The sequence below is a fragment of the Myotis nattereri genome (genome assembly GCF_964212035.1).
Source record: "Myotis nattereri genome assembly, chromosome: 7".
NCBI lineage: Eukaryota > Metazoa > Chordata > Mammalia > Chiroptera > Vespertilionidae > Myotis > Myotis nattereri.
The window spans coordinates 73,306,997-73,451,175 of NC_138082.1; the positions used below are offsets into that span (position 1 = coordinate 73,306,997).

Sequence of the window (144,179 nt, forward strand, 5' to 3'; positions counted from 1 at the left end):
TCATCACAGGATTCACTGGGAACCCCAGGCTGCCTCTTTCCCTCCCTCTAGCACAGTGGTTCTCAACCTTGGCTGCACATTAGAATCACCTGGGAATCTTTTTTTGAAATCCTGATTCCTGGGCCTCGTCCTCCAGAAATTCTGTTTCTTTGTTATGGGGTGGGGCCACAACATTAGTAACAAAGGAACAATTTCTGGAGGATGAGGCCCAGAAATCAGAATTTTAAAAAGATTCCCTGCCAAAACCGGTTTGGCTCAGTGGATAGAGCATCGGCCTACGGACTGGGGGTCCCAGGTTCGATTCCGGTCAAGGGCATGTACCTGGGTTGCGGGCACATCCCCTGTGGGAGGTGTGCAGGAGGCGGCTGATCGATGTTTCTCTCTCATCGATGTTTCTAACTCTCTATCTCTCTCCCTTCCTCTCTGTAAAAAAATCAATAAAATATATTAAAGAAAAAAAATTTAAAAAAATTAAAAAATAAAAAGATTCCCAAGTGATTCTAATGTGCAGCCAAGGTTGAGAACCACTGCTCACTGATGACATTGGCATCAACCACCAGCACACTCCTGGTTGCACCTTCTGGCATCCATGTGAAGAGATGGTGAAGAGAGAGTGCTGTGGCCACCCAAGGCTGAGAGGAAACAAGTTCACTACAAAGGAATCCTTTGATTTGTCTTGGAACTTGGAACAATGGATGAGTTTATGTGATAAAATTTATACCTATAAAGAAAATAGCCAGTTCTCTCCTGAAAAGCCCTATAGAGTTAAGAATGCAATCTTTCTGCTACTTGTTTATATGAAAGGCCATTTTCACTCGCCTCACATTTTCACTGCAGAAACCACCTTTGCAAAATTAAAAGGCAGAGATCTGATTTTCAGTTGTTAGTTGGCTCTAAGTGAGAAAGTGATGATGTTGTTTTTTATTATTTTCTAATGATATTCTGTTGGAGGTTCAGTGCATTGCAGATGTGGGAACTACAGTTCTGTAGGAGAAAAAAAGGAGAGAGGAAGGACGGGAAAGGGGGAAGGAAGGAGGGAGAGAGGGAGGGATGGAAAGGAGGAGGGAGGGAGGGACGGAGGAAGAGGAGAGGGAGGGGGGAGAGAGGGAGAGAAAAAGGAGGAAAGGAAGGAAGGAAAAATGTAAGTTCCTGGGAGAGCAGTATTTCCCAATCACTGCTGTATAGTGGAATCCTCTGGGTGAAAATACCCATGCTCAAGCCCCCCTTTAGAGATGTTAAACTCCCCAGTGATTCTATATGCAACCAGGGTTGAGACTGATGTTATCCAGCATCATGTTTTATTAGATAGTGACCCAAGAATATTCAATTAGTCAACAAGTAGGGGAACTCAGGAGAATTTCAGTAGTTAAGAATTGCTAGCCAAAAGCCCACCAGCTTGTCATTATAGAGGTCTAAGAAGACCAAAATCCCCGCGAGAATTCCCCCTCTCCTTGGGGTAAGCATTGCCATGGCCTCGAGTCCCAAATCCCACTTCTCTGACGCTGCACAGTAGCCAAGTGCCATGTAATTCTCCTTATCTCTCACGCTTCAAAAATTATGACCGGATCAATGCTTCAGGCTCAGTACTATCAGACCTCTTTTCCTGATAATAAGATAGACTCTGGGGCGTTCAGCATCCATAGATCATTCCCACAACCCTTATTAGTGAAGGGTTCATTCATTCACTACATCAAAACTTGTATAACTGCTGGCCAGTTGAAAAATGTCAGAGATAGAGTGAGCAACTGGAAAGAGCACTGCACTGAGAAGCCAAAGGCCTTGAATCAAGGTTCAGATTAGCCCCCATCTCTCTCCCTTTGACCTGAAGCAAGTCACAGAGCCTTTAGAGCTCCTGTGCCCTTAAGTACAAAGCGAGAAATTGGTTAATGTCTAATATGCACTGCAGCTCTGAAATGTTATGTTCTTATCCACATTCTGGTAATGACGTGATGAACAGTTAAGGGTGAGGAAAATAATACAGAGAAGCACACGAAAAAAGCTAATGGTCCAGTTGAGACATTGATAGAGGTTGACAAATTTGCTCTCAAAACATTGACAATATTCCTATACGCTGCCTTCCTTAAGTACTGCAATGAAATCATCAGGTAGTAAAATTTAGTAGGTTCCCTTTCTGCTACTTTTCTATATAAAAGACCATTTTCACTCGCCTCCTACTGCAAAAACCACCTTTGCAAAATTAAAAGGCAAAGATCTGATTTTCTGATTGTTAGTTGCCTCTAAGAGAGAAAGTGATGATGCTGTTTTCTTAAATTAATTTTTATTTTTTGAAACTTTTATTTTTTATTGTTGATATTATTACAAGATGTCCCCCATTTTCCCCTTTTGCCCCCTCCACCCTTCCCACGCCTTGACCACACTATTGTCTGGGTCCATGGGCGATGCATATATGCATATCAGTTCTAATGTTTAAAAAAATCTTCTAACATTTCAGGAATGATTTAAAATATTACAACACCAAGCTCAATTCACTGTTCCTTTATAATAGTTCTTGCACCCACATCTCTCTCTCCATTCCTTTCTTTCCATCTACCATGACTGTCTCCTCATACAACCTCCTCCTCAATACCATCCTGCCATTACCACCGCATATTTCTTTATGCCACTTGATGTATGACTTTTCTACTCCAAAAATGTTTTGACTCCTTATTTCCTGCAGATGAAGCTAACATGTTTAGCTTGGCATTCCCAGATTTCTACACTCTAGCCCATAACCTACCTTTTCCTCTCACTTTTTTCTTATCACATTCCCTCCAGCCAGTCTGGTCCGCTTATTGTCCATTCCTCAGTTATGTCATACAAAGTCCCTCCACTGTGGCTTTGCTTCTGTTGTTCCTCTCACCTGGGGTAGCTTTCTCCATTCCCCCCACGTTTGCTGCATGTTTCCTGCTTCGATCTATGCTTCTTTCCCCCTTCCTTTCTCTTTCCCTTCCTCCCTTCCTTCCACATTCCCATAATATCTACACCAAAATTTAGGGAATACAATAAATTATCAGTAGTCACCTTATACACAAACAGTATTCCAAGACTTTAGTTGATGGCATCCTTGGTGCTTCTCTCTTTGATCAATGTACAGGCAAGTTCTCTTGTGTCCTTTAGCTTTTAGCTTGAAATTCAACATCCTTCAGTACATTCCTTTGGGAGCACACTTAGTATTACTAGTGTACACATCCAAGTTTAGGTTCCACTTTAAAATTTTATGTGTAAGTTTCCCCAAAGTTCAGAAAATGGTCTAAGAAATGTGAATTAAAAACAACAGCAAACAGTGAAGTGTTCCAGTCATTATATAGCTTATTTATTTCAATAGTGTAAGCTATCCAGTTCTCATTCAGAGTGAGGGATAACAGATTTGGAACCTATTCCATCAAGAAGGACCACACCCTTTGGTTTCATAGATGAGTCAGCTGGGGCTCAGGCATTGAGGACACAGAACCCAAAGGAAGTATTGCACTTTGCAAAGCCATTTGCCCTCCTTCCTCTCCAAAACGGGGATCCTCTCCGTCTTCCAAGCCCTTCCACATCAAGTCCTCTGTTTCCCAAAGACTGTCTGTAAATAAAATGCAGCCCTCTCCCGGGACCTAAAGTTGGACAAGAAGATCAACCTATAGTCAGCTCTTCCAATTTCTGAAATGATTTTATGTATGCTTCTAGGTCTAGGATATAACCACTTTCTGGAAGTGGGATCTAGACATTGGTAAAGAGAGAATTTTTGTGGAGGCGAGGGTAGGATAGGCGGTGTGATAGACTTAGAGATGCAAATGGTGATCTTGTTTGTGTTTAAGAGTCTATGGCAAGGAATAGAAGTCTGCGGATAAGCAGAGGAGGAACAGCTGGTGCATCCTTTGCAATAGGGTCCTAGAGCCCCTCACTCAGGCTTGGCAAGGGCTTAGGAAGGACACTTGGCCCTGGATTGCTGCTCTACTTACAGAGAATGACATTGTATTAGAGAGATACTCCACTTGCAGACTCAGGAACAAAACATCTGGAAGCCACACTGGGGCCCCAGAACACTCTGGAATAAACTCCTTCCCCAAAGCCACAGCCTGGGCACACCCAGGGAGAGGAGGGTGGGCCTGGCCGGATGGAAGTCAGTCCTGCTCTTAGGACCCAGGGCCCCAGGCAGCTCTACTTCAAACCTGGCCCTTGACTACCTACAAAGCCCTCTCTCATTTCTGTGTTGGGGTAATAGTAAGAGGAGGAGAAGGAAGCTTCTTTTTTCCCCCTGAAATTCCAAAAAAAGGCTTCACTTTTTGTTGTGTTTTATTTTTTAAAGGCTGGAAACCAATCGCAATTCCACTCCCTTTCCTCAACACATCCTTCCCCTGTGAAAGCTCTGTGATTCTGGGTGTAGGAACTAGCTTTGTTTTGCTGATTCTATTGAAGCAGCTGCCTAGGGACTCACCCCTGGGGAAGTGACTACCTCTCCGGACCTTGGCTGTCCCATCTGTTCAATAAAGGGGTCGATGGACGATGTCTACATCCTCACCCACCGCAAACGTGGGAGTCCGCGAGCCCCACTGCCTTTTCACTTTTCTACTCGAGTGTCCAGCACAGAGATAGTTAACGGTTAAGGATCTCTTCGAAGGAGAGTTTATTAACACGGGGCTGAGGATCGCCAGCAGCAGGTTTGCCACCGCACCACGCCCCTCTCCAAGAGGGAGGTTGCAGCGGGGTCTCCTCTCTCCTCTTCTCCCTCGCCGGGCGCCGGGTCCTAGCAGCGCAGCTCCGCGGGTCTCCGGGACACCCAGCTGCCTCTACAATTCTCTCACCCGAGGGAGCCAGGACGCCACTCCCGGCTCACGGTCCTGCCGCTACCCCACCTCCAGGTCCCTCCTGACTCCCACTGTTTCCACTTCCCAGATCCTTGCAGCCGCGCCAGAGCCACTTTGCACCCCTTGCTCAGGGCTCTCCCAGGCAGGGCTGTCTAGGAGCGGGCGCTCTCCGGGGGTCCCAGCTCCAGCCTTTCAAGTTCTCAGCCCGCACGCCCGCCCTGCCGCGCCGAGGACCCAGTCTTCGCCCCCCCCTCCCCCGCAACTCCCCAGGTGCTCTCCGGGACCCTCCTTCCCGCATCCTCGCAAGGAGACCTCCCCGCTCTCACCGCCCAGAAAAGCGAGCGGGTGAGCAGGAGGGCGCCAGCCACCCAGCCCGGCCCTCTGCTGGGCAGGGGCGGAGGAGGCACCGAGCCTCGCCGGGTGCCCGGGCGCGCTCAGCTCGGACCCGCACCCGCACCCGCACGGCGAGACCGGACCCCTGAGCAGCCTCGCGCGGGGACCCGGCACCCAGGCGCCCGCCACGCCGCCTCCAGCCCGCGGACGCCGCGGGCGCTCACCCAGACCCAGGCCCCCTCCACGGAGGGGCGCGCGCGGGGCCCGACCGGAGCGCCGCCCTCCCCTCCCGCCCGCCCACCGGCCGGCGCGGCGCTGCGCTCGGATCCGGGAGGGAAGCGCGCGCGGTGGCCCCGGCGCCTCAGTCCGTCGCCCGAAGTGGAGATGCGCCAGAGGCCGGCGCGGGCGCGCAGCTCCTAGGACGCCGCGCCAGCCGGCACCATGCGCCTGCGGCCGCTGCCCCTTGTCGTGGTCCCCGGCTTTTTGCTGCAGCTGGTGAGTGCCCGCCGCGCCCGCCGGGCCGCGTTTCGGCGGGAAAACCGCACGGGCGGCCGATCGGCAGCGGAGCCGTGGCTGCTCCGACCCGGGGCTGGGAGAGCGCGCAGGGGAGAGAGTTGGGGTTGCCTCTCGGAGTTGGAGGTGAGAGTCGGGGTTGCAGTCGGGGGGCCGCCGGGCAGGTGAGGGCGTAGCGAGGGTTGGGACTTGAAGGCTGGGGGCAAAGTCGGCGGAAAGTGGCCGGGAGGCAGGCGCGAGGGGAGCCGGAGGTTTGTTGAGAGGCGGCCGCGAGGGGTGGAGAGGAGAGGGATGTGGCGAGGATGGGCTGACAGACCTGCCCCCAGCCCAGAGCGAGGGGCTTGGTGGTTCTTATCCTTCACGTGGTGTTTGTCCGGATGCCCGCAGACACCGCTCCCAAACCACCGCCTCGGGCATCCCCCTTACGCGGCCAGTTAGTGGCACCTTTCTGGGGGGAAACTCGGCTAAAAGGCCGACTGGGGTGGGGGGTAGACTGCATTTCTCTTCCCTTTGCATCTGGTGCTGGTGCTGGCGGCGACGCGGGATGTAACTTTCACACCCAACTCCGCGCAGAGCCCCTCTGGCATCTCCACGCCGTATGTATGCCCCCCAAGACCTTTCCTGCCGGGTCTGGGCGGCTCGGGGGCGCCCAGGGAGGGTATTGGGAGGTGGGTCAGGGTCTCCCGCGAGGCTAAGGCGACTGTGGGCATTGTATCTCATTGCTCTTTGCCCCCCGCCTCCCCGTGGCGCCCAGTTTCCTCCTCCTGAAATATACCTGTGTACTGTGTGTATTGCTAGTTAATTACATCGGAGGGAGATCCCCAAATCAGACCTCCAGGAAGGCAACTTTTAAAGTAAAATCGCAGAAGGGGACTACTTGGGCTCGGTCTGCGTCTGTGATGGATTCCTCCTGCTTTGCTGGCACCGGTCTTGACAGGGTGCTGTTGGGTTTTCTCCAGATGCACGGTTTCTTGGGCGCTCATACAGGAGACAGTTCGCTCAGGGCTGTGAAAGCAAGACGAAGGAACCCAAGCACTTAGAGAATGATGATCCCTCCCTCCTTCCCCCCCCTCCCTTCCGTCCATCTTTCCTTCCTTCCTTCCTTTCTTCTCTTTCCTTCCTTCCCTTTTCCTTCCTTTTACTTCCTTCCTTCCTTCCTTCCTTCCTTCCTTCCTTCCTTCCTTCCTTCCTTCCTTCCTTCTCTTTCTTCCCTTTTTTCCTTCCTTCCTTCTCCTCCATCTCCTATTATTTTCAGGGAAAGATCAACTAACTTATGAAAGTTTCTTTATGAAATGTATGATATTGGAGAGGCAGAGATACTTCGCAAGTTTTGAGGGTGGAAGAGACTCCAAAAGGTCTTAGAAAGGGAGACGTTGCTGCAAGGAAGGGCCGGTCCACTCTTGTTACATGGGAGTTAGAGTCACCTGCTCAGCATTAACCAAGAAAGTCTTCACTGGCGTCAAGAAGAAACGCTCCAAAGTGCCCTTGAGTGAACCAGCACATACTGTCTATATGCAACACTGCATGTTAAAGTAAATGTTACATTTAAGCCAGGCATTATGCAAGCAACATATATGTCACATTAGTCTTTAGCATCACTTGCTTTTAAAAATGTTTACTCTTGAGTCCAATAAAAGGCGATATAATAGAGCAGTATTTGAATGGTATATGTAAATAAAATTCTAAAAGCTTGGGGAAATCAGGGACTTAGGGAGGGTCTTCAGAATATCTTCATGAATATCTTAGTTCATTCATTTAATTTTGCATTTAGTGGCCATGGACTGTGTTTCTGTTCCACTGTATTAGGCTCTTAAAGATGAGGAGATATATTTCAGCATGTGTTAGGAAAAAGTTCTCCTATCAGATACCATATTGCAAATACTAGATTTTTTTTTCTACACCTCCATAGTCAATAAGGAATAGTAACTACATCGTGAAGGTATTGCATGCACCCCTGAAGAGCTGGATTCTAATATTGCAGCACGGATTGATTGATTAGTTTTTAAGGAAGCTTATGTCAAATTCTAATCCATTTTGGATTGTGCTTGGGTTGTAATGCTTTTGCTCCGGGAGCACTTTATCACGGTAAGTGAGGTGGGGAGCTGCAACTGTGTGATAAGCGCACATCACTTACACTGCCATCCTGGACAATAAAGGCTGTTTACACTGCCCACATTCTTAGAGCTGTTTCCAGCCTTACCACACCAGGGGTTAGGATCTGAAGGGAAAGGGGAGATGCTGGGCAGGGTAGGTCTATATTAAAACATCCCCAGTCCCACCATGTGCCCCACCCACCCCAGCAAGTATCAAAAAGGACAAGTCATACTTTGGCCCTTCAGATGGCTTATAGTTTTACTGTACCCTTTTCAGCTCATATTGAACTTCTTTGCGAAGTCCCAACAGCAAATGGATAAAATGTTTTCATGATTTTAAAATTAGTTGGGTTTTTTTTTTTAATTTTCTAAGATGCACTTAGTAGATCTGTCCTTGTAGGCAAAGTGCAGGGGTGAAATTGAGTTATTGTTGGAATTGGATTTTACTCTGCTATCTGCACTGCCAGCCTGAAGAATATACTTTTTAAAAATGTTAAATATTTTTAATGAGTAGTGGATTCATTTGGGGATATTGAAATTTAATTTTAAGAAAATTACCTGTTTCATCTGAAAGCAGCCTTATTTGGGAGTTGGGCCCCCATAAGCTACTAACCCCATAACACTAGGACAAAAACTATAATGTTTTTACTTATTTTTGTGATGTTTCAAATTTTTGAGAAAACAATAAACTGAATTGATAAATATTGCAGGTAGCCTATGACATATGTGTGTATGTTACCTGTTTGCCAGGTTTTCCTGGACTGTGTCTAGTGTTTTACTAGAAAGGTTGCAATACTTAATTAATAGGATTACTAGGCACCTGCAAAATTTAAATATCAATCCTGAATGTATTATTTTCTTAGAAATTTTTATTTAGCAACCTATCTGTATAAAAAGATTTACAGTGCATTCTTTCTTTTCTGCCATATAATGAAGAGAAAATTACCATTTGAAATTAATATGATAATAAATTGAGTGTTATTTCATGACATAGTCCAGAATAAAGACTTCTCCAATGACAACTTCTTACAGATTTGCATAATTTATAACTCATAATATGTGTGGTTTTTGCCTTTAAGTAAAATGCAAATTATGAAAAGATTAAATTTAAATGAACGATTAGGTTGACATTAGGATAAAATCTAGCTACGATTTTAAAAATAAGTTCATTATACATTTCTACTTATTTTTCTGTGATATAATGATTAGTTTATAAAGTAAAATAGCAATTAAAAGTAATGCAAGTTAGAAAATTTTGAGGAGACTACAAAATCAGAATACTTATGAAGCAGGTGTTAGAATTCTAAGTTGACTCTCATTACATAATACCATGCCACATAAACTTAAGGATATTTTTGTTTATCTTAACAAATTAATAATTTTTATTTTTGTTTAGTGTGGTATTATAACATTTATTTATTGCCAGTTCTGTACACGACGTGATAGATAACTCATGACTGTTTTTCATTCAAAAATCTCAATTTCCCTCATACAATTTTGATCAATAAACATCAAATCGGTATTTCCCAGTGTAGGATCAATAGTCATCTGTTGACTAGATGTCTGTTTGAAGGAGAGGAAACATCATTTCATGGTTACAATTTAAAGTTGGCTGGGCTTTCAAATGAACTCCTCCTTTAAAGTATCATGATCTAAGGCATTTTAAAAAATAAGAATTAGGGTTAGCCATTTAAGTCTTCTATTCCAGCCCCTCACCACCTGGCATAAATTGTGTTCCTTTGGCCTATTCTGAGATTATGTTACCTGGTTCAGTTTTAAATGCCTTCCACACGGGAACTGACTCCTCATGGGGACTTATTCTATAGCTTAGTTCTGGATATTTTTCTTAATTATTTTTTATTGTTTCTGACTAGTGGTCAAAACGCTAAAGAAGACAGAAGGCTCTTTTGAAAAAACCTTTTAGAGGTTTTTACATTGTCAGCTTAAAATGTGTAGCACTTGCAAATCGAATGAATTAAGAAATGTTGATATTATAATGTTACCCACCTTTTACCTATTGAAGAGCTAATCAATACATTTTTCATGATTTAGTCATTTAGTAGCAGCAATCAAAGATGAGTGTAAATGTGTCACAGGTTTGTGGTTTTGTAAAAGCTCTAGGACTGCCTTACTGTTTACATATTCTGCAGACTTCTTTACCTGAAGCTTTGCTGGGTGAGATTTGAAAAAATAATTACAGCCGCACAGTCAAGTGCTTACAGTTAGGGCTGTGTCAGCGTTTCTGTAAAGAATCTCATTTCTATCTTAGCCATAAGCATTATTGCCAGTTAGAAGCTGGCATTTAATATCTTGATTTGAGAGTCAATTACTTTAAAGCTGCTTTAAAAAATTGGTCCAAATGATTTTGAGCACTCATCCATGTGAGGCTACTCTCCAGGTATTATTGTAGTACACAGGATGATGATTTAATAAAGTAATTTCTATGCTATTCTTGCACAGTGGTTATAATGTAGATTGTAATATGTTTAAATTATTTTAAATTATTTTTTCCACTTAACCTTGTTATTGCACATCTGGAAGATTTTGTAACACTATTTCATCATGAATGTTTTTAATTGTGCCAAATTCAGATATCCTAGTCACTGTTTTTATGAGTCTTTATTATTAAGAACCTATTTGAACTTTTTATTTGTTGTGATATGAACAGTGGTGTTGATGACAACTCCATTCTTAGTTCATTATCCTGCTCAATAAAAAGGATCTGGAGCAATTTACAGTATAGATTTTATATTATAGAGAGTATTCTAAGATATTGTTGATTGAAAACTTCCATTTTATGGTATTTTTAATGTATGAAAATCTAGATAAAAACCTTCAAGTAACTGTTTTTTTATGCTGTAAGATTAGTATATAGTAAAGAATTCTATTTCTTTAACTACTATTAAAAATAAAAGTTTTGTTACTCAAATCCAAAAGCTGTAGGATATCTTTTCCTAGACAGGTTATTCAATAAATTAAAATAGTTGTCTTTAAAATTGCCATTGTTGTAAATTGTGCCTTTCTTAGATTTATGGATCTATGGAAAGAGAAGTGAGGAGTTTTATGAACGTAAACCACAATGATAATAATGCTGTCTTAGATTTCATACGCTTACATTTTTCAAGTTCTTTCACACAGTTTATCACATACTGTTCTCCAATAAAACTACAAGATAGAGAAGGCCGTTTTAAATGTTTCCAGGTGTGTGTTGGAAAGAACAATGCATGTAGTGTCAAAAGACCTGGGTTCTTCTCTAGTCCGTGTGGGTCAGTAGGTTGGAGCATCCCCATACACCGAAAGGTGGCGGGTTCGATTCCCAGTCAGGGCACATGCCTGGGTTGCATGTTCCATCCCCAGAGGCAACCAATCCATATTTCACTTTCACATTGAGGTATCTCTCCCTCCTTCCCTCCCTCTCTCCTTCCTTTTCTCCCTCCCTTTTTCTCCTTGCCTCTCTCTCTAAAACCAATAAAAGCATGTCCTTGGGTGACGATTCAAAAAAGACCTGGGTTCTACTTCTAAATAAATTGCAGATTCAACCAGTGGTTACTGACTGTTTTGACCCAGGCCTTACACTGAGTCTTTATGAGGACAGAGCAGTAAAGAGAATATAACAGGTTCGAGGGTGTGTGTGCGAGTGTGGACATATGGGTGTGTACGTATCTTGGCAGGTCATGTCACAGCCCTGGACCCCTCATCTGTAAAATGAAGTCATTAGTGATAAAGTAGATGAAAAATTATTTCTAACTTATTCCTTTTTAAACAGTGTTTCTGAATTTTTATTTTTTATCAATTGCATCTTAAGTTACAGTACAATTTAATGTCTTTTATATAAACATAATTGCTTTAAATATAAATTTTACATCAGAAATAACATTATATGTTTAGAGGTAGATTTAAAACTGCAAAACTGCTTAGTTTTATCCCTGATTATATAAAAGGAAAATTTAGTGACGCTAGGCAAAAGGAATTGACACTTATTTAACACATAATAAACAAAAATCAATAAAATTTTATTAAAATGGTGCATTCAGGACTTTGCTTCCTCTATACAATTTTTAAATTGTAAACTAGTAACAAGTCATTGTTTTAATTGGAATAAAAAGGAGATTGGCTTTTACTTAAGTTCTAATTATTAAAATAACGAACATTACTGTTTAATACTATACTTCAACCAGAAAACTAGTATTGACCTTTGTGTGCCTCAGTGGAATTTAGCCTATTTAAATCAGGAATACTTATAAACTAATGCCAAAGCTTTCAGGAGTTCGGAGGTAGATGGTACAACATTTTTAAAAGAAAACCAACAAATAACTGGCATGTGAGACCCATCAAAGGTAGAGAAAATTGTTAATGTTCTTAACATGAGGAAACAAGCCAACTGAAATAGCCTGACTCCTGGGTGCAGTCCAGCTATGCTTTAAACAACGTAAATGTCTTTAAAAATCAACCTTGACTATGTGATATTGCTGTTTTTGGCCTAATAAGTGATTCTAAGGTCATTAAAAACACTCGTGTAAATCTCTTCATGCAAGAATATATAAAATTGTGACTTTCAAGCATTGTCATAAATACTGACCATTTTAAAATCTCATCTGTTTTACCCTTAAGTTACATAGATATATATTTAGTCAATCAAAACAGTAGGTAGCTAAAGAAATAGTCTAGATTGTGCCGAGCTGGCACGGCCATGGGTGAACCTGAGAGGGGGCGGTGAAGGATTTAGAAAAGACAGACAAGAGAATAAAGCCGGGGTTAGGTAGGACACTGCCCTCTCTGATGGAGAGACAGCGCCACAGCCTGTGAGCCGAGTCTTCATTTTATAGCCAGATGCCACGAGGCAAAGTAAGGGCGTGGTTACATTGTGGCGGGTTTCGAATCTACTCAATTACATGCACCTAATGAAGCTTTTTTTACTTGCTGCACTTTCCACAGCCCATATCACTCAGCCATGTGGGACCACAGGTTTGGACCCTAAGGTCAAGTTTACAACTATAGCCTTTGGCTATAATTGTGCTGGGACTCGCACATGGCTTTGCCATGAGGGGATCGTGCCCAGGCTTGAACCCGTCCAAATGCTGTAGCTTCTCGCCACACTAGATTATTTGAGGGGAGAGACTGCATGTATAATTTACATGGTTTTTAAAAGCCCATATGATTTCCATTCCAGAATTCTATCTCCTACCTTTGTGTGTATGTGGCTTAGTCAGTGAAAGCAGTTGAGTATGAAAATCTGCACAGTATTTTGAAGGAATTATGCATACAAGCGAATAAGGACTCCCACCAACCTCATAACATTCTGTAGTAATGATCATTTTTCTGAATAGAGTTTTGCATTTGGGTAATCCAAAAAGAATACATTGGGGATCAGTGTAAGGAATATGCCACAGAAATGAAAAGGGAGGTGAAGTTTCCAAAGGTGTGCACTCCATAGTTGTGAATTTACCTGGTGCTCCCCTGTTGATGACTTCCAAATTGGTACCCCAGTTCCTACCCTATTGTGGCTCCAAGGCCACATTGCCATAGCTTACTGTTCATTGTTACCTGGATGTCTTACTACCAAAACCACACACATCCTCCTGAACAAGTGCTTCCAACATTCGTGGATTCAGATCTTGAAGTTACCACCTCCTTCTTTTTAGTCTGGTATCTTTGTTTCCGGACAAGTGACTTGGTATAAAGATTCTTCCACGTGTGCGATCACGTGGTTCATCTTCACATCGGCTCTGAAAGGTAAACAGAGCAGTTATTGCATCGATTTTGCAGGTGAAGAAACAAAGCACTGCAGGTTTCCGAGATGGACCGTAGACCACACAAATGGGGACAGTTGAGTTGCCCAACCAGCCCAGCCCTTGGGTCAAGACAGCACCCATTTGTGACAGAACGTTGTGAGACCCGTCACTGACACCCAGAATGGGGGGCTATGCTGAGGTGGACCTCAGCTCATTCGTTTTAGGAATGTGTTCAACAAGTTTGTCATCAAATCAAACAAGTTAAACAGAACAAATGGATTCTGGGAATGTGCTCCTTATTTAGGGGTTCTATTTAGAATTTAGTCTCACGGAGTTTGAAGCCCAGTTCTCCAGCTTCTTTGTAGTTTGAAGGGTAAGTTGATGGCAAGTAATGTAGTTCCACTTAGGACCAGCAGAGGATTTGAGAGTTCCCCTGATTTCTCAAGATCTCACCCTCTACCACTTCAGATTAAAATCATGGGCCTGGCCAGACATGGACAAAAAGAGAGAGAGAAAGGCCCTAATTTCTAATAAGGGCCATGCAATTCTTATTTTCTAATGGGCAGGTGGGGACTAGTTGGTGCGGGAGGCCATCTATTACTGCAGGAGCTCACACATGTGCAGACCTTGTGAGCATTCATGTACAGCTTTGTTTTACCAGTAACATACTTGTTCTTGCTCTCACACTCTCTCCCTTTCTTACGTTTTATAAAAATATGTGTCTTACTATAAAGGTAGTATATGATAGTGGATGTTACTGGCTCTCTACGCAAGTCCTTTTTGGGCCTCTTTTTGGCATTTCTATGCCCCCTTTTGCGTTTTTATTTTACTACTAGGCGCCTGTGACTTTCCTTCAGAGGATGTCCTCAGGTGTTGGATGCACCTCGCCAGAAAGCACCCGGAGTCAGACTGCTGCTTCCTTCCCTCCAGGGTGGTTCCTGACACATGACTGATGGGGGCCCGGATGAGAAAAGCCCTGCTCCTTCGCTACCAGATTCGACTAATACTCTGGAGGGTCCCCGTGGGAGGAGGCTGACGCTACCCTCAAGGGGACGTGGCCTGACATCACACATTTCCATGGCGTCCTCCCATTCTGTGCCCTACTGCCCCACCCTGTAGCAGACTTCTCTGGAGCAGTTCATTATAAATCATTTGCACTCAAACACCAGTCTGGGCGGGTGTCTGCTTCTGGCGAACCCAACCAGAGATTTTTGTTTATTATTTTTAAGTATTCAGAAATGTTTATAATAGCCATTCTCACCCCTGCCTGTTCACAGTAAGAGGTATTCGCTGTTAATAGTTTAACAATGTGTATTGTTCCAGAAATTATGGCTATGTATGCTTTTATCATCATTCTTATATCAGCACAACATAATGTTCTATAACATAGTTTAATGTAATAATATATTGTTGCCATTTTAATACAATGTAGAATAATTCATATCTTTGAGAAGCCTTAGTATTTCATGGCATTGATGAGCCATAATCATTTAATCAGTCCCTTATTAATTTCCTAATTGTGTTGAAGTATTTTAAAAAATTTTAATCTATAAAATGAATTCGGAGAATTGAAATACTAATCCAGTGCTGGGAATATACAATATTAATTTGGATAAATATAAATTTTCCCTGAAATGCAGTACCACTTACAGTGTATATGCGTACCTATATCTTTATCCAGATAGTGTATTTTAAAAATTTTGCCAATCTGTTAGAGAAAAACACCTCATTATTTTAAAAAATCCTATAAAGCTCAGCCAAAGTGGCTCAGTTGGTTGAGCGTAGTCCCGTGCACTGAAAGGTTGCGTGTTTGATCCCCAGTCAGGGAGCATACAGAAGGCTACTGATCTGTGTTTCTCTCTTACATCGATGCTTTCTTTCTCTCCCTCTTCTTCTCCCTTTTCTTCTCCCTTTCTGTCTCATTGCCCCTCCCTTCTTTCGGGTGAGATTTTAAAAAGAAATGTACTATATATAACTTATTAGGAAGGTGAAGTGTGTTTTCATAATAACAATTTGTATTTCTTTATGGTTTACCTTTTTAAATAATTCCCCATTTTTTAATTCATTTTTTTCTACAGCCTTTAAACTTCTAATTACATTTTATATTATTCTCGCACAACTGTTTATTTAATTATTCCTGAATACTTTATGTATTATGGCATTGTTGTGGATACCATTTCTGTGCCTGACATTTAAAAATTATTATTTGCTGGAATATGAGGAAAGCTATTTATTTTACTACATTTGTTTGTATCAGTTCTATTTCTGCACTGGATTATTAGTTTTAATAATTTTTAATTGGATTCTTTTGGGTTTATATATAGACAATCATATTATCTATAAGTAATTTTATGTTTGTTCTTTGTATTGAACTTTTATGACTCTTAAGTTCAAATTTATTCTGCCCATGTACTGGTTAGAACCTTCAAAATATTATTGACTAACACTGTGAAAGTGGATTTTTTTTTTTATGATTCCAACTTTAAAGTTTACTAACTATGATATTTGCTTTTCATTTCTAATAAATAATCTATCAAATCAAGAATGTATGCCGAAACTGGTTTGGCTCAGTGGATAGAGCGTCAGCCTGCGGACTGAAGGGTCCCAGGTTCGATTCTGATCAAGGGCATGTACCTGGGTTGCGGACACATCCCCAGTGGGAGATGTGCAGGAGGCAGCTGATCGATGTTTCTCTCTCATCGATGTTTCTAGCTCTCTATCTCTCTCCCTTCCTCTCTGTAAAAAATCAATAAAATATATTAAAAAAAAAGAATGTACTTTTTCCATATTAGAATAAACCTACGTTGATCATAGAAGTTTATTTCAGATACATTTTTATCATTCCTCAAAATGGTGCTATGTTTTTAAAATTTTAATTTGTTTATGTTTATTTAAAATAGTTTTCCTAAAATTAAGCTGCTTAAAACAAAGTTAAACTATCTATGTTTTAATACATTGATAAATGTGTTTTTATGTTTAGTATTTTATTTAGGAACACTGATTCTATATTCATAAGTAAAATATAGCAATGTGAAACATCAGGTTTTGCCTCGGGATTATTCTAGGACCACAATTAGAAAAAAATCTGTTTTTCCCCCTCAATTCTGGGAGAAGTTAAAATAATTAAGAATTGTTTTTCCCTTGGAAGTTTGTTGGGAATCATTTTAATTCATTTGAGTCATTTTCTTTTAGGCAAGGAGATCTTTTATAAACATTTCATTTCCTTTATGGTTACTTATCCATTCAGACATTTTTCTTCAACCTTTATGGAATTCCTTTTATTAATTTTAAAAGAAAATTATGCATTATTTGTGTATCTTCAAATTTATTTAGCATACATTTGTATATACTATTACCTTGATTTAAAAAAAGATTACTCCATTCCTGTGAATTAAATTCCCCATATTTCCTCCCTAGGCTTGTATTAATTGTTTTGGGACAATAGTAGCTAAGGGACTGCCTTTATTCTCTCTACCGGTCTAGCAGTGTAAATAGAAGCTTTCTGCGGCAGATTCCATAGTTAATTCCAATGTGAATGAAGCCTCAGCCCTCTTTCTACTCAATGGCGGACCTTGCAGCATCCTGGTAGCTGCCCTAGTTAGTGCCTGTGGGCAAGGCACTTCCAGATCCTCTGTGCCAAGCTTGGGGATGGGAGGAAGGTACTCTGTGGTGGGGTAAACCCTGGCTTACTGTGCTTACGTTCCTTTGGTTACAGACTGCTGAGCACACTTGGTTTTTCCATCATCTGATTCACTCTTCTTTATATCTTCTAGAGGTCCTCAAATTGTGTTGATTCTTGGCATTCATTCTGATTTTCACATTCCTAGTTCATTTCCTTGGAAATTTGGGAAAGAGGCAAGGTAAATATATTCACTCAGCTTTCTTTATTGCAACTGGAGATCTTTTAGTCATTTCTGGCTCATCTTTCTTTATCCTCTACAATATCCATTCAGTCACAAAATCCTATGAAAATTTTCTTCCAAATCCTTCTGTAAACTGTCTCTTCCCTCTAGCTGCTGCCATTTCATCACTACAGCAGCCTCCTCACTGGCCGACTTTATTCCAATATGAGCCTTCTAAATTAATTTCACATGTCACAGAATCATCTTTTTAAAATTCTCTTTTATAATGCCACTCTACTATTAAGAATTGAAGTGTGATTCCTTTTTTCTTAACACATTGAGTCTAAATTTTTCTTTCTGGTTTTTCAGCTTTGAATCTCTCATCTACTATTCATCACATACTCTTAACGGCAGCCAGGTCTTCATTCTTAATACTCCACAAATACTTCAGAGGACAGGGAAAGCATAGGTCTTGATGTCAGACTGACTTGGTAGTTTTATCTTGAGCATCTTGATGAACCCAATAAATCTCAATTTCAGTTTCTTCAGAAAATAATGATAATTGTAGCTCTCTCTTATGATCCCTATATGTAAAAATGTAAAAAGCCTAGTAGCTAGCATTAGCTTAATCAAGGTCAGTTTTTATTTTCACCTGCAACAGTGTAAGTTCTTTGTGTGCAAGCAACAGAAACTGACTCTGATGAACTTAAGGAAGAAATTTATGAAAATAGGACAGCTTACAGAAAAAGCTGAAGAATCAGGCATTTCTAGAGCAGAATCAAGAGTCTAGGTGTCAGGAAAATACCAATTAGCCAAGATGATGAAAATGATGAATAAATACCAAACTGTTTGATATGTTGTTATTGTTTTTTAAATTTAGGCCTTGTTCCACTTCATTTAAGATGTCATGTTCTGGTTGAGAGAGCCTGGTTGGCTTGGGTCATATATCTTGGCTGGCTTGAGAAGGGTGGGACACTTTGATGAACAGTTCCACATATCTTGAGAAATCGACTGTATGTTCCAATTAGAGAAATTTTTATCAAAGCTCTCACTAAAGGAAGACCTCTGTTATAAAAAGACCTACAGAGAATACCAGTTCTAGGTCTTTATATTATTAATCAGCACGGCCTTTCACTCATAGACAACCAAAGATCATCAGACACTTAAGAGAACTCATCATCAACAAAGATGGACAAAGAGTAACTAACAGAAACCTATCCTGGAGGGAATAAGTAATACAAGGGACATATTTTAATTTTAAAGATTCCTAACTAGTATTCTCAGAGACAAGAAGATACTGCATCCTGAAAAGACGAGCAGGCTGCATCTTGAAGAAAGCAACTGGGTGACGAGAAAGAATTCTTAGAAATCAAATATATGACTGACAAAATTTAAAAGTCAGGGAGAAGATGGGAAAGGATAGGGCTAAAGCCCTTGCTGATGAAGTGTCAGGTGAAGTCAGGACATAACAGAGCCAAAAGACCAAAATGGGAAATCTGAGAGGACAGTGAAGAGACACAGGATTAGTCTCCCGTGAGGAGCCCCAGAAACAGATGATAGGCTATGAGGGGAGGGAACGTAATCAAAGAAACAGAGTTGAATAGGCTGAAAAACAAACAAACAAAATTCTGGAGAAATTTATGAACGCAAAAGAGAAACAGAAAATACTAAGAGCTTTCAGAAAAACAAAATAAATTACTGACAAAACAAACACACATTTCCTTCACCACACTGGGTATTAGAAGCAATGGAGGGATGTCTTCAAGGTTCTGAGGGGAAAGGAGTAGTGAACTGACAGACAAATTATCAATCAAGTATGAAGGGGGAAGGAGGAGGAAGAAGAGGAAGAGAAAATCAGAAAATTGAAAATGGTATTTGGTGCATGCAAGGATCTCGGGGGAGTTACCACTCACTCCATATGGAAAAACAAGGGGTGGGTGGGAAGAGATCAATCAAAGAACCTGTATGCATAAGTGCATAACCCAATGGACACTGACAGTAGAGTGGTGAAGGCCTGGGGTGGGAGGCTGGGGGGATGATGGCTAGAAGGAGTCAGTGTGTGTGGGGGGGAACAGGATATGTAAAGTTTTCAACAATAAAGATTGAAAAATAATCCACAGGGAAGTACTTCCTCAAACCAAGAAAGAATTGGGGGCCAGGGGCTGGTGTGGGGTACAGTGGTATCTTAGTATGGCTCAGAAGAAGTGAAGGAAACTAGAGAGGGATCTCTTAGCCTCTGACCCTGGGAAGGTGTGAGATTTTATTTCCTTTTCTGTGGTGCAGTCGTACTGTGGCTCTAGTGGGAATTCCATTTAAATCATTTCAGTTTCATAAATGCTGTTTATTAGTTTGCTGTGTTTGAAATGCATTTCTATACCCAGCATGAATGATTTACATATAGTTTAAGAATGGAATGTAACTATAATAAATATTAATGACCTAAAATAAAATAAAACTTTGGAGGTAAAGGGAATACAAAAGGTGAGGATAGTCAAGCATGATAATTTTCTTAACTTTCATAGTAAGAAGCTAAGAAGCTGTCTGATGTTAATAAATTAAGAAATAGACTTAAAGGTTTAAAAGCTACCAAATAATAGATTAATTAAAAATAATTCAACAATAAAAATTTAGCATGTGAATTTAACTATTTACCATATTCTTTTATTTCTTCTGTTATTTAAATAGATTAGAAAAATAAATTTAAAATAAGCATCTGGAAAAGGCATTTTGATCTTAAAATGTGAGTTCATATTTGTGTATATCTTTTTCTGTAGTGTTTTTGACAAATATTATTTCTATATGAATTTCAAAATAAAGAAGCTCTTATTAGCAGGGAGAGCTGCCCGGCAGTGGTAGAAACATGCTCATGAGGCCATGGATCCCCCTCACGAGGAAATGATGAATGTGCTCCTGACATAGATTGTGGTGACAATTTTATGGCTGTATACTTGTCTTTAAGCTCATCGAGTTGTGTATATTAAAAATTTACAGAGTTTTATATGCCAATCATGCATTAATAATGTGGTTAAAAAGTGGGTAAGCAGAGGTCATCTGTTGGCTCATGCTGTAAGAGCAGCTTTTCTCAGCCTTGGCATTATTGAATTTGGGGCCAGGTAATTACCTGTGTGTGGGGTGGGGTGGGCAGGGGTAAGGGAAGCAGTGTTCTGTGCACTGTAGGGTGTTCAGCAGCATCCATGACCTCTACCCACTAGATGCCAGTACCACACTCTCTAGGTTGTGACAACCAGACATGTCTCCCAACATTGACAAACGCCCGCTGGGGAGCAAACACGCCCCAGTTGAGAACCACAGCTGTGGAGGATTCTTGGCTGTGAGAAGCTGAGCCAAGTGACCTCGGGTCTCTCCTAATTAAATGCTTTTGTCTTTGAACTGTTGGAAAGGGGTCAGCATTTTGCATAGACCTAGTTTCTTTCTTAATACTTTTTTTTCCCATCTCAGGCAAATTTCCTTTGGTTCAGTTCAATTCAACCAATATGTATGAGTGCCCACTCTGTGAGGCACTGTGCCCAGTGCACATATCTCTATTTGACAGTGTTTTCTTTCTAAGGTAAATGAATGATGAGTGATTCTCTTGCTGTCCCTCACCTAAGGATAGCCACACATTTTGTTTTGCCTTAGGCACCCTGCAGATCTCAACAGTTGTTAGGGATGGCTCAGAGAGTTTTAGTAATGCCTTCAAATTTCCATATTTTAAGATGCAGTAATGAGAAAATACTTTGTAGAACATAGCAAATAAAACAGAAAATAACCATTACAAGTAATAGTTGGTTAACAAAAATGTGAGCTAAGTCACACTTGATGTGCATATTTGTTGAAATTAATAATATAGTGGGTTACATTCTTCAAAGAGTTTATCACAAACCCAGATTATATTATGGCTATCAAAACTAGAGAGTCCCACTTTTGAGGGGAAAATTTGATCCAGTGTTTTCCCTCTAAAATTTTTAAAAGTAGCTTAAAACTCTTAAGTTCACTCGTGGGAACTAGAATGCAGGTCCTTTTTATTGAAAAAATGGGGTTATTCAAGTTTACTGAAACGTAAACTGTGTGTTACTCTAATTTTATAAATGGGATGAATCACTTTCTTCTACATTGGAATGCAGTTTATTGTTGTTGTTTTTTGTTAATCTTCACCCAAGGATAATTTTTCCATTGATTTTTAGAGAGAGTTGAAGGGAGGGAGAAAGAGGAAGAGAGAGAAATAGCGATGTGAGAGAGACACACAATTGGTTGCCTCCTGTACACGCCCTGACTGGGGCCAGGGATGGAACCCGCAAGCCAGGTTCATGCCCTTGACTGGGATTCCAACCCATGATCCCTCAGTGCTTGGGGCAATGCTCTAATTACTAAGCAACACCAGCCAGGGCTGGAACACATTTTTAATTTTCTCCTTTGTATCTGTGAAAGTATACTGTGAGAGTTGCATCCTCTCCTCCAGAGATAAACATGGTAAAAAAAATAAAGAAATGGAATATCTCCTGATGTCAAAACTTAAAATGTATTTTTATGACATTATAGCTTTGCATAAATAATGACCTTACTTCTGGGGATAAAGTGAGAGCTACAGTGAACTGTACCTGGGCTGTCACTCTGTCCCTTTATACCATGGAAGGTGAGCATTGCCATAGGCTCCTGTAGCATGTCCTTGCTCCTGCCTTTAGACATACACATACAGGCCCACAAATAACATTAACCACATCAAAAGTGGTATCTCTTCATTGGCAGGAGGGTGTCTTGTCTCTACCTTGAAAGTTGTAGGCCTTTGTTATGCCACTGTCTTTCTCTGTACAGATGCCTAAACAAGCCAGTATTTGATAGACTCTTAACTTTCATCAAAGACTAATGTGGGAAATGGCCACAGGAAAACACTTTTTGGTAACACTTATATTTATACTTTCACTCATCTCTTCATTCAACAGTTAAATGGCTGCTGTAGGCATGGCACTAATGCTAAGCTTTTCCTTGAATGTGCTCTTAGGGAACAAAAATATATTTTTTAGATAAAGCAAATACCTTATTTAAATAATGAGAGTTTCAACTCAATGTTTCTTTTTTTACTTTCCTACTAAGAAGAGCAGAGCTAATTTAGAGCTCAACTGTGACAAAATCCTGTGCCTAAGCCCAATTTGTCTCCCATTATATAGTTCTTGATCATGTGAGTATTCTTTTACACATGGTTCTTTCCTATACAGCTTATATCTTGTACCTTAGAGATACTTTTAGAAAGAATATCATCTTAAATGTCTTCGCTGGATTTTCACCTTGCTGCCCTGATGGGCCTGAAATCTGATGGATTCATTTTAATTTCAATTATGTGGGTATGAATTTTCTCTAAAATTTTCCTTCTGAAAATTGAGGTGGTTGGACTCTGTGATTTTCAAGTGCTGGTCCATGGGCTACAGCCATAGTGAGAGTATTTTCCATGTTACATCAGTGTGTCTTGGGTAGGGCCAATGCACCAGGCAATGCTGGGACCAATGCACAAGCGATGCTGGGACCGGCCAGATTTGGGAAACCCTAGATCAGACCGTCTCTCACATGTCCTTTGGATTTATGAATATATGATGCTGTCAGAGCACTGGCCTGTCTCTAGGGAAAGAGCTGCAGTGGCACTGATCACACTGCCAGGGTCAGAGGGAGGAGAATGCCTCAGGTCACAAGGGGTTTTCACAGCTTTTGCAGACTTCTCTCCAAAGGTGTGTTGAGTGCTCCTCTCTGGGCTCCTGTACCCCCAGGGCACACTTCATTGTAGCATTTACCTCATGGCATTGTGATTGTGGGTGCACATCTTATGTATATTCCTCTAACCAGTGGTTCTCAACCTTCCTAATGCCGCGACCCTTTAATACAGTTCCTCATGTTGTGGTGACCTCCAACCATAAAATTATTTTCGTTGCTACTTCATAACTGTAATTTTGCTACTGTTATGAATCGTAATGCAAATATCTGATATGCAGGATGTATTTTCATTGTTCACCGCCCAGAGGTTGAGAACCGCTGCAACTCAGTTGAAATCTACGGACATCAGTCTCTACCACACCACAGCCAACCACGAATGAACTATTGAAAGAAATAACGCAGTAACACCCTGTGCATAGGTTGTACTTGAAAGCCAGTAGAAAACTACCAATAACAGATTATTAGGAAGAAGTCTGGGTATATTTAACCTAAGCCCTTAGTCTGCTAATTCAGTGTCACTGACCTCCTTCACAGGGTGCCTGAAGCCCCTTGGTTTTGGATCCATGGATTTATATAGGAAAAAGTCTTAACTTTTCTTAGTATTGACAATATCATCATAAGTATCCTCTGGGACGAGATTTCTATGCCTAGGTTAAAGCACCGCTCTAAAATAAACAGGTTGACCTGATTCTCTCAAGACTAAGTCTATTTTCTTCTATTAGGACAAGGAAAAGATATTTACCATAGCCAAGGAGCTGGTTGTTTACCCTTTATTTTTTTTTAAAATACTTTATTGATTTTTTACAGAGAGGAAGGGAGAGGGATAGAGAGTTAGAAACATTGAATTAGCTGCCTCCTGCACACTCCCTACTGGGGATGTGCCCGCAACCAAGGTACATGCCCTTGATCGGAATTGAACCTGGGACCCTTCAGTCCACAGTCCAACGCTCTATCCACTGAGCCAAACGGTTAGGGCTGTTTACCCTTTAGAAGTAAATACAGATAGCCACAAATAAAACTGCATGTTTATTCACAGCCACTTCATAATGCTTTATAATCTCTCCCTATCATTATTATTGACTCAGGTATTTCTAGTGCAATATGCCATGCTGGTGTCCTTTTTAACATATTGATATTTATATAGGAAAATGTATTTCTTTTTTAAAATATATTTTTATTGATTTCAGAGAGGAAGGGACAGGGAAAGTGAGATAGAAACATCAAGGATGAGAGAGAATCAATCATTGATTGGCTGCCTCCTGCATGCCCCATACTGGCGATTGAGCCCGAAACCCTGGCATGTGTCCTGACCGGGAATTGAACCATGACCGCTTAGTTCAAAGGCCAACCACTGAGCCATGCCAGCCGGGCAGAAAATGTAATTCTAAAGTTTAAAGTAAATTGTTTGAAAGAAAAATACCTTGAAAATAATGATTTAGACATTTAACAATTTTAAATTTATGATCAAGATTCATAATCTGGTTTGTAATCCTGAGATGTTAGTGCCTTTCTACATTAATCTCTTTAGTTTATGTATTATTTTTTGTAAGGTAATGGGTTTAATTTGATGTTATTTATATACTAAGGGCACTTTCTTAGTATAGCTTAATTTACTGTCTTTACAAATTATAATCACCATGCATCAGATTTTTATTTAGTGGGAATCAGGTGATTATTTCATTATTGAGATTTTTTAAAACTTCAAAAGCCTGATGTAATTTTAATAATCATCACTTTACCTATCAATAAGCACTGTAACATTTTTTGTAACAGTGAGATATCCCCAAACTCTCCCACCGTCTGTATAAAGTAAATGTAATGTAAAGTAACGGTGCCCATAAGCAGGTGCGCCCTGACCCGAGGAATCATGCAGAGCTCTGTAGGGATGGTTCCTCTTCTCGTTAAACTAAACAAGCGAATTTTCAGCAACTCAGGGAGTGGACCTACTTTCAGTTGAAGAGTATTATCAGTAAACATTATGATATAAGTGGAACTCAGGCCACATGCCCCCTCCTGTGTGATAAAGATCTTCCCTCTTTATCTACTCCATCCTCATATGGGCTGGAAGGAACAGTACTTGACGTTTCATCCAGGAACAACTTTTCTTCTGGATTCTGAACAACGAAAATTTAGGGTATAACAAGCTGAACTTCTTATATGTTATACAACATTTAAATGAGTAGACCAAGTAATTGAGCAAATGTCTTCTATAATATTTGGGTTTGACTTGTTTGTCTTTGGATTTATATTGAAGACATGTAGAACCAAAGCAACTGTATCCAAGTTGTTATTAATGAAATGCCTGCAATGGAAGAATAGCATTTTATTGGGCCAGCAGGGGGCAAAGGCTGTCATCTTTGTCATCTCTGAGTGTTTTTAATGAGAGATTTGAAGATTTTTTATTAAGAGTTCTGAGTTGCTCCTGGGTAAAGTGTAAATCATGGAGAACGATGCCAGTACTCGGGTGAAATCTGGTTCCTTTGGTGGTGTAACAAAATGACTCGTGTTCTCCTATGACCTCAAGTTGACCTTGATGATATAAAAGAGTAGCTTGAGGCTCTCCTTTGCTGATAGGTCACGAATAGGCTAGAACGCTACAAAAGAAGCAGAAGTCCTGAATTTTGTCTTCACGTCTCTCTTCTCCCCCTCACATACACTTACACCTGAATCTGCTTCCAACAGAAACTCCATCTAAGCTCTTTCTCTGGGGACCCATGTTGTCCTGGCTACTTCCCAGTTCTCCATATGTCTGAGTTCTTATCCGGGAAGGAAAGTCTCTAGGTTTCAGTTGTGACTGACCCTTATGCTACTCTGGGTTTTAACAAGCCTCATCTAGACTTTCCACCTTCGTCACCCTGTGTTCTGAAGAGGGATGATGTTTTGTTTGCTCAGCTCTACTCTCATGCCACCCTCTTTGAACACCTACCAGTACTTTAAACGGTGAGCTTCAGACGCCTGGCTTTTCGTTTTCTCCATCTCAGAGCTGCTAGGTTTCTCTTTAGCTGAACCTGCCAACCTTCTTTTTTATCTTCACATAATACCTACATTTGAATGCATACCATGAAACACATTTTGCTTTAGATAATGTACTTCAATCAGACTCTTTGAAAGTTAAATATTCACATATCTCCAAGTGGCCAGAAAACCACTCTCCCAACTTTATTTTAGTGAACTTTGGGGGTGGAGGAAGATGTGTCTGGGTACTATAGCCCAAGCCTCCTTTCACAGCTTCAAATGGCACAGAAACTCCCTTAGATTTTCAACATACTCTCTCAGAATAGCAATCATTTCTGTGCCACAGAACATGCGTTAGCTTCTTGCTGAAAACCAACAGGAGGCACAGCAGATGTGTTAGTAAATCACAGAAATTTCAAAACCACAAAGAAATACATCCAAATGCCTTTGAAAGGCTGTGATGCATAAATGGAGTATGCCATGATCCCATGATCCCCTGACTATTGGGGACCTGGCCAAGAAACTGGCGGTCAAGGTTGCCCCATTGTTAGGACAATTGACAGGCAGAGGTGATTGGTGAGGTCAGGTCATACAGATCAGAGGAAAAATGTTTGGCGTAGGGGTTAGCCATGGACTGCTCTAGTGAATGGATTAGTTGAGGGTAGGCAGAGCACAGACAGGGAAGTCTGGAATGGCCTGGATAGGCTCAAATGGAGGGGAAGGTTGGGATGAATTGTGGCCGTAGGTCAGGCAGGAGGAGAAAAGCTTTGGACCTTTATGGATCTCTGAGCTTCAGATAGAGCCAGCTCCAGCCCTTAAAATCCCCTCAGGATGGATGTGAACCTGCAGCAGTATTACCCAGTTATAGGCTTGTATGTATAGAATCTGGTTGAGTCAAGTGGCTGCTCTTGTCCTAGATATTTGCTTGGCAAAAGGAGCTTTGGCCTTTGTCCTGAGCTCGGTTCCTGTAAAGAATTAAAATTCTTCTTCTCCTGCCAGCATTTGAGTTTTGAAATATGGCCCACATCTGCTCTGCCAGCCTTTCCTCTCAGTCCTGAGTCTGGCACATTCATCTAAGAAAGTAGCTATCGACCTTTAGTGTGCAACCACCTGGGAAGATTGCTAAAAATGCACCTATATGGGCTGCTGCCCAGGGCATGGATACCATGTGTTTTAGGTGGGGCCCGGGAGCCTGTATTTTAAACAGCATGTAAAGGGCTTCTAATGCAGGTTTTAGAAACACCTTGAGAAACAGCGGCACTCTCCCTCCTGCAAGCATGCCTGTGCTTTTCCCATCCCCTCTCCCCCTCCCTGCCCCAGGCACATTACCATTAGCATCCTCACTTCCAAGCTCCAAGGGCCTCTCCTTTACCTTCATAACTTGTTTCCTAAGCCCATTTCTTCTAAAAATAAATAAATAGATAACTAAAGAAAGAAAGAAAATGGGGAGGGGGAAGAAACACTAGCTTAAAGGAGCTGGTTCTACTTTGTTTTGTAAAATATTCCTCTAAGAACATTATGGGTTTTAACGATAGACTTAAGAATCTTTTTTAAATTGATTTTTAAAGAGAGAGGAAGGGAGAGGGAGAGAGAGAAACATCTATGTGAGGGAGCATAACATCTATCGGCTGCCTCCTGCAAGACCCTGACCAGGGATCAAGCCTGCAACCCAGGCAGCAAGCACCCTGACTGGGAAGACTTAAGGATCTTGATGGAGGAGTCCAAAGCCGGGATCTTTTTGCAGTGGTTGAGATGTGGTTCCCACATGCTACATATAACTTGTCAGGTCGAGCTGAGTGATCTTCAAACCAAAGCCGATATTGAGTATGTGGACAGACTCAGAATATGCTTCAGCAAAAAAAGGGAGAATGATTTGTGGATGAGTTTATTATTTCCATCTAGTAGTTGGGAAGTGGGTAGCCCGTTTATCTTACTGCTGTGTCACCTAGATGTAAGGGTATTTGTCCAAGGTAGGGTCAGGTTTCTTCGTTTTCCCAGTTATCTTTGAGAACAGACAAGTTATAGATGAGTTTTAACTTTCTGAATTGGGAAAATAGAGTCTTAGAAGCCCTTTCCAGAATGATGGTTGATTTAAACACTTTATATAGGAATAGTAGCCCATCCTAATGGGAAGTTCATGGGGAAGGGAGTCCTGGGAAACATAGACTAGTCAAGGTGACACATTACAAAGCCACACTGCCATGAATCAGCTTCCCAGGGTCTCACCACTCACCTGAGGATAACTGGGTGAAGCTGCATTGCAGGAAATGCAGAGCTGAAGACCAGGGACTTCATGGTGACCCAGCAATACAGAAATTCTGTCCAGCCCACCCAGGAAAAAGGCTGGTCTTGGCTCTTTTTGTAACTCATCCAAGCATTGAGAACCTGGCCCACCACAGGCACTGAACTCAATACTGAGATACAGGAATTAAAGTGATATAGTCCAAGCAATGGTGGCTTGTGAGACATAGGTATGGTCAATAGCATGCAAGTAGAAATTTGCTGAGTGTCACTTACAGGAAACCTTATGCTTTTTCCATTAAAATAGGATAAACGTGGCTGGACTGCCTTTTGTCCTTTGGCATTTTTCCCCTTTTCCACCTTTCCAGCCAGACTATAGATGTGTAGCAGAGGGGTGCAGCAGCCATCCTGTGAATGAGGCAGCATGCATGGGCAGAGCTCCACCTAGAAAATGGCAGAGAGGAATGATGGCAAAGCCTCCATGCCAGCCCTAGCCTGCCTCAGGGGCTTCTTTTCTTGAGTCTCCACCTCTGTAAGCCACTGTGGTAATCCAACTTTTGTTACTTAAAACCACATACTGTCTTAATTGATACCAGACACTGAAACATTTTGTGAAATGCACCACCTTCATAAAAACGACCATTATAAAAAACTACAGGCCCAGTGCACAAAAATTTGTGCCCTCGGGAGGGAGTCGGGGGTCCCTCAGCCCGGCCTGTGCCCTCTCGCAGTCTGGGACCCCTCAGGAGATAACGACCTGCTGGCTTAGGCCTGCTCCCGGGTGGCAGAGGGCAGGCCCAATCCCTAGTTGCAGCCCCTGGTCGGGCTCAGAGCAGGGCTGACTGGGGAGTTGGGGTGCCGCCCCCTGTCATGAACAGAGCAGGGCAGATTGGGAGGTTGCGATGCCACCCTCAGTCACGCTCAGGGTAGGGCCGATTGGGGGTTTGGGGCACCACCCCCTGTCACACTCAAGGCAGGGTCGATGGGGAGGTTCTGGCGCCACCCCCTGTCACGCACAAAGCAGGGCCAATCAGGGGGTTGGGGTGCTGCCCCCGTCACTCACAGAGCAGGGCCCATCAGGGGGTTGGGGAGCTCCCCCCTGTCACTCACAGAGTAGGGCCCATAGGGGAGTTGGGGCACCGCCCCCTGTCACACACAGAACAGGGCAGATCAGGGGGTTGGGGCGACGCACCCTGTCACACTCAGGGCAGGGCCGATGGGGAGGTTATGGCTCTACCCCGTCACACACAGAGCAGGGCCCGTGGGGGGTGGTTGGGGGCGCCGCCCCCTGTCACACACAGAGCAGGGCCGATCAGGGGGTTTGGGCATTGCCCCTTGTCATGCTGATCCCGGTGCTGGGAGGCCTCGCGGCTCTGCTGATCCCGGTGCTGGGAGGCATATTACCCTTTTACTATATAGGATAGAGGCCTGGTGCATTGGTGGGGGCTGGCTGGTTTGCCCTGAAGGGTGTCCTGGATCAGGGTGGGGGTCCCCACTGGGGTGCCTGGCCAGCCTGGGTGAGGGGATGATGGCAGTTTGCAGCTGGTCACACACCCTTCAGTGTGGGGGTCCCCACTGGGGTGCCTGGCCAGTCTGGGTGAGGGGCTGAGGGCTGTTTTCAGGCTGGCGGGTGACTGAAGCTCCCAACCGCTCCTTTTTTTCTTTTTTTTTTAATTTATTCTGGGCCAGCTTTAGCTCTGAGGCTTGGCTCTAGCTCTTAGGCCTCGGCTGCAGAAAGCAGGTATCTGGTTTGTTTGGGTTCTGTAATTGAAACACTGTTTCAGCTCTAGCTCTGAGATCCCGGCTGGCTGAAAGCAGGTTTCTGGGGTTTTGTTTAGCTTCTTTATTTGTAACAATGTTTCAAACTGCAAACTTAGAGGCCGGCAGTGGCAGGCGGGGAACGTTGGAGTTCTCCGTCACTGAAGCAAGCAAGCCTCATGTTCGTTTCAAGCTGCCCTGCTGCCGGCCGCCATCTTGGCTGGCAGTTAATTTGCATATCACCCTGATTAGCCAATGGGAAAGGATGTATGGCTAATTACCATGTTTCTCTTTTATTCGATAGGATAGTATGAGTCATTATACATGGAACCCCCAATGGTTTCAATAAATGAAGAAAGGGACAAAGAAATATGTCCTTTAAAACCATGCATCAGAGTCTTATGGGGTTCAGAAGGAGTTACAAGGAGCTTCAAATGACAACCAATTGCTCCCCCAGCACACATGGCCGTACCTTGCTTTGTAACTTGAGGTGGTGGGCACAGTGTCTGCACTGCCAGCGACACATCATTCCCTCCGAATGGGAGACGAGGGTGAAATGTTTGGGAACCACTTCTGAGTGAACTTTTCAAGGTGTTCTTGGTGAGGTCCAATTGATGTAAGCATAGTCTGATGACTTCAGAATTCTTTAGACACGGTAAAACATTCAGGAAATAGGTCTAGAAGGCCACGTGTCTAATTATGAGTCTTTGAAGTTTGAGACTCTGAAATTTGCAAACGTAAGCATTTGGCTTAACGAACTTAGGATGCTTGACAGTGAGGCAGGGCCTGTGTCAGCCAGAGGGTTCTGTGGGGAGCTCACAGGGTGCGATAGGCAGAGGCAGGAGGCAGGCACAGGAAAAGTCTTGTGCAGGGAGTTGTGGATTTGGGGCGGGAAATAGAACTTGAAAGCTGAATTCCTGTGACCTAGCTGTGTGGCTCTGAGCGAGTCACAGTGACACTAAACTTCAGTGTTCCCCCCTGGGATGCGCCTCCCTGTTCTTTCCGGTAAATAGTATATGGACTTTAAAGTTATGCTCAGACTTAAATTCTGTGAATATCTAGTAATTTCACAAGGATAGAGGAATATGGCCCTTTGGGTCAGAGCAGATTTTAAGCAGAGGCCTCCTAGGACCCTGGATAGCTCCTTAATAATGTTATTTAATATTATTATAGACTAGAGGCCCAGTGCATGAAAATCCATGCACTGGAGGAGGGTCCCTCAGCCCGGCCTGCCCCCTCTCACAGTCTGGGAGCCCTCAGGGGCGGGAGGTGACCCGGTGATCAGGGGAGGACAATGCCCCATCACACCTCTGCTGCTGCCACTGCCGACAGCGCAAGCCTCAGCCGGCCCTGGTTACCTGAGCCTTGGGAGGCCCTGGGCGGCTGGGGGGCTGAGGGGACTGGGCGCAGCCATCCTGTGGCTATGGGCACCACCATCTTAGAGGGCGTGGCAGAAATTAGCATATTCCCTCCTTATTGGCTGTGGGCGCTGCCATCTTTGAGGGTGTGGCATTCAATTAGCATATTCCCTCCTTATTGGCTATGGGCACCGCCATCTTTGAGGGCGTGGCAGCAATTAGCATATTCCCTCCTTATTGGCTGTGGGTGCTGCCACCTTTGCAGCCTGCCGCTCAGTCCTTTGGTCATCCCTCACTAACCCCCCTGCCGGCCTGGTTGCCCCACGTGGCCTGTTTGGTCATTGGTTCGATTGTTTCGGTTGCGACAGCCACTTAGGCTTTTATATATATAGATAGATAATATTTAAAATTAGTGACCAGCTTCTTCAAGAGAGCTGCAGTCTTATTCAGTTATCATTATTTGTTTTTCTGGAGTTCTCTGTTTAAGGGTTATGACCTCTTTTATAAATTTTAGTCTGTGGATTTAGGAGATGACAGAAACTTCCCTAAAAACTTGAGTGTGTTTGAGAGTCTAACAGAGGCGCTCTCTCTTCTCTCATCACACAGCTTGGTGAAAGCCACGCCTGTCACTCAAACAGGACTTTGGGAGAGAGGCCATTGGTACATGTGCCAGTCAGGATTCCACTAGACAAGCAGAACTCGTTCCACCGTTAGGGTCAATTTGCATATTTCCTAGATTAGATAGGTAGGTAGGTTGGTAGGTAGGTAGATAGATATAGAAAACCATAAACACATATGTGATACATACATACAGTAAGTCTTCACTTCATGCTGTCCATAGGTTCTTGGAACTGTGGCAAAACAATGTAAAACAAAACCAAAATTTACTAGGGGCTAATTGCAATAAACAAGAGTTAGGTTCCTATGGCTTCTCATCAAGATTTTGTAAAATACTCAGCACAACTCCTTTAAGCCGCTAGTTCCCTTTCCCAGATAGCGTTGTATTGTGGTGGATTTAAACTCACGTTCAGTTTTTTCCGTTAAAGTCATACTGCTTACAGATGGTCACACTTGCACAAAATGAAAAAGAAGACGGCGGTACGTCAGTTTGCTTAGTGGGAGAGTTTAGTTATTAAGTGAGTGGGTCCCATACCTGCTGAGTGTTACCTCATTTGGGCATTGATCCAAAATTAAAGCTATAAGTTAATAATACAGTAAATTATCTTTAACCCATTTAACTGGTTTGGCAGCCTAACTAGTGGCTTTGACGCTCTCTGTCAAACATACTGATGAATCCTGTGGAACACTGAGCGTTTGAGGCCATTAGATATCTCTCTGAGCACCAGAGTTGCTGTTGTCAAGTCAGGTTCCATTTGTAACCAAATTCTTTATGCTGCCTTTCATGTTACTGTGATTCTGTAATTGAATTAATATTAACACGAATTGAAAAAGTTTGATTCTGAAGAGAAAGACATTTTCTTTTTTTTTCTTCTTTTTTTTTAAAAATATATTTTATTGATTCTTTACAGAGAGGAAGGGAGAGAGATAGAGAGTTAGAAACATCGATGAGAGAGAAACATCGATCAGCTGCCTCCTGCACATCTCCCACTGGGGATGTGCCTGCAACCCAGGTACATGCCCTTGACCGGAATCGAACCTGGAACCTCTCAGTCCGCAGGCCAACACTCTATCCACTGAGCCAAACCGGTTTCGGCGAGAAAGACATTTTCATTTATAAAAATTCATATAAATGTCTCTAAGAGATTAAATAAAGGCTAATTATTTTTTTAAAAATTTCTGGAGAAGTAGGTATTGGCAAGGCAATTGGCGAAAAAAGTTTTCTAAATCTCTAGGCAGATTCTACACCCAGATTACTTTGCAAGTATGTTCATTTGGGGGAGTGGCTTAGAGGAATTGGCACTGGAAATCTTAGAGAAAGTGCGGGTTTTGTAAGAAATATGGCACATAACTTTTATCAGTGGACCCGTCCTCAGAGAAATGATCTTGGTCTTACAATAAAGGATTGGCGTATTTGTATGTTTTGGTAGAAAATAAAAAATGTTTATATTAGAAATTCTAGCTTGCACATTAAGGCAAGAAAAATAAATAAATGATGTTTATATTAGAAAGAAATGAATAAAACTCTCCTTATGCACAAATGGCACGATTGTATAACTAGAAAGTCCCAAAGAGTCAACAGCAATAGCAAAAGCTCATGGAACTAATCAGTGAGTATAGCAAGGTCATAGCTGAACAATGTGAGCAAAAAAAGTAAATTAGCATTATAATCAAAGGAGTATAATAAATATCTATGTGTCCTTACTGACCTAAATTACTGGATAGGGAATGAATAAACAAGTCTCCACGCAGGAGAATTCCAGCTGATTTATATAGATGCTGCCCCTCCCTCCCGGGAGGCAGGGAGCCTCTATTCCTCAAACTCGGGCTGTGCACAGTGACTTCCGTTCATGCAGAGCTGTATGGAAAGGGTAAACAATTACTCTGTAGTGGAAACACGTGGCAAGCAGTACCTCAGGCAAATGATCAGACAAACCCCAGTAGAGAGCCAGTCCACAAAATCCATGACCAGTACCCCTCAAAACGGCCGAGGTCATAAAAAACAAAGAAGCCTGAGGAATTGTCACAGCCAGGAGGAGCCTGGGGAGACAGGACTGAATGTGGTGTGAATGCTGGATGGGATCCTGGGGCAGATAAACAGCTTTAGGGGAAAACTAAAGGAATCTGAACAAAGTATGCGGGTTAGTTAACAATAACATCTCAATATCGGTTTATTAATTACAAATACACCATATTGATGTAAGATGTTAGTGATGGGGAAATCAGATATGGGGTAAATGGGCATTCTGTACTACCCTCACAATTTTCTGTAAATTTAAAGCTGTTCTAAAGTTTAAAAAAATTTAAAAACCGCTTAAGGTATGTATTGAAAGGACAGAACGGGACTGATAGCTGTGTCCCTAACTCCTTTTCCAAGAAAAAGCCGCAGAATGTATCAATTACTCAGCCAATAGGAATGCAAGGGAAAACAAACTCAAGGCCAAAAGTATGCTGAGCACCCACCTGTCTTTGTGTAATTAGACCCTAGCTGCACCCTGCCCTTGCGTCACTAGCCCCGGCCCTCACTCAGCCAACTGGAATTGGCCAAATCAGTGGTCCGAGTGTGCCCCCACCCCCCGACCCCAAGCCCTAGAAATTCTTTGTTCTCTTGGGACTCGGCTTACTCTCTCGCATTTTACCACTGCGCCGGTAAAGGAGGCAGAGGGACCAAGCCCAGGCTTGAATAAAGACTCTATGCTTTTGCATCGGACTCGGCTCCCTAGTGGTCTGTCTTTGGGGGTCTTGAAATCTGGACATAACATGTATGATGTACAATGTACACATCTCGGATGTAGAGGTCTCTTTTGAAGTGGCCAAGTGCCAGGCCTCATCTCCTCAGATAAGAAGCCTTCCCCGGCAACCTCTGCCATTAAATCAGGAGGAGGATCCCACTAGATGTCTTATTCTCTCATCCAGGCCCCACCAGGCCTCACAGGGACGCCGCTAGTCTTCAAGTCTGTGAATAGGAGTCTGATGCTGAGAAAAGGGGCTGGTCCGCATTTTATGCCTAGTAAGTGGGATTTGAGTGTGAAAGATTTGAGTGGACTTTTTCTCTTCACATTTTTTTTCACACAGTTAGATACAGGAGGCCCTTAAAACTATGCTGGTCTCCAGAATGACACCATTCTTTATTGCTCTGTTCTTAAAATTTATTTTTTAATCCCTCCAGGCCTCCATTTCATAATTTAATGTATGGTTGAAACCAAACTCAAAGTAATTTAGGCATCTCAAATATTTCTAAAGTTATCTCCCCAGAATCTCATTGATGCCTATTACTCAATTTGGTATTCCATACTTAGTGTTGAGTATTAAATTTAATATTTAGCGTTACAGTTTAAATGCAATATTTCTCACAGCCTTTCAAATAAGAAATGAAGATACCCTAGAAAGTAACATACAGGAAAATTAACTTGAAAAATCTAAACAGAACTATGAAAGGATAAACAAATACTTTACCCATAAAAGCTAATAAATACAGATGTTAAAATTCACTGTGAGAGCTGCCACTGTTTTATCTGGTAGCCAAGAAAAACAGGAAATGTGATGAAATTATATGTCTCCTTTGAAGAGGAAACAGCAATTTCTCAGAGAGGCAAAACTCTCCCTTGTTCCAGATTGTAAAAAAAAAAAAAAAAAAAAAAAAAAGAATTGTTCACAATAGTTTCGCCGCCAAATGAAAATGAAATTTATATGATTGTTCCTCAGAGCATCTAACTAAAATATTAAAGCCATAATAATAAAAGGCAATCCCATGCACATAGTTATCTGGGGTGATATTGTAATGTAGTCCATGTATATTGTACTGTACTCCAAATTCTAATTCACTTGGAGAATGTGTTAGAGAGGCATTGCTCCTGAAATTATGTTCTCTAAACATTATCCTTCTCTTCTGGGTTTCCAGGAATAGCTGTGTCCGGGAGTGCATGGTGGTACATCCTCTAATCTGTGATGTTTGCACTCATGGATTCCTTCCTCAAATATTTCTTTTCAAGTACCTTCTCTGTCCCAAGCTACCCTGGCTCATTTGACAAACAGGTACCTGCTCTTCTGAGCATCTGTTCTATGACAGAGACAGAAGATAAAAAGAAAATGCATCCTCAGGAGGCTTTCAGACAGGAAGTGCCATGCAGGAAGAAATCCAGGGTAATGAGAGAGAGAGGTTGGGATGAAGGGGTGTGGGTTGCACATGGAGGCAAAGCCTTTTAGAGGCTGGTAAGAAAAAGCCTACCTAATGTCACATTTGAGCCGAGACCAGAGTGAAATGACGAAGCCAGACGTGGGAGTAACTGAGGGAAGATCATCTGATCACTAGAGAGAATGAAAAGTGCAATGATGCCCATTTATTTCCTAACTGAGGTATTTGGAGGTTGAATAACAACAACGTTGAAATAATAAGATATACATTTTAAAGGAAGGATGGTAAGGCCCATCCTGGTATTACCCCATTTAACATTATCTGGTTCAGGAAAAAAGGCTTTTTGCCTCCCCTGATTATGGTGGTGTTATTACATTGCAGCTTTTGAAAGAGTAGTTTAATAAAACAGAAGACTGTATCCTCAAAAGATGTTAATAGACTTACATTTTTCTTGGATTATTTTTCCTAAGGTGAGAAAGGTTATAATGAGAACAAGCTTGCTTCTCCCAAAAAACATTGGATTGAGAGACATAAATTTTCTATTTATTAAAGATTTTAAAGCTAAGGATAATATTGAATGCAATATTGAAAGAATCTGGTAAATCAATGGGCCTACCATTGTAAGACATAAAATGTAGGCTAATTCTATCACACTTTTACCTACAGGTAGTCATCTTTGAGCTGAAGAGTAAAATGAGTAAAATCATCTGTAAGTGGCCAATGGCAGGGTTTCGATGTTATCAGAATGAAGTATTTAAAGAGGTCTTACCAAGCTAGAGGCTTAGTTGGGCCCTAGGCTTGGAAGCATGTTTTCTAGAACTAGAAAGCTTTTATTTCTTTTTTCTTTATTGATTAAGGTATTACATATGTGTCCTTATCCCCCCTTGGCCCCGCACCCCCCGCTCATGCCCTCACCCCCCTGGTGTCTGTGTCCATTGGTTATGCCCATATGCGTACATACAAGTCCTTTGGTTGCTCGCTCCCCCTACCTTCCCTCCGAGGCCCGACGGTCTGATTGATGCTTCTCTGTCTCTGGATCTGTTTTTTTGTTCATCAGTTTATCCTGTTCATTATATTCCACAAATGAGTGAGATCATGTGTTATTTATCTTTCTCTGACTGACTTATTTCGCTTAGCATAGAAAGCTTTTTGTTAGTACTCTAAGGTTACATCGCACACTTTTCACCAAGTAAGTCTATTCCCAAACTTACCACAATTCTAAGAGTTGAAACTAGTACCTCCAGTGTGGTTTTATTTTATACTTTTTAAAGTATAAAAGCAATTGTTAGAAAATATTTAATAAAATAAACTCATCATTTAACTTAATCAACTAACTTTTGGTTACTTTTCTTATGTATGCTTCTTCAACAACCTAGAACATGTTTTTTTTTTCTTCTTTTTTTCTAATTATTTTTATAATTAGACACCCATACCCTAGGTTCCTGGTGTCAGCCTAACTTTTAAGCAAGCATTTCTGAAATGAAAAACGAAACAAATTCTTTATATAAGCAGCACACTCCCCGCTGTTCTGCTGTTCGTTTGGTTTAGAAACCAAGGGATGCATTTGTCTGGCCACAAAATATTCTCAGTCAGACTTGCCCGTTCCTTCAGCCAAAAGATCTGTCCAGGGGCCATACTATGTGAGAAGCCACAGCATAGTCTATGGAATAGAAACCACTGCTGTCATTCGCCATTTGCAAGGAGGGCTCCCACACTTTTGCTCTACTCTAGCCTGTAATATTGAGATTTTAAAAATTGTCTGAAGTTGCTGGGGCAGTGCATACATCTCCCTTTTCTTTTAATTTAATTTTTGAAGCTATTGTCTAGTAGATTTGTCATCATCCAATTGTTTGTAATGTGTTAAAAAAAAAAAGTAAGGACTGTGTCTTATTCATACCTTTGCATCCCTAAAACTACATAGATTGTGACCTTGTAGCAGCACTCAGTAATGTTTGTTGAATGAATGAATGAACGAATGAATGAATGAATGACTAGACAGGTGAATGGGGCCCCACGCTGCTGCTACACATTTATAGCCCTACTTGCTGAGCAAGATTCATGGTGTTTGTGATATCTAGAATACCTAGATAAGTTTTTTTTCTCATTTCATGAGCTGCTTTTTTTATATCCAAAAATGATGAATGGTTTAATTCTTCATTTGCTTATGTCACTGACTGTATTTGGAGTATAGGTTAATGTTTAGAGTTAAATTATATGCATATGTTTCAAGATTTTTTTTTACTCCAGGAAAGACATCAAAAGCAGAACACTCAAGACCTTTCACATTCACAAAATGCTTCTTTTGAACATACTAAATGGTGAACTCTAAAAAGAAACATCTTTTCAGCCTTTACAGTGGAAAGGAATACAATGAGAACTGTGTTTTGGATGCAACAAAAGATTGCCTTCTTATTTTCCTCCTGTAGGAGCCTCATGTCACCCTGAATATCAATGTGTGTGTATCACTTTATGTTTTCTGTTTAAGACCAAGAGAAAAAATGTTTAAACTGAAATGCTTCCTAATCAGAGAAATTTTCCCCGAGAGTCAGAGGTAATGGACACCCATACTCTAGGTTCCTGGTGTCAGCCTAACTTCTAAGGAGCCTCTTTGAAATTCAAAACAAAACAAATCCTTTATATAAGCAACACACTCCCTGCTATTCTGTTGTTCGTTTGATTTAGATACCAGAAACCGCTTGCACTGCTCTTAAATTAAGTTGGTAGAAGAATGTTTGCTCATTTAAATTCATCTCTTACGAGGGACATAACTTAGACTGTGGTTTTTCATAAGAAATATTTCATGTCAGTGAATTTATTATTTTATCCTGACATTATAAACTGTACTTTTAACTATTTGTGATTTAAAATGATCACTTATTTTCTGTTTCTACTTCAAGCAATTGTCCTCAAACTCTTGAATGTTTTTGCTGTTTTATTTTTTAAACTAACAATTCTGCTTGGGACAAAGAGGCAGGTGAAAGATAAAGTGCAGCGAAACATCTAATTCTTGAACTTGTGTTAAATTGTATCTTTTTAAGATTTTATTTTTAATATTTTATATGTTCAGTATTCATTATAAAAATTTAAAAACACATTGGTAGTACAGGAAAAGTATCGGAAAGTAATTTTATAAACATAAAGGAGTAATAACTTTACTAATCAAACCTGAAAATTTAGTACTGGATAAACTAAGTCCAGTAAGAAATTACAAGTCCAATAAAAATAGCAAACTGTAGTCTTTAAGTAAAAGAAGTAGAAGTGGAAGTGAGAATGCAAAACTACTTTTCTTTTATTCCATTTTATTATATAATTACAGAATAGCCCTTAAGCTTGCCAATCACAATGAATATTTTTAATGTCATTCTTAGTCTAACTTCAAGTGCTCTGTTTTGTTTATTGATTCCTCTTAAGTCTTAAGTTTGTAGTCATGTGCCATCTTTGATTTCTAAAAGCAAATCCAGTAGCCTGTAAGTAAAAGTATAGTGATTTCTTTTTCCTCTCATAATACATACATTTCCCACAGTATATTTGCGTGTGTGTGTGTGTGTGTGTGTGTGTGTGTTTAAACCTCAAATGCTGACATTTTCCATTCTGGACCATTCTCTATTCACCACCATTGAGTCTTTACAGTTGGTAGGATACTTTCTGCACACATTTTTGTCATTTGTACTGTCATCCTTCTCCACAGCTTGGACCATGATGGGGAGACGGCCCCCAAAGTGGCCTCGTTGGGCAGTAGGCTGCCTCTTTGCAGTGCTGGTCTGTAGCGTGGCTAACGGACACTGAGCTAAGGTTCAGTGGCTGCTACTGCGTGCTCCATTTGCAGCATCCCCTTACACCGTTTTGGAATGGGCTTAAAGGGCCAACTTAGTCCAGTCATTTGATAAAAGCAGGAAGAGCAATAGTGTGCTGCCATCTTCCTCACCTCATCCTCATGACTATGAGCACTGCCCCCAGAATTTCAGTCTGTGTATGGTGATTTTGACCATCTCTTTGTAGACGAGACCACAGCCATGACGTCCCATGTGTGAGTGGAATGCCTGAACAGTCACCAAGTGGAGTTATGATCCTTCAATCATTGTGTAATTGTGAAGTATAGCAAATTTAATAAATGAAACATTCTAGATACAATGAAAGCACTTGCCTGTCCTCCCCAAACCCTGCAATTCAGTTCTCCTCTTTCCCACCCCAGAGGTAATAGCTATCCTGAAATCGTAGAGGAGCTTTCTTTGCCATTCTACATACTTAAGTACATGTAAATAAATTTATATACTCTTTAGGACTACTCTCACTTAAAAACGACACAGCATATCACACAATGGGCATCCATTTGCAGCTGTTTGCTTAACCCAACATTATACTGCCAAGATTTTTCCATTTCGAAACATGTATTTCATTTTGACTGCTATAGTGTGTACCACTTTATAAATATACCACCGTTTATTTATCCATTCTCTTTTTGATGTACTCAGATTTCTCTGATTTTTTCCCTGTTATTAGAAAGGATTATATAATTCACTTCCTTGTATAAGATTTCAAATCCATAAGAAAAAAAGTTACAAAGAATCCATGAAAAAGAAGTCAGAGGCTATATAGAGGCAGTCCACAAAAATGGAAACCTCAACGACCAATAACATTTGAAAGCATGGTCAACCTCACTAGTAATCATGAGCAAAAATGTTCTATTCCATATCCATCTATATGTTGGGAGAATTAGGTAGGTTGACACTCTATGCACTGCTGGTGAGGGTGTAAATTGGTACAACATTTTAGAATGCAATGTGTTAGTATGCAGTGCAAACCCCATAACCTCCTTGGTCCTGTTTTAGGGAATGACTTCACTCTACTTCTCTTGTCTAGCGTAAGACAGGAATTATTATTCATTCCATTTTCCCAGCAAACTGGGTGCCTGGCAAGCCCAGCTGCAGTTGCAACAGAACAGCGAACAGGGCATCTGAGAGTGTTCTCTGTTAGTCTTTGGGGCAGTGAGAGCAGAGGTGTGGATGAGATTCCGTCTCGTCATTGCAACAGCTGCAAGTTTTTCTGTGGCTTTGCCAGCCACGCATGGAAAGGTGACAGCTGGGTGCACATTTCTACATTTTTCCCTAAAGGCTGCGTGGCTGCGAGGCCTGGACTCTTTAGGAACTCATGACCATTTAATTATCCACTGCACATGGGCATGGAGATGGGAAGAGCCCTCTAGAAGCAACAATTTGCACCTAGATCCCCCACCCAACCAGGGCAGAAGTGAACTTTCCTTGTACCTTCTCACCTGGCAAGGCTGGAGCCAGAAGAGCTCTTCTCTACACACTGAGAAGGAGCCAGACCTTAAGGAACAGAGTTGTGCCCAAGGGAAGGTAACTGGGAAGCATATTCAAGTTGTTCTGTAAAACAAAGGAGGCCCACGAAGGGGAAGGAGGTGTGGACCCCTGAAGGAGGGAGACCCAGGGAAGATGACAGCCAGGAATAGCAGATGAAGGGCAGCAGTAACTGCAGAAGAATCAGATGGACACCTAGCCAATGCCAAAACACTGAGCTCTTCAAAGGAAAGATTAGTCTAAGAGGTGGTTTTGGATAGTGGTACAATGGCCAATTTATACAGGCCTGTAAACACTGAAGTGAAATAGTAAGACCAGTATCAAAGATGACAATAAATACTTTGCTTCCTCTCTCCTAACTTCTGAAAAAGCTTTTTTGTTAGGTTTTGTTCTTCTGTTGTTGTTTTTTTTAACTTTTCTTTCTTTTGACAGAAAAGAGATCCATTATTAAGCCAATCAACAGTTCACAGGTTATTTATCAGTACTAGGCAGTGGGTCTCAACCTTCCTTATGCTGCGACCCTTTAAAACAGTTCCTCATGTTGTGGTGACCCCCAACCATAAAATTATTTTTGTTGCTACTTCATAACTGTAATTTTGCTACTGTTATAAATCGTAATGTAAATATCTGATATACAGGATGTATTTTCATTGTTTGCGACCCACAGGTTGAGAACCGCTGAAATAAACTTGTGCCTATTTCTGAAGAGAAATTAAAAAAAAGAAAAAGAGCTACTGTCTAACAGTCACAATAAATCCATAACTTTATACATACAGAAAGTATATAGTTTTTCTTATGGCCATGTAACTCCTCTACTAGTAATGTTCATAAAAAGAGTAGATTATTTAAAGACATGATAAAAAATAAAATAACAGGATAGCTTCAGTCATTTTTTATAACAATTCCATTGAGATATAATTCACAGACCATAAAACTCATCCTTTCAGAGTGTACAACTCAGTGGGTTTTAGTACATTCACAGAGTTGTGCAACCATCACTATTTTATAATTTTGGAACATTTCATCACCCCAAAGGAGATGCCATAGTCATTCTCCATTTCCTCCTCCCCTAACAGTTCCAGACTTTACTTCTCATATGGATTTGCCTATTATGAACATCTTATACAAATGGAATCATATATGTGGTCATTTGTGACTGGCTTCTTTCACTTAGCATAATGTTTTCAAGGTTCATCCATATTGTTGCAGATATTAGTACTCCATCAATTTTTATAACTGAATAATATTCCATTATATTGATATACCACATTGTTTATTCAATCATCAATTGATGGACATTAATTTTAGTCTTTTTCAACTAGAAGTAGATTCTGCCCAGATGAACACAACTTCAAAGAGATAGCTGGTTGAATATGTAAATTCATTTCTCCTTGCTTTGGCAAATCTCATTTAATTGATGCAGACTAACTCCCTTCACCACAAATAATCAAAACAACTACCTTGACACTATATATTGTAATATATTTATGAATGCGTTCTTTTGGCCAGATTTTTGAAATATGAGTTACAAATATTTACCAAAGCAAAAGTTCTACAAATAAGAAATGGTCTCACTAAATGATACCAATATTCATGGATTTAGGAGTGAAAATGCATGATAAGAATATTGTTGCTGTTTGTGTTTGCATATCCAAGACCAAGCAATATTTGTTATTTTTAATTACTACCATTTCTCTGTTGTGATGTAATCCATTATGTTCAAGCTCAGTCTCTAGGCCTTCTGGATACCTTTGGAACCTGAGCTCAAAAACACTCTGCTTGCCAGGGTTCTTGTTCCAGCATTAAGAAGGGTTCTGGAATCTGGAGAAGGCTGTGCGTAGATTAAATAGGAGTCCAGAGACAAAATATAATTTTGAAAGGCATTTGAGGGTCAGAGGAGCCTAGTTTAAAGGTAACTAAAATCTCCTTAGTCTCAGGACCCCATGCTTTTTATTAACTCAAATTGTCCTGAGGCGAGGCAGAGATATACACTTCAAAGGGTCAGGGTTTCCTATACAGAGGCATTGTCAGAATGGAAGAATTAGTATACAGCTGTCCAGGTGTTTGGCCAGTAGGAGGCAATAACATGTAGATTAAGATGCCCTGAGCTGTCTGGCAGCAAACAATCAATTTAATGTATCCTATTCAGGTTTGGGGAAATGCCATCAGCCATTCCCAACAGGTGACAACATATGTGATTCATATGTTGAGTCCCCAAGTTCCATCAACCTTTTGGTGAAACTCTTGCAATCATGACATGCTAGAATTGGCTTCTAGCATCTGCTGACGTTGCAAAACTTGAGTCTGGATTTAAATTAGGTCACTATTTCCTTTTTTTTAATTGTTTTTATTGTAAGTATTACATATGTCTCTTTTTCCCCTCATTGACCTCTTCTAGCCCTGCCACCATCCCCCACCCCAGGCCTTCACCACCCTATTGTCTATGTCCATGGGTTATACATACGTTATTTGAATTCACTGAATAACTTTGACTTGCTCTGGGCCCAGTAGCAAAGGCAGATGCCTGCTTGCTAGAGCTGGATAGAGTGTCAGCAGTGGGAGGTTTGCTCTGTTCTCCCAGGGGTCCCACTGGCATCTTGTACGCACTCCTTCCGCAGATGTCACATTCAGACATCATGGGATCCACTGTTGTTAGCAGGTACTCATGGTGTGTCTGGGAACCATAGGAAGAAACCTTTAATTTCATCTCTGATTCTACAGTTACACCAGAGTTTTTTAATATGAATATTCAGCAAAAATATTGGTGAGAAAATTTCTGTCAAAAATACATGCTGATACTTTCTCATAAGACCCCAATTTATCTTTTAATTATCAAAAGCAACCACTGTTTTATTCAGTACGCTCTATTTGAAAGCCCTTACTTCATCCCAGGGTTCCTCGGTTTTTCAATGTATGCAGGTTGGGGGGCGGGGGGAATCTGCACCTCCTTCAGGGCTCTAGCCCCTAATTACAGCTAAGTGCCTGAGGATAGAGTCAGGTGTCACCTTCGAGGTATCTCATATCTGAAGTTGTTGAGAATAAATTAAAAAACCTGCATGCTGAGCCTAAGACTCATTATTCCTGGGATTAACACGTTGGTAAGGAACTGGTTCAAATGGAGCCAAATTTGTGCTGATCTCTTTCATTTGGAATGCTGGCATTTGGCTAGAATTATGGGCGAATGATGGCCGGGGGTTGACTTTGCAAGCCCACGAAGTACAGAGCAATATGCTAGATTCTATGCATGGTATCATGAATTAGCAATAGTGCATTTTATCATGGTAACATTCTCCCCACAGATGCCCACACTGAGTGCAATAGAGGGCTTTCTCTGCTTTGGGGTTCCTCCACTTCTGTCCTGAATCTCGTTAATTATGTAAGGGCAGGAAGGAAACAGGAATATATGTATTGGGCATCCAGTCATTTCTAGCAGCAATCCAGAATGGGATTAGATGTAACCAGCAGAGAAAGTACATAATACACTCAGTACTTTACTTTCAAGTCCATTTTTGCTACTTCTGTGCTTTAATCTAGATTTTTTTATTCTAGTTTAACTAGGACATTTTTGTCTAGGTTATCTCATTTTAGCACTCAAAGTAACTCATGAGTGGTACTACCTCTGGAGATAGGGAAATTCGTTAAATGACAAGAGATGCCATCCCCAATTGAGAAATTAGGTTGTTTATCTCTTCCAGAAATTACTGGGATTTGGATCATACAACTTCAGAACTTCATTATATTAGAAATATGAAAACAAAAGTGGGGGATGATTTCCTATTTTTCTCCCATTCTGAAAAATCACTTCAGAGAGAAGGTAAGCAACACGGTAGCTGTTAGGACTCTGGCCAAACATTTCCCATGACCATCTCTCACTCCCCAGTACTCATCGCTGTCTGAGTGGCTGGATGAATGAGTGTGTGAGAGGTTGTGCAGATCATCCAGCTCTTGGGCCAGAGCGTCCACGGATCTGCCAACACTATGTTGGCCAGAGATGATAACTGCTTCTGAGCATCATGCTCTGTGGACCGACTCCCACCGCCAACTTCATCCTTTCCCATCCACAGCAAAGCTGAGGCGTCAGCAGCATTCACGGGGAATCAGGCCAAATCGTCAAACAAAGGTGTTTTCACTCCCTTTCTCAGATCTGCCAAGTGGATTTCTGTTCTGTTATATTTTAAAATCAGTCATTTTCTCCAGAAATTGACACAGCACATATTACTTGCCAGGAAAATGTGGAGGAGGAGGTGGGAAGTAAGGAGGTTGTCCCAACATGGCTCTCTTGCAGGATCAGTTTCAAGGTGTATCCCCTCCCCGGCAACCCCCACTCACATCTCCACTTGCATTGGCCTGCTCCAGCATGGCTTCGGCAGGATGTTCAGCCTGGCCTCATGTACATCATCTCAGATCCATTACTCAGCCTTCCTTTCCTCCGCAAGCCCCACTGTGAACTAACTCTTCCTGTGATCTATAAAGCAAGCAAGAGACTTTAAACTTTATAATGTAATAAGAATTAAAATGTGGATGATAAAATTTATTACACATGAGTGAGTTTGTCTCTCCAAATCAAGGAAATAAATTAGGTTCCCTGCTTTGTGGCATATGGTATCCTCAGAATTGCCTTCACATAATTATAACTCTGTTTATTAAAAGGAATTATGTAACAATATGGTTGATTTATTCTGATGTGACTGGCTTAGGAACTTAATTGGACTCTGTAATATGCCCGAGATAAAATTAAATTAATTAGCAGATTCATTTCAGGATGAGTGGAACCCTCTATCACACCATGGTAATCTCCTGAAAAGGTGTGCAAGCAAACACGCCAAGTTCAAGAACAATTGGACATCTCTGGGGCATATTAGGAGAGGAAACCAAAAATAAGCACCTTCAGCCAGAACGCTGAAAAAATAACACTTCACCTCCTGCTCTTCATTCTTTTTCTTCTTCTTTTTTTTTTTTTTTCAAAAGACAGACTTTGTCAAAGACTTCAGTAATTCTAGGACTGACTCTTTCTATGGTAACCAGAGCCCAATTACTGAAATCTTTTCCAGTTCCTGACTTGCCTGACCCTTTTCAATGTTGCAACCAAGCTCTCTAGCTCTCAGTTCATTCATGTGGTGGGGCCCTAATGTGGAGATTTGCACGTGAGCTTGAGCCCAGCATGGGCCAGTTTGCACGGTTCTTTTTTAAAAATGTATATATACACATATACATACATATATAGTATATATATGTTATTATTATTATTGATTTCAGAGAAGAAGGGAGAGGGAGAGAGAGATAGAAACATCAATGATGAGAGAGGATCATTGATTAGCTGCCTCCTGCACGCCCTACACTGGGGATCGAGCCAGAAACCTGGGCATGTGCCCTGATGGGGAATCGAGCCGTGACCTCCTGGTTCATAGGTCGACACTCAACCACTGAGCCACTGCAGCCAGGTATGCATGGTTCTTTCCGTGGATGTAGGACAGCAGTACAAATGGCACCACTTTACACAAGAAGATCACAGTGACCAGCTGTAGATGGATTAGAGTAAAATGACCATGGCTATTACAAATTCTGTATGTGCAAATAATGCTGCGATCAAGAACTGCATCCTCCCATCTGCTTCCTACCCGTTCTCCCTGTTTCTGGTTTTGTTTCTGTTCTCATTCTAATCCATTCTCTGCAGGGCCAATACAATATGTATTTTGTTTTGTTTTGTTATTTTACACACATACAGACCCTGCCTCAACTAAAACAGGACCTGAGGCAGCTTCACTTCTGCTGGGTTCATCCTGCCCTGCGCCTCTGATCATGTCCCTGCTTGAGAGCAGGTGGCTTCCCATCAATGGAACTGCAGAGCAAAATCACACTTCCTCGGCCTGGCATCCAAGTCCCGCTGTAACCTGCCTCCTCCCTGTTCCCCTGGCCTTGCCCAGCACGATCCTACCGTGGGGACCTGTGTGGCATGGAACTGGGGACTTCTTGCCGTTTCCTCCCTCGCTGTTCCCTTCCTTCTCTCTGTGCGCTCCATATATTTGCTCCTCCCATATTCTATTTCCGAATAGTCCTTACGCATTGTGTTTGTTTCCCTTAGGAAACTTCTGACCATCACAGGCAGGAATCATCTCTTCCTCTTCAGAATGTGTGTGTCTGTGTGTAACATGTTGTTGTCGTATGTTGTAGGCGTCTATGCCTGCTAGTCTCACTTACAGAGGGGCTGTGGCCCCCCTTCCTGCAGTGCCTCCTAGTAGGGCAGTCTAACATGAAATCTAAGATGGAATGCGATGATTACCTGTTGCACGAATGAAAGCACATTATTATTATTGTGGCGGTGGTTGTGGTTATCGTTGCTGTTGTTTTATTTATATTATTGATACAGTGCTGTGAGTTTCTGGCCCTCAGGCAATAGAACATTGCCTGTGGAAACGGCAATTGCAGTTTTATTCACCATTGTGCATCCAGTAGTGGACTTTAATATTGTTTTAAGAAGTTCCTTCTTTTTTTAAAAAAAAAATAGACCCTGTTCTCCAGGTGTTCATTAATTATTAGTAGCAAGATGTCTTCCATTGTACTGTCTGGTGAATCTGAGTCGTACACACACAAGGTATCTGAGGATGGTGTTACAGGTATGTCCATCCCCAAAAGAAGCTGACCAGACACAAAATTCCCAATTTACCCGATTCTGCCCGGATTCTGCCTGCTTTGACGCCGTGGCACAGGTGGCATGAGCGATAACGTATTTCCTGAATGCAGGACTACCCAGCAGAGCTAGGGGAGCGAACTCAGACAGCCCCCTCGGCTGTGACCCTTTGTTTCTGTGTAGTTAGATCAGAGTTGCCCTGCAGGGCATTGAACTTGGGTGCTTTGATTTCCTTTGTTGTAAGAACAAAATTGTAAAAGGGAGAATAGAACAGAGGCGCTTCTGTAATGAACGCTGAAGTTATCGGGGAAATCCATATTGGACAAAAGACCCATTTATCAGTGCCATGACAATCCTTTGAATAACCACAGTGTTTTTTTCTCTGAGTCTTTTATCCTGTGGACCTAGATAATACATATATCTTTAAAGACTAGATAGGATTTTTGCACACATTGAGGAGACATGAAAATATGTTTTCCAAAATAAAATCAGCAATATAATACATTATTCCACGTGCTTTTCTTCATTATTGTGTTTAATTACCAGAACAGCCCCTTGTTATATATCACTCCCATTTTACGGATAGAGAAAATAAGTTAATAGACAAAGAAAAAGAAAAGAGAAGATAAAAAAAGTAATAAAGTCACATTTGGAACTCAAAACCTAATCCAAGCTCTGCTTCCTTCCCGCTGCACTCAACTGTGAGTGCATTTGAGAATGAAGATGTTCTGCTCAACAAGACAATAGAGCAACTCCGTTGGGTTGGTTATTGAGTTGTTAACCACAACGTAGGCTGGCAGCCTTCTTCGAAGGATGGCGCGCTTCAGAATTCAAAAAAGTGTTCCACTTATTAGTTGCCTGGAAATCGTGTAAGTATTCCACAGCTGCTGATTACAATTCTAACAATTCAAGGGATGGCGGGGGCACCCAGTTCTGACTCATCCAAATACACTGCTATCCACTGCTTTTGACTTCAGAGAGAATACCCCTTGAGAGGCTGAGACATCCCAGAGACAGAGAGACTCTGAAATACCTATTAAATGTGGGGGCTTGGAGACACGGGAAAGTGAGAAATGAGGACACCGGAATAGAACCCAAATCCTTCCACAAAAATCAGTCTCACCTGTAAGCTCTTTTCATACTCACAGAGTCGCAGGGAACTAATGAGATTTTAGGTCAGGAAAATGAACATCTCCCAGTTCAAGCATCCATTAGCATGGATTTTCCAAATAGCAACATGTTTATGTTTATGTTTATTAAATACAGTTTATTACCTGACACAACTCTCTTTCCTGCCAGACCCTAAATTACTGAATTCCCCAGGCTCTTATTCTTGGCCTTCTCCTCCCTTGCTGAAATCTTTTCACCACATCGAAGGCACAGGTGATGACCTGAACTTGGGACTGGCATCTGAAGTAAGGAGCAGGGCAGGCTTGTAGGACTGACCCCTTAACCTTTGGTGTGTATCTGGGTAGATCGTATCAGGATTGAGTTACTAATAAATGATATGACATCCAGCTGGGACCAGAGCATTGCCTGTTGGTGGAGGTAAAACAACCCACACATGTTGAAACTGAATGCTCAGAACTTTTACTCCCCTTCTAAAATATAAGGTGGGGAGCAGAGATAAACTCCATTTATCTTTGTATTGCTAATGTTCAGAACATGATAGGTGATTAAGCTTTTATTGAATTGAATATTCCCAGGCTGAGTCCTGCTTCTTAATAACTTCCATGCATTCCAGACTGAACCTGTACAACTACCCAAAATGCCTCATTCTTCTTTTACTTGACATTGCTTCTAATATTTACAAACAGCATTCCTATTTTCCCCCAAATCTTCTATCTTCTTGATGTATAACTACAAGTCCTTCCACTATTTCTGAGCTTATGTTCAGGAGCCTTCCAGATCCTGATGAGCATCTTCTGAAGACGGCTCATTGTGCAATGCCCCTTTTCGGGCCAAGTATGCATGTCAGGATGAAATCTGAGCTTCGTGGTTACAGTAACCTCCTTTGAGGGCCCAGTAACTCCTGCTCTTATAATGCAGCCAGAAGTGATGAGAACTCTCGTAGTTGTCATATTCCCTATTGGCTTAATTGTAATTACAGAACAATTAAACATAGTTTGTTTTTTTTTACATGAAATGACAGTTTCTGCTGAAATTGTTTTTCAAGACTTCACATTTCTCTCTATTAATTTCAATTATTTCCTTCTTGCCTTTCAAGATCTTTTATATTCTTGGTTCTGTAATCTGATATATTAATAACATCTTCCAGTCTTGAGTCATAAGTGATTTCCCTCTTGATTATACAGAAATAAATCTAGATGTTCATTTAACCTCTATTTAAAGTCAGAAGTTCTTGGATATTCTAAATAATGGTGCTATATATAGTGCCAGATGGGTTCCAGACTTGTCATAATCATTTGTAAGGTACATAAATGTTTAATTACTATGGTGTATACCTTAACCTAATATAATATTGTATGCCAACTATAATTGAAACATAAAAAAATGGTAATATCCATTAAAGTCAGATGTTCTTTCTAAAGTTCAGTAACTTTCTATTCTTTCTAAGTTACCTCCAGTTAATAAAATGGTCTTCTGTTTACCTTGATTTCCTTAAATTCACTTACCGCTGGATCATTCATACTAAAGAATCTCATAGAAAATATTCAGCCAATAGAAAAATCATCTTTGAGAAAATTCCTTCAAATTATTTCATTATAGGCCATGTAAATATATGAAATGAGAAATAATTCTTAGAACACGCAATGCAAGTTACTTCAATAAATTCACTTTTCTCAAGTTTTCAAAAAGAAAAAGAAAACCTTATAAGATAGTTGCATGTCATGTAGTACAGGATAAGAGATAATTTAAGAGCAACTAGTCATAGACGTTGCATGAGAAGAAGAAATGTAGTCAATTGCTTGGAAGTTTACTTTGAACAATATCACATTTTGTGATTTGCCTCAGAATTTTTTCATTTAACCTGGAGCCTTTGTCTCTAAGTCAAAATGCCATGACATGTATAATCAACAGCAGCGAGCAAACCTCCAAAAGGGGAATAAAAAGAATAAGCAATGGAACCAGGAAGAGCCATGTTACTCAGAATCCAGAAGCATCAGTTATTAGGATTTCAAGTCAAAGGTCAAGGCCACAGCCGAATGCCAGCAGAAGAAGCACTGAAAAGGCCCTAGGCTGAGAAAAAGATGTCAAAGAGATCACAGCACGGGCTTATAAAGTTCAGTGACAAGGCAGAAGGACAGACCTGACTAATGAAGCTCCGAGGGACAGGAATCAGAAGGCTGGGTCAGCATACCTGAGAGAGCCTGAGGATCTCTCCTTGTTTAGAAACAAGTCTGATGTAGACATAAGCTTACAGGAGACCTTCTCCTGAAAAGAGTCTTCACCTTCATGGTTTAACACGGCCAGTGTTTCTACTTTTTCTTCTTAACTAACTATACAAGTGCTTTTTAAAAGGTCTCTTCCAGTCCTGTTATACAGGACTCACCTGAGGATCTTCCCAACCTTTTCCTCCTCTCTATGACTTTCCATGGGTCAAATTTTTGTACAGGATTCTAAAAACATTTCTGATTGCCCAGGATGATTATATTCCTAGTCACAGAGCCCCACTGCTAACACAGCATGCATGAGATCAGCAAACTTGGAAAGCTGTGTAGTAGTCCACAGATTATGATTTTCAAGTTGACATACTCTGGGTTTAAACAAAGATGTCTGAGAGCAATCAGCCAGTTCCTTAGCCTACTTTGCTACATTAGTCACATTTTTCTTATTATTTCTGTTTCCTCTTAATCCCCGTATTTATCCACTCCTGCCCACTTGTAGCAGCCCACACAGACATAATTTTCAGATTTTGGCAGAGGTGCATACATGCAGATTATAGGTTGAGATGATGTATAACTCATGAGAACTGGGAGAAATAACTATAAAGCTTTGGGGCAAATAAAGAAATACTATTTCAAAAAGAAGTGGCTTAGCCCAGCTGCAGTGGCTCAGTGATTGAGCATCAATCTATGAACCAAGAGGTCACAGTTTGATTCCTGGTTGGGGCACATGCCCAGGTTGCAGACTCCATTCCCAGTAGCACGTGTGCAGAAGGCAGCCAATCAATGATCCTCTATCATCATTAATGTTTCTCTCTCTCCCTCTCCCTTCCTCTCTGAAATCAATAAAAATATTTTTTTTTAAAAAAAGAAAGAAGTGGCTTAGGAATTGGGAAGCTAGACTTGTCAAGGACATGCTACCACCTCCCCCTTTGGGTGATTTGATGGCTCTGATCACTGTCAGCCAGAACGTTGATTTGAGACTTGAGTCTCCAGGCTGGTTGTTGGGTCTTAAGCCTCTAGACCGCTCCATGGGTTGACCTTCCTGGTTTCTATCAGATCTATCTATGAGGGCACTTAAATCTTTAATGTGTAATGTCCACAGATTTCTGAAGGCTCATCCTGTTTGTGTGGAAACCAACCAAGTTCAGATGAGCGTTTTTAGCCCAGTAGTTTCATCACTTGACTCCAATCTTAAGTTCCCAGAGCCCTGGGGAGACTACGCAAAAAAGTAGATTATCTGTGAGTTGCCGCTGTTCTTTCCTCTAGAGGATTTATGTAACATTTGGGTTTCCTTGGTCATCATTGCACCATCAGCTCCTAGATAAGAGCTAGCATGGACAGGTACTCAATGAAAGTGTACTGCTTAAATTTAACAGAGCCTCTTTTTCAACCTTATCCATTTACTTTTTATTTTTATTTATTGACTTTAGAGAATGGAAGGGAGGGAGGGAGGGAAGGAGAGAGAGAGAGAGAGATTAATTTGTTGTTCCACCCATTCTTGCATTCATTTGTGCTTCTTGTATGTGCCCTGACTGGGGATCAAACACACAACCTTGGTATATCGGGACGACACTCTAACCAACTGAGCTACCCAGCCAGGGCTCTGATCAATTTACTTTTAGTGACTTTTCCCCCCACAAGAACAGAACAATACTGAACCTGTATTGATTTATCTACTCAGCAGATATTCCACAGCCTCATATTATGAGTACAGAGAACATATACTTTGCAGAGTGAACAAATGAAAAGTGGTTCTTATTCTTAAAAAGCAAGTAATATAATGATGGAGGTATAAACTGAGTAGTAAAAGTGAGTAATACTGTTAAATGTTTATGGAAGCTCTGAGGAGAAGGAGCAACTCTCAAACAAATAAAAGGGAACAGTTGATATTGAGAGGAGATCTCTCTCAGGAGGTAATGTTTAAGGTGAGGCTCAAAGGTTGATGATAAAGATTAGAGGGAAAAGCATTCCAGGAAGAGAAAAGGACATATGTGAAGCCCCTGAGATGATGTTAGAGTTATCTATTGCTGTGTAACAAAACACGCCAAACATAATGGAATAAAACAACCAATTTATTGTGCTCATGGGTCTTGTGGATGGGGACTTTGGATTGGGTTCAGCCGGGATGGCTTATGTCTGCTCCATAAAGTATGGGACATCATCTGGAAAGACTCAAAATGCCTGGGTGATTTGGATGGGTCGGGCTGAAATCAGCTGGAGTCATTAGGACTTCACCCCCATGTCTATTATTTGTGTCAACATAATTCAAAGGCTAGGCTCCTTGGGGCCATGAACCTGAGCATCTACACATGGTCTGCCCACTGGTCTTCTTCTAGCATGGTGCCTTGGAGTAGAAATATTTCTTACGTAGTGGCTCAGGGCCTCAAGAGTGAACAGATGATGCCCAGTCTTTTATGACCTGGCATTAGAAGTGTTATAGACTAAATTATGCCCCCCCAATCATACTTTGAAGTTCTATCCTCCAGAACCTCAGAATATGACTGTATTTGGTGATGGGCTTTTAAAGAGGTAATTAAGGTAAAATGAGGTCAAATGTGTGGGCCCTTCCAATGTGACTGGTGTCCTTAAAAGAAATGAGGACAGAGACAACACAGACAAAGGGATGGCCACGTGAGGACACAGTGAGAAGGCAGCTGTCTAAAAGCAAGGAGAGATACCTCAGAAAGAACCAACCGTACTGGCTCCTTGGTTTCAGACTTCTAGCCTCCAAAGCTGTGAGGAAATAAATGTCTTTTGGTTGAGTTACCTGAAGAGGGCCACGGGATGCAGTGATTGTGATGACAACTGAGCAATTCAGGTGAACAAAGCTATTGGCTTGAAGGGTAATGATCTTAAAGGTAGAGATGGTTGGGTACAAAATAGGGTTTGAAGGTAAAAGTGACAAGACTTGAACATCTGGGTATGAGCACAGACATAAGTGAAGGTATGAAAGATCACTACCAGATTGCTGCCATGGGAAACTTAAAGTATTACTGGGCTGACAGAAATGAGGAAGTACAGATAGGGACAGGAAGGGGTAATGCAAATCAAAAGCTTTTATTTTAGACATTTAAACCACCTTTTGAACTTTCCCCTAATGGAGTTCAGCAAATTGCCCCTCAAACAGCAGTCCAGAGTGAAAAAGGATCCCTAATTATCATTCACATTTCTCTCATCTACCACAAGGAGAATAGAAAGAAACTATCTGGAACTATCAGGGACAAATGCCAAGGTCACTTCAAACTTTCAGGGTGGGTTCCAAGTATGCAAGTATGTACTGAAAACTGTTCTTTCAATTAAAATAATAATAATATAAAACTAGACCTGATCACGTATCAATTTCATTTTATAAAAGAAGAAATATCACTTCTTTAAGGAACAAATCCAATTTGTCCCAGAAAATAATTGGAACAGTATTAGAACTCTGTATACATCTAGAAAAGAATAGAACTTTAAGCAGAATTTGATAACAATCCATTTTTAGAAGAGTAAATAACATTTTCTTCTTAAGAACAACAGTTATAACCTGTTCTCTGATGAAATACTTAGCAAAACATAAAGAGAGTTCTGAATGTTAGGAGAAGAATAGATCCATACCTGGTAATCTGTGACTTTCTTGAAAAGCAGGTAATCTTGTTGCATGATTGGGCCAACATGTATACAAATAAATAGAAGGAAAGTGCTGATCTATTTAACTCTAGAAAATTAATTAGATTTATAAGACACCTTAAAAACTACCAGGAAATGGCTTAAACTCTTTAGCAAAACTTTTTGGTCTGCAAGATTCCAAACATTTAGACTGCAGAATGAAAACAGAAGTCATTTAAATGTTTATAAAGCCATATCTCATATTTTTACTGTTTTTTTTCTAATTTTAATCAATAGTTTTGACTTTATTAGTCTAGACAATGCTAACATTTTTGTCAGAGAATAAATTCATTTACATTGTTGTTCTGGCAGTATTTTCATGTAGGAATTTTTTATTTAAACTTTGTTTAAAAGCATTTTATATGCCTTAAGGAATAATGTGTTTCAAGTTAAAGCCATCTGTCTGACTTCTGGTAGATTAAGCACCATCTTATTAAAAATAATAATAGCTGCCCTAGCTCAGTGGTCGGCAAACTGCGGCTCGAGAGCCACATGTGGCTCTTCCACAAAATACCAACTTCTGCGCATGGGCCACGAAGTTTCAATTGCACTATACATGCGCGCCCACACGTGGTATTTTGTGGAAGAGCCACACTCAAGGGGCCAAAGAGCCGCATGTGGCTCTCAAGCCACAGTTTGCCGACCACTGTCCTAACTGGCTTGGCTCAGTGGATAGAGCATCAGCCTGTGGACTGAAGGGTCCCGGGTTCCATTCCAGTCAGGGGCACATGCCTGGGTTGCAGGCTCAATCTCCAGTAGGGGGCGTGCAGGAGGCAGCCGATCAATGATTCCCTCTCATCATTGATGTTTCTATCTATCCCTCTCTTTCCCTTCCTCTCTGAAATCAATAAAAATTATTTAATAATAATAATAATAATAATAATAGCTAACACTTATTGAGATTTTTCTATATGTCAGGTAAGTAATTTAAATGACTTTTCACCTCATTTTTTTACACCAGAAAATTGAAATCTCAGTTTTAGAGAGTGTTTTGGCCTGCTAGGACTACTATACAGAATACCACAGGCTGGGTGGCTTAAACAAGGAATTTATTTATTTATTTTAATATGTTTTTATTGATTTCAGAGGAAGGAAGGGAGAGGGAGAGAGAGAGAGAGAGAAACATCAATGATGAGAATCATCAATCAGCTGCCTTCCACATGCCCCCTCAGGCATGTGCCCTGACCAGGAATCGAACCGTGACCTCCTGGTTCATAGATCAATACTCAACCACTGAACCACACCAGCCAGGTTATTTTTTCACAGTTCTGGAGGCTGGAAGTCCAAGGTCAAGGTGCCCCAGGATAGGTTTCTGATGAGACCTTCTTACTGGCTTTACAATGGTTACCTTCTCACCATGTCCTCACCTGGCCTTTAGTGCACACAGAGAGCACCTTTGTGTCTCCTCCTCTTAAAAGGCACTAATCCTATTGGATTAGGACCCCAATTTCATGACCTCATTAACTTCCATTACCTCTTTAAAGGTTCTCTCTTCAAAGCAGCCATCTTGAAGGTGAAGTTTCAACATATGAATTTTGGGGGAACCCAACACAGTCTGTAACAGAGATATTAAGAAACGTACCCCAGGTCAGGTACCCAGGAAGTATGGGAGCCGGGTTTGGAATTCAGGCAGCCTAACTCTAGAACTTTGAGCCTCCAACTACTATTTTCTGTTTTCACTTTCTTAGCTTTCTGTAGTAACATCTGTTTCTGTCTTCCAGAAACCTTGGCAGGGTACTAAAAATTAGAAGTAAATACAGTGGGTGGGCAGAATTTTATAATTTATTTAAGTCAAATGATATGAAAACATGTCTTATATACCCAACCAATCAAATTTGGTTTTTGGTGCTTTGTTAGAGGTGTGTGTGTGTTCCTTTTCTAAAAAAATTATGTAAATTAAGCAATTTAGTTGGATAGAATATACTTAATCTCCTTAAGGAGAATATAGCATAATAACAGTCCAATTTAATAACACAATTTCTATATCTTGCTTAATAATCTAGAGGGAAATATATCAACACTAAGTTAATGGTTAATTAAACTCTGTGTTGGCCATGTCTTGGGAGATATTATGAATGGTGCTGAGGAGATAAAAATGAATATGTAAATACTTACAGTATTAAGATACAGTCAAGAGATTGTAGCACAGATGGGACAAACCCATACATCCATGAAAGAAGAATATAAATGGAGATAATGTGAATGACAGAAATGATAGAAGTAGGCATACTGGAATAATGATAATACTTCTTACCTGTGCATTTTGAAAATTCTGTACACTCAGTAAATGGGTTTTTAATACTGGAAAATAAAAAAAGCACAGAGATGCTGTCAGAGAGAGCCCCTGATCACTGAAGCTAGAAAATACAATTCATATCAGAATATTTTGAAATACAAAGAACAACTATATACATAGGTTGGTGGGACAAGAATGGGATAAACTCAAGAATAGAACGCAGTACATCTGCTATGCCAAATATTATGTAACATAAGCATAACTAACATCCTTTTGCCTCAGTCTTAAATTAAAATGAACAGTGAAAAAGAGTTTGCGTTCATGAACTTTACCTAAAATTGTCTCAATTTAGCATCTATAAATGAATTATTTGCCTTCAAGTCAACAGATAATTACTGGTCAGATACGCATATCATATAAGGAACCATGGCATTGCGGATTAATCGCCTTTCTTCCTCCCCAAGAACTCCATATCTACCCCAGATTGGAACATAGTAAAATAGGGTAAAATCTGAGTTCAGAAGATAGGTAGTTATGTGAGCTTGTCTTATCTATTTGGCGATGCAGAGTCCATTAAACACAAAGCATCAGAAGAAAAGTTTAAAAACCGGTCATTTAGTAAATATTTGTAGTGCATCACTTCAGATACCTGCACATTTATAAACTTACAGAGGTTTAAAATAGTAAGATAAAACATTCCAGTAATTAGCTAGCCTCTCACCTCTTTTGTTATGGAATAGACATAATCCATGTTTATGTTTCAGACTACATTTTCAAAGCAAATACAAATTGTATTTTAATCATGCTGTATCTTAGCTCATCTTTTTCACTGCTCCCGTTTGTTAACACAAAATCCTTGAGTTTTCCATCATCTGAAACACCAGAAAAAGGGAGGGCTCAGTAATAGTATCAGCGTCAATCACAGCAACTGCTGTCCCCTCATTGGTGTAGCCTCTTTCATCATAAATTGATTTTCAACCAGGTATAATCTATTGTGTTATGAAAGCCTAGTTCCAAAGAGAGCATGGAGCATAAAGCCTGCTGCATAATAAGCACTCTGCTGCTGTTTGCTTAATTATACGATTCCTCTTTGTGAGCCACAAGGCAATTTGGACAAGAAACACACACACACACACACACACACACACACACACACACACACACGTCAGAGCATGTACAGGAAGGTTTCCCTCTTCTCTCTCTCTTCTCTCTCTCTCTCTCTCTCTCTCTCTCTCTCTCTCTCTCTCTCCCTAAAATCAATCCACTCTCCCTAAAATCAATAAACATACCCTTGGGTAAGGATAAAAGTAAATAAATACAAAATAACATAAGGGGAAAATGGTCAGGATAAAAGGAATAGGTTTCCAACAGTGAACAATGATCTGCTGAACTCTGGCCCCACAGAGCCATATAGAATGTAATATACACTGTTTGTAAGTATACCCTCCCCCCCACCCCCCAAACACACACACATACACCAGCCCGTTCAAGAGCATTGGTTTGGTGAAGTTAGGTTTGATAGGAGATCATTTCTTGCTGCAGCCTTGTCACATACGCAAACTCTGAAAGCATGGCTAAGATTGGTAGAACATAGTCATGCTAAGTATAATGCAATACTCCCTCAAGTTGATAAAATTTTCTACCTACCTAAAGTTGTTCCAGATAAAATATTAGGAAACCACTACATGAATGCTTTAGGAGTAATGATGAAATCACTCAGGGGTTCAGAGAGTGTAAAGACTATCCAGTGATGGAGAGTGTACTGGAAGGAAGGGCATCTGAGGCTACAGACGAGGACCTTAGGCCCTGTCTCAGCTCCGTCATACTCCAGCTTCCGGACGGAACAGTTTTGGGGCTTGTGGTGAGAGTTCTGGTTTCTCTCAGTCTCAAGTCTCACCCCTGAACATGGAAAAGAATGATAGTTAACACAGAGCAGAACTGTGAACTAAGCTGAGTGCCAAGGACCTGACAGGAAGCAAAGTGAATGTTAGTTTCCCTTTAAGATGTAAGACCCAAGGCCTTTTAGATGCCTTACCCCAGGAAAGGGCCAACTTCAATGTTTTCTATGGAGACACAGCTAGGAAAGCAGGATGCTAAGAAAAATCAACGCTGTACCCAAACAGGTGGCTTAGCACTTCCTTGGACAAGAGTGGCCTTGTGGCTTAATAATTGAAAACTAGACTTAGGGACAGATTTGAGCCAAATGACTTGGTTCTTCCTCAAATGCTAGATACTCTGCTAAGGAGATTTAGCCATGGTTTCTCTATCCACATTTTAGTATATCATGTCCAGTGATTTCTTTTTCCATGGCTTCCTTCTGGAGCTAAGTCCTCTGCCACTGATGAGTGTTGCTTTTCAAGGCTTTGTTGAATCTACTTGGATTAAAACTTTGAGCCTTGAGAAACAGTTTGTTTGTGTTTCTTTTCTTTTTTATAATATATTTTTATTGATTTCGGAGAGGAAGGGGGAGGGAGAGAGAGATAGCAACATCAATGATGAGAGAGAATCATTGATTGGCTGCCTCCTGCACGCCCCCTACTGGGGATCGAGCCTGCAACCCTGGCATGTGCCCTTGACCGAAATCGAACCCGGGACCCGTCAGTCCACAGGCCGACGCTCTATCCATTGAGCCAAACCAGCTAGGGCTGTTTGTGTTTCTTGACTGTGCTTCAATGTGAAAGCCTTCGATGAATCTCATCGGTGCTGTTCTAGAAAAGAGAACATCTCATCTAAAGCAGTTCTTGTATCTGCTTGCCCTACTGATAGATATAAAATAATGTGGTGCTCAATATTTTCATTTTTGTTTACCCAGAAAATAAGTAATCATGGACTCAGGAGACAATAGATAATAGTTTTATTTTATTTTATTTTATTTTATTATTTTATTTTATTTATTTTATTTTATTTATTTTATTTTATTTTATTTTATATTTTATTTTATTTTATTTTATTTTATTTTATTTTATTTTATTTTATTTTATTCTTTCTTCCCCATGTCACTTATGATTGGGCACCTATCTGATAAGGAGAGAACTTTTGGTGAAAAATCTAAACTCAGACCTTATTGATGTGGGATTTTCTACTACTCTTTACCTCCCCCCCTCTCGCCACCCCCATACCACTCTTGACTATGCCATGCCTATGCTGAGATGCTGGAGAGGTCTGGAGCTGCAGAGACTGAGGAGCCTTAAAGGAAGGTGGAAGGAATTCATGTTTTGAGCAACTATCAAATTCTAGGCATTTTACTTACTTCGTTTTATTCTTACAAGTCCAGCCACAATTCCTTGAGCCAAAGATCTCACCTTAGCCATCCATCAGCAAATCCTGCCAGCACCACCTTCTAACTATATCCAGAGTATAACCTACTCCATAGCACCTCAGCCTCCTTGTCTAGTCTAGTCTTCTTCATTGCTCTACTGGCCCATTACAGAATCTCTTTGCCTTTGGAATGATCTCTCCTCCCAGTTCCCCCTACAGTCTGTACACAGCACTGTAGCCCTCACGATCCCCAAGCAAGGCAGATGGTGCCTTCATTCTGCTCCGAATGGCTTCGCATCTCTCCGGTCACTCAGAGGAGATGCTGGCCTGGATGCCTCCCCAGGCTTACTGAGTGAGTCCCCAATCTGCTGGGGAAGCTACCGTGGTCTAACCAGCACCACCCTCCCGCTCTCATCTCCACCATGTTTCTTCTCTGACACACATACCTCCTTGATATTCCCATGCCCAGCTTACTTCTTTTCACATCAGGGTGTTTGTACTTGCTGTTTTCTAGGCCTATCATTCTCTTTTTCCCAAATATCCTTAAAACTTGGTTCCTCACTTCCTGCACGGATGTGCTCAGATGGGACTTTATCATGGACGCCTCCATGGCCCACCTTATACAAAAAGCAGTTCTTTGGTCCCCTCTTCTTTACGACACACATTTCTTTGGGATATGTTTGTTTATTGATGTCTCATCTGCTTCCGCTAGAAGATGGATTTCATGAGCGATGCACTAACAAATGAGATTGAGTCTCCAGGAGAAATTAAGTCACGCATAGTGTAAGTCAGCAACCAGACCACAGCCCTCATCCTGGCTGTCTCTGCAGCCTGAGCTCTCTCTGCTAAGTCAAGCGTCTGATTTTGAAGCAGAAATAGCCATGCTCCGCCCATTGCTAGTGTGGGTCTGCACGCTCAATAAAGACAGAATGTTCAAAGCACACCGCACTTTCATATCTCCCTGCTGCATCTAAATCCTGCAAACTTGCAGGTGTTCTCCTTTGCTGACAAGGGAGTGTTTTTGCAGGTTACAGGTTACTCAGCCTGGGGAAGTGTAAGCCTTTGCTGCTCTGAAAATTGCGGGAGAGAGAGGGAAGGTAAGAGAGCAAGAGTGAGCCGAACAAGGGATTCCCTAACTTCCAGAATTTGTGTCGCCTCTCTAGCTAGTCAACGTACTTCTTTTTATTTGCTTTTTCTGCACTCACCTATCTCTCCCATTGCAACTTAAAAAAAAAAAAAAGAACAACAGTATAATGCTTCCTTTGAAATAAAATGACCCCCTTGCCTGCAGTATTACCGCAAAACACTACCTGCAAAATCCTGTAGTCCATCCTCTCTACTGTTGCCAGGAGGGCCGTTGTAAAACGTAAACCTTATATTTTTACTCCATTTTGAAAAAGAGAAACTGCTTTGACTTAATGACCATGATCCCTTGACCTAGCGTACTAGCATTTAGGGCTTTTCTCATTGAATTCCTGTGTACCTCCCAACCTTCTCCCCTCCAGCATCTTTTAATTTCACAATACAAAAATACTTAATGCCTGCTATATGTCATTCCTTTTCACATGTAAACACTTGTTTCTACTCCAGACACCAAAATACTACCTTCTCTGTCCCATTTCTATCTGTTGTACATTTCTGATTATCATTAACTAGTGACCCAGTGCATGGATTTGTGCACATTGAAAGGAAATTAATTAGAAGATGGCCAGCTGGGAAGGACTGGGTGAGATGGGCTGGACACACCCTAGAGCCAACCTACTGTGGTCCTTCCCCGGCTTCTGTGGAGTGAGCAGGGTCCCTCTGGCAGGTGGGGTTCCTCAGCCTGGCCTGTGGGAATCAGGATGAAACCAGCTCTCCGACATCCCCCAAGGGGTCCGGGAGTGTAAGAGGGCACTCTGCAAAGTTTCTGTCGTACAGGATGTAGAACGCAAACACAAGTATGCAGTAAACCAGATTCGGGGCCAACAGTGCCCCAGCAACAATATAACCCATGGCCTAAGGTGGAATCGCACAGCCCCATGAGGAATTAGGCTCCCTCATCTCTGGTTTTGGGGTACATCACCCCAGAACCATTGCTGCCAAGTCACTGCAGCTTGGCAGCTCCTGCATTGAATGTCTGCCCCCTGGTAATCAGTGCACAACATAGCAACTGGTTGGAAAGTCAAATGCTTAGCATATTAGCCTTTTATATATATAGATATCTAGCATCTATTGAGAGCCCTCTATGTGTCATACATTGTTCGAGGTGCTCTCTATATTGTTTAAGGCCCAATCATCAGCATTTGCATCCTTATTTTACAGATATAGACCTTGAAACTAAGAGAGCTCGAGATCTCATGACCAGACAATGGGAGTGCAGGAGTCTCAGCCACATTTCTCACCACAGTGTTAAGGAATCTATTCTTCCCACTGTGCTGGGGGCCATGCATCTGGCCCTAGTTGTATTATATCATTACCAGGGGCCCAGTGCATGAATTCGTGCACCTTGAAAGGAACTGTGGGCATGATGCTGCAGTAGGCACAGGGGCGGGTCTCGGCCCATCCTCCACACCCCTGCCTAGCTCCTTGCACCTCAGTTCCTGGTTCCCTGTCTGCTGGCAGCCTCTCTTCTGCCGCCTCGGCTTCCACATGCTGATGGTGCCAGCTCCACTCGCACCCACTGATAGTGCAGAGCAATTGGGGCCAGTGCCAGCAGCAGTCCGAGCAGGGCTGGTGCCATCAGTGGGTGTGAATGGCAGCTGCTGCCCCGATTGCCCCTCAGGAACAGGGGGAGGTGGAGAAGCCCTGAGGGGCTATCAGGGCTGGCAGCTGCCGCTCGCACCACTGACAGTGCCAAGCGATCACTTGCACCTGCCTCCTGCACTGGGCCTCCTCCCAAGAGCTGCAGGCCCCTCCCTGCAGAGCATTTTGTTTCCCTTTGTAGCCATGGTGACTCAGTGACCTGGGTCATCAGTGTGCAGTTATGTAAATAGGACCAATTGTGAAAAAGACCGTGACTGGGAATTACATCTGCACACCCACAGTCCTGAGCAGGCAGCTCCGGCTCTTGACCACGTGACCCATCCCTCACCACCCATACAAGGCTGTCTAAGAAGCACCCACACTTCACTGAAGTTTGGTTTATGATAAGGACAGGTCTGTGAACACAGCGGTTCGTAAACTCGCGTGTTATATGGTCTTCCTGGGAGGAAGTTTACAGGCATATTTATATGCTGTTAGAGAGGCTTTTGTTTTGTGTAAGAAGGTGGGATTCTCTGACACTCTGCTTGTGCTCTTCATACACTCAATAGGAAACCTTGCATTGTGCTTCCTATGGTGGAAATGGCCTCTATTGATTTCAACATACTGCCTTTTTTTATTAAAAAAAATTTTATTACAGTAAACATACATGCTTCATGTAATCCTCCCAAAATTCAATAGACTTATTTTTTTGTACCAGACTGGATAATTTGAAAGTTCATGTGGAAAAATAAATGCAAGAATTCTCAAGCATATAAAAGAGAGAAAGAATAATGAAGTGGTACAGGTAGACCAGACATTCAATTTACTTTAAAGCTAGTGTAATCAAAAAATGCTATTTGCACAAGAAAAAGCAAATAGAACAGTGGAATGAAATCAATTGAGAAACATATGTAAAAAATGTGGGAAATTACTACACAATCATGAGAGCGTTTCCATGGAAAATAAAGAGTTTGTTCAATAAATAATATTGGCATTATTTGGCTATCAAAACAAAAACCACTTTGAATTTTAATAATATACTTAAGCATTCAAATTTTAAATGAAGAATGTAATTAAGGATGCAATAACACTACACATTTATAAATTGCTTTTTCATTTGATGCCATTTCAGCTTAAAACAGGATTCACAGAAACACTCTACTTTTGAATTGTGGGGAAAACCCATATTCCATTGTGTGGACATACCATGGTTAATTAATTATTTTCCTATTGATCAGAAACACTTGAATGTTTTCAAATATCAGAGCAAAAAATTCTTTCCCCTAATGTTATAATAAATAATCATATCTATCATTTTCTACATGTGTAGTTGTACTTGCAAGGTAAATTCTCTAAAGATGGAATGCTGGCTAAAAAGTTAAATGTATTTTTAATTTTGATAAATATTGACAAATTGCTCTTCAATTTCAAACATGATAAAATAGCCCAGGAAGGTGACTTGACTTGATCATAGATAAATAACAAGTGTATGGCAGTATGAGGACTAGAACCACTACCTCGTGACATTCATCCAGTATTTCTTCCACTACTTTCACTTCTTTCACTGTGTTCTGTGAGCAGGGACCATAGCTCTGTCAGGTAATTTGACGGGACTGGTCATCAGGGGCTACTCAAGATATCAGGAATCAGTGTCTGGAAAAAGACTAAATGCCTACTTCCCATTCCCCATGGCCTCATTGAAAAAATTTACAAATGAAGATAAGGCAACAATGATTTGACAATAATACAAAGCAAAATAAAAATGGAGTTAGCACTGGGCCAGAAAGTTTAAGGAAATTTGAACAGAAAAAGCAGGATTAGAAAAACTACAGCCAAAAACACCAGAGATGAAAGCAACTCTCAGGACAGCTTCCAAAGAAACTCCAAATACAAGGTCAATTAGGACGAAGCAAATAGATTGTCAGACAGACGTCAAGATTCTTAAGTTAATTATATTTAGAACAGCCAGTTCAACTACTTCCCTAGCCTATACCTCACCCCAATGTACAGAGGCTGCTACATAGCTGGCATGGGAAGTTTTTGCCCTTAGTACTGAAGTCCTATTCTCTAGTGAATGATGAGATTGAGGGGGTCCTTGCAAATGTACTGGACCTGAGAGAGAAAAGAAATGGAGATTCAGGTCATCCTAGACCCCATCTCAGAGAGTGAGGGAAAACATAAAGGAAGCAGCTATAAGAGTAACAACAGGAAAATCCTCATCCATCAGAATAAGGCCCTTCTTCCTTGATCGCTGTGGGAGTCCCAGCCTCCTGTCTGCTCCAAGCCAGCATGCCCTGCCTGGAAGCCTGCCTGTCAAACACACTTGAGCCCTGTCACAGATGTGTTCTGCCCTCCAATTCAGAAGAGAAAGTGTTTGGCAAAAGCCAACCTGCACCAGAAATGTGTCACTTTGTTATAATTCATCCTACTATGCACATAAAATTTGTGCAAAATATACATCATAAAAATTCCCCTGCAATTCGAAGTGGCAGTCAGGATGGAAAAGCCCTGTTCTAAACAACTGAGCTGAATAGTTGCATACGTCTAGTATAAAAAAAAACACACCTCTGCTCTTTTAAAATTGAATTTAGAGTGACAAATCAAATTCTAGATCTACTTAATAGACAACAGCTTTTGTGCCAAGAGAGCTATTAGCTTATAATCAATTATAATAAACTAGAGGCCCGGTGCATGGATTCATGCACCAGTGGGGTCCTTCAGCCTGACCTGTGGGAATCAGGCTGAAACCGGCTTTCTGACATCCCCCGAGGGGTCTCGGATTGCGAGAAGGCAATTCTTGGGTGACATATCCTGGAATCAGGCTCTCTTCTCTCTGGTTCTGGGTGCATCACCCAGGGACTGCAGCTGCCAAGTCACCACAGCTCAGCAGCTACGTGTTGAGCATCTGCCCCCTGGTGGTCATTGTGCATCATAGCTATCGGTTGGATGGTCAAATGGTCAGACAGTTGCTTAGGCTTTTATATATATAGATATACAGGGACTCGAATAAAAACCAAAGTGAGTGCAGTGCACCTACTATGAAATAGAATTCTTTTCAGCATGTTTGAATGAATTTACCTAGAGTTGATAGAAAATTGACATCTTCATCATTGATTAGAAAAACAACACTGTATTTTGCTTTAAATTTTACTTCCAGATTTTATATTTCCTCTTTGTCATTGGAATTTCACTATGATATGCCCACTCATGGAATTGTTTTACTCATCCTCTTTGGATTAATGTCATTCATCAGTTCTGGAATATTCTCAGACATTGCCTCCTCACATATTTCTTCTCCATTCTCTTTCTTCTCTCAGCAATTCTAATTAAACAGATGCTAGAACTTTTTACTTACTTCATATTTTTTAATTTTTAAAAACATTTCCATCTTTTTGTCTCTCTCTGCTGATATGTTCTTCAGATTTCTCTTTTTGTCCACTAATTTTCTCTTTAGCTCTATCCAAATGGGTACTTTGCCATTTTCTACCCAAAAATATTTTCTATTTTTAGAATTTCTATTTGATTCTTTTACAAGTCTACATAGCCATTCTTGATAATTATGTGGTTTTTTGCTTGTTTGTTTCCTATATTATTTTTAAATTGTTCACACATAATAATTCTACATTCTATGTCTGACAATTCCATGCTCTACAGTCCTAAGGGACCTAAATCTGCTCCTTGTCCTTGTCATTTTCTATGACTCTCACTCATGGAGCTTGCTTCTCTTGAGCTTGGTGATCTCCATTTACAAGCTTTTTGTTTGTCCTTCATCTACGGGGATCATGAACAATGCTTCCTTCAGGAGAGTGTTTGTATTTGCTTCTGCTGTGAACTGACAGTCTGCATCAACCTGGGACTATTTGGTCTGAGTCACAATTCAACACAGGTTTTTCAGTCTCAGCTCATCTACATTGTTGGCCCAGTTCAATATCTAATTTATTGCACCACTACTGGTGTAAGACCTCAAGGCCTCCCTGCCCTTCTCCTATACTCCCCGCCTTGAGCATCTCATGGTTTGAGTTTTTATGATCATCAGAAAGCATGTCTTAACTTGCATCTTTTCTACAACAAGAGGGTTCATCACAGCAACACTGGTCCACCATGTTTCTGGAAGCAATTATCTTTTTTTAAGGATAGACCCACTCTTTTCTTTTTTTAACGTGCAACCTAGGTATGTGCCCTGACCAGGAATTGAACCCGCCACCTTTTGGTATTCAGGATGACGTTCCAGCCAACCAAGCCACACTGGCCAGGGCTGGAAGCAGTTATCTTTACGAAATGTTTATAGCAATATTCTGGGGAGCCATGAGTGATCGTATCAAAAGTCAGTGAGCACTGGATGAAAGTATTTGTGTGATGAATTAGGATAAGCTGTAATCAGCTGCTTATCATATTAATAGAGTGAAAATAACTTTCTTTCCGATTTCTTTTGTATTCGCCCAACATCTCTTTTCGTACATCTCTAATTAATCCCTAAACTAATTTGCTTAGTCTCAATGTTTTATGGATTTTCATTAAAAAGTGTGAGAAAAATATGCTAATAAGCCTTTTAACTAACTTTGCAGGTAACTTTACTGGCTCTATTGCACATATGCAATGCTTTCTCCAGCTTTCGGTCTTTCTCTGGATAAAGGAGTCACAGAGCAAATGCATCAACAATTTGAAAAAACAAAAACAAAGTATCAGCACTTATCTATCTGTCTATCTATCTATCTATCTATCTATCTATCTATCTATCTATCTATATATATATGAGGCCTGATGCACAAAAATTCCTGCAAGAGTAGGCCTTCCTTCCCCTGGCTGCCAGCACCAGCTTCCCTCCGGGACCCGGGCTTCCCTCCTCCCGCTGCCCGCAGGCACCCGGAACCCTGGCTGGCTTCGCCCCGGCCCCCAGCTTCCTCAGGACAGATGCCCAGAATGACGTCTGGAAGATGTCCAGTCTAATTAGCATATTACCCTTTTATTAGTGTGTGTGTGTATATATATACTTTTAGGTGTTATAATAATATTTGGCATGAATTCAAGTTGTTTTAGGACACAATTTAATTTCTTTTAGGTGATAGACTTTTATTCTTGTGCTATTTTGCATAAATCTACTGAAACAAATTAGATAATGTGGTGGGAGGACATAGTGGAAGTAAAGTAATTCAGGTGACCTGACACCATTATATCAGAGGTGGGCCTAGCCCTTCAGTTCCTCACCTCTTACTTTTTATCAGGATATCAGCAGCAAAGTGTGTTATTATGGGAAAGTGAACACAGCCTGCTCCCTACCTCTGTATTTAAAGGAGTCCAGCACTTTCCTTGCATATCATCTTCAAAAAGTCTCCACGACTCTGCCTAACATGCTGGGACCAGGGAAGTCTTATATTTATGTGAGAAGGGTTACTTCATTTCTAGGACTTCAACGAAATCCAAGATGTGAAGATCAGCAAAATGAGGGTATATCCAACATCAAGTGAGGTACATGACAGGCACTTAATACATAGTTGAATGAGTAAATGAACCTTTTAAAATAAGGAGCCAATAATACAAATCAATCATACAAGTAGTGATCTAAAAGGGAGGTTGTATTTGCTTTTTTACTTAGCATGCCCCCCACTGCCATCACATACATACACACACAGCAAAACAGAAGCTGAAATAGAAAATAAATTTATGTTATTCCAGTGCAAATTTTGAGGCCAGAAATAACCAATAATTATAGTTCAAATGAGTGATCTATTACATTAGGACATATATTCAAGCTCCTATTATAACAATAAGAGAAAAAGTGCTCGCTGATTTTTCTGGCCAGTTTTGTTCCACTAATTGTATGTTTTAACATACTCTGAGAGTGGTGCACTGAAGAGGAATGTGCCAATAGAAACTAAAATGTATCTTGTGAGGAGATAAGAATCACTGTCTAGGGGACTGTTCGGTAATTCACACTGAAAACAGAAAGGTTAGATAAGAAACAGTGGATTCTCCTGCGGCTATATTGGAGTCTGTGAGAAACAAAAGGCTGTGAAGGATGCCCGTGCCCACTGGTGTCCAGTCCTATTGTTTGGGGCCGTGGCCCCGTCACAGAACACACATCGTGTTAGCACGTCTTTTGGGATCCTGGACAAATGGAGATTTTGCTTGCACCAATTTTGCAATATTTTAAAAAAGATTTCTATCATTGAGTTTGAGTGCTGTTAAAGCCAGTCTTTAGAAAGTGCTTTCTATTCCTTCTTTTCCTTTCCCATTCGTTTTGCTCCCCTCACTGAAATCAGGAGATAAATACTAAACACGCCGGATAACCCAGGCCCATGCTGCTAAGCTGTGAGGAAGTTCCCTCAGTTTTTATTTTGTCTTCCTTCCTTGTGAGGCTTCTAAAAATGGCCAAGGAAGAAAACTGCTAACTCCCAATGAATAAGGGTTCCGCTTCAAACTTGCTTGGGTCAGCAACACAGCCCAGAAAAATCGGCATGCTCTCCTGTAACGCTGAGGCCTCTGGGTAAAGGAGGACCTCAGGCAGATGGACAGAAGGGCAGCAGTCAAGGGCCCAGGCCTGGCTCTAAGTCAGAGCCAGCTAATGGCCTCCCAATCCAGTTTCTCCCAGCAGGGAGCCCTCCTGAACTATTTCTCCACAACCACCTATTTAAGGCCTGAGAGCATTTGGATAATTTATTTATTTTCTTTATTCAGAGCATTTTCATGAACAACCATCATTTAAAATTGTCTCAACGCAATCACTAATGGTAGACTATCTGCTGAAGGAAGAATTGGAGGGAATTTATCCCAGACTGTTTATTAGATGGTCTCTGCTCCTTTTTCAACGTTAGCTGAATACCTGTTGTGTTGGTAGGGCATGTAGGCAGATACACTTAGACACAGCTGCAAGGGTTGAACTTGGCCTGAGGATAAACCAAAGCCAGCATGCTGCTGCAGATCTGGGGGGAAAGAAAACTACTAGAACACTCACAGGAGGCTGACTGTCTCAAGGAGTGTGTGGTGGGGGTGGGGAAGGAGGGTAAAACTGTGGGGAACTATGCTTAGGCTGTATGGAGTAAGTGGAATTGACAGGGGCCGTCAGCCCAAAGAGGAGGGAACCCCAAAGTCCATTGCCCATTGGCCTAAGAAGGTGAGCAGTTTAGACCCTGTAACAGGAATCCCCAGTTTGGCTCTTGGAGCCAGCGACTTCTTTGGATTCTACACTCACTTAATGTTCTGATTATAAGTTGGCTTTTAGTTGAAGTCTATTCATGAGGGAGATACTCTTCCACTCATGTGACATGCATGCCTTTATCCATGTAGGTTAAAGCTGTCATTGTAAATTAATTAGCATAATAACATTCTGCAATGCAGGCGTTCGCGTGGGTACAGCCACACACCAGCTCTATGGGCTCAGGTAATGGTATCCATTCCTAAGAAATAATTCTGCCCAGAGTACATTGTTCAAAGCCAGGTTCTCCACCCACCAACCTGTGGCTTGGAGCTGACATTAGTGAATGCTTCAAGGTGACCTGATTGAGATCTTTGGCAGCCAGCCATCTGCCCTCTTCTAGTGACACCCTGAGCTCACTAAATGCTGTTTAAATCAAGGTAAACCATAAACAAAATGCTAGACCAGAGAAGGATATGCACTTCATCCTAGATGGAGTCACCAAGGAAATTCTATCCTTGAATAACATGCAGAGGTTCGTTAGACAAAGGGCCTTAGTGAAGGGGAACCCAAAGGCCAAGTTATAAGCCAGGTGCAGGGGATGGGCACAGCCTGGGCAGCAGGAGCTGCTGGGAAGTAGAGGCAGATGGTGTGGGGAAGGTGGCGTGGGCTATCATTGGAGGCCTGAACTGCTTGAATCAGGTGTTTGGATCATATTGAGTAGGGACTACAGAACAATTGAAGGGTTTGAGTAAACGAATTTGTGCTGCAGGAGCTATTCTATGATTGCAGCTGGCAAGATGGATTCTACCGAGGTGCAATTTGGAGTCAAATAGACACCTTTGGACAGGGTGGAAGCTGTTGTGATGAGGTAACTATGCCCCCAAGTAGGATGGAGGCAAATGGATGCCTGAAAGAAAAGTTTAAGTGCTAGAAAAAGAATGAGGAAAATTCCCACTGAAGTGTCCATTAATTAGCCTCCTTTCTCTGAGTAAGGTTTTTAAATAGAACAATGCCAGCCACAGGACAGATATCAGAGTCAAAAGGAGCATCTTATCTCACTTCAACTAGCTCTAGGAAGATGGCAGTAAGATGAATGTTACCTAAGGAGCAGGGACAAGAAACGCTGAGTGGCTCAGGGAAGGTCAGGCAGAGTCTCAGGAAGAGAGGTGGGGGTGCCAACTTGAACGGTGTTGGGCCTGGTTGTTTAGATGAGTCAGAGGTAGATGAGAATGCTTCAGCCAAGAGGGAGATGGAGAGTGAGTGAATGAATGGAGCTATGTTAGTGGGAGTTATCGGCGTGAGCCCTAGAAAAATTGTTCTCAGTGAGGCAAACTCCAGGGAGTAGCCGTAGGTCTGAGGCTGGTGAATTATAATCACTTACAGCAAGATTTACCTCATGGAGTCTGAGGTGGAGCTAGGATGCCAGGTAACTTCACGGGTGAACTAATCACTCTGCTTGGGTCTTAGATAAGTTGCATATTGGCGCTCTTGTGCATTTGCTGTGGAAGAGTTTGGCAGTTCCTCAGAAAGCTAAACATAGAATTACCAAATGATCCAGCAAGTCCACTTCTAGGTATTGAAAAACAAGAAAATTGAAAACGAGGATCCAAACGCATACTAGTATATTAATGTTCATGAAGAATTTATTCATAATAGCCAAAGGTGGAAGTAATCCAACTGTCCATCAATAAATGAATGGATAAACAAAACATGGTACATACATACAAACAATTAAATGTTATTCAGCCATAAAAAAGAATGAAGTTCAGATATATGTTATACATGGATGAATCTTGAAGACGTTATGTTAATTAAAATAAGCCAGGAACAAAAGGACAAATATTGTATGAGCCCATTTGTATAAAATATCTAGTCTACTTCTATAAAATATTTATGTATTTTATTTATAAAATACAGGGGGGGACAAAAGTAGGTTTACAATTGCTTGTATGGAAAATAAACACAATGATTAATAAACAATAGGAGAGTAGACTGTGTTTTGCGTCCTCACAACCACAGCTGCCCACCCTGTGTATAAAACGCACAGCGGCAGGAAGCAGGCTACTAGGGCCTTGGAGTGAGTAGGGAGTTCCTGCCTCATAGTTCCAGAGTCTCCGTGGACATATGGTGATGAAGGAGTTTTGGAAAAAGACAGTGGTGATGGTTGCACAACAACATGAATGTACTTAATGCTGCTGAATTGTACACTTAAACACTGTTAAAATGGGACATTTTATGTCATATATATTTTGTCACAATTTAAAAACATTTTTAAGGAAGAGAAGCTACAAAGACTGCTTGTAGGGTTAGGAGTGAGAGAAAATGCTGCTCCCGCCTGTGAGTTCCTGAGGCTCCTCCGTCCCTCCTCAGGGACGCGGTGTCCCACAGCTGCTCCTGCTGTCCATGAGGGCGGGCAAGGCCACCCTCCTCACCCGCCTCACCTGGAACTGCCAGCCCACATTCCAGCAGCCCCCAGCGGCTCCAGAGTCAGTCCTGTGGGGTCTAAATAGCTTCATTGGCTAGGCCGGCCTTGACTCAGTGGTTGAGCATCAACCTATGAACCAGGAAGTCACAGTTCGATTCCCAGTCAGGGCACAGGCCCAGGTTGAAGGTTAGATCCCCAGTAGGGGGTATGCAGGAGGCAGCCGATCCAGGATTCTCGCTCATCATTCATGTTTCTATTTCTCTCTCCCTCTCCCTTCCCCTCTGAAATCAATTAAAAAAATGTTTTTAAAAATAAATAAATAGCTTCATCATTGACTGGACTGAGCCCCACCGCCAGTCCCTGCTGCTAGAACACACATGGGGACCAGGGGAATATGGGAATATGGGAAGTTCTGCTTTTGGCAGCTTTGTGGTTGGTAGAATGCCAGAGAACACAGCTTTTGCTGTCATAATTAGTCTAAATTTAAACACTCACTTGTTTTTGTTTCACATTCGTTTGTGTGTGTGTGGACACAGCCTAGGTCTGTGGGCAGAGAGTGTGTTTTGTCAACATGGAGAGAATGACTCAGAGTGTTTTGTTATCCACAGCAGCCCGTGCTCCCAGTCTTGATTTGATAAATGCTCTCCGGTCTGAGTCAAGGAGAGGTTGGCATCTCACCGCTTAATTGGATGTTTTCCAGTTCGCCGGAGTTAACTTTCCTACTACTTGTCTCCTTAATTTAGAACATTCAAAGAATCTAAGTAAGCGCTAACCCTCGCCGTAGTTTGGGCTTCTTTCTAGACTTCTGTGTGGAGCTCTGAGAACTGAAAGACAGTTATTGTCTTTCAAGAATTTTCAGTAAGTTTGTGAAGGGGGGAAGTAGTCTCAAATTTTGTGATTTTCAGTCAAATTGTGAAACGGGTGATTTAATTCTTTTAGTGCATTTACATATTAAATTGCATTACATCTGCCTCCATTGATGAAATTATTTTTAGATTTAGGCAATCAATAGTCTTGCAATATTCAAATTCCAATGTAAGCAATAACGCTGGCTCAATTATATGTTCAGATAATTTTGGAAACATCTTAATTCATCTATGCTCATTCTTTCCTCAAATCTATGTTCTAGGCCTTGGTGATCGTTGTGAAATTGTTTGTGTGTGAGAGGACGGCTAGGGAAAATAGCAGCTGTTTTCGCTGTGTTGTGTGTGTTTTCCCAGGTAGGCGTTCCTTGTGGTCCTATGCCAGAAAAAAAATGAAATCCTCTGATTTAAACCCACTTATTAAATGCCCTGGGTATTAGCAAATGTAATTGTGGATGCGGCAGGCACAGCGCCACGCATGAGGCTCCGCAGGAAGACAGCCTGGCATCTTGGGACAGCCCGTTGTGACTGCAGTCACAAATCATCCTAGTGAAGAAGAAACGGAGGAAGCATGTGTAGTAATCAGCTTGGCTGCCCAGGGAGCCTTCTGACAAGGTCAGATTTTAAAAGGGCAGACGCAAGTCTTATTCAATTAGCTGGTGGCTTGAGACTCGGAGAGCGGGAGGATACCTGACAGCATTCAAAAGGATCTCAGCAGGTTGGACTGATAGGCCAAATCCACAAAGAAAAAAGTTCAAAGGGATCCTCTTATCTGGCACTTGCATACGAAAAGAACACCACCAAAGAATAGAAACATGGTTATCAGGCATGGAAAAGTTTTAGTTGGAATAAACTGAAGTTGTGAGTCATTGATTTGGAGAAAGCTTTACGAATGTGCATACATACGGTTTCCAGAATGCTTACGGAACCCTAGACTGTATTAATAGACTATGGTATTTAGTAAAAGCAAACGATAGCTTGAAGCATGTGCAGGCGGAATACCCAGATGGATGTCAAGCACATGCTCTTTGGGGTCAGTCGATTGTGTTTCAGATCCCATCTCCAGCTCATTATGTAGTAGAGTCGCTTTAGGAGAGATTTAGTATAAAAATACCAAATGTATATTATACTTTTTAACTTGAATCATGAATTTTCATTCTTTCACAACATTTTTGGTGTATGATGAAGCCTTTTATTTTGAGGGTGGAACTGACCTGCATTCAGAACACACTGAATGGCCGTTTCTATGGTTTGTGACTGGCCTCCATTCTCATTGGCTAGGAGTGTGTTCTGATTGGTAATAACATTAGTTAGAATATCATCCCTTGGATTATGGATCCCCTGACTAGACTTTTTCATCTCCTCACTTAAATAAACCCCTTTCTTAATGAATTATCTAAGATTATTAGCTTCTTTTTTTTAATGGAGCAAGTACTTGAAGATATCTCCCAATCAATCTAAATCTTTCTAGAATTTCTACAGTTCTTTGCTTTTACAATTTTCTTGCTCTCTTTCAACAGCAGTATTTTTTTTTTTTTTTTTTTTTTTTTTTTAGAGAGAGAATGGAAGAGAAGGGGAGAGGCAGAAAAAAACATCAATGTGAGAAAGACACATTGGTGGTTGCCTCCTGCATGTGCTCCAACAAGGGCTGAGGATTGAGCCTGCAACCGAGGTACATGCCCTTGACCAGAATTGAACCCAGAACCCTTCAGTCTGAGGGCTGATGTTCTCTCCACTGAGCCAAACCAGCTAGGGCTCAAGAACAGTGTTTTAAGATTTATCTGTGACATTTCTCCAACCATTCAACTTAATTTTTATATAAATGATAACTTTCCTTTATCGTTCATATTTCATCAGCTTATATAATATTTTATTAAATTACATAATAAAAATGACCAGTATAACTGGCAGAAACAGGATGGGACAAACAGCTGTTTGACATAAAGCTCAGGAGACATGGTTGGGTACTAGGGAAGAGCCCACTCACAGTGCGCAGTCAGTGTACCGTGAAATAGGATCATAATCAGAGTGAAGTCACCAGGGTGGCTGTGGGAATCAAAAGGTGGCTTATGATTAACACAAGTAGAGGCATTTTGTCTAAAAGGGGGTTGATTCAATGATATGAATGTCCTCAACTTTTGGAAGGTTTATTACACAGAAGGTCCTCTAGGACTCCAGAGAGAGATAGACAAAGAAAACATAGACCACTGAATAATATTATAAGAAGACAAACTTCAACTCATACCAGTATGAATTTTAACAAAGAATTTAAAGACCACATGGGCTCTCTTGGCAATGACTGTTTAGAGCAAATTCAGGATATTGTGGGGAATTCAATTAGATAATGGCAACTTCTCTAACTGCAGTGGAAACACAGGGAATCAGTAACTGAGGAATATCTAAGAAGGAATAGGCAGAAGACACTCTTTGGGCTTTTAGATTGGCAAGGTAAGGACAGTCCTAAATATCATTGCTTCATCTTAACTTTTAAAAAGCATATTTTCTCTTTAAAAGAATGATTATTGTCTCAAGATATCTGAAACCTAACTAGGATATATGTATGTAAATGCACTAACACATATATATAATATACACATTATATATGTAATATACACATTATATACAACATGCACATTATATATATAAAATATATGCTACATATATACTCATTCTCTTTCAGTATGAACATTTCATATCTCAAATTAAGGAGAAAAACAAAGAAACACCTTATTAATATGAATAATAATATTTTATGGAATGGGATTATTTTGCATCTCTACTACATGAAGATTTGTTAAATGAATGTGTTATTGATGTAAAATGACAAATCTGAAAAGAAATATATAAGGTTGATAATACTTAATTGTGCTTACTTTGAAAAACATGGTGCTGGGTCCACCCTGTTGAGTACTATCCACTTGGTATAGTTGTAACTCTCAGCATAGAAATCTAATAGCTTAGACCTTCCTTTGTTTTGTTATTAGGAGATAAGACCCAATAAAGTGAAGGCTGATCTTCAGTGGCTACTGGTATTGTAGCACTGATTGTTTATAGTCTGCAGCTGTTCTGATTGGCGGGTGCTGACCAGCATCCATTCTGATTGGTTATTACCTGTGCTGAATCAGTTGTTAGATCTGCTTAATATCACCATGTTAGAACCCCCTGAAGAGCATATTTCCCAAGAAATGCTCAGGCTCCACATCTCCCTCATCTGGTATAATTGGTCAGAGGTGGCATCAGCTTTCTTGGCCCACGTTTCTCAAACCATCTGTGTGAATGACCAGTTGTTGCTATTGTTGCTTGTTATAAGTTACAAACTGGTATTTTTTGTGGAATGAAAATAATATGATTGGATGTTGCTGCAAAGTCAGATTGCTATAAAAGTTCCTAAACACAGAAGTGTTTATCCTGGACTAGAAGTGTTTATCCAAGTGACAGTTTGTGGCGCACACTTTAAGGAGCACTATTCTGACACAAACCCAGAGTAATGAACCACAGGCTCAGAGAGCCTGGGTGGTCTGTCAATCATTGTCTGCCATGTCATTTCTTACATAGCTACTTGTATTTTGTATTTTTGTAGCCTGAAGGCATTTATTTTTGTAGTCAGGACCATTTATTATAAAGAATTGGCTCACATGATTATGGATGCTGACAAGGCCCAAGATCTGCAAGGTGAGTCAGCAGGCTCAAGACCCAATATTTCAGTTCAAGTTCGAAGGCAGATAAAAAGTCGATATTTCAATTCAAAGGCTGTCAGCAGGAAGAATTCTCCCTTCCTAAGGGGAAGGTTAGCCTTTTTAGTCTATTCAGGCCTTCAACTAATTGCATGATGCTCACCCACATTAAGGAAAGCAATCTGCTTTACTCATTCTACTGATTTAAATGCTAACCTCATCCATACACACACATTCACAGAAACACCCAGAATGATGTTTGACCAAATATCTAAGCCCCCTTGCCCAGTCATGACACACAGGAAAATACTTGGCCTTTATCAAGTCTGCTTTATCACAGGCATTACCGAAAATTCTTAGGGACACAAACCCAGGTTTTGGCCTCAATAGGTTCACATCGGGTATGGGCAAGGGGAATGTCGCGAGCATGCATTCAAACCATTGCAATGTGATTTAGTGAGTGAGGTAGTAAAGTCATATCCAGGGCAGTGTTGTAGGAGAAGCCTATAGCTCTCAAGGGTTGTTTAAGTTTAGAATGAAGTCTAAAGATATCCATATCTATCTATCTATCTATCTATCTATCTATCTACCTACCTACCTACCTATCTATTGATCTATCTATCTGATAGGTAGGTAGGTAGGTAGATAGATAGATAGATAGATAGATAGATAGATAGATAGATATGGATATCTTTAGAATTTCATGCACCAGGCCTCTAGTATATATATAAAATCCCCCAAACACACCTTGTTCAATGATAAATAGGAATAGACACATAATCGATTTCCAATTAGAACATGTTTCTCAATTAGGAGGTTGTTTGCCATCCTTTTTTTAAATCTTTCTATAAATAGATAGATAGATAGATAAAGAGGTAATATGCAAATTAGCCGGGACGCCATAATGTCATGACTGCGCAGGAGGAGGCTGCGCGTGCAGATGGGTGGGAGGGGACTGCTGCATGGTGAGGCATGCCAGGAATGGTGCAGGCCCACAGAGAGCAGGGTAGAGCAGGGCTGGCAGAGAGAAGGGAAGAGCAGGCTCACAGAGAGCAGGGAGCAGGGCCTGTTTGCCGGCCGCAGTGGCGGTGAGGAGGCTCACAGAGAACAGGGCCTGCCAGCTGGGGCGCGCTGGCAGTCCCGCCTCTGCGTGAGCTTCAGAGGAAATGCCTTTTCTGACCGCTCATTGGCTAAGCTCCCGGTACGCCACTCGCAGTGTTTTTGGTAACTTGCGTAATAAGAATCCAAGAAGGTGACCTATGGTTTTTCCACCTCACTCCTAGAGGAAAAAACGAAGGTCCATTGCTGGAGGGGCTAATAAATGTCATATCCTGACCTAGCCAGTTTGGCTCAGTGGATAGAGTCTCGGCCTGCTGACAACAGGGTCTGGGTTCAATTGTGATCAAGGGCATGTACCTAGGTTGCAGGCTCCTCCCTGGCCTGGGCCCAGGTCAGGGCTCATGCAGGAGGCAACCAATCAAAGTGTTCCTCTCACTTTGATGTTTCTCTCTGTCTTTCCCTCTCTCTTCCAAGCTCTCTAAAAATCAAAGGAAACATATCCTCAGGTGAGGATAAAAAAGAAAGAAAGAAAGAAAGAAAGAAAGAAAGAAAGAAAGAAAGAAAGAAAGAAATGTCATATCCTATGAAAGAGACATCTTGAAAATGCCTAAAGAAAGTTGTCATTTTTTCGTGGTGAAGGGACTGGAGTCCATGCTGATGAAAACACCTTGGTGGCTGCTGCTGCTGGCAATGGCAATAGCAGCGGGGTGATGGGGGCGGCGCTTTCCCCTGATCAGCCCTCAGGGAGTGGGCCTAAGCTGTCAGTAGGACATCCCCTGAAGGCTCCCAGATTGGAAAGGGTGCAGGCTGGGCTGAGGGGGACCCCCCCTCCCGTGCATGACTTTTGTGCACCAGGCCTCTAGTATATATTTATAAAATCCCCCTAACACACCTTGTTCAATGATAAATAGGAATAGACACATAATCGATTTCCAATTAGAACATGTTTCTCAATTAGGAGGTTGTTTGCCATCCTTTTTTTTTTTTTTTAATAATAGTTGGAACACTGTGCTAAGCATCCTTTACAATAACCGTAAAGAATCACTCATTTGTGCTTCATTATATTGGCCTGATTCACATTTAGTCACATCATATCCCAAACATGGGAATGGAAGTAGAATCCTTGAGACCCCAAGAAAAGTAACGGTAAAAGCTGTTCTTCCTTGAAACTTGGTGTGGTTAGAACCTGTGCGAGGTTTTAGATACCACTCAGATGGGGTGGTATAGAAAGACCGGGATCTGGCTGCCGGAGAAAGACCAAGATCCACCTCTCAGTTGTACTCACGTGGCTGGAAGCAGTTTGCTGTGGCACCTCTGCCTTTAAAAGGCACTGGGGACTTATTATCTTAATTCTTGTACAGTCTGATTTATCCCTTCAAACATCTGTCAGCTGCGTTTTGTCTTGAAATTGGTACCAATGCTATCGCTGATTTTTCAACAGCAGCTGGGAGACATTCATTAGCTAGGCTCTCAGAGGGTATGCATGGCTGTAATATTTTCTTTTACTAATGATCTCTGAAGCATTAAATATTATGCATCCCATATCTACAGGAATTCTTGAATTTTTATTTCCCTGCTTCAAGATTTGAAGCATTAGGTTTTACTCAATTAGCTAAATTATTAACAACCCAGTCCCTGAGTCCTGAAGATATTAAATTAAAATGGACATTCAGTTCCTGGATTAAACAGTTGTTATTGAACACAAGGGAGAGGACACGGCCCATCCTCCAGATATAAATTAGAGCTGAAGCACAATTTTTCTTAAATGATTTCCAAATTAGTTTGTCAATAGAACATCCTTGGTTTACCTCTCAAGCTCAATTGAGCTCTCGTTTGCTTTACCTCCTTCTGTATTCAGAACAGAGGCGACGTTCTTCTGCCCTCCTAAACTTCTCCGCCTTCCCTCTGGTTGGCAATTGCTAAAGCTCTTGTTTGTCTGCTCACATATATAAAGATCTCTCACTTGTTTTGTTCGTGGCGACTTCTCACCTGTGGACAAAGGCAGCAGCACTTTACTCTGTATTTGTAAAGGATTTAATATTCTCTGTCAAAGAAGTCGTCTGCCCCTCCAGCCTCACTGTTTCTGTGCTTCCATCATTCCTTTCCCCCCTCGCGTTAATTTATTCAGGCTATGTGAGGGTGGAGTGGGAAGGCAACTCAAGAAAAATTTTGAATCTTCTGTAATTCTCCTGGTAGAGGATGCTGTGGGTGGGAGCCATGAGGCAACGGGACGCTATGGGCCAACTTGATAATTTTACTCAAGTCAGGAGCTGCGTCTGGAATATATGAAAAGATAAACAGTCCCTAGAAAATGGTAAAGTGACCTCAGTGTGGCAGAGGATTCTCCCACATTCCTCTACACTAGCCTGACCCTGAAGCAGAGTGACAGACCACGCCCTCCACTGCTCCTCTCCTCTCAGGGGCACCTGCAGGGCCTGCTGGCCACAAAGCTAGCTCTGCGCATGCCTGCGTGTGGCAAAGGCAGAAGTGGGATGCTATCTGGTGAATTTCGCACCTGCCTTAGACAGAGGCTGTAAGAAGGCCTGAGCCCCCAGGCTGAGGAGCGTTTCTATAGCATATGGATGACGCTGCTTTCCCACGCATACTGCAGGCTGTGAGCTCGTGGAAGGAGGATTCATGTCATTCATATCTGTATGTCTCTGAAATATTGAAGAGCAGCATCACTTAATGGGAAAGAGAGTTTCCAGTTAGACAACCAGGGCCTCAAACCCAGATTCTGATCTCTCCAAGCCTTAGTGCCCTCATGTGTACATGCAGATAATACCCTCCATCTGACCCTAAAACCCTAATCCTCAAACACACAATAAACCATCAGTGAATGCTCCTCCTTAACAACCTTCCTCCTATCGTGACTTGTGTAGCTAGTTGGAGCTCAAAAACTTGTGTGGCCCTCCCCAGGACCTGTTTCATTTGCCCTTGCTGTCTCCTCTAGCCTATTCACATTTTTATTCCTACCCCCTTTTTATAGCCCTTTCTGTTTGCCTTAGTTTGCCTTTCCCCCTTTGTCACACATTTATACCTTTAAGTCTGAGAACTGTACTCCATTCTGCCAATTGCCAGGCATTCCCTAGGCTGGATGATGCTCTTCCAGACCAATAATATCATTGACCTTAATCCGAAACCAAGGAATAACCCACCCACCTTCTTCCCACCTACCTGGGTCAGCAGATTGTATATCCTCCAGGAATTAGACAAACTGTTGCCTCCCTCAGATCCTCCCAACTGCTTTTGTTTTTACCCAGCTCCCTGCTAGAAGGTATTATCATGAATAGTTTTACAATTGAGCCTATTTACCATATTACAACTCATCCTGCCTGCCTTTGTTGCCCTCCTTAAAACACAGCTCTCTCCACCTCTTTCAAACTGCCTGCTTTCCTGTGCGAGGTAACTCTTGCTTGAGGCTCCAGGGAGAACAGATGTGGAATTCTCCTGCAGTTAGGAGATATCAGCGCCACTGTGGTTCAACCCGATATGAACCAACAGATAATTACAGTTTAAAATTAGTATTTTAATGAACCATTCTTAGCAAATGTAAAGTGAAATCTCCCAGGCATTCAAGAAACGAGCAAGAGGGAGGACATTAACGAAGACGTCCACCAGACGGATGGTCCGCGGGTGCTGGTCTGATAGACTTGAATGTTCCAGTGTTTACACGCTGCACCAGGCAGGGAAAGGTCCGTATTGAAAGGTGAACAGAAATGCCTGAAGAGCGTTCAAAAACAAAATTCCGCTGAGTACATTTGAAGACCTAATGAATCAGGTGAATCGGGCAGCATCCCGTCTTAGCAAATAGAAAGGCGCTCCAAGGAGCCCTAGGAAGTGGAGGGCTTTTATACACAGAAGGGGCGGGATGAAGGAAGTTTCTAGCAAAGAGTGGATGATTTCAGGCAAGGTCACCTTCCTCTGGGAAAGTCCAGGGTCTATCAGGCAGATGACCTCACTAGTGCTGGCCAGGAAATTCCAGACTGACCGGTGAAGGGTCACATTCCTGGGAGAAGCTAGGACTGCAAGCCTTGCTGTGCTGATGTGGGGCTTAGCACAAGTGACTCCATCTTGGACCTGTTGTTTCTTTTTTCACAAGAGCAATGTCAAATTCTAATCAATCATGAATCTGAGGCTTCCATCCAAGAACCTCAAATTAAATATCAGTGCAAAATATAGGAGGATAAATTCCTCATCCATTTACGCCTAATGTCAAGGTTCTCTTTTTCCCTTTCAGAAATGAATGGCATCATTAAATATTTATGCGGCCTGATGCCCTGCAGTAATTGGTAGCTATATCATAAACCGTGGTAGCAAAATAGAAATGTTACAAAGCAGCTGTTAGTAGACGAAATTGTTAAGGTTTGTTTTTGAAATGCTTCCAGTGTTAAGTACGTATTTTGCTAAGGGCTTGGTGGTTATCCAATCTATTCAATTAAAAGGAAGCCATAGATAATGCTAAAAATGGTTTGAATGCTGGGCTAAAATGCACTTTTAGACGCATCCCTGCAGGGACAATAAAAGGAGTGGGGCTCTGTTTATTTTCCAAGTCTCACTTGCTTGGGGAACTTGGATTACACTCTCAGTGCCCTGATCTCTCATCCTCAAAATGAGGTTATTACCATTTGCTTTACATGGCTGACTGGGAAATAGGGAAAACAGAATTCCTTGCTCTCAAACTGCACAGGCTAGCACAAGGACAAACCCAGCACAGAAATGAAACAGTGTTGCATTATTACATAGAATGTGCATTGAGGAGACCTACCACATATTAGCACCCTAGCCTCAATTTCTATCTATAGTGATAAAAGGGTGATATGCTAATTAGACCAGACAGCTGAACGACCTTCCAGACATTATTCTGGATGTCCTTCTGGACAAAGCAGTGGCGGCAGGGCCAAGGCAGAGGTGGTTAGGGGCGATCAGGCAGGCAGGCAGGCAGGCGAGCAGTTAGGAGCGATCAGGCAGGCAGGCCAGTGGTTAGGAGCCAGCAGTCCCAAATCGCAAGAGAGTGCAGGCTGGGCTGAGGAAGCTCCCCCCCATGCACAAATTTCGTACTCTGGGCCTCTAGTCTTAATACATTTTGGATTAAAAGTTGATATTAACAATAAATCAATAAATAAGCATGAACATAGTATGTCCACAGCTGGTGCTTTGCACTCCACCAAAAAACTGGATCAGGTAGGATACTTGCTCACTGAAAACTCTGACTCAGTCTAATGCCTGAAGAAAACGCCCCCTCCTGCTAGCATCCATCCTCCTTAAAAACTGGGCACAGGAAGATCCATGGTCACGCTCACCCTACCTGAGATCCTGATCTTTATTCATCTCTTCTCACTGCTGTCTGCAGGCCACCTCGCATCCCAGGGACTTGCTGCTGCTCTAACAAAGAGGGGGATGCCTTGCCTTCTCTTCCCCTGCTCTGCTAACAATGATTCTTTTTAATGGGCTCTTCACAAGGTAGCAGCTGGTAACCCAGCCTGTATTGCTTCTTTACTTCCTGTTTTCACAGCTCCACCCTGGGCCTTGAGTGGATAAGGGGAAGCAACCTCCAAAGCTCTTTTCTCCCAGGGCTAGAGGACAGCCCTTGCATTTAAGAAGACAGTTTTGCCTAAAAAGTATTAAATTTGTATTTTATTGATAACTGCAAAATGAGTTCTCATCCATTTCAATTTTCTCTATTTATAGTTGAAACTTTGTTACATGCTGTTGATTAATTTGGGAGATTGCTTTGTATCGTGTGTATGTATACCTGTATATGTTTGTGTACTAGGTACGTACCCATTCCTATACATTTAAAAAAAATTTTCATTTCTGTTCATTGTAATGCACAGTTATTAACCATCATGTCCCAGATATTATGCTAGGCACCATATAAAATTTGTTAAATGCCTTATTGTGTATTGTCTTGGCGTTGAAGTGGTTTGATTCCCAAAATTCTTTACCCTTTTCAATTTCATTAGACACTAGGAGGCTAAATGATTCTTCTTTGATAGTAAATTGCCTGAATGCATTAACCTTGGTCTGGGCATATTTTGTTTCCAGAATTTATTTGGGAATAGTTATTAAACCTGCTTACTGTTAACTATGTTTGAAAAACAGAAATGCATTAAAAATAGGGGATACATTTCAGTGAAATTTCTGCCCAGTTCATGAGCATTTTTATGATATTCTTCATTTTTTCGATTCATTTTAATATAGTGTATTTGAAACAATACCTTATATATAACTTTATAGCTATTTTGACCTAATGTTAGAGAAGTAAGCATTCACCATGTTATTAAAATCCATATCATTTAAAATGCTGGCTAATAAGCTTTTCAGCAAGTGTACCAACATCACTGAACAACTTTCTTAAATTTTAGGGATTTTGATTGTTTGCAGTTTGTTATGGTATAAATAACACTGTAATGAACATCATTGTGCATACATCACTATTGGTATTTGAAAATTTTTTAAAGGCTAGTACTTCAATAGTGCAATTATTACATCAAAAAGAACTAATAATTTTAAGGCTTTTTGTGCATATTATAAATTGCTTTCCAGAAATGTTCTAGTAATCTATATTGCCATAACAAAGTAGCGGAAATATCCTTTATATTATATTATAGATACAATATATTTATAATATATAAGCATATTATATAATTGTATATTATATAATTATATTATAGATTCTATATTATAATATGCATAATTAATATAATTAAATAACATATAATTATATATTAAATATATTATAATGTATATAATGTATTATATAAATATATGTATATTTATTTATGAATATATAAATATATTTTTATATTTATATATAATCCTCAACCAAGGAGTAAGGATATTTTTTCCATTGATTTTTTTTTTTTAGAGAGAGAGTGGAAGGGAGGTGAGAGGGAAAGAGAGAGAGAGAGAGAAAAGAGAAAGAAAAACATCAATGTGAGAGAGACTCAACATTTAGTTGCCTCCCACACACACACCAACTAGGGGCAAGGGTTAAACCTGCAACATGCCCTTGACCAGGCATCAAACTTGTGACTCTCTGGTTTGCAAGCTACATTCTAACCATTGAGCAACACCAGTCAGGGACAGAAGTAGATATTCTCATTCTGAAAAATAATTTTTGTTTCATGCATTTTATGTTTGCTAATTTGTTAGTCACAAAAGCATCTGTTCTTCGATTTGTATTTGTTTAGTTGGTAATGAGGTTGAACTTTTTATTGGATGTTAATATTACCCAGTTATATTCTCTCTAAATATAATTAGTGTATTTATCAGTTTATTATTTTTATTTTTTCTTCAATACATGCATTTTTTAAACTAGAAAACTAATGTAGATTTAATGTAGAAAATGAAACAAAAATAATATCAAAGAAGAAATTAATAAACAGTAAGAGTCCATTATCCTGAGACAACCAGTTAATGTTGTGGGATATGTCCTTCCAATAATTTTTAACATATATATATATAAACTTTCTTTACAAAAGTGTATCATTTTCCTCACTTAGCATATTATTGAATGTTCTTTATTTATATTATTTTAATGAATCCCACCCAAAATACAGTCTAATACCTTGATTAAATGGATATACTGTATATTTTTTGCCATAACATGCTTGTTACATAGATTGTGTGCATCATTTAAATTTTTAATCAAATTTTAGGGGGTATAATTTACATAAAATATAATTAAATTACTGAAGGGTACAGTCCCAAGAGTTTTGAAAAGTGTATATACATGTATAACCACCACCACAATGAAGGTATAGAATATTTCCATCACCTTGAAAACTTCTCTACAATTTCTTTTTTGTTTGTTTATTTGTTTTAATTAAATCTTTATTGTTCAGATTATTACATTTGTTCCTCTTTTTTCCCCCCAGTTCCCGCCCCACCCTCCGCCCTCACTCCCCACCCACTGTCCTCATCCATAGGTGCACGATTTTTGTCCAGTCTCTTCCCACATCTCCCACACCCCTTTCCCCCCCAAGAATAGTCAGTCCATTCCCTTTCTATGTCCCTGATTCTATTATGATCACCAGATTATTTGTTCACTTGATTCTTAGATTCACTTGTTGATAGATGCATGTTTGTTGTTCATAATTTGTATCTTTACCTTTTTCTTCTTCTTCCTCTTCTTAAAGGATACCTTTCAGCATTTCATATAATACTGGTTTGGTGGTGATGAACTCCTTTAGCTTTTCCTTATCTGTGAAGCTCTTTAACTGACCTTCAGTTGTGAATGATAGCTTTGCTGGATAAAGTAATATTGGTTATAGGTTCTTGGTATTCATCACTTTGAATATTTCTTGCCATTCCCTTCTGGCCTGCAAAGTTTCTGTTGAGAAATCAGCTGACAGTCGTATGGGTATTCCCTTGTAGGTAACTGAGTTTCTTTCTCTTGCTGCTTTTAAGATTCTCTCTTTGTCTTTTGCTCTTGGCATTTTAATTATGATGTGTCTTGGTGTGGTCCTCTTTGGATTCCTTTTGTTTGGGGTTCTCTGTGCTTCCTGGACCTGTAAGTCTATTTCTTTCACCAGGTGGGGGAAGTTTTCTGTCATTATTTCTTCAAATAGGTTTTCAATATCTTGCTGTCTCTCATCTTCTGGCACCCCTATAATTCTGATGTTGGTAAGCTTGAAGCTGTCCCAGAGGCTCCTTACACTATCTTCGTATTTTCGGATTCTTTTTTCATTTTGCTTTTCCAGTTGGGTGTTTTTTGCTTCTTCGCATTTCGAATCTTTGACTTGATTCTTGCGCTCCTCTGGTCTGCTGTTGGGTGTCTGTATAATATTCTTTATTTCAGTCAGTGTATGCTTAATTTCTAGTTGGTTCTTTATCACAACATCAAGGGTCTCCTTAGATTTCTTGAGGATCTCACTACATTTATCGGCAGTCTCACCGGTCTTTTTGAGGGCCTTACTAAGTTTATCGGTAGCTTCTAGACAGTTCTTGAGAGACCTTAAAAGTGTGGTTTTGAGCTCTATATCTTCCATTTCTGACATTTGTGTCCTGTTTCTTTGTCTCCGCATTTTTTTATCTTTTCTTGGTGCACCTCCTAGTGGTCTTTGTGCGCAGTCTTGTTGTAGTTAAGCCTTGTTTGTTGTCGGCAATACCGGGGGTGATTTGCCCTCCAAGCTAACTGGCTATGAGAGTCATCTACAATTTCTTTGTTGACAAAAAACCAACGCTTGGTCAAAGGAAAACATTGATCTGCCTATAGATTAGTTTTACCATTCTAGAATTTCATATCAATTGACTCATACAGTACATATTGCCTCTTTTAATTTCAAAATCAGTGGTTTGTTCCTTTTATGCTCAGTAGTATTCCATTGTATGAAATTTTCATTTATATGGCTCTATAGCAGTGATTCTCAATCTGTGGGTCGTGATCCCACTGGGGGTCGAACGATCCTTTCACAGGGGTCTTCGGAAAACACATATATAATTACATATTGTTTTTGTGATTAATCACTATGCTTTAATTATGTTCAATTTGTAACAATGAAATTGGGGGACACCACAACATGAGGAACTGTATTAAAGGGTCGCGGCATTAGGAAGGTTGAGAACCACTGCTCTATAGTGAATTGCATTTTCATCTAAAATTGTTATCGCTTTTATTTTCCATTTGATTACCCATTCTTTAATTATCCATATTTGATTGTCCATTATTTCAACACTTGGATGCTTTTCCATTTGGGGCTATTATGAATAAAGCTACTATAAATATTTGTATAAGAGTTTATGGACATGTATATTCATTTTTCATGGATAAATACAGAAGAGTAAAGTACTTGGGTCTTAGTGTAAGTCTGTCTTTAAGTTCATATGAAATTGCCAGACTCTTTTCCAAAATGGCCTTTTACTTTTTACTTTCCCTCCAGAAATGCACAAAAGTTTTAGTTAATCTGTATCTCTGCCACCATTTGATATATCAGTCTTTTTCATTTTAGCCACTCTAGTGGGTATGTAGTGCTATCTCATGAGGATTTCATTTTAATGTTCCTGATATGACTAGTGTGATAGATAATTTTATAATGAGTAAATTGGTCATTTGTATATTTTTAGTGCAATATATCTTCTTTTGCTCAACTGTTTTACCTATACTTAAAAATTGGGTTGTTTTTCTTATTATTGAGTTGAATGATTTTTTTTTATCATATCCGGGATATTAGCCCTTTGTATTTGAAAATGTTTTCCCAGTCTGTGGCTTGTCTTACATTTTCTTAATAGAATCTTTCAAAGAGCAGAGACATTGTTAATTCTAGTGACATACAATTTATCAACTTTTGTATGGTTTCCATATTTTATATCCTAAGAAACCTTTGCTACACTAAGGTCTTGAAGATTATTTACTTTTTTTCTAGAAGTCTTACAGTTTCAACATTTACATTTCAGTCTAAGATCCATTAGATCCAATTCTTGTGTGTGGCGTAAGAGGTTGATTTTTTTTTTCCATCCAGATATCCAGACATTTCAGTATTATTTGCTGAAAAGACTATTCTTTCATAATTTAATTACTTTGCCACTGTGGTTGAAAATCAATTGACCATATATATGTGGATTCATTTCTGAGCTCTCTATTCTGTTCCATAGCTCTATTTGTCTTTCCATATGTCAATAATTTGGGGCATTATTTTGCTTTACGGTAAATTCCTAAACATCGACTATTGGGTTTGAGTTTATCACAGTGTTTAAAGATATTGATTCATGTGCCTAAATTTCTCTCTAAAAAGATTGCTTCTGTTTATTTTTCCAAGCACTTTCCCCCCTTCAAATTGGTAATTCTACTTTAAAAAATCTATTCCAGCTTTTGGAAAACATGTGTCATTATTTTAAATGGATAGTTACCTATTTATCACAATATTCATTGGCTTTTTGTATGACTTGTCTTGTGAATTACATGTTTTTATCCTTAATGTGTATGTCCATTGTGGTTTTTACCTCTTTAATACTAAACATCTCTTGATATTGGGAATCTGACTACTGAAGTTAAAATGCTAACACAAAGTGATATACTACTTGTAATAAATATGGCAAAAAGTTTCATATCTTTATAATAAAAAGATTTTACATATTAAGAAAAGAGGTCAAAACAGACTGAACTTTAAATCACCTTTTCATGTTCTACAAAAATCCTGTTAGGATTTTTAGATCAAATTGCATGAAATATATACATTTATTTGGGCAGAAGCGATATCTTCACACTGTCCTTTCTCAGTCAAAGGCATTGTCTACACAATGTCTCCATTTAGTGTAGACTTCAACATTTTAGGGACAGAGGAACACAATTCAACCCATATACCATCATAGGAGCAGGTTGAACTATTGATGGGCAGCCATCATGGTTACAAATCCCTTTCTTTTATCAAATCACATCTTTTATTTAAAAACAAAACAAAACACCACATCAAGAATTGGCCACAATTAAGAATCTATAAATTATATGGCAACCACATACTGTCATCGGCAAAGGGGTTCTTACTCCACCTCAAGGTAGAAATCAAGAGAAGAGGCAAACGGATTCAAAAGAAGAGATTTACTGCAAACAAGGCGGAGGGGAAGCAGAAGGGGAAGGATCTTGGTGCACCAAGGGAGCACACACTAACGAAGAGTATGGCTCCCCAGACTGCTGCCAGGTCCTGCTTATATAGGGCTGGTCCTTCACGCAGACATAGAGCGAGCCCTTTGCTTTCCAGGTGCCCATGGGCTGGCATCCACTGGACAGCACAGGTGCAGAGCAGAGCTCTTTGGGGAGTGCCTCCATGGAAACCTTAAACTTTTCTGGGAGAGGCTTAGACAATAACTGAAGAGCGTTCGCATCCATTTCAGAGAAGCTTAGCCTGTCTCAGTAGCACCCATTCATAGATGATCCTTCAGAGGTGCACATAATGCAGCCAGGCTGTAGGTGAGTTTTGAATATCCTGTTTCTCATCATTGGTTTCAGAAGGTAATTCCTGATTCCAGTGATGATGTCAATGGTGCCAGAGCATCTGAATTGATCATTAGCCAACATATTCACAGGCATATGAATACTTTGCATTTTTTACCTGGATCAAGGCTACTAGTAGAGAAACTCCCACACTTCCATAACAGCGAGTTCTCTCCTGCAGGGGCATACTTGCTGAGGAAGTGGCGAGCAGCATTTCTACTTTTCAGCCATCTTTTCACTGACCATGGTGGCCAGCAGGTGAGCTCTCTGCAGTGTTAGCTACATTGAGAGACGAAGCATGAGAAGCATAAGCACATTCATGAGGCAAATCATGAAAGCCAATCAAGCAAAGACATTAAAAAGGAGATGATACAGAAAAGAGGCAAGAAGGGTGTTAAGTGTTATTAATCATTAATTCCTTGTTTGAAACTTATTTTAAAAAGAGAATATGCATGAAATGGAAATATACATTTCCACTGACATGCACAGTACAAGACGGAAAAAATGTTTAATTTATTTGAGAAAAGACTTTCTTGAGGTTTTGACAACTGACTCAGGCCTCCTCTGAGTGTTTTCTCCTCTGTTATCCTGTGCGGCTGGTGTGATTCCTTTATGAATATTACAAATCTCCGCGTATTCTGAGGCAGTTGCTTTTTAGAATTAGGTCACTTCAAGATGAGAAGTGAGATATATCTGAAGATCAAATAAGCTATGTATTAAAATGCTATACATTCTGAGTATTTTAAATAAATGAAAGCCAGCAATTAAGAATTTCACCTGCTCTCTGTTGGCCTGGCTTAACAGTGCGTTTTCTTCTCTGAGATGTCTATTCAGAATTCACCTTTAATAATTCCCTTCATGGCAAAATGGTGCCCTGTTAAGATCGAAGACAGATAGAAATTCTTAGGCAAAGCAAAACAGATAGATGGTAACTTAGCATTGAAGGGCAGCTGCTCACACATATCTCAATATCACTGAAATACATAAATGCACCAAAGCTCTGCAGTGTCTGAGGAGGTAGCACTGGTTCCTCGGTGGCATGAACACAGCCTCAGAATCTTGTGGACGTCATGGCAGCAGCTTTGGCTCAGGTGTTTATGCTCAGGGGAGCCCAGGGGTTAGGTGTGGACTTTCCAAGATCCTGCCTCAGCAAGGACCGTGAAATCCCAGAGGCAGGGTTTAGGTAGACACCAGGGCTTTGTGTGGGATCCACAAACCAGGATGACTCAGGGCTGAACCACCCGGGCTAAGACTGCAGGTCACTGCACACAGACAGTCTCACCTACAGGACAATGTTCTGATGGTCTCTGTCACCTGTGCTCTGTGGCTGTTACTCCATCACTGCACAGAGTTACACATGCTCTCCATGTTTCAACTATTGACTGCATTTTTCCAAAACTACCCTCAACACTGAACAGAAAGTACTGGTGAACCCTGTGAACTTGAGGCCATGGGAACTAAGGGTCAGGGCCATGTAAAATCTTGCAGGCCGTAATCTCTAATTTGGAGGCTTGACCCTAAAGCATATTAAGCATATTACCTTGTACTCACATGCCATAATAATGCTTTGTCCATTAAAAAAGTTTGTAATATTATTTTTAATTAAGTTAATGGCCATATTACCCCAACCAATATATACTGCAATCCCCATCAAAATTCCAATAGCATGCTTTAAAGAAATAGAATGAAAAATCGTCAGACCTGTGTGGAATCACAAAAGACTCCAAACAGCCCAAGCAATCCTGAGAGAAAAAGAACAAAGCTGGAGGTGTCACACTACCAGGCTTCAAATTATACTGCAAAGCAATAATAATCAAACAGTATGTTACTGGCAGAAAAACAGACACACAGACCAATGACATAGAATTGAGAGCCTAGAAAGAGACCCACATGTATGTGGGCAAACAATTTTGTACAAAGGAGCCAAAAACATATAATGGGGAAAAGGAAGCCTCTTCAATAAATGGTGCTGGGAAGTTGGAAAGCCACAAGCAAAAGAATGAAACTAGACTGCTATTTATAGCCATATACAAAGTTTAACTCAAAATGGATCAATAATTTTTATAACTTTGACTTTAAGAATTATCATCATAAAGAATTGACAGAATGTATATAATTGTTGAACTTGTACAATGGATACATGGAAATTCATTTCATTATTCTTTTTTCTTTTGTGCATATGTTAACATTTCTATAATAAAAAGTCAAAATTAAAAAAAATTAAGTCCATCAATATAATAAGGTTAAACATCCAATAGTAAGGAATTGTTTGAATAAAAGAATCATACATAAAATGGAATTTTATGCAAACATTTGTAGAATTGTGAGTCCCTGAGTGGTGGTTTTAATGGGTTTTTTATTTGAATAAATAATAACATGCTTTACTCTTGTATCAAGTAAAAAAACCAATAAAGGTTATTTTGGCTATATCTACGAAGAATGTCACAAATCATAGAGGAGTACATGTTTAATGTCAAGCAAAAAAAATCATTAAGGACATTGTTAATAAGTATGTTCTCTACTTCATATTTTTTAAATAATGGAAAAAATGTTTTAAAATATCTACCCTCAAAATGTGATATAGCAACAGGCATTTTATTACATCTCATTATATTGTGGATCCAAAACGTGGACAGGCTTATTGGCTGATTCTCCTGCTCCCGGTGGCATTCCCTGGGATCCCTTACGGGTGTTCATCTGGCAGCTGAATTGGTCTGAAGGGTCCAAGATGCCGTCACTCACACACCAGGGGCCTTAGAAAGACTGGCCAGAAATCTGGACTCCGCTGGGCTCCTTCCCATTTCTTGTCATTTCAGAGCCTCTACACGTGGTCTCTCCAGCTTGGCTTCTTACCAAGCCTGCTCAGGTTCCAAGAATGAATATATTAGAGAGATATAACTTGGTCCCAATAGTGAAGAAAAGCTTCCCCAGTGTCAAAAACATTGGGGGTAATTAGACTAAAGGAGTTTGGGGAAGAGGGAGCATTTAGGCACAGAGCAGTATTTGCTTTTAGAACAAAGATAGACTCGGGAAAATTCCATAGCTGTCACACATTCTGATGAAAGACTGTCAATTAATACATGTCAGTCACATTCAGTCTGTGCAAGATAGAAGCTGGCACCACCATCTTCAGATGCTGAGTAATCACATCTCGACCCTGCTTCATGTTTAAATTTGTGCTTAACAGACTATAGCGATATTAGAAAGAGCATTCAACTGCGAATGTGAAGACCTCATTTCTAGAGGTTTTTTCTTAATTTTAAGGGCCTCAGTTTCTTAACCTGTATAATTCTGCAGTTGGAGTATATTCACCTTATGAAAACACAACAAATATTTATTAAACACTTCCTACAAGTGAGACGCTCAACTTGATGCCCCAGTGAACTGACCTCTGTCTACTTCTCCAATATCACCTTGTGCCCTTTCCTCCCCACTAACTGCCTTCACATAATCCTGGGAATTCACGGAGCCCTGTCTGTCCATGAGGGCCTTGCTCACACTGCCCCTCTGCCTACAAGACTCCTGCACTGTCCCTACAGTGAGCTCTGGCTAATTCTCTTCATATGAGTGTAAATGCCACCTCCTGATGCCACAGTCTGCAGTGACCCACCCTGTTCTCTGGTGCACTTCCTTTTGGTTTTCTTCTGGGCACTCTCTGCAGTTTGTATTTACTTTGTAAGTGAGTTTGTTTATGGATTGTCTGTCGGTCTACTCCACTAGACATCACACTCCAAAGGGTGGGAGCTGTGACTGTCTTATTCACCATTGCATCCCATTTCCTAGCTCAGTGCTGGGACACAGAGGTGCCCTCAAATATGTGTGGAATAGATGGTATAGGAGACTCAAAGTAACTTGCAGTCTAGTGAGAGGAGGTAAAATGAGGCGGAGTATTAATGTGTCTTAAGAGAATCATGAGCAAAGTTCTCTGGTTTTCAATAAGAATTGAAAAGTCACAGAAGGCTACTGCATAGGAGCAAATGGAGTGCACATAGGAAAGGCAGAAGGAGCCATAGCCAGAAGGACTGTGCTCACCATTTGAGGAGTCGGAATTTGATTCTCAGTGCAACAGAGTCCACAGACAAGTCTGAGCAGTGGAGGGACATGGCCTGTTTGTACAAAGGCCACTCCGGATGCTGTGTGGAGAGCAACTGAAAGACCGAAATTAGACACCAAAGGTTCTGAAGGTGTCCAGGAGAGAGATGGCATTGTTGATGGAGCAGGCAAATGGAGGTGAAGAAGTAGATTTAAAATAGATTTGGGAATAGAGTATAGGAATTAGTGATGAGTTAGATGTGGGAGGGTGAAAATAAGGAGGGGGGCTCAAGAATTACTCAAGGTTGCAGTCTGAGTTACTGGTGTGTGGAGACACACTCGACAGGAAAGATTAGGTGGTAAAGGGAGGAGAGTGAGTTTCCAAGAGGGGAATCAGAAAGGAAATAAGCACAAATGACTTTATTATCTCATGAGGGATGGACATTGTTGGGGATAAGTCTGAATTTTAAGCTTCTCAGTCCCTGTGCATCATAATTAGTTGCTCAATAAGCACCAAAGTAAACTGGTCAATTAATGGGTTGATCCATTCTTAATACTTTTCTATACTAATAATAGAGGAATATGCAAATTGTCCGAGACACCATCACAGTAACAGTAACAACCGAATAGCAGGCTGTGTGGGGCGACAATGCCCGCAGGGTGGTTAGTGAGGGATGAACAAACGGCTGAACAGCAGGCTGTGTGGGGCGACCAAGCTGGCAGGGGGTTTAGTGAGGGACAACCAAACAACTGAACAGCAGGCTGCATGGGGCGACAATGCCCGCAGGGTGGTTAGTGAGGGATGAACAAACGGCTGAACAGCAGGCTGCATGGGGTGACCAGGCCGGCAGGGGGTGGCAGTTGGGGGTGACCAGGCTGGTAGAGGGGGCAGTGAGGGGCGACCAGGCTGTCAAGGGGGGCAGTTGGAGGCAATCAGGCTGGCAGAGGAAGCAGTAAGGGGCGACTAGGCTGATGGGGGGGGGGGGGCAGTTAGGAGCAACCAGGCCAACAGAGGGAGGCAGTTGGGGGTGACCAGGCTGGCAGAGGGGCAGTTGGGGGTGACCAGGCTGGTGGGGGGGGCAGTTAGGGGTGATCAGGCAAACAGGCAGATGAGCAGTTAGGATCCAGCGGGCCCGGATTGTGAGACGGATCCCAGATTAGAGAGGGTGCAGGCTGGGCTGAGGGGACCCCCCCCCCCCCGCCTCTCCCGTGCATGAATTTTGTGCACTGGGCCTCTAGTCCTATCTAATAATAGACAAACATGGCAATTAACCGTACCTCCGACACACTTCCCATTGGCTAATCAGAGCGATATGCAAATTAACTGCCAACCAAGATGGCGGCCGGCAGCCAGGCAGCTGAAGCGAACAGGAGGCTTGCTTGCTCCAGTGATGGAGGAAGCCAAGGTTCCCTGCCTGCTGCTGCCGGCCTCTGAGCTGCAACTCTAAGAAACAATGTGGCAAGTATAGAAGCTAAACAAACCCCAGAAACCTGCTTTCAGCCAGCCAGGCCTCAGAGCTGGAGCTGCAACAGTGTTTCAATTACAGAAGCCAAACAAACCCAGATACCTGCTATCAGCAGCCGAGGTCTCAGAGCTGGAGCCGAGCCTCACAGCTAAAGCTGGCTCTCAGTTCCAGTGACAGCCATAGAAGGTAAATAAATCCCAGAATAAAAAAAGAAAGAAAAAAAGGAGAGGTTGGGAGCTTCAGTCACCTGTCAGCCTGAAAATGGCCCTCAGTCCCTCACCCAGACTGGCCAGGCACCCCAGTGGGGACCCCCACCCTGAAGGGTGTGTGACAAGCTGCATCATCCCCTCATCCAGGCTGGCCAGGAACCCAAGCAGGACCCCCACCCTGATCCAGGACACCCTTCAGGGCAAACCAGCCGGCCCCCACCCGTGCACCAGGCCTCTATCCTATATAGTAAAAGGGTAATATGCAAACTGACCCTAACAGCAGAAGGACCGGTAATGACTGGTCACTCTGACACACACTAACCACCAGGGGGCAGACGCTCAATGCAGGAGCTGCTCTCTGGTGGTCAGGGTGCTCTCACATGGGAGGAGCTCTGCTCAGCCACAAGCCAGGCTGATGGCTGCCAATACAGCAGTGGTGGTGGGAGCCTCTCCTGCCTCCTCAGCAGCGCTAAGGATGTCCGACTGCAGTTTAGGCCTGCTCCCCGCTGGCAAGTGGACATCCCCGAGGGCTGCCAGACTGCCAGAGGGATGTCTGATTGCCATCTTAGGGCCAATCCTCTGGGGAGCGGGCCTAAGCCAGCAGGTGGTCATCCCCTGAGTGGTCCAAGACTGCGAGAGGGCACAGGCTGGGCTGAGGGACCCTCCCTTCCCCCCTGAGTGCACAAATTTTTGTGCACCGGGCCTCTAGTCCTATATAATAAAAGGGTAATATGCAAATTGACCCTAATAGCAGAACAACTGGGAATGACTCGTCACTATGACACACACTCACCACCAGGGGGCAGATGCTCAATGCAGGAGCTGCCCCCTGGTGGTCAGTGCACTCCCACAGGGGGAGCTCTGCTCAGCCACAAGCCAGGCTGATGGCTGCCAGCACAGCAGTGGTGACGGGAGTCTCTCCCGCCTTCTCAGCAGCACTAAGGATGTCCGACTGCAGCTTAGGTCTGCTCCCTGCTGGCAAGTGGACATCCCCGGAGGGCTGCCGGGCTGCCAGAGGGATGTCTAACTGCCAGCTTAGGCCCGATCCCCAGGGGGGCGAGCCTAATCCAGCAGGTGGACATCCCCTGAGGGGTCCCAGACTGTGAGAGGGCACAGGCCAGGCTGAGGGACCCTCCAAGTGCACAAATTTTTGTGCACCAGGCCTTTAGTTTGTAAATAAAGACTTAGTGTAGTGATGGCGAACCTCTGACACACGTGTCAGAGGTGACACGGGAACTCATTTTTTTGGTTGATTTTTCTTTGTTAAACGGCATTTAAATATATAAAATAAATATCAAAAATATAAATCTTTGTTTTACTATGGTTGCAAATATCAAAAAATTTCTATATGTGACACGGCACCAGAGTTAAGTTCGGATTTTTCAAAATGCCGACACGCCGAGCTCAAAAGGTTCGCCATCACTGACCTAGTGCATCACTGATTGCTCCTCTTCCCAGTAACACATTGGGGAGGTTTCCATTTGTTACTAAGTATTCTGACTTATTTGGTAGCTTGTTAAGCATGTCCTGGACGAAATGGAGCACTTATCTGTGATTTAGGTTGTAGTCTGAAAAATGAAGCTCTCCCACAACACTGTAACTTCTCTGAATAACTCCTTTCTTAGCCCTTCTCTAATATGTGGACACTCCTGGAAAAGCGTACTCTCTTTCTGGCAAATCACAAGATGCTATGCAAGTTTTTCCCTGGACACCCAAGAACACTCTCCACAGCAATCTTTCTCTCTCATTCCCTGTTTAAATAGGATGAGCCACAACATCCCTTTTCCAGATCCCTTCCTGGATCTGACCTCAACCAAGCACCAAACCCTTCTCTCTGGATCCCAGAGGCTGGGGGCATACTCAAGTCTCCAAGGGCCAAAGCGGCCAGGACCCCATCAGGAATTGTTTGTTTCTTTTTAAAGTGTAACTTTTTTTTTCTTCAGGGTCCCTACGAAAAAAATAAACCCAGTTAGTTATTCATCATGAATTTGATCCCCAATGATTTTAAAAATATTTTATGATTTTGCAATACATACAATCTCAAGGGAAAATGTAACCAAGTCGTTTAGCTAACATTGAAATGATATTGGCACTTTATGGGGAGAGTTATGCTCTTTCAGCAACATTTGTTTGCTAAACTTGTCTCCTTCATTTTAGAATTGTGCTGGGTTTGGTAATATAGCAGAGAATAAGAAAACCTCCCTATCATTAAGGACTTCAGCTTCATGAAGGGAGACCTGCCAGTTCAGTGCTATTATCCTATACAATAAAAGCCTAATATGCTAAGTGTCCAGTCATCCAGTTAGCCACTCAACCAATCAAAGTGTAATACGCTAAATGATATGCTAAGGCTGCTCAACTGCTCGCTATGACGTGCACTGACCACCGGGGAGCAGACAGTCGACTGGTTGACCAGTCACTATGACATGCACAGACCACCAGGGGGCAGACACTCTGACCAGTAGGTTAGCTTGCTGCTGGTGTCCAGCCAATGAGGACTGAGTCAGATGGGCCAGACACTCACTGGAGCCCTCCCACAGTCCCTCCGGCTAACCAACATCCCACATCCCTCCCGGCCCTGATCGTGCACTGGTGGCGTCCCTTGGCCCGGCCTGCACCCTCTCGCAATCCAGAACCCCTCGGGGAATGTCAGGGAGCCGGTTTCAGCCTGACAGTGGAACAACCAGTCACTATGACACACACTGACCACCAAGGGGCAGACGCTGAACATAGGAGCTGCCCCCTGGTGGCCAATGCACTCCCACAGGGGGAGCGCTGCTCAGCCAGAAGCCGGGCTCAAGGTTGGCAAGCGCAGTGGCAGTGGCAGGAGCCTCTCCTGCCTCTGTGGCAGTGCTAAGGATGTCCGACTGATGGCTTAGGCTTAAGGGCTAAGGACATCCCCTGAGGGCTCCTGGACTGCGAGAGGGCACAGGCTGGGCTGAGGGACGCCCCCCCCCCCGCCCAGGTGCACAAATTTTGTGCACCGGGCCTCTAGTAGGAATATAATGGTGAGAGCCCCAAAGGTAGTGAATTACCAAGTCCATCAGATGGTCAAAGACACTTTGTGGAGGAGGTGCTGCCATGAGTTATTCCGAGGCTATGATTGCAACAATCATCTATTACCTCTAATTTGAGGTTTCATGTTTAAGATCCTCATTGCTCATTCATGAAGCTTATAATAATTGTTTCACATTTGAACTCAGAATTATGCATTAATAAATAACACTGGTGTCTCTTGTATACTATAACTGAGATTCTACCAAAGCATACTTTAAGGGGAAAAAGGTATCATTGCTCAGTGTGGAAACACTGCACTAGATAACAGGAAGCTATTTAAAGGTTCACAACCAGAACTTAGAACACTCACTGGGCCCAATGCCTAATGTGTGTGGCTTGACAAGAAATGTGTGTAAGACAGATCCTGGCCACTGCCTGCGGTTCTGAATTACCTCCTAGCCCCAGGACAGTCCTGTTTGACCTTCCCTAGGATTCTGCACCAGGTATGAAGAGAGGCGTGGGAGGTTGGGGGGAAGGCTACTGGAAGATTGCCAGAGAGACAGAAGAGACTGATTCTGAACTTCCTTGCAAATGATTGCGAACACCAAGAAAGAAGCCTCAACCAATGTTAGCCAAGTCCCAGTATGTGTAGCTACTGTGCCAGTTGTAAGCAAGGCACAAAAGTTCATGGGCTTGTACAAACAGAATGCAACCCAGTAGAGATTATATAAGGAAGTGTTTCAGTTAAGAGCCTTCCTTCTTGGATACCCAATTTTTAAAAATCTCCTTTTTCATTTTTAACTGCTTCTTACAGTATCATGGAACAATCATATTGTATTTTACAAAGTGCAAAACTTGTGTTATATACTTTCATGGTTCAATCCAAGTGAAATTGTCTGTTAGAAAGCTAGATCTATAGAGCTTGAACTCCAAATAAACTCTAGGGCAGCCGTGGGCAAACTACGGCCTGCGGGCTGGATCCGGCTGGTTTGAAATGAATAAAACTAAAAAAAAAAAAAAAAAAGAAGACCGTATCCTTTTATGTAATGATGTTTACTTTGAATTTATATTAGTTCACACAAACACTCCATCCATGCTTTTGTTCCGGCCCTCCGGTCCAGTTTAAGAACCCATTGTGGCCCTCGAGTCGAAAAGTTTGCCCACCCCTGCTCTAGGGTAAAGGCAGAAATCTGTGCGTTAATGTCAGCTTACACATCGTGGAAGACATCATGAGAATGATTACCCTTGAAAGTAATAGAATTCAGTCATGTTTATAAAACTCTACAAGTGTATTCTCTTAATGATTACACCAACTTTTTCAAATATTATTTTTAAATGTTTTTATTTATGTTTCATTATTCTATCAAAGTATTACTTATTATTCCATTCCATTCTCCCAACTTGTAACTCCTCATTTCCCATCTCTACTATTTTTCCTACTTGATTTTCTTATCGGCAAGGTGTTATTTAAGATTTAAAACATTTCCCAAAGTAGCCTAAGAGTAAAGCCTAAGGAAATAAAAGGCTGTGAAAGACCTAGGATGCTATGCAGTGCCAGTCAGATTGATGTATTCAGTTTTTATTGGGCACTGATTGTGAATTGAGCTCTGTGACAAGTGCTGGAGACATAAAGGTGAACACGACATAGTAGCTGTCATCCAGGAGTTTACAAGAGGAAAATCAAGTAAAAATGAATTAATATAATAGTAAACAATGTGACAAGTAGCTGATCTAAATTTTCACAGATTATTCCGGGAGCAACATGGAGCCACTTGACCCTAAGTTTGCACCTGCTAGGTTCTGTGTACAACCTAAGAAAGCAAGAGGCACCCTTGAGTCATGAATATAAGATATTCACATATGGACATAAATATTAAGTCAAAAGTCAGTGTATCAGAGTTTTGTAGAGATGTGGACCAGTAGGATACATAGATCATAGGTAGGTAAGTAGGTAGGTAGGTAGGTAGATAATAAATAGATAGATAATGATAGATAGATAGATAGATAGATAGATAGATAGATAGATAGATAGATAATACTTATCTAAAGAACTGTATTTCAGAATTATCTCTTGCAGCTGTTGAGCTGTGGGGTGGACAAGTCCCACATCCACAGGGCAGGCCCTGGAAACTCTCCAGTTTGATGCTGTAGTCTTGAGGCAAAATTTCTTCTTCTCCGGGGAAACCTCTATTTTGCTTTTAAAACATTTCAACTGAGGGGATGAGACCCACCTACAACATTAAGATTAATCTCCTTTACTTAGAGTCCAGCTAGTTATCTGGAGAAAAGCACCAAAGGTGTGACTGGACAACTTTTGCTAAAGACACCCAGGTGTATGACACATGGATCCCAGCAACCATCTCAGCATGAACCAGGAAGGGAGATGCTGTATCTGGAAGGTGTGTGGAGGTCACCCTTGGTGGTGGCTTGGACCCTGGTGAATTACACAGGATATTGACAAGATTTTAAGAATTTTATACCAAAGATGTCGCCAGCCTGGACTGGACAGTGCAGAGGGACAAAATAAAGAATGACTCTGAATACAGACCTGGAGATGCAAAGACCTTGGGCTCTGAGGGTGGGGCTGCCTCCCCAGCTGGCCCAGAGCACAGGGATTTTGCTTCTGCCCAGAATGATCTGAGATCCCTCTGATTTGGACTTAAGTGACAAATGAGAGACCAGTTGAGTGTCCTCTCAAGATTTAGGGAGGACAGCTCTATAGGAAACTGACCCTGACGTGAATCTAGATTTTACTCTTAGTAATAGCAAGATTTTTTTCTTATAGAGTATTTGAGCTATTATGCAACTGAATATTACATATGTTCTTTATAAATAATTAAAGATTACATATAAAATATGTGTTATTTATATTACATAGAAGAACATAGGGTTAAATATTAAAATATGAACAGTTGTTATCAGCCTTTAATTTTCCTGTTTTCTTATTCATTTTCTAGAGTAAACTTTTCACTTTGTAATGAGAAAAAAGTTATTTATAAGGCACATGTGTTATATTATTTATATTGTATTGATTGGGGATTTGTTTTGTTTTGTTTTGGGTATCAGGCCCATTAGAGTGTTAGGGTGGAAAGAGCAGTGAGTTGATACGAGAGACCTGATTTCTAGATGTATTGCTGCCTCTCAAAACTTGGACCGTGGACAAGCCCTTAAGCTCTCTAAAGCTATTTCCTGCCCTGCACACCTCTCAAAGGAGGTGTAAGAATCCACTGAGATTGCTTATGAAGATGCTGTAATTCTCAGTATACACGTCAGGAATGATAATTGCAAAAGTAGTTGTAACACAGTTATCAGTTTCATATGCACAAGTGCTATGCATTTGTGTTTTTTATTAAATAGGTATTTTATAGTGTGGGAACTGTCCCTGATGTTGCAAAACATAGTTATTTGGGGTCATAATAAAGCAGCACATCTATGTAGGATTCTGTAAAAATCCCCATAGACTGAATGTTTACATTTAAGCGAAATATGCTATGTATCTAAAAAAGTTTGAAAAAATACTTTAAATTAATAAATGTCATGTTTGGTGAAAGAATGTAACCAGGAGGTGCTGACATTTTGGACTAAAAAAAATTCATCTGATTGGAGATGTTAACCACATCTGCAAAATACCTTCTCAGCAACACCTAGACTAGTGTTTGAGTAACTGAGCCAAGTTGACACTTAAAAATAACCATCGCAGGCAGCATATGGTAATTGCCAGATTAATGGTACCTGAAGATTGAATTATCAGATGGATCTGATGGTAATAGACACATGTGCAGGTCTCCTAAACCCTGTCTCCTGCCCTGCCTCCATGGTACCACGCCCACCCACGCTCTCTCATCCTGCATTGGGACTCTGCCTACACGCAATAGACATTCAGTACCTGTCGTTTCCACTCCTCATCTGACTGCTCTTCCCTCTGTTGCAACTCTCCTTTTTCAATGCCAACTTTCAGATGTCAAGACACAGACTCATGCTGTCTCTCCCGGGCCATTGTGTTTCAGAGGTATTTTTGTGTTCTGTCACTTGAAGCTCTTCTCACTCATTGAAAACTTGAGTGGGGTTTGTAAGGACACACGGGTGAAAACAGACAGTGCCACTTACCATGTTAAGCTATTTATTCCTTAACAGCGAAAGGACAGCTTCCATCTATCGGATTATCAAAAGAGTACTCTGCTTGACTTTCAAAACTGGCATTAAATGAGACTGCAGTCTGATCCTATTTTACTCAGGAAGCAAGGCCGTATCACAATATTTATGATATTATGATGGTATAGCAGCCCCCTACTACAAGGCACCTTTAACATTTGTATTTAGCCTGTTAATAATTTATTAAGGAGCCCCTTTTATTCAGCTTGCTAAGGCAAATGAAATCTAAGGTTTCTTTCACACCATTTTTCTTAAATGTTTTTATAAATTATGTGCACGTACATGTATAAGTGTATGCACATGATATTTCTGTGTGTCAAAGTGTGTGTGCATGTGCATGTGTGTGTGTGTGTGTGTGTGTGTGTGTGTGTGTACTATTTTCTGCAGAGGTTGTTTCATTGATTTTCCAGATTACTGTCATCAAGATAAAATAAGAATTGCCATATTTAACCTTAGCAATAAAGCTACTGCCAAGCATTGCAACCTAGCTTTTTGGCTCTCACCGCTAAGACTTCTGTCTTCACATTTATGTTTCCTGTATCAATTTAGGAAATTGTAAAGGGTAGCTATTAAAAGATATCTGGAAGGTAAATGAATTCGCTATTCTCAGCAGAAAGGATGTCCGCTGCTTAGCTTTCTTCTCCTAAGCAATCATTTGTTTTTCAACTTGCAAAATGAATTTTGAAACAATGCCACATTATGCCACAAAATATTAATAGGTACAATTAATGCACTGATATATGTTTGAGTCTGTCATCCTTCATTATTCCCTGTGTGCCATTCTTCTTTTAATCTGCCGTGACAGTTCTGTAATGGAGCCCCAGAAATATGAGCCTAGGACAAGCCATCCCACTAATCATCAGCATGGCATTGCGTGTTGTGCAGTAGATACATGTTCCTGTTTTGTCAGTGGGGATGATAGTCTATAAAATTTCTACCCAGAGAAAATGCTTTCCAAGATTTGTTTACAAGCAAAAAATTTAATGGGGTGCTGAGTTCGATCATGACAGGGTTTGTGTTTTGTTCTGTTGTGTGTTTGTTTTTTTAGTAGGCTGTCATTTTAGTTTTAACTACAGGATACAGGACAGAATCGCTAAGCAATCCAATTATATATGCTACTTGTGTGCAACACATATTAGGCGTTAGACCGCCTTTCATTATTGGTTCTCTAATTCTTCCGCTATAATGGATCTGCAAGCCACCTCTAGATTGTATAACAGTGATCACTTTGGGGGTCCTTGGCTTAAACGAATACCCCCAGTGAAATAATTAATTGCTAGTTCCATAGATTACATCATGAATAACACTATAAACAGATCTATTAGACAAACCAGATATCCTTCCAAATGGGCACTTAGCAATAATTGTCACACTGAAAGAACATTAATAAATGCTTCCAGGATATCCTAGAGGGGCAAGCCAGCTGCCTTTAAAAATATTTGTACAGATCTGTATCAATTTATCTCTTATAGCATATGCCAGTCTTGTTATCAGGAAAAGCCAACTCTCCCAGCTTGGTACAAAGCTACAAGTTTGGAGCATTCAGCTCATTTTGCCTGATCTTGGAAACTCATATTTTTATTTGATGAATAGAGAACTAAATATTTGGTATACTGTATAATAGTTATGGGGATGGCTTCCGTTGTTAATGGTAGGCGATCTACTCAATCTATGCATCATTTATTATGGCAAGTGTTTCATGGTAAACCAGTATAGGCTGTAAGTTGTTTATAATCATTATAAACACAGAAAATGGAAAACACCACTTGAGGCATAGCTGCCTGTTCAATGCTATGATTATGGAAAAGTGTTAGGTTGTTTTGTTTACCCTTCATTTACAACATTCATCAGTTCTTCAGAAAATCCTAGACATTGGCCAGATTTGTTGTCTTTTAGCATATTTTAACACACCTGTAAACATAAAGACAAATCTACATGATTTCAGAATATAGTTATTTGTCCAGAGCATATTTAGTTTATTATCAAGAAGCACTGATATCTATTGCATTAATTATATAGAATTATAGAAAAGGGTTATACCATAATTATGGCAAAGGTCTAACTTCCCCAGAACCCAAGGTTAGATACTATAAATTTGTAGCAGCTCTTAGGAGGTTTGGGGGTGACAGACAAGGCCCACTAAGGGGCCACCTCTGAGCACTACACCTCCAAGTCAGGGTTAAGTACCAACTGAATGTTGGAGCCGATTTATGCTTAAGAGAAATGCCATGTACTTTCAGTTACAAGATAAGTAAGTTCTGAGGATCTGCTGTATAGTATGGTGACTATAAGTAATAATACTGAATTGTATAATGGACATTTGCTAAGAACCCTTTCTTAAAGGTTTTTACAAAAATAAGAAAGAACTAGGCAAGGTGAAAGATGTGTTAATGAACTCGATAGTGGGATTCCTTTCACAACATGAACCTATAACAAGTCATCACATGGTATACTGCAAATACATATAATACAATTTTATTTGTCAATTTATCTCAATAAAGCTGGGAAAAGGGAAAAGAAAAAAAATAGCCTTTCTCTAGAAAAAATATAACTACTGTCTTATAATGTTATCACACTCTCATCAGTAATTATAAACAAATCGATAAACAATTTGGAACAAGAGAAAAGGAATATAAATACCAAGATTGATTTGTTTTCTTGTCATGAATTCATTCATTATCAACTATCGTCAGAATAAAGATATTAATCATTCAGTTCTGTTCGGCCCCTGCACTGTTGCCTCCCTGTTTAGGACTAGTGCTCCCTGCTCTCTTATACTGATATCTGTATATGACAATTATAATCAGTGAGATATTATTTATGATGAGTATTCACTTAATGTTCTTTATTTTCCTGCTCTTCTGCAAACCCCATGAAGATAGGAAGTATATCTGCCCTGTTCAGCAGTGTGCTCCCAGAGCGTCAAGCAGAAATAATGTGCCTGGAAGGCATTCGAGAACTCTGTGTTGAATCAGTGACTAAATACGAACACATGCAGCCCAGCCGGCTTGACTCAGTGGTTGAGCGTCGACCTATGAACCAGGAGGTCAAGGGTTCCCATTCAGGGCACATACTGGGATTGTGGGCTCCATTTCCAGTAGGGGGCATGCAGGAGGTGGCCAATCAATGATTCTCTCTCTTTATTGATGCTTTTATCTCTCTCTCCCTCTCCCTTCCTCTCTGAAATATATATATATATATTTTTTTAAATGAATGCATGCATTTATGACCACAGTTTGGGTCTCCTCACTTCTCTAAGCTACAGAACTCACCTCCTTGCAAGTCCCTGACTCACTCTAGTTCACTCTCTGCCCCACAGCCTCCTTCATCTCTTTGGAAGCGCAGCTCCGTCCTTCCCCTCCCACCGTGTTACAGTTGAGAAGACGACATACAGGGAGGGCCTGTGGCTCGCACCGGGTGAGGGACCACAAGGGACAGTGCCAGGTTCCCATGCCAGTATTCCGACCCCAGCTCCTTCCAGTGCATCAAGTCACTATGCTTTCGTCCCTTGCTCTTTCCTGCTTCGGTTTTTACCTGTTTTGCCCTGTTTCTTTCATTCCTTCCTTCACTCTTGGCACAGTTTCCCCGGGTCAATTCGGCCACTGGAGTTTCTTTTCTACTGTACACAGACTTCCCCCTTTTCTCCCAGTCCGATAATTTGCAAGCTCGATGCAGGCGTGCAGTAGCATTCATGATTGCGGGTAAGGGCTAACGTCAGTCAAACAATAAACTTACTCTTGCAAAACGTAATCATATTCTTGTGGAAATATTTCCAACTGTTTTAGGCTTCCCACTTTCTTAAGTGAGGGGTGTTAGAGTCAGGAGAGGCCGTGAGCTTCAAGTGCAAAGTTTCAGATGCTGAGGAAGTTTAAGCCTCTCCTACTCCCCGACCATGGGAGTGAGGGGTCAATAGGTGTTAAAGAAACCTGTCAGTTAGAATCGTTAAACAGGGCCTGGGACAGCAGGCTGGGGGTGATGTATCTTCCACAGGTGTTGTTCAAATGAGAAAAACACCACCTGTTAGGGCTGGTATAGGATAGAGCTACCTGGGCTGACCATGGTATCGTATCTATTGAATGAAATCAGAACCTCAGAAGTTCAAAGCTTTAAATGCCTTTAAGTCCCCCTCTATGAGCCACTGGCTGTAGAAAAGCTCTCTTCTCTCCCAATACCCATCCTCTCCCCACTCCTCCTCCACAGTTTGGGACCCACCTCCTCTTGCAGCTACAGGGAAGAAACAAAGCTATCATGATGATGGGCAAATAGCGCAGGGTTTTATCATAATTATGGCAAAGGTCTGACTGTCCCAGATCCCAAGATCCCAAGAGAAACCAAGTAGCACTCATGGTCCTGCCGCAGCCAGAGCACTGTGAGTATAGAGCACCCCTCAGTGAGGCTTTCTTTCATTGACCCCACTCCCCTTGGCAAACAGGGGGACCTGCAAAGGATGCCCCATCTGAAGTTTGATATTGACTCACTGGATGTGTAGAATCGAGAACAAGGGACTCGCTCCAAACTGAGAAAAGGGGCACTTGGATCTACTACAATCAGAAAGCAATGCCAGCTCTAAGTATGAACTTATAGAATAAGCTTTTCTTTATTAAGCTACCAATTATCAAAGGGGCCCCAATTTGTAGAAATTAATATTAAGTAGTAATAATAATATCGATGGTGACAGACACAGTGATTGCACGTAATATTGCCAGCATAATGTATAAGCCTTGTATAATTTCCTAAATAACAAATAAAATGAGGTGATCCGAGATCATTCTGTGACGTGGTAAAGAGTTATGCTTGAAGGTTCCTGACTTATTTTTAACCAACCCTAAATTAAGTGTCACTGGATTTATGTAAATTAAACTCAGTTTATGATAACAACAATGCACAAGCCTGGTGAGAATTCTGAAAGCAAACTTTAAAAGAAGGATCATCATACATGGCCCATGGACACAGACAATGGGCCAGTGAGGTCCTGGGGCAGGGACAGGGGGTGGAGGCGGGCTGGAGAGGATCAATGCTGGGGGGTGCAGGCGGGGGCGGGGGTGGGGAGGTACATGTGTAATGCTTTCGACAATAAAGAATTATATAAATAAATAAATAAATAAATAAATAAATAAATAAGAAGGATCATCAGAAGATCGAGATGAACACGCACAGTGATGTCATGGTGCTGGCGTGCTGTTGAGATGAAGTGACAAAAATGACACATCTGTTTTCTTCCTCCCCCAAACCCATAACTCCAGTCTAATCATGAGAAAAACATCAGACCAACTCACACCGAAGGGCATTCTACACAACCCTAACCAGTGCTCCTCAAAACGTTAAAGTTCATTGAAAACAAGGAGAGACTGAGAAACTAAGACAAACCTCAGGATTCATGAGGACCAAATGTGGGGTCCTCAAGGGGATTCGGGAGCAGACAGAGGGCAGTAAGGGAAAAATAAGGAAATCTAAGTAGAGTAGGAACGTTAGTTAGCAATAGTGTGTCAAGATTGACTCATCAGTTGCGACAAATGTATTATAATGTAAGATATTAACAGGATAGGGAACTGGGTGCGGGGTTTATGGTAACTCTTTGTACAATATAGCTTTTCTGTAAACTAAAATTTTTCCGAAATAAAACATTTACTGAAAAATGCCTAGCAGATATGGTTGAAAAGGAATCTTCTGACATAGTATTTACAGAAGAAGATGCTTTTTAGTTTATAAATTATTTCCATAATTTGTGACAGTTCTCACATCTGCTACTATAAAATTCATCGCAGCTTCTCTGCCTCTTGGGGAAAATACATTTAATTATCAGTGAAATTCAACTTCAGCTTGTTATGATGAATGATTTGAACCTGTCAGCTCTCTCCCCCCCACCCCCCACTAAAAACAAAAGAACTGAAATGAAATACAGTCTTATTCATATTCTCCCTTCCTTCCACCTGCTTCATTTAATTGATGAAGGTTTGAGCTTTTATTAATCTTTTTGAGCTCTTCTGTAAGATGCAGAAAAAAAACTAATATGATATCATTGTATCTAGGTAATGTGTGTGCTTTGTGAAATTGATACACCCTGCCAAGACATAAATTACTTAAGCTTTGATAAATGTGTTGAAATCAGGGAATGTTCAAACAGATAAAGCACAGCAATTCCTCTTTTTCTTCCTTGTTGAAACTGAATTTTGTGCTTGCATTTAAATGTGTGTGTTTTTGCATTATTATTGTAATATGATGGGACAAAGACAGCAGTGATGCTGATATTAGCGTAGAGAGTCCCAGCGGGTACAAAAGTCACCAGTGGGATACAGGCATGTGCTTTAAAGAAAACAGCCGACAGCCTTGGACAGGGTGGTTTGCCAACAGGTTCAGAAACACCTACAGCCCCCAGCTCCCCCCGAGAGTTGTAGCATAGAAGTTGTCAAAGAATGAGGGCACTGTGGCTGTTCGTCGTGTACAGGGTGTACTTTCCGCTCCCTTTGCTGACTAACTTGATAGGTTGGAATCAAAGATCAAAAATCCACAAACACATTTGTTGGCCTTGAGTGCTCACCGGCGCCTGCCATCTGGATGTGCCTCATATGCCGGTGAGCCTGGAAACAGGAGGAAACTTGATGGATGCTCCGGGGTCAAGCAGGTAGATTTCTACTCGGTCATTAATGTAGCCTATGACACGGAACACATTTTTTTGATTAACCATAATCAGTGGCCTAAGGCCTGAGAATTCATAACGCCTTCGGAAGACAATTCTTAAATAGGAGACATGGGTCTGTCCATTGGACCATGCAAGAGCCATCAGTCATCGAATGCCTTTGCCAGACATTAGGCTCCGTAATTTCCATCTGTTCTTCTGGTTAGTCCCTACCATCAACCAGCAAAGGACAGATAGGTGAAAAAAACAGCGGTCCACATCAAACACTTAAGCGAGGGGTGATGAGTCAGCAGGCACCAAGTCCTGTGCTCTTTCTCCCATGCTGCTTCCATGCTGGGAGTGTGTGACTGTGTGGGGCACAAGATTGTGGCTCATCCAACCCCAGTCATCCCTGATGAGGTCTTTGGAGGCGAAGCATGAGCCTTAGGGTCTTGGGTCATACGACCATAGGAGAGCGTGCCCTGGCACTGGTAATGCACAAATTTTAAGGAGATATTCCAGGGGGAAAGGCTGAGCAAGTTATACAAAAGGGAGAGAAAGCTGGGAGAGGAGCTGCAATTGTCAGCTTTTTAAGACAACTAGAAACATATTTACTCTTTTAATAATACATCATTATCTGATAGCTTCTTGAGATTTGGATCTAGATATGGAAATCCATATTTGTGAGAAATGTCCATGTACTTTAAAGTAATTAAATAGATGAAGTTATATACAGCTTTTCTCAACTTGTTTAATGTTGTTGTCAAAGCAAGTGAGAAATCTAATGGTCTAGGAGGGCAAGGCAAAAAATTGAAATAGCCTGGCCAGTGTGGCGCAGTGGCTGAGTGTCGCCCCAGGAACCAAGAAGTTGCCGGTTTAATTCTCAGGCCCCGGGCTTGATCCCCAGAGGGGGTGCATGCAGGAGGCTGCCTATCGATGATGTTCCTCTCTCATCAATGTTTCTTTTTCTCTATGCCTTTCCCTTTGTCTCTCTAAAAAAATATTTAAAAATTAAACTAGATATGCATACATGTTCCATAGGAGCTGTCAGTGAATATTTTCACTGGGACAAAGAACAGTTATAGATCTGTGTTAATAGTTACATTTTGTTATTTTTTTTTTTATAAAGACCAACCTTAAAATCAAGGGCTTTTGGGGCAGGTTTGAACCTGAAAGTATTCTGTTAGAATTTATTTTGTAGAAATCAAATTCTGTTTTAAATTCTCATATCGAGAATCCTTTTTGAAGAGTTCAGGAGCTCTTCTAAAAGAAAATAATCACATCTAATTGAGCTATTTGATGAACTTAGAATTTTTTTTTTACACTCATTTATTAGGGTGAATAACATATGTTTGAGTCAAGTTGTTACAGAGTAAATTACCACAAAAAAAATCTTCAAAAAATGTTTAAAAGCCTCAGTAAATGGCCATGTTTTATTTTATCATCATTGAATAATCTCAGAAACACCACATAATTCCTAGAGATAAGAGAAGGAACTCACAGCCCTAACCGGTTTGGCTCAGTGGATAGAGCGTCGGCCTGCAGACTGAAAGGTCCCAGGTTCGATTCCGGTCAAGGCCATGTGCCTTGGTTGCGGGCACATCCCCAGTAGGAGGTGTGCAGGAGGCAGCTGATCGATGTTTCTCTCTCATTGATGCTTCTAACTCTCTCTCCCTTCCTCTCTGTAAAATATCAATAAAATATACTTTTTAAAAAGAGAAGGATCTCACAATGTCTATCTCTGAAAGAGGTGTGTTCTGTTACAAAATGTGCCAAGGCCCATTAACTTAAGACTCTTCATGATTGTGAACTTGTCCTTGAATGATGGGTTCCATGTTTATAGGTTTTCAATAATAGGAAAGTAAGGAGAAAATCGGGCAATGTGCTAAGTCAAGAAAAATGATCCAGGCAGGAAAATGTATAATGTAAAAAACATTTTAAGAACAAGGGGGTTGGAGGGGAGTCCCAGCATTTTGCTGCTGGCAGCAAACATTGTCATACTTGGGAGTGAAAAAATATTTAATCAGCAGAATGTGTGCAAAGGTAAGAATTTAGATTTTTTTTAAGGCAAGCTAAAAGAGGAAAATGTCAAAAAAGATTTACCCTATGAGAGACAGAAAGTGAGGCGAGCATGAGGGAATAGAGTAGGAAGTTGGAATCAAGGAAAAGTTATGGCTGTCAGTAAGTGGAAGGTGTGTCTGTCACCATTGACCAAGCAGGGCACAACACATGGAATACTGGAAATAGTGAAAAATAGATAACAGACTGGGCAACAGGAATCATCACAGAGAAGAGAAACTGGATCTTGATCATCGCGGGGTTTCTTATCTGCCTGAGCGTCCTTGGGTCTCGCTGGAGAGAGGCCTGGGCACATCTCTTGCACCAGGCTGCATCCGTTCTCGGGAAACTCAAGTCATGCCTGGGGCCAGCACTCCTCCACAGGCTATCACCCTCTGATTTGAATGGGGTTTGTGCACATCATAATTAAGAGTATTCAAAATCAGAAAGCCGGTTACAGTATCAGAAATGCTCAGCATATTTGAGCCAGATCCCTCCCTCTTTTCCTAATGAATATGCTAGCCTTGCAACACTAGCAGACAGAGAAAAGTATCAACTCAAGATGTGTAAGCCCCTAAGACGAGGAAGTATGGATTTAGGTTCTCAAAATAGTAAGAAAGTACATCATATCCACTTGCCCTTCTGTCAAACCTCACTAAGTTAAGTGAAAAGAACCTTAAAAAATACTAGACTTGAGGAAGCAGTCTTCAGGAAATTAATCAAAGAGGCCAAAATATATTATGAGCCTTTCCTCCGAAAGCAAAAATAAGAAAGCCTACACATACATTTAAGCCCTTGGATTCCTACTCTAAAGTGATTTGGGGGATGAGGCATAGGTGAACACACTTTTCACAAAGCTGTATTAGAATTTGAACTTCTTAACCTTTAAGAACTTATAAAAGATAACATGTTATTAAACTCTACCATACAGTTGAGTACAATATTTATAATCCACACTATGCCTCTTTTTTTTTTTCAAAATTGGTAGAAAGCAATAATTTTTGTAATAATCTGAAACTAGTTTCATGAGGTGCTTTGCCACGTTTGAAAGGCTTGGGGAAACACTGCATACACACAGCCTCAGTCCCGTCTCATCCTCTTCATCATGCTGACAGTCTTCCCAAGAATCACCACCAGCTTGGTTGGTGCCATTAGAGGTAAGAGGCTATCTGTGTTTCCACTGGAAACCTCTATTTTCCAGACTTTATAACTCTTTTATAAATATTCACTCCAGGCAACAGTTTCATATATTATGATTCTGTACCTCAAAATCTATACTGAACTTCACTAATGCTTTTTAGAAATCCCAGAGATGCTTACACTACTACAAAAGAACCTAAAGAAAATGTATGTGCAGTATGATTAGATCCAAAATACTGTGGAGTCTAGAAGCCATGTGTACATATAACTCTTTTTTAGCAATTCTATCTTTCAGAGTATAATTCAGCTGTAATAAAATGTATTGCATTATATACAGTCTATTAATTCAAATTATACATTTCTAATTTATGTTTCTATAAAGGCAACTAAATTTGAAATTATATTTTTTCAGCTAAAACTTTTGTACAGTACTCTATTATTAGCCACGCTCCTTTTTTGTTACGGAGTTTGAGATGGAATTATATCAAAAGCCGTGAGATTATATGACCTGTCTTTGAATATAATAATATCCTTAATTAATATGTCTACGCATATTTAAGACATCTATATCTTCTATCCAGATGGTGTCTAGCTCCTTGAGAGAAACCTTTAACATTCCAGATTGGTCTTCTACCTGAAAGAAAAGGCATCACAAATATAATGGTTTTATTAAAGAAGAGACCAAAATATATGTCTTCCCCCAGTCTGGAAAGACAGAATTGTAAAGATGGGGAAACAGAGTAAAATCACATCAACCCGTTAAAATGAAGCATCTTCTTCGTAGATCCACCATTTTAATGTCTGTACTTGAGGGTGTACTTGCTTGAATTGAATGCTCGTCCTCTTACACTGCTGTGCCAGCTGTGTGTGCCACGTGCTACTGAGCAGGAATCGGAGTTACATTGCCAGAATTTCCCGGGTGTTCTGGCTTTTTAGTATGTGTGTGCTCCAAGTCTAACCTCCAATGTACTTCCTCTCTTTTCTTTCCCACAGTTACTTTGTGACAGCAAGACGGCGGTGCACGCCGCAGACGGGCTGGACTGGGAGGACAAAGACGGCCCGGGGACCTTGGTGGGCAGCGTGGTGCACTCGAGGGTCCTCAACCCCCTGCGCCTGTTCGTGAAGCCGCCTGCGGTCCCGAAGCCCGGGCACCTGGCCTACGCGGACAGCTTGGACGCCTTCTGGGACTGGCTGGCCAACGTCACCGAGGCCCAGGAGCCGTTGGCAAGAACTAAACGGAGGCCGATAGTCAAAACGGGGAAATTTAAGAAAATGTTTGGCTGGGGTGACTTCCATTCCAACATTAAAACCGTTAAACTCAACCTGCTGATCACGGGGAAAATCGTTGACCACGGCAACGGGACCTTCAGTGTGTACTTCCGACACAACTCCACGGGCCTGGGCAACGTGTCGGTGAGCTTGGTGCCCCCCTCCAAAGTGGTGGAGTTCGAGGTGTCCCCGCAGTCCTCCCTGGAGACCAAGGAATCCAAAGCTTTCAACTGCCGCATCGAGTATGAGAAAACAGACCGGGCGAAGAAGACGGCCCTGTGCAACTTCGACCCGTCCAAGATCTGCTACCAGGAGCAGACGCAGAGCCACGTGTCCTGGCTGTGCTCCAAGCCCTTCAAGGTCATTTGCATTTACATCGCCTTTTACAGCGTCGATTACAAACTCGTGCAGAAGGTCTGCCCCGACTACAATTACCACAGTGAGACCCCTTACCTGTCCTCTGGCTGAATCCGTCCGCAGTGACGGAAAGCAGGGACGGGTCTGTGTTTCATTAGAATGACCGAGCACCACGCCAGCTCTTCAGGGGAAAGGATCCTGTTTATGGCAGTGAACCTTAGTTCCCCAAGAGGTTTACAAATTTAAAAAAAAAAAAAAAGAAAGAAAAGGAAATGAAACATCTTTCAATGTAAAGTGTGTTTGTTTCGATCTTAAGTACCTTAATCGGGAGAGTCTAACTGTTTATGAAGCCATCATTTTCACGTAGGACGGTGAAGGCCTCCGAATATTGTTTCCCTAAAAGAAGCATCAGTGGTAGCAACATGTAACGAGAAAGAATCGAATTATGCATGTGATAAACATTGCTCTTGAAAGGAGCCTGCCTTGAACTATGTTTTGGACGGTTACCTTAAAAATAGCAGGTTCAGTAAAGTCACTGAGAAGATTGTATTTGATAGGTGACTTGCACTTCTGACATGGGATTCTTTTTTTTATTGCTGTCTTCCCCCTCCCCCCCTCTCCCCAACCCCCATCTGTAAGGTTACTGAGATGAGAGATGAAGGGGTGAAATTTGTTTCAACACTCGTGTGTGAAGTTATAGTCCAACAGTGCAACTAAATACATTATTACCGGAGCTGGAGTTGGGTGAGTGTGATATAAACAGCCCTATGTTGGTCACCACCCTTATAATTCTCATCTGAGTAGTAATATTGGTGTATTGGCAAAGCAAACCTGGAGGTATTGTAAGTCAATTCAACAATAATGAAGATCATGATGCTTTTAGATTCTTTTGCCAAATTCAGTGCTGTGAGAGCTTGTAAAAAATGTCATAAATCTGCATTCACCCTCTAACCTATAAACTCTTCCTATTCATTTGGTATATGATTTTTCTGTACGTGTGTAGAACAACTCTGGAATGGGGAGGAAGTGAATGTTTCTCAGGCTGCAGAGGGAGGAAACTTGCAAGTGGGCGGAGATTACAGGATTATGGATTCATAACTTCCAGCCTCCCAGGTTACGTTCTCCTTGCATTGTTAATTATTTGAATGGAAGATTCCATGTGAAAATAAAGAGTCTATTTAAACACGGCCAATTATTATTAAGCACTAATAACCAAGATACCTGACTCATCAGGCTTTTGAAATTATTTAAAACTTAATGTTTCTACACAGTCGATGTACTTGCTGTCGTCTCTGAGGGATGGACAGTCAGCCTGGATGGTAGAACAGAATTAGCACAGAATGAGGGGCTGGGTGACCATTGCAAAGGTTTTTAGAACGCATAAGATTCATAGAATGGTTACCTTTTTTTACATGTTAATTTTTAGATGTTTACTCCCCCCCCCCCTTATCTGTAAAATATCAGTTAAAATAAAGCATTAAATTGAGGACTGAAGGAAAACCAGTCCCAACCAACAAAACTGCTCCCAGCACATTGTTGAAAAAGTCAACAGCTCTGCTGTCTATTTTGCATCTCCATCCTTTTCCTTTCCTTGCTCTCGGCATTGTGTTTCTTTTTTGTCTTTCTGTAAAAATTGTACTAGGCTTAGTGTGTGGTAGTGCAGACTTGAAATTTTTGCTCTGAGTTCATCAGGTGTTTTTGTAATTTTGTGGTTGGTGTGAAATATTTTGAGACATCTTTTATTTTCATCTAGAAACAAGATTAAAATACTATTTATTGTAAAATATGTGGGAACCATAGATGTATATATATACTTAGAATTTTCTGTGTACAGAGAAAGTATGTGTACACATTTCTATGTAAATAAAAATAATTTGCTAAATCTGTCACATGACTTCAGGGTATTTTTTAAAGTATATTCTTGTTTCTTTTCCTCACAAGTATTTATTGTGTATGCATATACATCTGTATGTTTGCATGTGTGAAAGTGTGTGTGTGTGTGTGCACACGTAATATCAACTGAGCATTAAGATTCTCCATATGTACTTATTAAACAGAGCAGCTCAACTATGGAGATTATAAAGCAGAGTAAAAGGATTATTGCTTTAAAGCTTGGCACATAGCCTGGCATCTAGTAAGAACTCCTTAAGTGTGAGTTGCCATTATAATCATATTATTATTATAACATGAAATGAAATTTAAAGCTATCTGATGTTCAAAAGTTGAGTGACATAAACGTTACATCCATACAAAGAAAAAAAACACTAAACCAGTTTAGATTTCAGCAGGATTTAAAAAAAAAAGAAAGTTCCCCTAGGCATATTTTTAAATTGGAGTAGAACATATGCCACATGTATTTTTAAGTCATATCTTTATTTCAAAGGCTACATAATTGTCAGTAATGGCACTTGGCATGCTATAAATCAGATTCCATTTCAACATGCAAATGCACACATTTCTACAAAACCATTTTTGCCTTTGCGCACTGCAGTGGAAGAAACGGATGTTCAAGGATATTCATGTAAGACAAATTTTACACCCAATCACAAAGTGTTTAAATTAAAAGGAACAGACCCTTTAAAAATAAAAGTCAAACTAATAGATTATACACGTGAAATGAAGATAATGTCACACATCAATATACCTCAGTAAAAAATTTTCAAAACTTAGAAAAACAACACGAACAGAAATTTAACCCTCAGGGTGACGCCAGGCGTCTTCTCAGGTGCTCTCCAGACCTGCTTTACTAGAGAGCAAACTAGTTTGAAGACCTTTGCACCCCTCAGCAGAAACGGTCTCTACACATCACCACACAGAAGGAGAAAGAGGCCATGTTCCCATGACCGAGTCCATTGTGATCACACCAGCCACACACACTGTCAAACCCGTAGAAGGGAAATGAGAGAACGATCCTGTGGACAGCAGGCCGGCTGCAGCCAGTAAAGAAGAAGCACTTTCTTACTTCGTGGTACTTGGCATTTCAACCATTCTCATGATCTAAAGTAACAGCAGCAAGGAGTGTGGCTCTCTGATAGGGCCACTCCTAAGAGCACTTGATATATATGGCATTCAAGTCCTTCATCTTTATTGTAAAACACTTTTCTTCTTTACTTTATATGACCCAGACGCTGCATGCTACATTTAGGCATGCTTGCTACATTTTAAACATTTCACATTGAGCTAAATCTGTCTGCATTAAAGATGAGGTTCTGCTGGGTTGGACCTGCCATTATGTCTTTGCCAAGTGTGGTCGGCAGATCAGCAGTATGAGCTGTAAGCTTGTTACAAATGTAGACTCTCAGGTCCCAGCCCAGACACTGAATTGGAGTTTTCATTTTAACAAAATCCTCGTGAGACTTGCATAAACACTAAAAAGAACTTCCCTAGAAAGTCTGATTTAGTGAAAGTGTTCTAGGAATTAAGAATCTTCATAGTAAATAAGCACCCTGGGGTATGTGATTCAAATGGACTTCTGACAATACATTGTTAAAAAAAAAAAGTTAAGGGAATGGACACTTTTAAAAACAAAAATTAACCCTGGCCGGTAGCTAATTGGTTAGAGCCAAAGAATTGTGGGTTTGATTCCCAGACCAGGGCAAGTACGTGGTTTGCAGGTTAGATCTCTGGCTCTCCTGGTCAAGGTAGGTTCAGGAGGCAACCAATTGATGTGCCTCTCTCACATCAATGTTTCTCTCTCCCTCTTTCTCCCCTTCCTCCATCCCTTCCATTATCTCTAAAAATCAATGGAATAAAATATCCTCAGGTGAGGATTAACAAAAATTTTTGAAAAATTAAAAGTAGAAACAAAAAATTAAACTAAAAGATTGTTAACCAAATGGAAAAAGTGATCACACGTGGAACAGTAAGATTGCAGAGAGTGTGGCCTTCACTGTCTCTTAGTTCAACTTTCTCCTTTGTCAGGCAAGTGAAACTGAGGCCCCATCAGAGACAAACCCAACTGAAATGCAGGTGCCTCGACCCCTAGTCCCAGGTTGTGCATTACACAAGAAAGCTAAGTTAAGGCAGATATTCAAGACAAAACAAAAATAATTGCAGTGAGCTTATATCAAGACATGATCCAGAGGCCAAAACTAAACATGAAAATGGCTGGAGATGCTCTCTCTCTAAAACCTTCAGGATCATAACTTCTTTAAAAACACAAAATTTTAAAAATCTAAAACTAAAGAAAAATAAAGTTAGGATAGAGCCATTATATTGAAAGATAAGAATCCTGAGTATTATAGGTATATCTCACTAAGAATTTCCAGTAGCTACATTGAATACTACATTTGACAGAATTTTTAAGTGATTATAACACCTGATAATGTATTTTCATAGAAATAGGTAAATTGTGTGGAATGTCTTAATTCCCTAAAGGTCCGATTCTACCACATAAAGAATTTTAAATTAATCAGTCTATAAAATAGAGATGGGGTTATGCACTTTTACTTGCAGTAAAACTATAGTTAACCCCAAGATAATTAATCAGAACTTCCAAAGGATGGAAATTTAATATTTTCAATTGTAGGAGACAAATCACAGGGAAACAAGCTCATGTTAGAGACTGGTTTCTTCATAAAAATCCTGTAGATGACATTCGAGTGTAATTTCATACTCACCTCTATCTCCCATGCCATGCTGTGAAGTCTGGAACCCTGGGAACATATCCCATCCTTCATTTTCAATCTCCTCTTTTTTTTTTTTATCCAACTCAGCTCCCCACAAGTAGTACGAAATCTATTATCCAAAAACATTGCATTAACTTCCTCGTGTCCTCCATAGCACCTGGCAAAGTATATGCTATGTTCAGCATCTGTCGCTTGATATTTAAAATTTTCCAGTGCAATGTAGTGACTATTCAAGACCCCAATCTACCCACGTAATGTAAACGCTATCTTGCACCATTTTCAACGTAAATGCATTGCTCCGGCTGAACACAATGCCCGTTGAATGCTAGCTCCCAGAAGCACGGAAACTTGAAAGCTGGAAACAATTTTAGAAAACATCTAGAATAAGTTTTGTTTATCACATAAAAGAGACCTGATGAGATTTAACAGCCGGGTGATTCTTATTGTTCTTTCTGCCTGGGTAAAGTCCTTCTTTCTCCTCTTCCTCCAAGTCACTGATGTTCCATATTTGTGATAGAGACTGTCAGCTGTCCATCAGAACGGACCCTCCTCCTCCTCCCATTGCAATAGAAAGGTCAATGACATGGCCCGCTAACTAGATCGCATGCCTCTGTCTCATGCAGTCTTGTTGCTGAGCTGTGGTAAATGGAATCTGAGAGGAGACGCTCTGTATGCCTCCTGGACTCGTATTTACAGACCCATATGGAAGTGCCCTCATGCTTCCCTCCGCTCTTCCCCTGCGGCTGTCTCAGAGAGGTGCCCCGAGGGGCCGGAGATGCTGCACAGTGAGGGAGGCAAAGCAAACGCCCACCTGAGTGTCTTTCCGACCATGGAAGAGAGCCGTGCTGCTAGCCCAAAGCCTGCCTTGGACTGCTACGTGAGAAATAAGCAAACGCTACATCCTCTCAGCCACTGAATTGCTAAGGTGGGGTGTTACTGCACCTCAGTGTGGCCCCCCTAACACCAATGTTCCCTAAAGTCTTCCCTATCCATGTTCCAGCCCACGCTCATCTCCATCTATTTGAATTGTTCCTTTCAGTCAATGCTAAGCATTGCAGTAATAATTTCATATGCACAACTTTGAATTTGCCTCATTTTTATACTTCTTTATGTGTTCTAACATCCCCCCCCCAAAAGAAGTTCACCAAAGCTTGAGATCACATATTATACTAACCAGATACACAATCTACCCAGACAAAGCTATTGCCTTTTAAGCAACATATACACGATGGTAAGTTGCATTGAAAAGTATCACAGAGAGTAACTTACTTAAAAACATACATTTTACAAATGGCCCATGCAAAATAGAGGTGGAGAATTCTTAAAAGGTAATAAAACAGCAATTTCAGAATTGTGCTAATTCTACTTAACCTGCGAAGACAGGGAAGAAGCATATGTTTCTTTTCTATCTTTATTTTTTTTGTAACACACTTAAATGGAATCATTAATCCAAAGGTTCCAACAAGGAAGACTGCCCTCCTACCGCTTTTCTATAGCCACTTTGATTCCCTCTCCAGAGGAAAAACACAGGGTAACTTTCTTATGTATTCTACATAGATAAATTAATATATTTTGAAGTGTTTTAAATGACTAAAAATGTTTTCTTCAGTTTTCCAGGATGCTCCCATTTGTGTATCTGGTTAGTTGAAACATTACCATACATTAATTGGTTATTGTTTCCTTTTTAAATTTAATAAGTCACTTTCTAATGTGAAAAATTTAAAAATATTACCCATGTTAGTCCCATCACTGATAAATTAAATATATTTATTCTTATATTATTCTTCTCATCTCTATCCCTATATATGGATATGTGTATATAGATTCACATATGTATTTTTTCATGTAGTTGAAATTATTACAGTAAGGTAAATATAATAAATATACCATTATATCTTATGTATTAAAAAATTGACTGGAATTAAAAGGTGCTAAGAACATTTCCTAAGCAAATTACATGAGAAATAGAGTGTGGCTCAATAGGAACTCACAAATAGAATACACACAGGATTGTGTGAGTAATGGGACACCCTTCACCTTCTCTCTTTATGTCATTTACTCTTTGACAAGAATTGTTTCAAGCAACATAAAACAATTTTGCAGAATTTGGTGAGTCAAAGCAGAAATTACAAATCTTAATGGAGAGGATTAAGCTCAGATTCTGCTCCCAGTAGATTCTGGGAAGTCAACTCACTCTCAGGACCCCTATGGCACCTATAGGTAGCAAATGAGACCTATCATTGTCATAATTCCACTCCGCTTTCACTGAAAGAACAACTCAAGTCATAATATTGTAGAAGTGAACATGTCTTTACAGGGAAAGGGAGCTAATGCTTATTGATGTCTACTATGGATGTGATACCATCCTAGCAAAAACATAGGTCACCCAGATAGTCTGAGAGCCTATGGGAGAAGTCCAGGTCCTCATTTGTTTGACTTTAGGTTTGGCCATGTTACATGCTTTGGCCACATAGGGGTGAATAGACTTGACCTTTGCCCTATCTAAGCAGAGGCTCTGCATACAATTGTGGAATTCCGGTTGGGCTTTCTTGAGTTTCTTCCCTCTGTCATGAAAACTTCATATTTTTCCAGCTTGGCAACAGGAAGGAGAGGACACTTGGAATGTGAGCCACAGGTGACCCATAGCCCTCATGTATGAGCAAAACACAGATGTCTGTTGCTTTAAGCTACTGAAAATTTGCAGTTGTTTGTTGCCACAATAAAAACTGATACATACAGTGAGGCACCCACAAATGAGCAACAGCTGGAAGCCATTACCACCTGAGGCTTAAGAAGTAAAGGGAGGAATAGTACACGGAGAGCCCCTGAGAGCTGGAGCAGTGAGAAAATGCTGCCCAGCCTAGGGGAAGCTGTCATTAAGGGAATATAGCTGCTGCCCAAAGAAGAGCAGAGGAAAGAAATTAATGTCCGGATCTCTCTTCTCTCGCCCTCATTCACATCTGATGGCACCTCCCATTGACAAACCCAATCAGAAGTCAATCAACAAGATGGTCCAAGAAAAGGAGTCCACAGAGCTCAGCCTCACAGAGCACAGAGCAACACAGTGGCAGACACCAGCCACGAGCCAGAATACAGTGAATGGATGGAGAGTATGAAGGGCAGATGTGGAATGACCCCAAAATATAGTTCAAATACATTTATTTAATGTACATGCAACCCAAAGTGAAGATAAATTTGACTTATACAAAGAATTAGTGAGAGAAACATAATGATTTGAGATAATCTCTCAATAGAAAAGAACATAGAGACCATATGTTGCTAGTAGGCAATAAGCTACTTTATTGAAGGCAAAATACTTGACAGGAACAGAAATCACATTTTATTATGCATCCCGTGGTACCTAGCAGTGTTCCACATAATTTACATGTTACCTAAATACTTGGCCAGGACAATGGTGATGATGATAGATTTGCTTTTCTTCCAGAATCAATTTATATAGTTATATTTCTATTTTCCTGAGTTTACAATGTAGTAAGAAAATTTGTACTAGAGCATTCAAAAGTTTTAAAGGTGCACGCACACACACACACACACACACACACACACACACACACACACCAGAGACTGTTGTTTTGCAAAAGACAACTCCGAGTTGTGGGATTCCACAATGATTTATTCCTCTACGTCACGGGAAAATAAATGCCCTTTCCAACTGACTGAGACTCTTTTCATTTGTCAACTATTGATCCCCTCCCACAACCTCTCTTCTTAGCTCGGTGATTCTTCTAGAGATTAAACCAATGAAGCCCAGCCCCATTTATTTCTTCCTACTTTATGCGGTGGTATCACCATCGATAACATCAGAGCAGCCAGCCACTCATTTCAGTTAGCAGCACGGCAGACACTAGCTAAAGGGAAGCTGTTAGAGGTTGTCTAGGCATTTCCTTGCAGGGCCCAATAATATACATTAAACCTTGAAGTAACTATAGAATGCATATTTTAAAAAGTATTTCCTTTAAATTTGATGGGCATCTACTATAACTGCAGTGCCCCTTTGCATTCCAAGGAGAGAGCAAAACAGAAAAGCATAATAGTTATCAGCCTGTCGCATGTTAAGTAAGAGGCGGGCAGGTTACAAAAGGGAGAATTAAGGAATGGGCCAAGTTTAAGGTCAAAGACAAATCTCCATAACTCCTAGAGTCCACGTTCCCAATAACTTATTTTTTTTTAGGGTCTACTGATGCTCCACTTTCTTTTAGTTCCTCAAATCTTTCTGAAGAACCTTTTGCTTCCTAAAGATTTGTACTTATTGCTTCTAATTTGTTAATTAATACTTCCTATTTCTGAGCTATTGTACAAAGATGCTCATCTCCCCATAAGTCCTGCCATTAAAATGGCATGGTTCAGAATATGCCAGGGACCCAGACTCCTCCACCAACATTCAGAATCCCCAAACACTAGCCTATATTGTGGAAGTAAGAGGCCAAAAGAAAACATGTGTCTGTCTAAATAATTGTTTATTCAGTTAGATAAGTCAGTGATTTTGTCACTTGAGGGATATCATCATTTGAATTATACTGACTTTCATTTTAGATTGGAAGCTACATAATTACAAAAAAGGCTCTTCTCAGCTTTTTATCTAGTCTATAAATATTAACAGCAGGTTGTCTGACCTCAACGATGCTTGACCAATATTATTAAAGGTACCAGTAGATCAGTCTACCTATATATTTATTTATGCTCCATCTTGTCCAAGAAAGTATGTAAGGTGTCTTGTAGGAATAAAATTTTTAAAAATACTGTAAATCAAGGATGGGAAATTACTTTTATGCTACATGAAACTTTATTGCTTGGTAGTAGAAGTCTGGAAGATGGTGTTAAAAAGGATTTGCAGCCTACTTGGCTGCTCACTAAGAATGCACGTCAGAATTAATTAGCAATGTGTGCCATGAGCCGGGAAGGGAGAACAGGAGATATGTCATCCTAGTTTTTCAATGTAAAAAAAAATGAAACCAAGTTTTAAGTGAAAATGTAAGCGAATAATCATGTACTGGAGAAGGTTTCCCAAATGTGACCCTGAGACAAAAACCACAAAAGACTGGTAAACTTAGTACTAGAACTTTTTAATATTAAAATAGACCACACAGAAAAAGATAAGAAGAAATGATGGCAATACTCATAAAATAAGGTGTTCATACACTTTATATCTAAAGCCCTCTTTTAGATGAATAATCAAATTATAGTCTTCAGCCCTGGCCTCATGGCTCAGTTGGTTGGAGTGTCATCCCATACACTGAAAAGGTTGCAGGTTTGATTCCTGGTCAGGGCACATGCCTAGGTGGAGGGCTCAGTCCCGGTCAGGGTAATGGATCAATGATTCTCTCTCACATTGATGTTTCTCTCTCTCTCTCTCTCTCTCTCTCTCTCTCTCTCTCTCTCTCTCTTCTCTCCTCTCTCTAAAAAATCAATAAAAACATATCCTCAGGTAAGGATTAAAAATACATATACATTCTTCATATATATATATTTTTTCTTTACAATTAAATATGGACAAAAAACATTTTATCAGCAGCACCTAATAAGCACCTAACTTAGAATAGCTTAAGCAAATGGAAGTTTTATTGTTTTCATGTAAAATAAATCTGGAGGTCAGCTGTCTGGTGTGATTTCGCTACAGGGTGGCTCACCCCTCACCTCACAGTGCAAAGGCCTGCAGCAGGGCAGTCTATGTCAGGCAGGAGGAAAAGGAAGGCCACCACCCAAAAGCCAGAACAAACAAGCTGGTTTATCTACCCCATTCTAGAGGGCTTTCCCCAAAGTCCTTTCCAGAGGTTCCATCTGTCTCATTAGCCAGAACTACTGCGACATATGGCCAAACTTAGCTGCAAGGTAAGCTAAGAAATACAGTTGTTGCTGTTATTGTTGTAATTCAACTTAGCAGATGACAGCCCTGAATTAAAATGAAGTTGTTTCACTAAAAGAGAAGAGGAGAATGGACATTGGGAAAGCCCAATTACAGTGCCTGCCATGAGCATGAACCTGCCATTAGGAGGAAGGAAGGAAGAAAAAAAGGAAGGAATAAAAGGCAGGAGGAAAGAAGGAAGTTGGTACAAGAGGGAGAGTGGGACGAAGGTTAGGAAGCTAAATGGCTAATATGTGAAAACGGTTTTCATTCTCATCATTAACCAAATTAGCATAAATTGAGATACACTTTTCCACCTAAAAAATTAGGGGGGAAAAGTGTTTGAAGGGTTTTTGTTTTTTATTATCCAAGGCAAAATGTATGCAGGAAAGGAAACTTTTCATAGTCCGCCTTTCTCAAAAGCAGTATCTTGAAAAGTCTAGGTTTTGCTTATTCACTGTTGCAGTACTAAGAAGCTAGTCCTAGATAAGCACAAAGATTGAGTGCCAGGAGTATTCACTGAAGCACTGTTATTAGTATGGAAATACTAAAAACAACTGAAAATTTTCTTTGGGACATTGGTTAAGAATATCGAGGTGCATCTGGGCAATAGAATTGTGTGCAATCACATAAAATGATGATGTGAAAGAAAATCCTTTTGAAACAAGTCTATTAAGGACAGGTTAACAATAGTTAGCAGAGGTTATTTTTAATTCATTCCAGTATATAGAATAGTGAACTTTGGGATCCTCAACATTTTATTCCACAAACCTGGTTCTAATGGTTTGAACGTGAAAATCAGTGGGAGAGAGAAGAAACATGGCCGCTCCCCTTCCCCAAACAAGCTCTCCAACAAGCACCTCTCGATGGCCTGGCTATCAGCGATGCCGTTTCCTGATGGGCGCCACTACACAAACTATTTCCAAAAGGCCTGCCAAGGAAAATATATAAAGTGAATTTGCGATAAAGCAAAGGACATTTACCAAAGGACATTTACCAAAATAACAATGTTAGTTAAGAAATAAGCTGTTACCTTTTTTTTTCTGGCAAAAATCAGAAAGGAGTTGTTTGTTCAGGTCTTTTCTAACTCAATATAATAAAATTCTATCAGCTGCAAATAAAATAATGATGATCTTTCTGTTCTCTGCAGTGAGGGATGGGGGAAAGCAGGCAAATGCGATTAGCTCACAAATGATACTAGTGTGTAGTGAAGGAGAAAACATTTTAAAAACACATACTGGTGTGACCCAACTAGAAATTTGAACTCTTTCATCCCCACACTTTCTCAATTGACTTTCATGTACCTCTTCTCTGAGTATCCACATAGAGGGTTCCATGGTGAGTGTTAGCATCTTAGTCTAAGCGCAGGTCAATAAAACAACCAATTATTGAATATTCTTTTTACTCGATTTTCTTATAAAGTGGTAACAACATGGTCTATGGTAGAGTAACTATATCTAGAGGCCATGTACTTCTTAATAGATGTTGCCTTGAGGTGCAACCTTACTTACACAAGGTACAATGTGGATGCAATGATAAACAATGGGTATATAACTTGTATAAGCAAAGTGTTGTCCTTTTTACTGGACTGTCAGCTTGCTCAGACCATGGCTTCTTCTTCATTATTCTTGTTCACTGTTCTTCCCTAGCACTTAGCAAAGTGCCTGATCCCTGGTGCATTCAATAACATGTATTTAATTCAATTGAGAAGGAGAAAGGCTGCCTTCTGGGACCATGTATTTGGAGCCATAATTGTAGAATTACTAAAGTCCATCTTTCAAAATGGTTCTTGCCGGGGTTCTTGTTCCAGCATCAAGAAGGGTTCAGCAATCTGGAGAAGGGGCTGTGTGTAACTTAATAAAGAGTTCAGAGACGAAGCATAATTTTGAAAGGCATATGGGGGTCAGAGGAGCTTAGCTAAAGGAACTAAGATCTCCTAGTCTCAGGACCCCATGCTTTTTATTAACACAAATTGTCCTGAGGCAAGGTGGAGATATACACTTCAAAGGGTCAGGTTTCATTTACAGAGTCCATTGTCAGATTGGGGGAATTAGCCTACGGCTGCTCAGGTGTTTGGCCAGTAGGAGGCAATAACATGTAGATTAAGATGTCCTGAGCGGTCTGGCAGCCACAATCACCCCTTTTCAGGTTTGGGGACATGCCCTTGCCACTCCAGATGATTCAGCCCTGCTGTCATGCTGGAATTGGCTCCCAGCAGTTCTTTAAAAGTTTAGGTGATGTATCTATCAGTCAGTATCCCAGCAGGAAACCGAAAACCACCCTCCAAAGTAAATACTTTACTCCAAAGTATTTTGGAGTAAACTTAATAAAGGGATTATTTACGGAGGTATTACAAGACTAGAAGAGCTACCAAAGGATGTTGAGGCAGTAAGTTTAACAGACTTATCATTCAGAAATCATTCCTGCCCTGCTGGTGTTACTTGTTAGTTGGATGTCAACCTATGAACCAGAAGGTCACAGTTCGATTCCTGGTCAGGGCACATGCCTAGGCTGCTGGCTCAGTCCCCAATGTGGGGCATGCAGAAGGCAGCCAATCAATTATTCTCTCTCATCATTGATGTTTCTATCTCCCTCTACCTTCCTCTCTAAATCAAGAAATATATATATATTCCTTTGAATGTTTGGTAGTATTCACTAGTGAAGCCATCTGGTGCTGGACTTTTATTTGGGGGGAGGTTTTTGATGATGGTTTTGTTAATATAAAAAACATTCAAACCTGTAAAGAATTTTTGTGAGTTTATTCGAGCAAAAGTGTAGACAATGGCCAGGAAGCAGAATCTCAATGTATTGGGATAATCCTCCAGAGAATGGCCATTTTTACCTTTTTTTATACATTACAATCAAAGAAGGAGACGTCAGTGGGTTATATGAAATCCACTGGTGATAGATGAGGGGGAGGAGAGGAAGCAAAAGGGAAAACCTCTGAGATTGGATGAAAAATAAAATGATAGAAACACACTTCTTTTACTTAGTTGGGTACAGGATAGTTAACAGTCAACAATTAGCTCAATAACAATGAGAGGATTTGTGGTCTCCATTCTGGCAAAGCAGTGCCTGTGTTTTGTGGGGTCTGGAAAAGGGAAGTTAAAAGTTACCCAGACATTTCAAAGGGTATGTTATCCTAGATCAGCGGTTCTCAACCTGTGGGTCTCGACCCCTTTGGGGGTCGAACGGCCCTTTCACAGGGGTCGCCTAAAACCATCGGAAAGCACATATATAATTACATATTGTTTTTGTGATTAATCACTATGCTTTAATTATGTTCAATTTGTAACAATGAAAATACATCCTGCATATCATATTTAGATTACGATTCATAACACTAGCAAAATTACAGTTATGAAGTAGCAAAGAAAATAATTTTATGGTTGGGAGTCACCACAACATGAGGAACTGTATGAAAGGGTTGAGGCATTAGGAAGGTTGAGAACCACTGTCCTAGATGCAAAAAGATAATAGGCTCAGATAACATAAAGGTTGACCTTTGTCAGGGAAAATACCGGCCGAGTTTGTGACGACCCACCATAACTGCTTTTAGTTAAAGTTTAATTTCAGACCATCCTTTGTGGTTACTTTAGGTCTTTGAGTTTGCAAGACCGCCATGTAGGCCTTCCCTGAGTTTGTCAGGTTAGCAAGTGGCCCATTTTTTTTCATTCACAGTTTCAATTTTCTCACTGTTGATCGCTCTCTAGATTTTTCTAGTTCTTCATGCTTCAATCTAGGAAGCGTATACATTTCTTCTAGATTACTCGTATTGGATTTGGTGGCACATAGAGCTCCATAGTATTCTGGTATGCTCCTTCGTATATGTGTGATGTTTGTGGTAACTTCTCTTTCATTTCTAATTTTGCTTTTGTGGGTTTTTTGTTTGTTTGTTTTTTGAGTCTTTTCTCTTTTGTTCTCTTGGTTTGTCAATTTTACTAATCTTTTCAAAAACTGAGCTCTTTATTGTATTATTTTTTTTATATATTCTTTTTCATTCATTCAACTCTAATTTTTATTATTTCTTTTTTTTCTGCTGACTTTGGGCTGTTTTATTCTTCTTTTTCTAGTTCTTTAAGATGCAATGTTGTTTAATTGAGATTTTTCTTGTTTCTTACTGATTTGGGTTGTTTTCCTGAGCAGGATGCGAGGATGATTTCTTTCCCGGGTTCTTGTCTAGATGGATCCAAAGAATGAAGCCACAGACAAAAGACAGTAGATGAAAAGGGTGGAAATTTATTGGAAGCAAATACAAACTCTCATGTAGGGAGGGAACCCCAAGGAGGTAACCTACAAAGCCCCTTTTTGGAAGGTGTATAAATGCCGTAATTCTTTGTCTCTTCACGCTCCCTTCTAATTGGGCCCCTTCCCCACTTTATGACCCTGTGCTCTTCTAATGAGTCACTCTTTTTGCAGAATGTCAGCTTCAAAGCCCAAACCCCACGTGGTGACCCCGCATTCTCTCCCCCTTCAGTGGTAGAATTCTCTGTTTCCCGTGAAAATCTGTTTTCCTCTTTCTGTCATTTGTCAACATTTCTCTATCCTCCATGAAAGTTTGTTCCCTTTTCCCCATACCCTGTGGCACCTTTTCTATTCTCTGTGAATGTATGTCTTTTGGCGGCTCTAAGCCCTCACCTATGCATTCCTCCCCCATGGACCCTCTTTATTCCTAAAACCCCCTAAACCTGCCTATTTTATCCCTAAAATTTCTTTCACTATGATAGGCCTATAAGGATATATATTTTCCTCTTATTACTGCTTTCGCTGCATTCCAGAAGTTTTGGTATGTTGTATGTCATTCTCACTTGTCTCTGCATATCTTTTGATCTCATCTTTTATTTCTTCTTTGATCCAGTCACTTTTTAGAAGTATGTTTCTTAATCTCCACATATTTTTGAATTTAAAAAAATTAAATCAGTATATCTCTAAAATTATGCTGCATTGGAAAGTAAATTTCTCATTCCTCAGTTTCTCTAGATCAGGAATCAGCAAATTTTCTCTTAAAGGCCAAGGTAATAAATACGTTTAGCTTCTCAGGCCAAAAGTTTTCTGTCACAACTACTCAATTCTACCATTGTATTGCTAAAGCAGCCATGATCCACTAAAACTTACAAAAGCAAGCTTGGAACCAGACTTGGCCATCGTGCTGTGGTTTGCCAACCTCTGCTGTAGATAAAATCCCACAGAGTTGTTGTTGATCCTGAGGTACAGGTCCCCACAAATCACTAGCACTGCCAAAAGACACACATGCAATCAATATTTTAATACACTTCAGACTCAATAGAATTTGAGCAGAAACTAACTTGATTCTTTCTCAAAGCCCTCCAGTCTGCTCTGTGGACTAGGTTACCTTTGCTGTCACCTGGATGAAATCTTGGGTTGGTCCACAGGTGTTTAGTCTCTCTCAGATTTTTTTTTTAATTTTTCTGCATACCTGGAGATAGCAAACAGTCCACTACATTCTTTTAATCATATAACTCCACTCCCTGTGCAAATTCTCCCTTTGCTTCAGGGCCATTCTCCTCCCTGCAGCTTCCGGTCATTACAGCCTGTATCACCCCTCCAGCCCCCACCCTGCTCCAGAGTCTATGGTCTCTGTGTTAATTTGTTACTCTATACTGCCATACAGCTTCATGTTTTATACTTTTTCTAATTATTGATAAGCTCTAAGCCATTGGGGGAGTTGGAGTGATGAGAGCCATGTTCCACAGTGCAGAATGTTTTAGGCCAGGGGTGGGGGACCTTTTTTCTGCCAAGGGCCATTTGGATATTTATAACATCATTCGTGGGCCATGCAAAATTATCAACTTAAAAATTAGCCTGCTATATTTGGTCAAACATTTAATATACTCACCCCTAATGCCGTGGCAGGGCCAGACCAAATGATTTTGAGGGTCTCATTTGGCCCACAGGCCAGACGTTCCCCACCCGTTTCAGATGATGCCAGAAGCCAGAAGTCTTCGTCAACAGAACCAACTCTCAAGCACAGAAGGGAGAAAACCTTCTAAGTAGAAAGAAGGGCAAAGTGTACATACTGCTGAAGGATCCATTATACTGGTTCCCCACCCTAACTACATTTTAGAGTCACGTGAGTGTGTCTGTGTGTGCATGTCCACACATACACATATGTACTGTGGTCCTACTTAATTAAGATCAAGTCAATATGTTTTTAAAAACCCCAGGTCTATTCTACTAGGGCCCAGTGGTCAGCAAACTGCGGCTCGGCAAACCACGGCTCATGAGCCACATACGGCTATTTGACCACTTCAGTGTGGCTCTTCCACAAAATACCGACTTCTGCGCATGGGCCACGAAGTTTCAATTGCACTGTACATGCACGTCCGCACGTGGTATTTTGTGGAAGAGCCACACTGAAGGGGTCAAAGAGCCGCATGTGGCTCAAGAGGCAGGCAGGGTTAAAAATGCTGGGTTACATACTTGTTGTCAAACTGTATCACTCACACCCCCGGCCCCCTCCTCCTCTGTGGGGTTGTTATATTGTAAATCAGAAGATGCCTTAATCAATAAGCCAAATTTATTTGGAGTCCTTTTCATTTTGCTAGCGCTAGTGGGCCCAGAGGAACTATTGCTTCTCAAATTCTGGAAGTCTTCCTTATTTATACGGTTTTCAGCTCTTTGTCTCCCAAATTTGGAATGAGACTTCCGGACCTTCTGAAAAAAAGTCCTGTTTGCTAGGACAGGGCCGTGAGACCAGATCTCAAGCCCTGGCCTGGCACCAGCACTGACAACTCTGTCTGGGGCATAGTTTACTGCCTCTCTGGAATAGGAGTAGTCTTATTTTTTCTATTATTTAAGCAAGCAAATGTTTACAGAAGCCAGAATAGCAGGTTAAAATTTTAAACAGCAGTTTTTACCCAAGATGGAGGTTACTATGCTTCAGGGTCACCTATTGGAGCTGAGGAGTCCACACATGACTTAGTAACCCAGGCAATTCCCATGCAGGCGGTGCAGGGGCTGCCCATCTTAATCACCACTCAATCAGTGGTAATAATGGTCATTTTCCCCAGGGCAGGCATTTCACCTACAGGCAGGGAAGGGGGAAAGGCGGTGCAGGTGCTGAAGAGAAGAGGCTGCCGCAAGTGAACTGGAGTGGAAACAGCCCTGACTCAGCAGAGCTCATCAGGAACGTCAAGGGGCCGCTGACTGCTCATCAGCCCAGTCAACTAACGCAGTGTCCAATCCTGCAATGGGGCAGCACAGAATTCATAGAATTTCAAACGTTTTCAGGAAAAGAAAAGTTCTGCCTTTTTTTTCTGAGCGTCTATGTTCCAAGTGGTTTCTAAGTGCTTTTAACTTGGAGAGCAATAACTCCCACTTTTTCTAATAGCGCACAGCTAATTGCCAGGCGTACCGGCACGGTGAGCATTTAATGCCTACATAAAACATGGGGCTATAATGAAGATAATTGAAAGTATGGCTTTCATCAATATTTAATTAGCATTTGGTGCTAACTCATTATTTCGGTACAATTAATTTGACATCTTACTCTAAGTCCTGAGCAGATTTCAGTCCAGAGGGCTGTGTTATTGACGAGGCATGTGTGCAACTTCACACAGGCCCTTGCCCAAAGGAAACAATATGAAATATGGGGAGATGATTGACAGTTTAATTGAATTCTGCATAGCAAAGCCTGATATATTAAAACCAAATAGGCATGTTTAGTTAGCAAAGCAAACCCAGTACTAATAAAAAGCCTTGGCCTTGTTCAAGAGCCAAAGACAGGAGCCCACTGTTTCAGCACAAGTGTCGGGGTGTCAGTGGTTGCACTGGTTTGGGGGAACATTCCACGTCTTGGCAAATTGTTGGTCATCTGCGATGAAAAAGTTTCACAACTCACACACCCACACACCTGTACAATCTAAGAAGCTCTGTGTGTAAGCCTGCTAAAGGCAAGGGATTCCTCACAGAGGAGAATAAAGAACATACGGCCAGGATCCAGGCTTTTATGCCAGTTGTGAGAGCACCAAAAACAAAGCAAAAAAAACCAACAACTTTCCTACAAACTTCTAAGTTCCAGCTGGGCTAACAATCAAATTTAATAGAGACAACTGAACAGGAGAACATTTCCAAAGTTTGTGATCTGAGTGTACATGCAGGGTGCCATAAGAATGGACACCCAAGGAGGCGCTGGGCAGTGAGGTTTACGTGCCATCCTGGAGCTAAGGGAGAGGGGAGGAGAGGGGACTTGGCACTTCAAAGGGCAGGGAACCAACTCACATGGAGATGGAAAAGCAAAGGTTTAGTAAATGGATGTCTGCAGGGCCATCTTTAACAATAGAGCACAGAGAGGACTGAACTAATGGCCTTGGCCGATGCCTTCCTGTCTACCACACACAAGTCTGCATTAAACTATAGTCGCTACGATGATATCACTCTTCCTGGATCAGGTCCTCTCTCTAAATTCTTGAAGGCTGTTTATAGGTTTATGACTACCTGTTAGCCTTTGGGCAAGTCACGGGACACACCATGGCTCAGTTTATATACATGTGAAAACAGTAAACAGGTCCCATTGAACGGGGCTCTCAAACATCTGTGCTAGAGGGCCAGTTTTGTGTCTGACATTTTGCTTTATTTTGTTTTGTTAATTTGTGATTGACTATGAGTGAACAGGCCCTTAAAATACAATACAGCTGAAACCGGTTTGGCTCAGTGGATAGAGCGTCGGCCTGCGGGACTGAAGGGTCCCAGGTTCGATTCCGGTCAAGGGCATGTGCCTGGGTTGCGGGCACTTCCCCAGTGGGGGATGTGCAGGAGGCAGCTGATCGATGTTTCTCTCTCATCGATGTTTCTAGCTCTCTATCTCTCTCCCTTCCTCTCTGTAAAAAATCAATAAAATATATTAAAAAAATAAAATACAATACAAAATAAAGTTCCATGTGCCTAACACTGTTCTGGGCACTGATGTGAGGAAGTAGCAAATAAAAACACAAACAAGTTTCCTGAGTCCATACACTTTATATTCTAGTGGCAAGAGGAAAAAAAGTAGCTAAGTAACTCCATAAAGGAAAAGATAATTTGGGGCAGTGATCACACATGTGATGAAAATAAACCAGGTAATAAATAATAGATCAGAGAGTGATAGGGAATGATGAGCTACTTTTAACTCAGTGGTCCTGGGGGTCTTGATGCAAGCCGCATGGCCAGGGCGGAGCAAGGACTTTGAAAGTCGAGGCTGAATGGCAAGAAGAGATGGGCATTGCTAAGGCTCAGGGAGGAGTGCTCCAGGCGTCTCTGTCAACTGCCAGCCACTGGTGTAGATACTAGGGCTGCCAAGATTGATATGATACAGCACCTGCCTCTGAAAAGGTCATTTTCTATTTAATACTCATAATTAATTGGGACATGTTAATGCAAGGGAGTCCAGGTGTTTTATTGCTTTCTTGATGTGACTAGTTGTTTCTAAAAATTATTAACTTATAACACCTTTATTTAGCAGCTACAATATGCCAGATCCTCTTCTAAGCAATCTATATATATAAAAGCCTAAGCAACTGTTAAGACCAAACAACAGGAACGACCAGTCGACTAGTCACTATGAGTCAAGCTGACTACCATGGGGCAGACGCTCAACACAGGAGCTGCTCCCTGGTGGTCAGTGTGCTCCAACAGCGGGAGCACTGCTCAGCCAGAAGCCAGGTTCATGTCTGGGGAGCACAGATATGGAGACGGGAGCCTCTCCCACCTTCGCAGGAGCACTCCTGAGCAGGAGCAGCGGACACAGCAGGGCCGAAGTGAGTGGAAGTGGTGGGGCGCCTGGCCCCAGTTCGGGCTCCTCCCCAGCTACGTGTCGCTTAGCGCACTGCTACATCCCTCGAACCCCATAAGCCTGCAGTTACAACCTGAGAATGGTTGAAAGTGTGAAAACTCAGAGTAACCAGGATGAGCCTAATATCACCACCGGGCTCCTGGAACTCTGCCTCATGCATCGAGATCAAATCTCATCCCTTACCGATTATCCCGGAGCTACAGAGGAAGACAGAAATACAACAGTGGCCACAAGGTGGCTACTGACAATTGGGCTAAAAGTCAGAGATGGATCTGAAGGGTGGGGGCCTAGGCAACAGAGATCCCCTAATATCCCCAACTTTGTATTGTTCACCTTGGAGCATCTCTCATCTGGCTCCGGTGGAAAGCGTCCAACATGGCCCAAGGTGTCCATTGGGGACCTCCTGGCGGGCAAGGAGCGACCCTGGCAGCAGAAGGGACATTTGGAAATATTTCTTCAGGAAGCTGTGGGGAGGAGGACAGATCCCCACATAACTTCCTGTCAGCTGACGGGGATGTGGAAACTCCCCAGGCACGTGGGCACGGGCTCCCAATTTCCTTTCAGTGTGCACGAATCCGTGCACCAGGCCACTAGTTTTCATATATTCACAGAAACCCTATAAGGCAGGTTTGATGATGACTACTATAAAATTGTTATTGTTGAACAGTTAATAAAAAAAAGCACAGAGTAGGTAGTTTTTAAAAATCACAATAAGTGGGAGAGGCAGAAAGAAAGCCCCAACAGTGTGATGCCAGTCCCAGCACACTTGACCTATTGTGTTATACGGAAACTACTCCTTACTGTATTAGTAAGTAAATCCTTCCCATGTGCAGTTCAGAGGTCACTATGTTTTAAATTGCTCTTTTTATTTTGGAGCCACATTTTTCTACACCAATATAGTGTGTAACTATTTTTCAAAATGAAAAGTCATATGTTGCTCATTAAAATAATTTCTAATGTAAAAAATAGGATAGAAAAAAATAAAATGAAAAGATATAAATACAGCCCCAGTTTTATTATTAGATTTATTATATGTAAAATTACTCTCTCAACTTGCTGTACTAGTTCCTATACTCTTATTTTAAATTGTTGTACTTACCTTGTTGTGAATCGGTAAACATCTGTGGACTACGGATTTCTCCCAGAAAGAACTAATAAACTTAATAGATTTTAAAAGAATTTGAATAAAAATAAAAATCACTCTATGAATATGAGATATTACTTCTAGAAAAGAAAGATGCAAGTGAGAGGAGATTGTGGCTTTTTTTTTTTCTTGTAACTTAAGTAAGATAAATGATCCCTAATTTTGAGTCAGTCACCTATCTGAGGGGCACATATTCAGGAATAACACAATTAGATTATGTTGAGTCTTGCTATAAACAGAAGGGGAATTAATTAAATGAACTAATTGGTATGTTAATTGAATGTACCTATATCAAAACCTTTGAAAAGTTGTGTATGTGTTTTTATTTTGCTGAAGTTAAACTGACATAAAACAAACTGCACATGTTTAAAGTGCACAATATAACTTGACATATTTCTATACACATGAAATCATCACCACAATCAAGATAATGAACATACCCATCATCCCCAAAGTTTCCTCGTGCCCATTTTAATCACTCACTTGCTCCCTCCATTCCCTCTTGTCCATCCCACCCCCCAACCCCAGACAGCTATGGTTCTGCTTTCAGTACTATAGATGAGCATTTTCTAGCAATTTCTATAATTGGAATAAAAAACACATATCCTTTTTTAAATCTAGTTGGTTTCATTCAGCATAATTATGTTGTGATTTATGAAATATATGTATATCATGTTTAAACACAAGTCATTAGCCCCTGGGAGCTCTAATTCCGTGGCACGTCTTGTCGTGATACCATTGTAATTAGCTAGTTATTAATCATAGGAAAGGAGCAAAGGGGGAAGGTCAGACATTATAGGCATGTAATTTGGGCAGCTTCACCAGGATGCTGTAACTTTGCACTCCCCAGGGAACTACCAGCCTATTCCCTGCAAAACACTGGAGGAAGGGATCCAACAAAGAAAAGATAGATGCATGCCCAGTAAAATTCAGTGACATAGGGAACGTACTTGCCTGTCTAGCTCCTCTGGAAACAAAAATCATTAGCCAGAATGGGCGTGGCCATTGCAAGTGCCCAGAAAGTTGGGAATACATAATCTCCTAAACAAAGGTATTCTCTCTCTTGTGCTCAGCTCACTCTTTGCTTCTCTGCATTCTGCGGACACCACATGCAATGGACTGATGGGCTGCAGCGGGCAAACACAAGCTAAGCTAGCCTGATGCTGGACTGGACTGTGCAGACATGGAAAGAAAACTCTGAACACTGGCTCTGATTTTAGCCCTACTGAAGCTCCAACTGCACTTCTATAACTGGACTAAGGGAAATGGGACTTTGAAAACCCAGGGGTATAATTCCATGGAAATAAAGCTTTCTACTATATCTCATCATCCCACGCAAGTCTCAGAAAATTATTTTTCTTGGGATATCACAAGAAATCCACCCCCACTAGCAACTAGGGGAGAAGAGGCCCTCTCCTATCAGTTAACAGTCTGACCCTTGATCAGGCCAAGGGAAGTAATTAAGCAGAGCATCTTAGGTGCTTGCAATGTGGTGCTGACCAATCAAGTCCTCGTTTACTGAAGAGGTGAGTGATGGGGGGATATGCTGTCTAGGAAGAACCACCATTCACCAAGGGCAGATTTAAAAACAGTCATTCTCTTTACAGAGCAGAGTAAGAAGCTCATATTGTATAGTGGATTTCCTTATCTGTGGGATGAATTGAATAATAATAAAACTGACTTCAAGGCAATAAAATGATGATCAAATATATAATTGATAGGAAATAGCTTTAAACAATCAAATTTATTGTGTTTTTTTCTATTAGGGTTCTTAGAAAAGAAGTTTTATGTTGTAGATTTTCAAAAATTACTTGGAAACTTATTAAAAACACAACATATTGGTACCCACATCTAGAGTTTCTGACTCTGGATGCCTGGAGTGTGACCCAAGACTCTGCATTGTTTAAAATGTCTGTGACTCCAAAGCAAATGGTCTATGAGCCACACTTTGAGAAATGCTGCAACAGCATAGAATGTATGGGAGGAGAGGGCAACTGGTTGTAACTAAAAGATAGGTCTGAGTAAGGAGGCGAAGATTGGGTAGGAAACTAAGAGGAACTTGCATTTATCTGGTAGGCAAAGGCAACTGCCAAAGGCTTTAAAATAGGGGAGTGGTGTGCTTAGCACCGTATTGTAGAAAAATGCCTCTGACTGCAGAATTGAGGACAGATTATGGGGGTGGGAAGGTGAGGGGGCCACTGTAGTAAACGGGAAGAATGAGATCTGGAAAAGCTGGGGCATTGATGTTAAAAGAGAGAAAAGACCACATTGAATGTTAAAAGAGAGAAAAGAAAACAAATGCTAATCAACAGATTTTAAAATACTAAAGCAGAACACAAAAGGTGTCTGTACATAGTAAGCTCTTATGTTCTTTTTTTTTTTTTTTTTTTCAATAGTTCTATTCATTTCAAAAGGGCCGGATCCGGCCCGCGGGCCATAGTTTGCCCACGCTGGCCTAGTCTAACCTTTCTTGTTTTTCTTTTTTTTTTTTTTTTAAATATATTTTATTGTTTTTTTTTTTACAGAGAGGAAGGGAGAGAGATAGAGAGTTAGAAACATCGATGAGAGAGAAACATCGATCAGCCGCCTCCTGCACATCTCCTACTGGGGATATGCCCGCAACCCTGGTACATGCCCTTGACCGGAATCGAACCTGGGACCTTTCAGTCCGCAGGCCGACGCTCTATCTACTGAGCCAAACCGGTTTCGGCTCTTGTTTTTCTTTTTATTTATTTATTTATTTATTTATTTATTTATTTAGAGTTCCCATATACCAACTTTATTTATTTATTATTATTATTTTTTTAATTAAATCTTTATTGTTCAGATTATTACATTTGTTCCTCTTTTTTCCCCCCCATAGCTCCCCTCCTCCCAGTTCCCGCCCCACCCTCCGCCCTCACTCCCCACCCACTGTCCTCATCCATAGGTGCACGATTTTTGTCCAGTCTCTTTCCGCATCTCCCACACCCCTTTCCCCCCCAAGAATAGTCAGTCCATTCCCTTTCTATGTCCCTGATTCTATTATAATCACCAGTTCATTCTGTTCATCAGGTTATTTATTCACTTGATTCTTAGATTCACTTGTTGATAGATGCATATTTGTTGTTCATAATTTGTATCTTTACCTTTTTCTTTCTCTTCCTCTTCCTCTTCTTAAAGGATACCTTTCAGCATTTCATATAATCCTGGTTTGGTGGTGATGAACTCCTTTAGCTTTTCCTTATCTGTGAAGCTCTTTATCTGACCTTCAGTTCTGAATGATAGCTTTGCTGGATAAAGTAATCTTGGTTGTAGGTTCTTGGTATTCATCACTTTGAATATTTCTTGCCACTCCCTTCTGGCCTGCAAAGTTTCTGTTGAGAAATCAGCTGACAGTTGTATGGGTATTCCCTTGTAGGTAACTGAGTTTCTTTCTCTTGCTGTTTTTAAGATTCTCTCTTTATCTTTTGCTCTTGGCATTTTAATTATGATGTGTCTTGGTGTGGTCCTCTTTGGATTCCTTTTGTTTGGGGTTCTCCGCACTTCTTGGACCTGTAAGTCCATTTCTTTCACCAGGTGGGGGAAGTTTTCTGTCATTATTTCTTCAAATAGGTTTTCAATATCTTGCTCTCTCTCATCTTCTGGCACCCCTATAATTCTGATGTTGGTATGCTTGAAGCTGTCCCAGAGGCTCCTTACACTACCCTCGCATTTTTGGATTCTTTTTTTATTCCGCCCCTCCGGTTGGGTGTTTTTTGCTTCCTCGCATTTCAAATCATTGACTTGATTCTTGCGCTCCTCTGGTCTGCTGTCGGGAGTCTGTATAATATTCATTATTTCAGTCCGTGTATGCTTAATTTCTAGTTGGTTCCCCAACATAGCATCGAGGGTCTCATTAGTTTTCTTGTAGATCTCATTAAGTTTATCGGCGGCTTCTAAACAGTTCTTGAGAGACCTTAAAAGTGTGGTTCTGAACTCTAGATCTTCCATTGACAATTTTGTCCTGTTTCTTTGTCTCCGCATTTTGTTATGCTTCCTTGGTGCACCCCCTAGTGGTCTTTGTGCGCAGTCTTGTAGTTAAGCCTTGATTGTTGTAGCTAATACCAGGGAGGGTTTGACCTCCAGGCCAAGTGGCTGTGAGAATCAGCTGTGTCTGCAGTGAGAGAACTTCTGTCCTCTAGGGAGGTGCTAATCTGGCGTTTGCCTGAGGCTATCCGGCAAATGCCTTTGTGCAGGGCTTGGGCGGGGCGGGTCGCACAGGATCAACAGGGTGGGCCAGAGAGAGCAGTTATGGTGGCTCTCAGTCCTGTCCCCAGGGGCTCTGCCTCTCTGAGTCCCAGCGACCGCTGCAAACCTCGGAGAGAAAGCTGCACTCGCTCTGACCGAAGCCAGACAGTCCCGCTTCTCCCGTTTGAGTCTGGGTCCCTAAAGACTCGCCCGTATTTGGAGCTCAGGGTCTGCGACTCCCTCCCGATTGAAAACGCCAACCGCACCCTCCACCGCCAGCCCGCTCTGCGCACTCCGCACCTCAGAATTTGACTTCAGCACTGTGCCTCCTCTGAGTGTCCGTATGCGTTTCTCTTTCCTCCTAGTTGTAGGACTTCCACTCAGCCAGCGTTCCTGTGGTTCTGGGTGATATCCATTCCGTCTTTTAGTTTCACTTTTGAAGTAGTTGTTCAAGGCAGCAAACTCTGGCGTTAACCTATGCCGCCATCTTGGTTCTCCCCTCTTATGTTCTTTATAACTGTGTGAGCATATATGTATGAACATATGTTACATAGAGAAGAAAGGAAAGGAAAGGAACCCAAAGGCCAAATGGTGAGAGTAGTTATCTCTGAATGGTAGAATATAACAGTGATTTTAAGGATTTCTTGAATATATATTTTTTTCTTCCAAAAGTCTCTGTAATAAATATGTATCACTTTTATAACATAGTAAAAAGAAATACAGTGGGGCCTTGACTTACAAGTGTCCCGACTAACGAGTTCTTTGAGATACGAGCCGTCTCTCAGCCGATTTTTTGCTTTGAGTTGCGAGCTAAAATTTGGGTTACGAGCCAGCTTCAGATACCCCACCGCTAGTTGGTGCAGTGAACGTCACAGTGAACGCCACAACATCAGCCCAGCATCACGTGTCTCACTCGTTCACTTTTTGATTTGACATACGAGTAATTTGAGTTACGAGCTCCATCACAGAATGAATTAAACTCGTAAGTGAAGGCCCCACTGTAGAAAGAAAGAGGAAAAACCTCATTATAAGAATTTCACCAGGATGACTGGGAACATTCAAAGAGGAAAATCTATAAAAGGACAAGCCTATTCTTCTTGAGAATTTAGGAGCAAATTCTGGTGAGTCCTTTGGCAAAATTAGTTAAGTATGATGTGGCTACTGAGGCACTTTTTCAGCTCCATTTTCACTTCATGTGCCTTAAAATACAATGAACTAAAAGTTACTACAGGTTGATTGATGGCTGGAATCCTGCTTGCTTGCAAAATGGGTAGTACTTGAACTATATATTTATTGCACATTCAAGGGTTGAAATGCTTTTCTGTTTCTTTAATGATTTTAAACTTTAAGGTAGAGTTGGATATTCACAAGGGAGGAAAAAAATCCATAGTTTTCAGAATTGAGGGGGAAATGTGTAAGGCTTAGTAAAAATCATGCCAAGTATCATGGTGTGGTAATATATCTAAGAAAAATCCAATTACCAAATAGTTCTCCTTAGATTAGCCTGAGCTATGTTAATTTTGCTTAAATGAAACTTGATTGTTGATAGATGGGAAGTGAAAAAGAGTAACATAAACTTTGGGGTAGCATAGCACAGAGCATTCAGGATTGCCAATTTTCCAGTCTTTAATGAACTTCTGTTGTGGCCCCACCCCATAACAAAGAAACAGAATTTCCGGAGGATGAGGCCCAGAAATCAGGATTTTAAAAAGATTCCCAGGTGATTCTAACGTGCAGCCAAGGTTGAGAGCCACTGCCCTAGAGGAAGAGAGTGAGCCAAGCACAGAAGTCATGTCCCAGGAGGTAAGAGTATTTAGAATTTGCTCTAAAGTCCATGTCTTTGCTTTTCATTTCTCTGGCTCTCTCTGGGTTTCCCCTATAGTCCGGGACAATGTCTCATCACTAATGCACCCCTGTTGTCTGACACAGTGGCTGAGCCTGGAAGGCAACATGAAGATATTAATCCCAGTAAATGTACTAGCAAAAGCAGCTGCTCCTTCAGCCACTGTGAGAAGTAGGGTGAGGGCTTGAGAAGGAGGCAAAGGGAGATCTGCAACAGTCACCAGTCACAGAAGAAAGCATTGTCCCAGGAGATTTTCCAGGGAAGAACATGGAAATCAGAAGGCCAGGGTTCAAATGTCAATGCTGGTCCTGTCTCCATGGCCGGCACTGGACAATCCTTGTGTTGTGAAGCCTCAGTTTCCTTAGTTTCCTTGGCGATGTGGGTGCAGTGGGAGTGCTGTGAGAAAGTGGCCGCAAGTATCAGGCTTGGCCGTCTTGCCCCGTTTCATTCAGAACAGCTCTGTTTTCATCTGGCTGGGAGGTTTTCCATAACATTTCATTTGAACAAAGCTTTCTTACTCTAAATTTGGTTAAAATCCACTAGATAGATCATTTCTGAGATTTCCTTTACCTCTGACATTCCAGGGCTCAATCATTTCTAGATTTAGAGGCTCTGAAATTAATATTTCAGGTTCTTGAATTTTAAAATTCATTTCTTATTTGGCCTAGAAGTCAATCATTTTCTGGAAGGGCCATCTAAAATATTATAGAAAGGTTCTCACACTGCACATGCATGTAGGCATAAATAGATTATTGGCTTTTCATTATTTCCCAGGAAAATCAATAATTCTCTTTTCTGGTTAGATGTGTATTACAGCAAATAGGATTTACGAGGTGTAAGAGTGGTCCACAAAGACTTATCTCTTTCAGTAAAAATTTCCAGTGAAAATCAAAATGTGGAAAATATTTTTGCTTCCCCCCCAACTTCCCAGCCAGCCGAGGAGGAAGAACCACTTTTCTGATAGTGCCAACTTTACTCATTTAAAGATAACAAATGAGGGAAACGCTATCCTAATAGGAATCAGAGGACTGAAGGATTAATTATTTTCCCTGGGCTGACACTCCCCACCCTGTCAGAGGGCTGGCTTTTCCTCCGGGGAGCTCTCCTGCATCGCTGATAATGCCGAAGCTGCAGTTGTCACTAAATTTTCAAATTCTCAGGGCCTAAGATTCTGTGAAATTCAGATTCCTGAGTGCATGGGGTTGGGGGGGGGGAGGGGAAGGGCGGTGCACTGGGCTAGGATCTAGGAAACTGAGTCCTGGTCTTGGTTTCACCGGGACTTGCTGAGCCTCGGATTTCTCATCTTGGAGATGAGAATAACGATCCATGTTCTACGTATCCAAGGGGCCTGCATGAGGCAAGATTCATGAAGGTTCTTCGTTGAATGTTGGAAGGTTGTCTTCATCTGCTCATAACCTGGTGGCTTCTCACAGTTTGCAGTTCTGGAGGCTGGAAAGTCCAAGGTCAAGGTCTCAGTAGGATTCAGTGCTCAGTAAGGGCTCTTCTCCTGACTTGTAGAAGGTCATCTCCTTGTATCCTCTCACAAGCCAGAAAGAGGGAGGAGAGGGGGAGGCAGGAGAGAGAGCGAGAGAGAGCATGCGCACTCTGGTCTCTTTTTCTGTTTATAAGGGTGCTAATCCCATCCCAGGGACTCCACCCTTAGGACCTCACCTAAATCTAATTACCTCCCAAAGGTCCCGCCTCCTCATACCATTTCAGCAGTGGTTAGGGCTTCAGCATATGACTGGGGGAGGCACAAACATTCAGTCCATAACAAAGGTGAAGCACTATAGATGTTAATAAACTACATGTTGGAAAATGTGCAATTCCAACCTTTTTCCAGGATGTCTTCCTATATTGTTTGGCCTAAGAAGTAAAAACGACATTTCTCACATGACCTTGTGGCTGGTGGTCTGGGTGTGATTTGGATTTGGCCAATCACCTGTGTTTATGGGAGACCTGAGTAAGGAATCGGTGTAGTGAAGAGCTGGGTTTTGCTGGTGCTTCTCTGAGGAAAGGGCTTGGTGTCGGAGGGGCAGCTGTGCAGGCTGTCTCCAGGCGGAAAGGCAGTTCCATGACTGCGGC

General features: G+C 41.2%; 1 protein-coding gene across 1 annotated transcript; it reads left to right on the plus strand.

The window, feature by feature from the left end:
• The first annotated feature begins 5,446 nt into the window (after positions 1–5,446).
• NXPH2 (neurexophilin 2) lies at positions 5,447–116,503 on the plus strand. Its single transcript, XM_081095927.1, has 2 exons — positions 5,447–5,618; positions 113,985–116,503. The coding sequence occupies exons 1-2, from the start codon at positions 5,565–5,567 to the stop codon at positions 114,726–114,728; spliced, it is 798 nt and encodes a 265-aa protein (XP_080952053.1). The 5' UTR covers positions 5,447–5,564; the 3' UTR covers positions 114,729–116,503.
• The last annotated feature ends 27,676 nt before the right edge of the window (positions 116,504–144,179 follow it).

Coding starts and splice junctions, on each gene's coding strand:
- NXPH2 (XM_081095927.1), top strand. CDS start 5,565: ATGCGCCTGCGGCCGCTGCCCCTTGTCGTGGTCCCCGGCTTTTTGCTG. Junction 5,619..113,984: donor CCGGCTTTTTGCTGCAGCTG/GTGAGTGCCCGC, acceptor TCTTTCCCACAG/TTACTTTGTGACAGCAAGAC.